Genomic DNA, 144,179 nt, shown 5'->3' with positions numbered 1-144,179 from the left:
TTTATTTATATATACACTTAGGTCCTCATTTCAACATTGGTGGTAAAAAACGCCTACCGCCGTGGCAACAGCCGCCAAAAGACTGTTGCCGCGGCTACCATCCGTCCACCATAATATGACCACAGCTGGATTTCCCCCACATGAAGGGTGGAAATCTGGCTGTGGCCATACTGGCGGATGCCAGTAAGGTGGCGCTACTACCACCAGCAGCACCACGCCAGTAGACCGATGCCAGTCGTATTATGACAAAAAATTTGGCCTGGCGGTGTTGTGCTGGCAGGTGCTGCTGGCGGTAGCAGCTCCCCATCCCATCCCCTGCCGGAAGACCCCCTGGATCCAGGGAAGTCAGCTCTCCGACAGGGGAGAGGGGTGTGGGGTGTTGTGTGTGAGTGTGGGGGTGTGTGCATGTATGTGCGAGTGTGTGTACGAATGTGAGTGTGTGTGTACTGTTGTTTACATGTGGGTATGCATGTGTGTGAATGCGTGAGTGCGTGTATGTATGGAAAGGGTCTGTGTGTGCTTATGTTCTCTCTGCTTTTAAATTTGTCACTATAGGCTAGTGTCCACTTTTACCAATTACAATTGGCACACTGGAACACCCTTATAATTCCCTAGTATATGGTACCTAGGTACCTAGGGTATTGGGGTTCCAAGAGATCCCTATGGGCTCCAGTATTTATTTTGCCACCCATAGGGAGCTCAGGCAAACCTTTACACCTGACTACCACTGCAGCCTGAGTGAAATTACGCACACGTTATTTCACAGCCATTTTCACTGCACTTAAGTAACTTATAAATCACCTTTATGTCTAACATTCACTTGCTGAAGCTTAGGTGCAAAGTTACTAGGTGTGAGGGCACCCTTGTACTAGCAAAAATGCCCCCATATAGTTCAGGGCCATTTCCCCGGACTTTGTGAGTGCGGGGACACCATTACACGTGTGCACGACATAAAGGTAATACCAATGGTAACTCCGAACATGGCCATGTAACATGTCTAAGATTATGGAATTTTCCCCCATGCCAAATCTGGTATTGGTGAGCCAATTCCATGCATCCCCTGGGCTCCACTATGGACCCCTGTTACTGCCAAACCAGCTCTCTAGGGTTTCCTCTGCAGCTACCGCTGCTGCCACCCCACAGACAGGGTTCTGCCCTCCTGGGGTCTGGGCAGCCCAGTCCCAGGAAGGCAGAACCAAGAATTTCATCTGAGAGAGGGTGTTACACCCTCTCCTTTGGAAATAGGTGTTAAAGGCTAGGGAGGGGTAGCCTCTCCCAGCCTCTGGAAATGCTTTGAAGGTCACAGATTGTGTCCTCCTTGCATGAGCCAGTCTACACCAGTTTAGGGAACCCCTATTCCCTATCCTGGTGTGAAACTGGACAGAGGAAAGGGGAGTGACCACTCCCGTGTCCATCACCACCCCAGGGTGGTGCCCAGATCTCCTCCAGTGTGGCTCAGACCTCTGCCATCTTGGATCCAGAGGTGTGAGGGCACTCTGGAGGATTCTGAGTGGCCAGTGCCAGCAGGTGACGTCAGAGCCCCTACCTAATAAGTGCTTACCTGACTAGGTGGCCAATCCTCCTCTGAGGACTATTTAGGGTCTCTCCAGTGGGCTTTTCCTCAGATAACAACTTGCAAGAATTCACCAGAGTTCCTCTGCACCTCTCTCTTCAACTTCTGCCACGGATCCACCGTTGACAGCTCCAGGACACCTGCAAAACTGCAACAAAGTAGCAAGAAGACTGCCAGTGACATTGTAGCGCCTAATCCTGACAGCTTTTTCGACTGTTTCCTGGTGGTGCATGCTTTTGGGGCTGCCTGTCTTCATCCTGCACTGGAAGCCACGAAGAAACCTCCCATGGGTCGATGGAATCTTTCCCCTGCTGCAGCAGGCACTAAACTTCTGCATCACTGGTACTCTGGAACCCCTCTCATCCTGATGAGCGTGGCCCCTGGAACACAGGTGGTGGACCCAAGTGACCCAGACTATCCAGTGGTCCAACTGTCTAAATTTGGAGGAGTTAAGTCCTTGCCTTCCCTCTCCAGACAGTAATCCTGTGCACCACATGAACTTCAGCTACAAGGGCTTCTGTGCACATTTCCATAAAATCCTGCATGCACAGCCAAGCCTAGGTCCCCAGCACTCTGCCCTCCGATGCTCAGCTCCCTGTGTTGTGGGACCCTCTTTTGCAGTGTTGAGACGACCACTGTGTTTAGACTTCTTGAACCCATGTTCAAGGACTTCTGCGGGTGCTTCCTGCTTGCGCATGTGCTCTCTACATTGCTAAGGGCCCCTTCTGCCTCCTCTCCCAAGTGGCGACAGCCTGGTCCTTCCTGGGCCCGGGCAGCACCCTTTTTCTTCAACCGTGACTCTTACAGCTAGCAAGGCTTGTTTGTGGTATTTTGTCAAGGAAACAACTCTGCATCCTCCAGCAATCTGTGGTACATCTTCTGCACGAAGGAGAAGTTCCTAGCACTTTTTGTTGTAGCAGAATCTTCCATCCGGAGGCAGCCATTTTGCACCTTCATCCGGGGTTTAGTGGGCTCCTGCCCCCCCGGACACTTTTGCAACTCTTGTACTGCATCCCCTTCCTTTGCAGGTCCTCAGGTCCAGGAATCCGTCTTCAGTGCTTTGCAGTCTGTTGTGGTCTTTACAAAATCCTTTATCATGACTTTAGTGTGTTTCTGGGGAAATAGTAGTACTTTACTCCTACTTTCCAGGGTCTTGCGCTGGGGTATCTTTTACACCCTTAGGGGGTCATTACAACATCGGCGGTAAAAGTCGCTTACCACCGTGCAGAAGACCTCCAATACACGGCCGCGGCTGCGGAATTCCGCCACAGCTATTATGACCCACATCTCGGAATCTGCCAAAATTCAGACACCCACACAAGTCCGCCACACCAAAGGTCAGTGATAAACTGACGAAAACAAATCCTCCACCGTCATGCCAACAGAAACATGCCCATGCTATTACGACCCACGAATCCACGCAGTGGTCTTTCAACCACGGTATTCCATTGGCGGTACACACCGCCGCGCTCAAAATACACACACATCTCCAAAACACCGCCACATTGGACAATTCGAAAGACACACACCTGATACACATACAAACACCACTCCCACACACCAAATACAATATAAAGCACACACCCACATCACCCACAAACCGCTATGACCAAAAATTCGAGACGAAGGCGACAGAGAGAGCACAGCAATAGACAACCCCACCACACAGAGGCACACAACACCATCACCCACACAACATCCACGCACAAAACACCACACACCACTACACATCAGCACACTCATCACCACATACACCACCCTACACATCACCTACACCGCCCCATGGCAAGCCAAAGACACCCCAGGTTTTCGGAGGGGGAGCTCAGGGTTATGGAGGAGGAAATCGTACGGGTAGAGCCACAGCTATTTGGCTCACAGGTGCAGCACACCTCTATAGCTAGGAAGATGGAACTATGGCGAAGAATCGTCGACAGGGTCAATGCAGTGGGACAGCACCCAAGAAATCGGGAGGACATCAGGAAGAGGTGGAACGACCTACGGGGGAAGGTGCGTTCCATGGTCTCCAGGCACAATATAGTGATTCAGCAGACTGGTGGCGGACCCTCACCTCCTCCCCCACAACTAACAACATGGGAGGAGCAGGTCTTGACCATCATGCATCCAGAGGGCCTCGGAGGAGTCGGCGGAGGAATGGACACTGGTAAGTCAAATCTTAACTATCATATCCCCCACCCTACCTGCATGCTATCAACCCCCCCCACCCTCACCCCCTCCCCTATCACTCCAAATCCTCACTAATGTACTAATAACACAAACCACACATCCCAACACCAAGCCCTGCATGACACAACAAAGCATGGACACCCATCACTAAAGCATGCCCAGTGCACATACCCATAACAACCCCTAACCATCATCACACAAGCCCCCCCACAGGAAATCTAGCACTGGGGTACATGCTCACCCACCCATTGCACACCATGACACACACAGATGCAATAATCATGCTTTTATACCCCTGCAGGACCACTACCTAACGTCACCAGACAGGAGGGTCCATACATCTCTACCCCACCCACAGAAGAAGCCCACAGTGATGACAGCAGCTCTGGTCAACTGGATCAAGATGACCAGCCTGGACCATTGTGGGCCTCTGGACAGTCGGTTCCCCTCGCACAGGCACAGCCCAACACTGACCTTCCACCCTCTGGAAACACCAGCACAGCACCCAGCGGGCCCATACCTCCGTCCCCAGGACACGTCAATCAGCTGTGTGTCCACCACTACAGGGAACCCAGGATAACCCACCACCCCAACAACAGGGACCTGGGGGCAGTGGTAGTGGGCACACGGTCCAGGGGTCGGAGGCACAGGAACACAGGGGAACTGGGAGGGCTGCTGTGCGACAGGGGGCGGACAGGCCTAGGAAACCCACTCTCCACGAGGCCCTCTCCTCCATCAGGGGAGCATACCACCACTCCCAGGAGATGATGGCGACGGTCCTGGCCAAGTTTCAGGAGACCTAGCGCATGCAGGACGAACTGTATTTGGGGTTCAGGGAGGAGCTCAGAACCATCAGCTCCGCCCTGGGCACCATAGTAGGGGTGCTGAAGGATATACCTAAGACCATGAGGGACACCGTGGCACTCCAAGGGGCCCCTGACACTAGTCTGGACGATGAAATGCCCACCACCTCCGCCGGCGCTAGTGGACAGGACGCCCCACCACAGGACCACCGCACGAGCACCCCACCCCCTGCAGACGGAGAACCACCCGCAAGCGGTCTCTGGGATCCAGGAACAGAACAGAGCAAGATGGCAAGACCCCGCCAGGAAATGAGACCACCCTGATTGTCATCCCACTGTCCCACTTTGTTACCCTGTCCAGATTGGAACTGTTCCAGCTCCACTTCCTATGCCCATATGGGCAGTGCACCTGTGAGACTAATAGACTGGACTCTGCCATGGACATTCCTCCACCATCACCCATCACCATTTTGCCACCACCTCCAATAATTAGCACTTCAATAAACACCCTTGAACCACAAAACAAACTTGAGTCAGTCTGTGATTTTTAAACTGTGTATTATCTATGACAATGACAAAATCTGTTTGAAAATGTAATGTCAACATACCTATGTCACACATCACAAGCCCATGAAGGATGCAAGCAGATGACACACGTTGGTAACCACACCTGTGAAACCGTAATGGAAATGTACCACTCAGTTAGCATATACTGCTTCAAATTGACAGACAGGATAGAGGTAGAAGTATGGAAGTAAATGTAATAGTAAAATAATTTGTTCTCACCTGTGTGTCACTGGAAATATTGCTGTATGACAGAGTCCCTGTTATCAATGTCTTCTTCCTCTGCTTCCTCCTCATCAATGTCCACACGCTCCACAGCTGGCACAACACCGTCATCTGGACCATCCTCTTGCAGAAAAGGCACCTGGCGCCGCAAAGCAAGATTGTGAAGCATAGAGCAGGCGATGATGATCTGGCACACCTTCTTTGGTGAGTAGAATAGGGAACCACCTGTCATATGGAGGCACCTGAACCTGGCCTTCAGGAGGCCGAAGGTGCGTTCGATCACCCTCCTAGTCTGCCCATGGGCCTCATTGTAGCGTTCCTCTGTCCTGGCCCTGGGATTCCTCACTGGGGTCAATAGCCATGACAGGTTGGGGTAACCAGAGTCCCCTAATAGCCACACACGGTGCCTCTGGAGTTGACCCATCACATACGGGATGCTGCTATTCCGCAGGATGTAGTCGTCATGCACTGAGCCAGGGAACATAGCATTTACCTGCGAGATGTACTGGTCTGCCAAACATACCATCTTTACATTCATTGAATGATAACTCTTCCGGTTCCTGTACACCTGTTCACTCCTGTGGGGGGGGACCAAAGCCACATGGGTCCCATCAATGGCACCTATGATGTTAATGATATGTCCCAGGGCATAGAAGTCACCTTTACCTGTAGCCAAATCCTCCACCTGAGGGAAAACGATGTCGCTCCTCACGTGTTTCAGCAGGGCAGACAACACTCTGGACAACACATTGGAAAACATAGGCTGGGACATCCCTGAAGCCATGGCCACTGTTGTTTGAAATGACCCACTTGCAAGGAAATGGAGTACTGACAGCACCTGCACTTGAGGAGGGATTCCTGTGGGATGGCGGATTGGTGATATCAGATCTGGCTCCAACTGGGTACACAGTTCCTGGATTGTGGCACGGTCAAACCTGTAGGTGATGATTAAATGTCGCTCCTCCATTGTCAACAGGTCCACCAGCGGTCGATACACCGGAGGATTCCGCCATCTCCTCACATGTCCCAGCTGACGGTGCCTAGGAAGGACAACAGCGACCACAGAGTCAAGCAACTCAGAGGTATGTACCCACAGCTACACAGTACACGAAACATAATCCAAAAAGTTGTCTGTAAGTGTGTTGAGTCCAGGCCTAGGTATGTGTGACACAGTTGTAAATGAAGCCATGGGGGCCCCTGAAATGGCGGCTGCCTGACCTCTAAAGTGGGACAATGGGATGTGAGGTAACTGCACTGGCGTTGTACACCGTCGCGGTAGGCAATGACGAAGTGCGCCGGCGGTGATGATACGCACCGCCGCGGATGTCACCGCCGTGGACGTACCGCCATTTTCTATCTGTTCAATCACTCGATAACTGATCTTCGACAGAAGAGGACCTACACCGCAAGTGCTGCTGTGACCTCTGTCTGGAAGAGACAATGGCACGTGCGTCTGGGGAAAGGGCCCCTGCCTTCACTGCACAGGAGTTGGAGAAGCTCGTGGACGTGGTCCTCCCCCAGTACACGCTACTCTACGGTCCTCCAGACCAACAGGTGAGTACATAGGCTGCAAGTTGTATGGCCTATGGCTGGGTGGAGAGGGCTGGATGTAAGTAGGAAGGGGGCAGAGTTATGCGAGCATGAAGGAGTGTGAATGCATGTGCCACATGGCAAGGGCAGGGATGTGGGCCACTCACTGTGACGGTGCTGTTGCTAATGACTTCTCTTCTTCCCCTGTACATGTAATGTAGGTCAGCGCACCACCAGAAGAAGGATATTTGGCGTGCCATCGCCAAGGAAGTCCGGACCCTGGGTGTCCACCAGAGACGGAGCACCCACTGCCGTAAAAGATGGGAGGACATTCGTCGCTGGAGCAAGAAGACGGCGGAGGCTCAGCTGGGGATGGCCTCCCAACGTGGGAGGGGTGCCCGACGCACCATGACCCCCTTGATGTTCCGGATCCTGGCGGTGGCCTACCCTGAGTTGGATGGGTGTTTGAGGGCATCACAGCAGACACAAGTGGGAGAGTACACTCACATTCTGATGACTTTGCGCGCAGTGGAGGGGTCTGGGTGGGGGAGGAGGGCTGTGGGTTTCCCTAGGCCAGGACCAGTTCCGTAGGCTAGGCCCCTCCAGAATGCAGGCCATGTGCCACTCCACCCCACCCCACCTCTGTAGAGTGCCAAGTACAGGTATACATGCCCCTGTGTCATCTATATGGACAGATGACACTCATAGCCATGTAGGCCATATCCCAGGAACTGCATCTGTAGAGGCCAAGAGCACGGCGTAGTGCAGGGGGCTGCTGTGTCTGTATTGTCCGCCAACGGTAGCGGTAAGCCATGCACTCAACCTGTCTTTCTTCTGTTTCCCCACCCCTTTTTGTGCTCTCCCTGTTTTTTTGTGCATCAGCATCATCAGGCAGAGGTACAGTGGCACCGGAGCACGAGGGAGCTGCATCCCACATGGCCATGGAGGGCCACACCACCGACTCCGAATATACCAGTGGGACGGAGGGCGAGGGGAGCTTCACGTCGGTCACCGGATCAGCAAACAGCGACACGGGCTCGTCCTCCGATGGGAGCTCCCTTGTGGTGGCGGCACCATCTGTGCCCCCCACCTCTTTCAGGTACAGCCACCACCCCCACTACCAGCACCGCCCTCCCAGCAGCCCCTCAGTCTTCGCTCCGTGCCCGCTCACCCAGGAGGGTGGGCATCCCCTTCGCCCCAGGCACCTCAGCCCCTGCCCCTGTCACCCCTGGCGCCCTCAGTGAGGATGCCAATGACCTCCTCAGGTCACTCACTGTTGGGCAGTCTACCATTGTGAATGCCATCCAGGGTGTAGAAAGGGAGTTGCAACACAGTAATGCATTCCTGGAGGGCATTCATTCTGGTCAGGCTGCCCTTCATCGAACCCTGCAATCTCTGGCCCCAGCACTGATGGCAGCCATTGTCCCTGTGTCTAGCCTCCCCCCTCCAACTTCCTCCACCCAGTCCCAATCCCCTGTACCCCAGCCTATCCCAAGCACACCATCAGACCAGCATGCACACACCTCAACACACAAAAGTGGCTCTTTTACATAGGCACCACACATCCCACAGGCACTCACACAAGCATCACCCACATACAGACACAGCAACATCCACTGCCTCCACTGTGTCCCCCTCCTCATCGTCTCCCTCCTCCCTCCCAGTGTCGTCTACACTCTCACCTGCATGCACTACAGCCACTAGGACTCGCAACAGAACACCCAGCACCACACCCCGCTCACCTGCACTCAGCACCCCCACTACCATTTACATGTCCCCTGTGTCCTCTCCCAGTGTGTCTGTGACGCCCCCTCCCAAAGTTCACAAACGCTGGCACCCACACACCCAACATCCATCCACCTCACGACAGCCTCCAGAACATGCACCTGCACGCAAATCATCTAAAGTTACACCTCTTAAAACCACGTCCTCTTCCGCCACTCCCAGACCCCCTCCAGCTACCCATCCCAGTGTCCGTCAGAAACATTTCCTGAGCAACGTTGACCTCTTTCCCACCACCCCCCACTCCAATTCATAGGTCCCATACTAGCACCTCAGCCAAAAAAAGTCCGGTTCCAGTGGTGCGTCTTAGAGGTATATGGAGTGCACCGGGCACCAGGGCAGCCAGTGTGACACGGAGCCAAAGCACTGCCAGTCCACCCCCTGTAAAGCACCATAAGTTAGACAGTGCCACACGGGAGAGGGTGAAGACTCCTGCCGGCAAAGCCGCTCACAAGGGTCCCGGGGGGAGTGCCGAGTCAGCTGTGACTCCTCCCAAGGTGGTAAAGGGGCAGAAGAAGTCTCCAAAGTCTGGTAAGAGCAGCACGGCAGAGAAGGCCGCCATCCTCCCCGCTGGCCAGGACGCCACTGCCAGCCACGTCGTCACTGGTCCGGAGACCACCACCAGAGTCAGTGCCCAGGAGGGCAGCACAATCGTCACTGGTCAGGAGACCACCGCCAGAGTCAGTGCCCAGGAGGGCAGCACAATCGTCACTGGTCCGGAGACCACCGCCAGAGTCAGTGCCCAGGAGGGCAGCACAATCGTCACTGGTCAGGAGACCACCGCCAGAGTCAGTGTCCAGGAGGGCAGCACAATCGTCACTGGTCAGAAGACCACCGCTAGAGTCAGTGCCCAGGAGGGCAGCACAATCGTCACTGGTCAAGAGACCACCGCCAGAGTCAGTGCCCAGGAGGGCCCCGGCAGCCACAGCCCAGCTGGGCACTGAGGGACCGTCATGCCACACACCGCTGCACAAGTCAGAGACAGAAAAGTCAAGCACCGCTGAACAGGGCAAAGACCGCCATGGCTAAGCACCGCTGAACAGGTCAGAACCTGCAAAGTCAAGCACCGCTGAACAGGGCAAAGACCGCCAACTCAAGCATCGTTAGCCCATGTGCAGCTGGGACAGTGACGGAACTGGGACCATCACGGGGAGCGTGATGCACTCTGGGCACCAGTCCCCCTCCAGAACCAGTGGAGAACTGCATCCACTACCTGAATCCTTCACAGGATGAAGCACTCTGGGCACCAGTCCCCCTCCAGAACCAGTGGAGAACTGCATCCACTACCTGAATCCTTCACAGGATGAGGCACTCTGGACACCAGTACCCCTCCAGAACCAGTGGAGACTGTTATCCACTTGAGAGACTGTGGCTTTGCACTCCCCAGGATGGTACAGTGGGCAACCCACCCACTGTAGAGACTTGAGAGACTGTGGCTTTGCACTCCCCAGGATGGTACAGTGGGCAAACCAACCACGGTAGAGACTTGAGAGACTGTGGCTTTGCACTCCCCAGGATGGTACCTTGGGCAAACCACCCACTGTAGATACTTGAGAGACTGTGGCTTTGCACTCCCCAGGATGGTACAGTGGGCAACCCACCCACTGTAGAGTCTTGAGAGACTGTGGCTTTGCACTCCCCAGGATACATCAATGGGCATGGAGCCCCGTCGTGGATCTGGCGTGGTGATGTCATCTGGCTGAGGTCCCCCCCTTCCTTTCCCCCTGAGGTGCCTGTTGTATTTCTATCTGATGCCCCTGCAGTGTTCTCTCCGTTTGTGGACAGGTATCTAGTGTGGGCCTCGCCCATGCATTGTGGGCCCAGTGGTCCACAGACATTGAAATGTGCATACCTGCACTACTAATCGTGATGTATATATTTGGAATGTGTATATATTTCTGTATATATGAGCTTACTGTATTTGGATACATTACAATGGTTCAAGTTATTTGGTTTTGTCTTTGCATTCTTCCGGGGGGGTTGGGGGTTGTTACTGTGATGTTTGGAAATGCATTGGTGTGAGTGTTGTAGTGTGCGAGGGTCGGGTTGAGGGTGGGGGTGTTGTGTGTGTGTGTCCCTGACTTTTGCCTCCCCTATGTCGTAGGTGCAGTACTGACCGTTGTCTTCAGCGCCGCAGTTGCTGGTGTTTGTAGAGGAGCAGGAAGACAAGCGCAGGGAGTATTTGGAGTTCGGGCTCCCTGGTGGCCTCCTTCCTCGTGGAGTGTGTTCAGGTGAGCGTTTTCCCATTGCAAAAGCTGTTTCCGCCATGTTTTTATCCACGGTGAATCTGCCCCGGAAAAGGTGGCGGATTGGTGTGTTGTAATACTGTGGGCGGTACTTTGTCTTCCGCCTGTCTGTTGGCGGTGACCTCCGCGCTGCTTGTCTGTACCGCCGTGGCGGTCCGTGTGTTAAAGTGGCTGTCTATGTTGGCGGTTTCCGCCACGGTCATAATTCTCTTTTTCTTTTCGCCGGCCTGTTTGCAGTATTACCGCAGCTTTAACACCGTCCGCCAGGGTTGTAAGGACCCCCTTAGTGTTTTCTTACACTCCCAGCGACCCTCTACACACTACACTAGCCTAGGAGTCCATTTGTGGTTTGCATTCCACTTTCTTAGTATGTGGTTTGTGTTGCCCCTAGGCCTATTGCTTTCTATTGTATTCTACAGTGTTTGCACTACTTTCTGACTGTGTTACTTACCTGATTTGATTTTCTCTCTATATTTTGTGTATCTTACCTACCTTCTCTGAGATAGTTTTGGCACATTGTGAGTAAAATAAAGTACCTTTATTTTTAGTAACTCTGAGTATTGTCTTTCTTATGATATAGTACCTATATGATATCAGTGATATAGTAGGAGCTTTGCATGTCTCCTAGTTCAGCCTAAGCTGCTCTGCTATAGGTACCTCTATCGGCCTAAGCTGCTAGAACACTACTTCTGTATTAATAAGGGATAACTGGACCTAGCACAAGGGGTAAGTACCATTGGTACCCAGTATAAGCCAGGCCAGCCTGATAGAAACTAAAAAACGACGGATCAAAAGTGGGGCGTGAACAGAAAAAGCAAGATGGCGCTGTGTGGGTTGTGATGTTACTAGCCTCCGTCAGCAGTGTGGTGCATCATTTCTCCAGCTGCGTGTGTCGATCTTCCAACCGCGCTGCAGGCAGTACGTCGATTTCAGCCTTGAAGCCGGTGGTGCATTGTTTCTTCAGCTGCGTCTCGGAGGTTGCGTCTGAAATTTCCCCGCACAGCAGTGGGTGCGTGGATTTTCAATAATAGTCTGTCAGCTTCACCTGTCAAGGCCCCAGGAACTGGATAGGGCACCACTTGGCAGGGCAGGAATCTCAGCAGATAGTCCAGGTGCTGACAGGGGAAGTCTTTGACGGCCCTGAGACTTCAACAACAGGAGGCAAGCTCAGGACAAGCCCTTGGAGATTTATTTACAAGCAGGAATGCACAACAAAGTTCCGTCTTTGTCCACCTTTCACCAGGCAGCAACTGCAGGATAGCTCCACAGAGCACAGTCACATGCAGGGCAGCATTTCTCCTCAGCTTTTCAGCTCTTCTCCAGGCAGAGGTTCCTCTTGATGTCCAGAAGTGATCTAAAGTCTGTGGTTTTGAGTGCCCTTCTTATACCCATTTTGGCCTTTGAAGTAGGCTTACTTCGAAGGAAAGCCTCTCTTGTTTGTGATATCCTGCCTTGCCCAGGCCAGGCCCCAGACACACACCAGGGGTTTGGAGACTGCATTGTGTAAGGGCAGGCACAGCCCTTTCAGTTGTGAGTTACCACTCCTCCTCTCCCTCCTAGCACAGATGGCTCATCAGGATATGCAGGCTTCACCCCAGCTCCCTTTGAATCACTGTCTAGAGAGAGGTGCAAACAGCCCAACTGTCAAGCTGACCCAGACAGAGAATCCACAAACAGACAGAGTCACAGAATGGTTTAAGCAAGAAAATGCTCACTTTCTAAAAGAGGCATTTTCAAACACACAATCTTAAAATCAACTTTACTAAAAGATGTTTTTTTTTATTGTGAGCTCAGAGACCCCAAACTCCACATGTCTGTCTGCTCCCAAAGGGAATCTACACTTTAATCATATTTAAAGGCAGCCCCCATGTTCACCTATGAGAGGGATAGGCCTTACAACAGTGAAAAACGAATTTAGCAGTATTTCACTGTCAGGACATATAAAAGACATTTGTATATGTCCTACCTTAAACATATACTGCACCCTGCCCATGGGGCCTCCTAGAGCCTATCTTATGGGTGTCTCACATGTAAGAAATGGGAATGTTTAGGCCTGCCAAGTGGGTACACTTGCCAAGTCTAATTGTCAGTTTAAAACTGCACACCCAGACACGGCAGTGGCAGGACTGAGACATGATTACAGAGCTACTAATGCTGGTGTCACAACCAGTGCTGCAGGCCCGCTAGTAGCAATTGATTTACAGGCCCTGGGCACCTCTAGTGCACTGCACTAGGGACTTACCAGTAAATCAAATATACCAATCATGGAAATCCAATCAACAATACAATTTACAAAGAGAGCATATGCACTTTAGCACTGGTTAGCAGTGGTAAAGTGCTCAGAGTTCAAAAGCCAACACCAATCGTTCAGAAAAAATAGGAGGCAGGAGGCAAAAAAATTGGAGATGACCCTGCCAAGGAAAAAAGTCCAACAGTATTCTTGGAAATCTGGTGGAGAGATCATATGTTTTACAATCGTCCTTTCTTCTATGTATGCATCTTCATTAAAACAGCTGCAACATAGTAATGTTTCCTTCTTTGTTTAGACCTTTTTCATTTTGGATTTGGGGTTAGAAGTACTGAGTAAAGCAGCTATTCAGACTAAGTTATAAGGCAAGGTAACATCTATTCATTGATGACCTTCAAAATTACATTAAGCTATTCTGAATGTTTACACTTTGTACATTTACATGCATTAGAGTATTATTTAAAAGAAACATTTAAATGTGTAAAACGTTTAATTCAGCTAAATCCCTTGTGCAGCAGCATTCATAGTCTCCAAGTGCCTTCCTTTTAATTTCTTAGAATGACAAGGCTGCGTACTGCATCTCCGATACACTCTCGACATAACCTTTTAAGACGCGCATAGCAGATCACAAAAGAATATATGTTGATCTGAATACAAGAATAAGACGTAGCTATGACATTTACACCCCATCCCCTACCTGGCCATGAAATGGATGAAGATTCGTTGCAATACAAAGCACTTTTGTGAAGTAAACGATCTGAGTCACTTTCTCCATTTGCAATTTGATGGTTAAAACGCACTGAAACAGAAGATGGCTAGAAGTGTACATGGCTAATTCTTTTACACTTTCATGTGTCAGGTGGATAAACAAGACCAAAATCTAGAGTTAAAAAAAAATGAATTTCCCAGTGCCACATTGCATGTTTAAAAAAAACTGCTATCTTTAGGTTTCCCAAACAGCACATTTGTGATACCCATGAGAGAAATGAATGATGACTGCTATTATGAAGGAGAGACTCTGACCCTCATTTAGAGGTTGGTGGCGAAAGTACTCCATCACAAAATTGGTAGGAACCCTATCTGCCAAACTGACAGCAACCACATCTATTTAGAGTCAGGTGGACTCTCAGGTTTCTGCCAGCAGTGGGCCTGCTGACTATTCTCTGGTGGAAAGCTTACCCTGAGAGCTCAACAGACTTGTGGCCATTGATGTAGATACCTCAGTACATCAACACTACTTAGGTCAGTTGTCCTGTGGTGCTTTTTTCTCTACTGGACCACCAAGGAAAACCTGGAAGTCTTAAACAGAAAAATAAAAAAATAGGCCCAGGTCCAGGGCGAAAACTCCTATGTTATCAGAGTCTGGCGATTGAGGAGGCTCATGGGGGCCATTAACACCACCCTCCTGATGACAGCACCGATCACTCCTGGGATCACAGACCCCCACATGTCCAGACCCCACTTGCCTCCCAGGGCTGTCTTGTGCACCTGTCAGTCAAGGCGAATGGCAGGTCCCCAATCAGCAGCAGCTATAATGCCCAAAGGTGGGCACCCGTCTCCCGCCTGTGCCATGGATGAGGAGAAATATCTTGGTGCATGAGATGGTGGGGAGCTGACGGGGCTTGCCCTTCTGGGCAATCTGGCACTGGGCACTGTGTCAGATATCAAAAGTTGGCCCAAGCCCTCGTAACCCTGATTAACACTGCCACATAGACTGCAGACCCTGAATAAGCTAAACTAGGCAGAATCCTTACAGCCATTGCTGACACCATAGAGAACCTGGCCAGCAGGGTGAACTCACTGGCAGTCAAACTGAGCCTATTGGGATGAACAACACAAGCTCATTGCAAGGGTTGCACAAATTGAAACTGTCTTTCAGACCCTTCAACTGACCACAACAGACCATGAGCGACAGGTCAAGGCTATCGTCGCTGGAGTGCACACCCTGGAACGCAGAGTAGAAGATGCTGAGGGCAGTTCACATCAGCTTCCCAGAAGGTGCAGAAGGGTCGGACCGCACCACCTTCTTCAAGTCCTGGCTGGCTACCGCTGTGGTGCCCATGGGACTCTCCTGCTTCTTTACAGTAAAGCAGGCCCATCTGGTGGCCTCCGCTTGGTGTGTCACTGTCCTAGTGGTGACTGAATTGATAAAGTTCAGAGACAAAGAAGCCATTCTGCAGACAGCCCGATGCACAGGTCCCATCAATTATGACAATGCCTGCATACTCCTATTCCTATACCATACAATGGTGGTCCAGCACCGCCAGGCCTCATTCATGGGAGTAAAGAAGAAGCTGAGAGCTGCTGGCCTCACCTATCTCATGTTATTCCCAGGAAAGTTGAAAGCCATCACACATCAAACCACCTATTTCTTCAGAAGATGCTTGGGACAGGACGGAGCAGTGGCACTACAAACCATTGAAGTCTGGTAACCCTGAGCAGCAAAGCCGGTTGCCCACAACCCAGTGTGGAGGTGGACAGCACCAGCACTGTGAGGGAGGACAAGCAGCAAACAGTGCACCAACAACATCCCTGGGCAGAGAAAAGCACATACAGTTGCTAGTGGCCGCAACTAACACGTGGCTGAGAAGGTACACTGATTCCACAGGTGACTCCAATGAAATACACTGGCAGGACGAGTCAAATTTCTCTGGCTTCAGCACTGCTTTTGCCCACCTCCCCATAATTACGCCATAAATTGTGGACAGCGTTGCTTACTTGGACCCTGGCAACGTCTTTGGACAACCGTAGAAAAACTGCTATAAAAACAACTCCCTGTTGTCCCTGCTCACTGCCGTACATTATGCTGAACAGCTGTGGGTGGGTGCCAGTGGTGCCAGACCCAGATTACAACAAAGCATGTTCTAAAAGAAAAAAACTATGCTTTAGCCTTCACATGTATTCCCATCTACACATGATGACCACCCCATCTTGTGCCTGTGGGAACCTTTTGAACAATAAAGTACAATGCTTTATGACCCACGCTAGCACAAATATATGTTTCTTGCTTGGGCAGTTAGATGTCACTTTGCCACCCTGTGTTTGGGAGATGGGTAATGTGTTTGCTGTTACTAAGGGTAGGTCGCTCCCCCTGCCGCTGCAGCTCCTCCAGGTTCCTGAGTTCCTGAGACCCACCTCACAGTAAGTACCCCCCACCTTCCAGCCCTCGCTCTGCCCTGCGCTACTCACCCTCTCTCCTGCTCCTGCTTCTTTTCTTCTTTTCTTCTTCTCTGTTCTTCTGTTCTTCCTCCTCGCTCCTCGTCTGTAATCTTCTTCTGTACTCTTCTTTCCCCCGTCTTCACTCTACTTCTCTTCTTCCTCATCTTCTTCTGTGGTCTTCTGCCCTCTGTTCTTCGTTTTCTGTATCTTCTTCTGTATCTTCTTCTGTATCTTCTTCTGTGTTCTTCGGTGTTCTTCTGTGTTCTTCTGTGTTCTTCCGGTCTTCCTTTCTTCTCTCCTTCCGGTCTTCTGATCTTCCTTTCTTCTCTCCTTTCCGGTCTTCTGTTCTTCTGTTCTTCTTGTCTTCTGTTCTTCTAGTCTTCTTGTCTTCTGTTCTTCTTGTCTTCTGATTTCGGCTCTTCTGCCTCCTCCGTCCTCTTCTCCCCGCGCCTGCCCTCCTGCTCCTGCTTCACCCCCCTCCCCCACTCGCATCCCCCTCTCTATCTCCCCTATCTAACCCGTTCACTATCTACCTCCCCCACTCCTCCTTCTACCTATCTCTCTATCCCACTATCTAACTCCCTCACTCTCCACCTCCTCCTATCTTCCTATCTCTCTATCTATTTCCCTATCTATCGATTTCCCTATCTATTTTCTCTATCTATTTCTCTATCTCTCCCCCCTCCCTCACCCCCTCTATTACCTATCTTCCTATCCTCTCACTCTACCTCTCACCCTCACCCACCTCTACAACCCCCCCTCCCCTATCTTCTCAACCCTAATCCTATCTTTCTCCCCTATCTCCTAAACCTCCTAACACTCACCCCCCTCCACCCTTAAACCCCCCTCCCCCAGCTCTTCTCACTCTACCTGTCCCCCCCTCGCGCTTTCCCGCCACGACCTCCTGCACGCCCCGCCCCCCAGCTCCCATTCGCCCCCACCTGACCCCTCCCCCCCCTCCTACCTCATATGGCAGCCGCTGCGCGACAGTGGTAGCAACCCTTGACCCAAGGGTAGGTCGCTCCCCCTGCCGCTGCAGCTCCTCCAGGTTCCTGAGTTCCTGAGACCCACCTCACAGTAAGTACCCCCCACCTCCCAGCCCCTCGCTCTGCCCTGCGCTACTCACCCTCTCTCCTGCTTCTTTTCTTCTTTTCTTCTTCTCTGTTCTTCTGTTCTTCCTCCTCGCTCCTCGTCTGTAATCTTCTTCTGTACTCTTCTTTCCCCCGTTTTCACTCTACTTCTCTTCTTCCTCATCTTCTTCTGTGGTCTTCTGCCCTCTGTTCTTCGTTTTCTGTATCTTCTTCTGTATCTTCTTCTGTATCTTCTTCTGTGTTCTTCTGTGTTCTTCTGTGTTCTTCCGGTCTTCCTTTCTTCTCTCCTTCCGGTCTTCTGATCTTCCTTTCTTCTCTCCTTCCGATCTTCTGTTCTTCTGTTCTTCTGTTCTTCTTGTCTTCTGTTCTTCTTGTCTTCTTGTCTTCTGTTCTTCTTGTCTTCTGACTTCGGCTCTTCTGCCTCCTCCGTCCTCTTCTCCCCGCGCCTGCCCTCCTGCTCCTGCCTCATCCCCCTCCCCCACTCGCATCCCCCTCTCTATCTCCCCTATCTAACCCGTTCACTATCTACCTCCCCCACTCCTCCGTCTACCTATCTCTCTATCTCTCTATCCCACTATCTAACTCCCTCACTCTCCACCTCCTCCTATCTTCCTATCTCTCTATTTCCCTATCTATCGATTTCCCTATCTATTTTCTCTATCTATTTCTCTATCTCTCCCCCCCTCCCTCACCCCCTCTATTACCTATCTTCCTATCCTCTCACTCTACCTCTCACCCTCACCCACCTCTACAACCCCCCCTCTCCTATCTTCTCAACCCTACTCCTATCTTTCTCCCCTATCTCCTAAACCTCCTAACACTCACCCCCCTCCACCCTTAAACCCCCCTCCCCCAGCTCTTCTCACTCTACCTGTCCCCCCCCTCCCTCGCGCTTTCCCGCCGCGACCTCCGGCACGCCCCCGCCCCCCAGCTCCCATTCGCCCCCACCTGACCCCTCCCCCCCTCCTACCTCATATGGCGGCCGCTGCGTGACCGCGCGCAGCGGGTGCGCCGCTGGCGCGCCGCTGGCGCGCCAGAGGCAAGCCCGTCTGCACCCGTCCGCGCCTGTCCCGCGCCCAGCGCCACGACCCCTGGACCCCAGCTCTCCCAAGCCCCGCTGACCCGCTACGACCCCACCACCCTCCACGCCCTCAACCCAGGACGCTCCAACACTTGCTTCCAAGCTCACCCCAAACGCACCCATGGACCCTTCGCCTGCAACTCCTGCAAACGCACCTTCCACCACGCAACAACCATGACCACCAGCCCCCGCGCCATCAACCACCTCAAGTGCATCCTAGTCAACGCTCGCTCCGTCCACAAACACGCCGTTGAACTCTGGGACCTCCTGGACTCCATAGCACCGGACGTCGCCTTCATCACGGAGACCTGGATGAACGCCTCCTTGGCCCCTGACATCGCCACTGCCATCCCCGAAGGCTACAAGATCTCCAGAAAAGACCGCACCAACCAGGTAGGAGGAGGTATCGCCATCGTCTTCAAAGACTCCATCAGCGTCACCACCTCCACCGAAGACACCCCTCTCGCCACTGAACACCTGCATTTTCAGATTCACACCGATCCGAGGACCACCCTCAGAGGATCCCTCATCTACCGTCCTCCCGGGCCACGCGCCCCTTTCAGCGACGCCATCGCCGACTTCATCTCCCCTCACGCCCTCGCCTCGCCGGACTACATCCTCCTAGGTGACCTCAACTTCCATCTGGAACAAAACAACGACCCCAACACCACCACCCTGCTCGACAACCTCGCCAACCTCGGCCTCAAACAACTGGTGAACACCGCCACCCACATCGCCGGACACGCGCTTGACCCCATCTTCTCCGCCAGCAAACACGTCTTCTTCAGCCACGCCTCTGCCCTACACTGGACCGACCACAGCTGCGTCCACTTCACATTCCGACGCGAGACCCGCCACCTCCGCACCCAACCCATCCCTCGTCGACAGTGGAACAAGATCCCCGAAGAGCAACTCTTCTCCGCACTCGCCGCCAACCAACCCACCCTTACCACCGACCCCAACGACGCAGCCCTCAACCTCACAAACTGGATCTCCAACTGCGCAGACATCCTTGCTCCCCTCAAACGCACGCATCGACAGACCAACACCAAAAAACCTTTCTGGTTCTCTGACACCCTCAAAGAATCAAAGAAAACTTGTCGCGCCCTTGAGAAAGCCTGGCGCAAGGACCACACCACTGACAACATGACCGCCCTCAAGAACGCTACCCGCGAACACCACCACCTGATCCGCGCCGCCAAAAGGAACTTTTTCACTGACAGACTGGACAAAAACAGACACAACAGCAGAGAACTCTTCAGCATCGTCAAGGAGTTCTCCAACCCCAGCGCCAACGCAAACGCCGTCACACCCTCACAGGATCTGTGCGAATCCCTCGCCACTTTCTTCCATCGCAAGATTAGCGACCTCCACGACAGCTTCGGACACCAGACCCAACCAAACACCACCGAACCGGCATCCACGCCCATCACCCTCAACAACTGGTCCCACATCAACACGGAAGAAACCAAATCCATCATGAACTCTATCCACTCCGGCGCCCCTTCGGACCCCTGCCCGCACTTCATCTTTAACAAAGCCGACGACATCATCGCCCGCACCTCCAGACCGTCATCAACTCTTCTTTTTCTTCTGCTACCTTCCCCGAATGCTGGAAACACGCCCTACTAAAGAAACCTACGGCTGACCCGAGCGACCAGAAAAACTTCCGCCCCATCTCTCTTCTGCCTTTCCCAGCCAAAGTAATAGAGAAGACCGTCAACAAACAGCTGACCACCTTCCTGGAAGACAACAACCTGCTCGACCCCTCACATACCGGATTCCGAACCAACCACAGCACTGAAACCGCCCTCATCTCAGTCACTGATGACATCAGAACCCTGATGGACAACGGTGAAACAGTCGCCCTCATTCTGCTCGACCTCTCGGCTGCCTTTGACACCGTCTGTCACCGCACCCTAATCACCCGCCTCCGCTCCACCGGAATCCAAGGCCAGGCCCTGGACTGGATCGCCTCCTTCCTCTCAAACCGTTCCCAAAGAGTTTACCTCCCTCCGTTTCGCTCAGAACCCACGAGATCATCTGCGGCGTACCCCAAGGCTCATCACTCAGCCCGACACTCTTCAATGTCTACATGAGCCCCCTCGCCAACATCGTACGCAAGCACGACATCATCATCACCTCTTACGCCGACGACACGCAACTTATACTCTCCCTCACCAAGGACCCCGCCAGTGCCAAGACCAACCTACAAGAGGGTATGAAGGACGTCGCAGATTGGATGAGGCTCAGCCGCCTAAAGCTGAACTCTGAAAAAACGGAAGTCCTCATCCTCGGCAACACCCCGTTCGCCTGGGACGACTCCTGGTGGCCCACAGCCCTCGGCACCGCACCGACCCCCACAGACCACGCCCGCAACCTTGGCTTCATCTTGGACCCTCTTCTCACCATGACCAAGCAAGTCAACGCCGTGTCCTCCGCCTGCTTCCTCACCCTCCGCATGCTCCGCAAGATCTTCCGCTGGATCCCCGCCGACACCAGAAAAACCGTGACCCACGCCCTCGTCACGAGCCGTCTGGACTACGGCAACACCCTCTACACCGGGACCACAGCCAAACTCCAAAATCGCCTGCAACGCATTCAAAACGCCTCGGCCCGCCTCATCCTCGACATACCCCGCAGCAGCCACATCTCCGCACACCTGAGACACCTGCACTGGCTCCCAGTCAGCAAAAGGATCACCTTCCGACTTCTCACCCACGCACACAAAGCCCTCCACGACAAGGGACCGGAATACTTCAACAGACGCCTCAGCTTCTACGTCCCCACCCGCCTCCTCCGCTCCTCTGGCCTCGCACTCGCTGCTGTCCCTCGCATCCGCCGCTCCACGGCGGGTGGGAGATCTTTCTCCTTCCTGGCGGCCAAGACCTGGAACTCCCTCCCCACCAGCCTCAGGACCACCCAGGACCACTCCGCTTTCCGGAGACTCCTAAAGACCTGGCTGTTCGAGCAGCGATAACCCCCCCTTTTTCCCCTAGCGCCTTGAGACCCGCACGGGTGAGTAGCACGCTTTATAAATGTTAATGATTTGATTTGATTTGATTACTATTGAGTCATACTCATGCACATTAGCAATCACATGTGCAGTCTGCCCACTGACATAGGCACCCAGAGGCTAATACCTACCTGCCTCCTTCTTTCCCTGCAATTTCTTGACTGTAAACACCAAATGGCCAATATATTGTTCCTAACATGGAATGTCTGATGGATGGTCATGGCAAAAAAACACTACAGAGTCCACCACTATGTTCAGAAGAGAGAGGCCCACATAGTGTTTCTACAAAAGACACACACCGTCAAGGATGAAGACCCACCACCCACTGAAAAATGTAAAACTATTAAAACTGCTGAAAAAAAAAAAACTATTAAAATATGTAAAAACTAACTGCTACCTACAAAGCACCTATACTAAACCTTAGCTAACACTATACCTCGTAACTATACTAAAAAAAACAGAATACAACAAGGGAAGGGTAATATACAGAAGGAGAGTTGACAGCAGTTCTGGAACCTGAACCATTGTGTATTGTACGTTCAGGATAAGTTCACTGAGGCTGGTCTGATCTCATTGTATGGTACCCATCCTTTTAGTGAGTTTCTTAAAATCTACCAAAATTAAATATTCAGAACCTGATCCTCAGCTTCTTCTTTGTCTCCTGACAATGCCAATGGAGGCAGCAGTTGTTCCGGGTATGGGTTGGTTGCTGCTGCACATGTAATGATGCCTTTGAAACCTGGGATTCAGTATGTTGGTGTTGGCTGTGACTTCTAAGGATCCCCACTGTCCTGGCCCTCTGTTAGACCTGGCATCCTTGGTGTGGTTTCCCCCTGTCTTTTTTACTCTGCTTTCTGTGTTTTTGACTGTGTGCAGTACTTTGTTTTTGCTGCTTTTAATACTCTGGGCACTTTACCACTGCTGACCAATGCTAAAGTGCAAGTACTCTCTGTGTAAATTGTAACTCTAAATGGCTTTTCCATGATTGGCATATTTGATTTACTAGTAAGTCCCTTCTAGGGTGCACTAGAGATGCCCAGGTCCTAATCAAATTTTACTAGTGGGTCTGCAGCACTGATTGTACCACCAACATGTGTAGCCCTGTAAATATGTCTCAGACCTGCCACTGCAGTGTTTATGCGTGCAGTTTTCAACTGGTAATATGACCTGGCAGGTGTACCCACTTGCCAGGCCCAAACCTTTCCTTTTTGAACATATAATTCACCCCTAAGGTAGGCCAAAGGTAGCCCCATGGGCAGGGTGCAGTGCATGTTAAATTATGAGATGTACTGATGTGTTGTACATGTCCTGATTGTGAAATATTGCCAAATGTGTTTTTCACTATTGAAGGGCCTATTTCTGCCATAGGTTAACACAAGGACTGCCTTTAAATATATTTTAAGTCAGTTTCCCAATGGCAGCAGATAGAGATATGAGATTGGGGTCTCCAAACTCACAATTTAAAAATACATCTTTTGATAAAGTTAGTTTTTAGATTGTCAATTTGAAAAATGTTACTTCTAGAAAGTGGGTATTTTCTTGCTCAACCATTCTATGGCTACTTGTGGAATCCACATCTGGGTCAGACTGACAGTTGGGCTATTTGTGAATTCCCTCTAGACAATGAAACAAAGGGACCTGACAAACGTCCTACATATCCTGATGAGTCTCCTGGACTAGATTGGGGAGGGAGGAGCTGACACTTACACCTGAAAGGGTTGGGCCTGTCTTCACACAATGCAGTCTCCAAACCCCTGGTGAGTGTCAGGGGCCAGGCCTGGGCAAGGCAGGATCTTGTGAACAACAGAGGCCTTCCTTTGACGGTTGCCTAATCCAAAGGCAAAAACGGGTATAGATAGTGGACCCAAACACCAGACATTTAGATTACTTCTGGATCAAGAGGGACCTCTGCAAGAAGAAGAGCTGAAAAGCTAGAGGAGGGGTACTTCCCCTTTGCCTGTGAGTGTACCTTGCAGTGTCGCGTAGGCTCTCATTATCCTAATGAGACTACTGGATTTTGAGCGGGACGATCGTTCACAGTGTGGGGGACTATGTCTGACCCACGGTGGATGACACTTGTCAATCTAAATCCGGGTTTTTCTCCGGCTAACTAGTAGTGCCTCATCTCTCCTGAATGGTAGAGACAATTGGGCAGCCGAGCGCATGACATCTTAGTACTTCTCAGGGAAGTCGTGGTCACTCAGGTCACAATCGGTTCTATCATACACAGTACGGTCTCATACAGTATATAAATGACAAAGGCAGTTTAAGTTTTAAAGATTGGTTTAATAAAACAACTGCATTTTAGATAGCAAAGTGTGAGCTGCAATAACCAGAACTATACAACGCAGTAAAATAAAAATAGTAACGATGAGAGTGAAGCACAAGAATAAGGCTATCATAGTGCCACTAGATTATTTTCTCTCTAAGTTATATTTCAGGCACAGCATGTGCCCCTGGGAGGACATCAACCCTCATACCTGATCAAAGGCCTGTAATCTGCATCAGCATCTGCAACGGGGCATTCAGCATCTAGTTGTCGGTCCCTGGCTGGAATCTCCCTCTTGCCGTATACTCGGACTAGGAAGTGTTTATATAACTAACACGCAGATGTTCTAAGAAAATGTCCCTACGCAAGGATGTGTATTTTTTACGAATACTGGCGACTAATCTTCTACCACGTTTACCAGCAATGTACCAGACAGTAGCCTTGACTGAAGCACAGGGCGATCAAGAATGCATTATTTCAGAACACAGTGCTGAACTAAGCTAAACAGTGTGATAGAAGAAATTAAAACAAGACCGTAATACTGGTTATAGTAAAATAACAGTGCGAAGCTGTATAAAATATATCTAGGGCAAAGTGCACAGCGGCCTAGTATGTTAAACTAATGTGCATGAAGATATATTAAAAATGGCTACACTACGCCCTTCCCTTGTCAGTAGAAAGTGGTGTAAGCCTAAGCTAAAATGCCCAAAACTAAAATGTATTTAAAACCCTACTCAATTTTAACAAGTCAAGAGGACACACAAGCATACTATTTGGCAATTTTTTTAAAAAATGAGCATGCGTCCAAAAGCCGAATTCAAAGGAAAATGTCAATTTAGTACAGTTCCAAATCAAGCATCAGTCATGGAAAGCAGGAGATTCTCCACCTCGGCAGATGACAAAACTGGTAAATCCATACCAAAAACTACCAAGGAGCAGGTGTGTTCTATAGTCCCAGTGTCAACCAAGGCGGCATCCTGTGCATTGCCTGTGAACGAGTGAATGGTAACTTCCTCCAGGAAGGGTAGCTCGTAATCAGTTTCTCTGAGCAAACGCAGCTGAATCGTGCATGTCTGGTAATGAACCCTCAGCGAGAACATGAACAGATCAGCATCAATCACTGAGGGGCATTGCTGTGAGAGACAAACTTCCAGTGCATGTTCAAAAGAGCACCAACTGCACCAAAACACAGGCTGCACACAATCCAAAACCAGTCTGAATGACAGAGACTAGTCACATCCCAAATGTTCCAAGAGTGTTGCTCCAAAGTGCTGCATCATGCGTTCACGACACAGCTGCGCTAATGGGAGCGCCTTCATTTGTCCTTGTTGCGGCAGGACAGCCATTGCGGAATAACAACAGCAACAGCAAAATGCCGGCAAATAAAGCCAAAGTTATTGGACATCCTCCAAAAATGCTTCAGAAAATTGAATGAATAGCCGAAGGTATTAAACCGAATATAGAGGAAAAGGTGTGAACAAAACCAATACCAACAGCTTTTAAAAAATGTGCTAATCCAGCTGTGCTGGACGCACTAAATATACGTCCCACGAGTTCACCAAAGTGTCTCGGAAAAGTTTGTATTTAACAGGGACTGTATTTCTGCTGATGACCTTGCCATCTGAAGTGCGTAGGTCTCGCGTACAGATGTAAGGGCCACATGCTTCTGAAACAATAAAGCCTTCAGTCTACTTAACTTGTCAAAATTCACCTTGGAAGTAGCAATGTGAGGCCAGATATCTGCTACCTCCCTAAATTTAGTGGGGGGAAACAACACGTTCCCGCAGCATGTTACGACCTTAGAGACCGAAACAACGTAAACTATTCCGGCCCGCATGCCACAACAGTCTACACTATTCAGGAGGACGTAGCTGCCTTTTGAAAGCACCTGGAATGTGCGTTTAATCAAGGGGACTGGAACTCCCTTCAGATAGCAAGCCAAGTTCGCAACAGAGGCATTACACGCCCCATGCAAAGACAGCTGCTTACAAATCATCGAATGGCTGACTAAAGTCTTGCATTCACTACCACTAAGAAAGACCTCTTTCATGTTATTGAGGCATTTGTATGAGAAGGGAAGCTCCCACACCTCATGGATGTAACTATCTCCCAACTTTTCATATCTGCCTATCGGAACATGTTTCAAACAAGAAGTGAATTGTAATGTAGAAATAGGCAGATTAATAACCCCGTGTATCAACCACTCTGCTGAAGGAATCTTGGCCATGGTAAGAGGCAATCTTTCTATCTTTTCAATGTTAAGCATGACATAAGTCGCCTCCTTTTTTAGCCATTAGTTGTTGTTGTCGCGCCAAATTAAAGGATATTTCACTGGCACTGATGTGCTGGCACTGATGTGCTGCCACAGAACGCGACCCGCCTTCAATGTCTGGAGTGTCCAACCCAACTGCATAATGGACCTGGTCTGACTCTGTCCATGATATAAAGAAGACATATCAGATCATATAATGTCTATAGCAGAAGAAATAATGTTGTTAATTGTATATATAGGGTCGAACAAGGTGTGAATCCCATTATCCACAACAGCTAATGCCTTTTTCAGATTTTCCTGATCTATCTGCCTTAACCGGGCTGCAGCCTCTTGTTGGGAAAGTTTCCATATTTCATTGTGTACCTCATACAAGAAACGCTTCCTACGTGGTATCTTTGGGTCTGGCAAAAAACCTTGTAAGTCAGTGTTGTTAGACAGGAGACTGAGATGTGTCTTAACCGCATCTAGTGAGGATGATTTTAGCCACTGTTGGCACAATTTTCCTACACTATGTGTTGTAATTATTTCACCATGTTCTGGTGATATATAGTGAGGGTTTGACCTACTCATTTGGAAACCCCCCGAGGAGGTGAGAAAATGATGACACCTGTTGGTATCTATTAGCCACAATAACCACCCGCCTGAACGTGTCAGTGAAGCATTAAACGTACCATTCTGGACCCGCTCATTAAGCTCACTAAATGTTGCATGTGTGTACTTTTGCCAGTTATTAAATTTTGCAGGGGCAGGTATACTGGGCATGTTTAATTCTCTAATTGTTGCTAAGCCTAAACAACTTGTCTGTTGTACTGTCTCATTTAAAAAGATCATTTGAACGGGGATGAGACATGCTCTAAACAATGTTTCTCTACCCTTGGTCTGCCAATTTTTTGTTCCCCAAACACTTTTCAAATCAACAGTCTTTGACCAATATTCATAACCTTCAATTGATAACCAGGAAACAAAGGAGTCCGAATATATACATTTCATGTTGGTCAATAACATATGCTTATCCCTAGTCGGAGTTCCCTTAAAATAAAATGACTCAGCATTTTTTTGATGATGCCCAGAAAAATACGCAAACTTTTCAAAATAAGTTTTTGAACTCCCTTGCGGGGGAGTTGGGCAATGTTCCCATTGTGTATAATCAAATATCGTTTTTGGACTGCTCGCTTTATGTATGAAGTGGTGCCCATAATAATTATAGCAAAACATGTCACCATAATTTTCCTTAAACTGGTAAACATCTTCATTTTCCTAGACAGTATAATATTGCAATTATGTCATCATTGAATCAACTGTTTTCACATCCCAATCATCAGATACAATGCCTGGTATAACTATATCGTTCATGGATAACTTTAACACATACGGTATTTGAATGATTTCAGTGGGACCATAAATATCAAACATTACTTTGTCCCACACAATCCCATCAGGGATTGGCACTGCAGAAATGTTCACAAAAGACAAGTCTCTTTGAATCTTATGTGATGAAAAGTGTGTTTTCAAAACCCCCTCCACCTGTTCAACGGCTGATCTCTCGGGAAGAAAATGCCCATGTATTAACAAGAAAAAAGTAACGACGAAACCAATCCAAAGCAGGAAGGCTAGGACAGTGAGGGAAAGCCATACATAGTTCCATGGAAAAATGAAGTATGTTTCTTTAAGCCAATGTATCAGCTTACGTGTACCTGACAGGTCAGCAGTTGAAGAGGCAAACAAGTCTGATAGACCGTTGTTGTAGTCGGCAAAGTAACCAGAGGCAGTTCGTGCAAAAGGCGTTTCCGTAGTCAATGGAGGAGTTGGTGTTTCCTGTGGTGGTACACAGTAGACAGCACCATCCGTCTGGCTTGTAGTCATAGTGACTTGATCAAATGTTTCTAAGTTGCTTGTTGTTAGTGGAACTAATGCAAGATCATCATCATCCACTCTCCCAAGCTCGGAGAGGCATCAGTGTTGGTATAAACAAATTGAAGCGGAACTTCAATTCGGCAACTACTGGACGTTCCTCTTGGTCGGCTGTGTAGAATTGGCTACATGTTGTAGCTTGACATTTTCAATAGAAAAAAAGCGATTTTCTTTGGCGCCTGTGACAACGGTGGTAAAATAACAGTTCTGGTACAGTGTATCCCCAACACAGGGACTGGTGCTCGATAAGAAGGGCCAAATTCTTTTTTCATTGCGACCTTTTCACACACAAGATCCCCAACTGTGGGAATCCAGACGGTAGGTGTAACTGGCACATCCTTAATTCCTGTGGAGGCAGCACTTTTAGAAGAGTTATCTTTATGGAACTGCTGTAATTCCTGTAAAACAGTGACACGATAATTTATGTCAACAGGTGTTTCCGCTGCCTCCACACCAGGACCATCAAGATCTGGAACATACATTTGTGTTCTGAACAGGCACTCACATGAAGTACGACCCCGCAGGGACCTTCTAGGCAGATTATTTAGTGCTCTCTGAACTCCATACATGTGGGTTAGCCAACTACGACCCGTACCTAAGACTCTGGCCATGAACGATTGCTTTAAATCACGGTTTAATCGCTCCACGACAGAATTTCCCTTGGGATGAAATGGAGACGAGTACTGGAGCTGGACCCCCAATGAAGCCATGGTGTCCCTGAATGCCCTTGAGGCAAAAGCAGGGCCCTGGTCCGAATGGAATGCCGCAACTGCATATGTACCGACAAAGACTCGCAAATCTTTAATAACAGTCCGAGCGTCAGCCGAGCGTTGTGGCCACACCCACACAAATCTGGAGCAAGAATCAACAGCGACTAATGTATATTTGTATGCACTCTCAGGTGTTAATGGACTGCAATGATCCAAGTACACACATTGTAATGGTCTATTTGATATTAAGAGGGGTGTCTGCGGCGGGCGCTTAGCCGTGGAAACTTTAATTTGTTTTCAGATGTCACAACAAAGGACATACTGCTTAGTCTCTTTATAGAGACCAGACCAACAATAACAGGCCTGCAATAGTGAAATTGTAGCCGCCACACCAGCATGTGCAGATTGCACCCCTTCATGCGCTGCTTTAATCAATTGTGGTCTTACATCTTTATTGGGGATGTCGCGTACGCCTACGCCTGTAATTTTAACTTCAGCGTTCAGCATACTTCCCATCAAGTATTGATATTTATTAGGAAATCCTTTAGGATAAGGCGTACCATCAACCATAGCTTTTATGGCAGCCATAATGTCTGTGTCTGGTTTGGAACTCGAACGAGTCACTGCAGCTACAGTGGGGACTGCCACTGCTGACTTTGTGGCTTCATCAGCCAAAGTATTTCCAGCAACGTGTATTCGAATGCGCTGGTGTCCAAGTGTATGCACAACATGGACTTTGGGTAGCGTCTCTTTCAGGTCTGCTATCTTCCCCCACAGGAGTCTGTGTTTTATGGTGTTGCCTTTTGAATCTCTGAACCCATTCAAGCGCCAGTAATGCAGGTATTCATTAAAAGACTGGACGCAATAATATGAATCACAAACAATCAGTGAGAACTGTGTCGGATCCGTATGTTCTAGTGCCATTAGTAGAGCTTTTAGCTCAGCCAATTGTGCTGTACAATCCCCTAAAGTCTGTGTATAGGTATGTTGGGGACAGAATTTCTCCCCCTCCATATTGCCGCTCACGACCTCACATACAGAAGAATATTGATGTTTAGTTCCAATCGCTGGTTGCCCAGAGCCATCGGTGTGCATGACTACATGATATTAATCAATAGTCAAAGTGTCAGCGGGAACAGAATATTCTACTTCATATTGTAGTAATTCTTGAGTTTGTAACTTTGGGTCAAAAATGTAGTCTACATCAGTGGCTGTTAAAGACGTAGCCCATTGTATCCATTGTGGATGAAGTGCTTTTGTGTTCAGGATGCTAGCTTTTGGAACAGCCTCTAGGGCCAAAATAGGAGAAACAACAATAATGTGTTTTCCTTGGGCAAGAGGTCTTTCTTTAATAACAGCCATCTGCACAGCAGAGAGAATTTTCTCTGTGGGTCAAAGCGTTGTTCAGCAGCAAAATACAGGTGTGATTTGTATGCAGTCGGGACTGTCTCACCTTCATTAAATGTTACATAAGTACCATTGCCCCAGCTATTTCCCTGATGACCAAATGTGTCTTATTGTCCCGTGTGTGTAAATGTTTTGCTGCTAGCATATCTGCCTGTAACTCGCGAAGAGTATGTGTATGTCAATTGTCCAAAATTTACTTGAAAAATCAGGACGTATTAACTCATATAAAGGTTTTATGCGTGTAGCATAATCAGGAATGTATGTTCTGCCAAAATTTAGAAAGCCCAACAATGATTGTAGTTTTTTAATCGTATTTGGTGGTTGCAGTTGTGCACATTTTTCTAAAAATTGTGCCCTAGGCTCTTCCCTTCATTCGACAGCTCATATCCCAGGAACAGGACACTGAGGAAGGCAATTTTTGACTTTTTGAAGTTAAATTTGTAGCAGAGTTTGGCAAACCCTACAACAATGCGGGCTACCCCTCTTAAATGTTGTGGTAACTCGTCATCCATGAGATATATATCATCCACATATGACAAAGCTTCAGGTTCTATCTTGTGTAAAATAGCAGTCACACGAGCTGCAAACAGTCCTGGGCTGTTCTTATACCCCTGAGGCAAACAACAGAATTTTGTCTGGGAGCCTAGTGCGCTAAAGCTTGTTAAGTCTCTCCTTTCAGGCACCATATTCTGGTAGAAGAACCCATTTGTGATATCCAAAGTCGTTTTATATTTTTTCCGCACAATGTTGCTCATTAGTGCAGTGCTATGTGAGTTTTGTATAGCATATGTACGTGTATGTCCTTTTAAATGTCTGTAGTCTAAGACTATTCTGTCTGAATGGTCCGGCTTAGCTACAGGGAATAAGGGGTTATTCATTGGTGAGACAAAGGGTTCAATCACACCCTGGTATTCTAATTGCGTAAGTATCTCTCTCACCGGTGCCCTTGCTTCATGTTTTATTGGATACTGCGGTTGTGGCTGAGGTTCACTTTTAATGGTAATTACATGGTATGGAGAATCCCTATCCCATCCTACGTGATTTCTATATAACGCAGGTGCTTGTGCTAGAGCCCATTCTATAGAATAGGACTCAGCCAGTTCCTCTGGAACAAGGGGTGAGAAGGAAGGTTTAATAACCTCTTCTCCATATGGGCAGGTGCGGACAAAATCAGGCAGCCAATCTTGTTTGGCCAACAAAATGTCATATATTTTTACTACACAGTCCCAAAAGATTGCGTGTATGGTGCATTCAATGCAACTGTAGAGTTACTCTATACACCCTATCGGGTTCGGAGACACGCATGTCCGCTGTTTCTACTTGTATAAAGTCATCAGTTGCTTTCACCTCCAGATGCTCTAGAAGATTCAAGCGAACTATTGTGACCTCTGCCACACTGTCTAGCAGTGCTAGAGCCCAGTTCTTATTCTTCAAGAGAACCCTCTTCCTGAGTGGCATGTCTGACTGAGAAAGCTGCCACTTTTTTCTTTTTAAATTGTTGTTTTTGTTGTACTGGTTTCTCTTCCTTTTTAACAGAAATCTCCGAAGAGCGTTGTGATTCTTGTCTCGGTTTCACGTACTCTGTTCTCCACTATGATCGCCTAACTCTCTCATTTCCCTTTTCCGATGAGTCCTGAAAGGAATGAGATTGGCATGTATCAGTATATTGATATCTATAAGGCGTTTTTATCTTCTCTCTATTCCCGAGATCATATCTCTTCTGTGGGGTCTCAACTCGTGGAGATACTCCCCTTTCTTTTTTAGGTGTTTGTTGTTTTTTCTCCCAGCATTTCCTATTACCCTCAGGTTGTTGTTTAATATTGCCTTTATTAACTTTACTCTGAAATAGAGGTTTTTGTGGTCTATCTTGACCGATACTGGAATATGTTTACACTATTATTTTAGGCGGTTCTCACTCGTGATCTTGTTGCGGAACGTCACGGAGCCGCATGCGCACTGCGAGTGCAACTTCTTCCCCTTTAAGGTTACTTAGGATAATTGAAGAAACTGTGGCAATGTTGCCCATCAGTTGCATTCCCAAATCTAGGGCCAGGGCAGCCCCGTATTTATCTTGAATTTGTTTAAGCACTTCCGGTAGGTTGGCTAGCGTTGGTGTACCGTGTGCCGTTGTATAGAGTGTTCAACTGTAAGAACCATCCCAAAGGGCAAGCACATAGTTAATATTCTATGTTCATCCTGAGGTCCCGTATGGGGAAATACTGCCTTCAGCGTATTAATTTTTTGTGCTAGCCAAAACTGAGTCTCCTCTCGCTTGGCTGGGACTTTTCCCATAATGGAGTGTACAGTCACCGGATTTATACCTGGTGTTACTGCATGTTGTTGTGCTGGAGCAGCACGCTCTGGGTTTGTATTTAGTGTCTGCATCACAAATTGTACTAATTGTGTATATAGCGCTGTTAACTTAATATATAAGCGTCAAACCTCAGCTACCGCCATATTCACAGCCGCAGGATGAGGTGAATATGTGGCCAATAAAGGCCAGGTAGGACCATCATTAATTAGTGGACCTAACCTTACTGGTAATCCTGTATGGGGTAGGGCACCATCAAGCCCATTATTATGTTTTTGATAAGATAGAGGTATCTCTAAATATGCATACGCCCTGCATTGCCCAGGCGCGTTTGCTACTGCATATGTATGAAATGTATTTGTGTTCCCATCAACTGCTGGAAATGTGACCCAAGAGTAAAAAAGTTCTGTTCTAAAGGCTGCGTGGGCGTCCACCACAAACGTGACTGGGCCACCCTGGGCCATATGGCCATGTGCTAGCAAAGGTGCTGTGAGCGGTTGTCTCATGTTAAGAGCTATTTTAGAACCTGGGGATTCGCCAGTATAAAAGCACTGAGAGTTCAGAGAAGGCACACCAAGATGTTTATTTTTCCTTTTAAGATTCAATCCTGAACAACCACCAGCTGAAAAATAGGATTACCTATACGGCGGTGGTGGAAATCCTCAGTACCACGGACGTCTCGGTATACGGAACTGAGGGGTCATTATATAAAAATGAGACTGAGATATACTGAGACTGAGATATACTGGTGGACCTGAAAATTAGAGCCTGACCAAACGCTGGGCACCATGTCGCGTAGGCTCTCATTATCCTAATGAGACTACTGGATTTTGAGCGGCAAGATCGTTCACAGTGTGGGGGACTAAGTCTGACCCACGGTGGATGACACTTGTCACTCTAAATCCGGGTTTTGCTCCGGCTAACTAGCAGTGCCTCATCTCTCCCGAATGGTAGAGACAATTGGACAGCCGAGCGCATGACATCTTAGTACTTCTCAGGGAAGTCGTAGTCACTCAGGTCACAACCGATTCTCTCATACACAGTACGGTCTCATATATAAATGACAAAGGCAGTTTAAGTTTTAAAGATTGGTTTAATAAAACAACTACATTTTAGATAGCAAAGCGTGAGCTGCAATAACCAGAACTATACAACACAGTAAAATAAAAATATTAACGATGAGAGTGAAGCACAAGAATAAGGCTATCAAAGTGCCGCTAGATTATTTTCTCTCTAAGTTACATTTTGAGCACAGCATGTGAAGCTTTAAGCCTGCCTTTCAGGTTCCACCGGGAGGACATCAACCCTCATATCTGAGCAAAGGCCTGTAATCTGCATCAGCATCTGCAACGGGGCATTCAGCAGTTGTCGGTCCCTGGCTGGAATCTCCCTCTTGCCGTATACTAGGACTAGGAAGTGTTTATATAACTAACAAGCAGATGTTCTAAGAAAATGTCCCTACCTAAGGATGTGTATTTTCTACGAATATTGGAGACTAAACTTCTACCACGTTTACCGGCAATGTACCAGACTGTAGCCTTGACTGAAGCACAGGGCGATCAAGAATGCATTATTTGAGAACACAGTGCTGAACTAAGCTAAACAGTGTGATAGAAGAAATTAAAACAAGACCGTAAAAATGGTTATTGTAAAATAACAGTGCGAAGCTGAATAAAATCTATCTAGGGCAAAGTGCACAGCTGCTTAGGGGCATATTTATACTCCGGCTGCGCCGATTGTGCGTCAAAAATGTTTACGCACAATCAGCGCAAACGTTGCCCGTATGTAAACTTTGAGGCCCGCGGCCGACAAAATTCTGCCGTGTGCGTCATTTTTTGGATGCGGCAACCTGCCTTGCATTAATTATATGCAAGGTAGGCGTTCCCGTCCAAAAAATGGCTTAAACGGCCGTGCGTCGTATTTATGCCTTCGGGCAAAAATAACACACGGCCGGGAGGCGGAGCCAGAAAATGACGCACAGCCCGATTTGCGTCAAAAATTAACGCATGGGTCAGGGCAGGCATTAAAATGGGGCAAACACACCTTTTTTTATTCAGAACACACAGAACAAACAGCAGAGCAGCAGAGCAGCAGAGCAGCTACAGGGAGCCATTGAGGTGATTCTAATCCAGCGTGCACGCAGACGCAGAGCCCAGCAGCAACAACAGCAGCTACAACAACACCAACAGGGACCCCCAAAGGCAGCGCAGAAGGCAGGAGAGGATATTCCACCCAAGAACAACCCTTCAGGGCCTCAGGGAACACGACATCTTACTGAGGTACCGGTTGAACTGGCAGGCCATTCAGCAGCTGCTGTGCAACATTGAACAGCAGTTGGCCCCCACTTTGGTGACACCCCGCACCATCCCAACAGAAACAAAGCTGCTTGCCGTACTTCACATGCTGGCAAGTGGCTCTTTCCAAACAACTGGTGCCCTGGTTGGTAGAATATCACAACCATCATTCTCCACCTTTTCGACCAAAGTACTGGATGCCATCATTCGACTGACACCCCGCCACGTCTGCTTCCCTAACACACTGCAGAAGCAGCAGGAAACAAAACAGGGGTTCTACGCAATCAGTGGCTTCCCACACGTCCTTGGTGCAATCGACTGCACACATGTATGCCTTGTTCCACCTGCTGCAACTGAACACCTCTACCGCAACAGGAAGCACACACATTCCATCAACGTGCAGGCCATAGACGATCACCAGGGATTGATCACCAACATCGTGGCTAAATATCCTGGGAGTGTCCATGACTCATACATCTTCCGTCACTGCACCATCAATGAACACTTCCAGGATGGACGGTATGGCAATGGACTCCTTGTTGGTAAGTACAAAAACCTACTTATATACACACTGCACAGCAACCCTCTAGGACACACAACACATACACCACAACAGCAACATGTCAACAGGAACACACTGAGGTCCTGACGTCATTAGCCATGTTTCTTAAGTCACCATTCAACATGTCACACATTGGAAATTACTGTACAGCCTAATGTTAAGACGTCAATGAGTGTGGTTGCCTAAATGTCACCTTGCAAATTGTAAGTGTCCCAATGACCTTTATATTAATACATTGCATAGGTTTCAAGGTATGGGATGTCCAGGGTACTTTGATATGAACGTGTTAACAACACTTTCAATTTTGACTGGAACTATCATCTCACCCCCAGTGAAGACACACGGACACCTGTATCACAAGTCACAATGCTAGGGAGGGCACACTGTGCTGCAAATCCCAAAACATACTGCTGACAAACGGTTAGCAGACAAACACTCGTTCAGCCAAGGAAACAACACAATGCAGATGGTACAGCCTACAAGCATAGGATGTCACATTAGTACACAAAAGAGTCACAGACAACACAAGACAACTACTGCCACTAAAGGTCTTTTCAATAGTGCCAGCTACATCAACATGATGCCATTCATTTTCTCTTGAAGCTGATCAGGGGTATGGCATCCAGCCATGGCTTATGACACCATTTGGCAACCCAAGTACAGCTGCAGAGCGTGCATACAACGAGGCCCATAGGAGGACACGACGCATTGTCAAGCGGACCTTCGGCATCCTCAAGTCAAGGTTCCGCTGCCTCGACATCACTGGTGGTAGCCTCCTATATTCCCCCGAGATGGTCTGTAGGATCATCCTCACATGTGCAATATTGCACAACATTTGTATCAGAAGAAACATTCCCCTCCAGGAACCAGAGCCACACATGCCTGAAGAGGAGAAAGAGAAGGAAGCTGGCCTGCAACAGGAGGGGGAACTACAGAACACAGCTGCTGGTATATGCAGGCGGCAACAGATTGTAAATAATTTCTTCTGAATATGATCACCTTCACCACTTTAGTTAACTAATTTAAATAAACACCTATTCCAATCATCATATCATGGTCTGGCTATTCCTTTTTGCACTCCTTCATCTCTACTTATCAGAATAAGAGTGTTGCCTCATGGAGCATTGCTGAGATGCTGAGTAGGACACGGAACATCCCAGAGCTAATGTGATGCCTAACATACAATGGTCACATACACACACACACTCTTAATGACATATAACATGTACATATCTCCTTTGAAGGCCAATAGCAGAGGACCACAACTATTTCACACATACATGTTGAAAGCAAGGTCCAACGCAGCATATGGCACACAACTATGACACCATCACTCAATAAGGGGAAAACAACCCTCATACATGAGGCAGTCAATGTGCTTTGGCATCACTAACAGGAATGTCTGACAAGACCCTTGACATCAGTTAGTCCAACTGCATCCAATATCTGCAAGGAAGATCTGTGACTAGAGTTCCATAGAAGCAGAACATAGACAGCACAAGTGCCACACATATGACATGCATTGCGCACATGACATTCCATGCACATGTCAGCCCATTTCCTAACTCCTGACACACCCATGCAGCTGGTCACAACCCACCTGTCGGAAGAGGTCCCTGGAATACTAAGATGTGTACCCTGATAATTCCTCCTCTACACACACAGACCAACATTAGCAAACCAGTGTGCTACACCCTTTCCTAAGGTATGCCATTGTCATATAACATCTAACTGCATGGGCGTCAGGTCAATTTATACACTGTCTTCTAGTTTCAAAGCCCTGTTAGCACATGTAGATTGCTTTCCCTTGTGAAAATGTCTGTTGGCCCTTAGAATGAAAGTCTCACCTACAGGACTGGTGAGAACCAGATGCAGCCCACACCTGTGATCACCTCCATGCACACCACCCATTTAAAAAAGCACTGCCCCTGATGATGCCTGGAACAGCACAGGAGTTGCCGTTATGTCAAATACACCGTCAACCATTGATACTAATTAAGCCGTGTAACACAGCCCTTGGGTTCATTTGTCACCTTCAAAAACACATGACGTACACAGTTTGACATGTCAACTGTCTAGTTTGTCCTCCAAACAGTCTTAGTCAGACCACTGATTATGTAACTTGTCCAGTAGTTGGCTCCTGAATCACCTTGCATTCTGTCAGCCTGACTGGCAACTGTCTGTGCATCACACTAAAGTATCCCTGTGTCTACATATGTACCACACATGCGTAAGAAAACCTCCCATTCATCAGGGGGCATTGGGCATGGGCTTCTTCCATGCATACCCAAATACATTGTATAGCATCATCTGCCTTTTAACTGTACCATTTGAGTTACATCCTCTTGGAAATGAAAATGCATGGCCCATCCCTTGTCTGGGTTGCACATATGAATGAATGACAAAGTGTGACAGTGTCCCAGGGTCATAGGCAGGGATTGGGTACGGGGCTTTCAGCACAACCAGCAACCTCCGATAATGTACATGAATAATACACAAATGTCAGAACCATGACAGTTCACACACAGCATCACAGTGCGCACAAAATAACGATGGGCCGTTTGTGGTAAATAGCTGTGAGAATAAACAGCACAGAGGCTGTGATGTTCCCTGATGCAGTGGGAAGTGCAGAGGCCAACCTTTGTACAAATGTTGTAATGATACCTGCCGGAACATGACACCTGAGACATTATCTCACTCAGCACACCAAGTTTGCCCTGTTGACTGTCTCCTTACACGTCTTGAGTGACAGGGTGGGACCATCCAAATGATGGTTCAGATGTCCACATCTACTTTACTCACATTGATCAACCAAGGATACTCAGTAGTTACAGGAATAGCTGCCACTGACTCATGATGAGTCCTGGTCCGAACTGTGACAAATTACACCCCAAACAATCTACAGGATCATCATTGGACCACACACATGAACAAGACACCTATGTGCAAGTGATCACTGGAAATATGTGGACACGTGCTGTCTTGTATGCTGGTCTACCACAGCCACTTGATAGTTGGGGCTTACTTCTATGGCCTCAACTGTGGTGTCATCATACATATGAGATTGACCCTTATCTGTCTGTGCAAACAACATGGTACCCACTTCCTCAATGCATGTGTATGACTCACTGTGGGATTCATAAACTAGTGCCTATGAAGCTGTTACCAATACTCTAGGACATAGGATGTAGAAAATGTGGACCATTGACATAAACATGCGTCTGCCAGCCTTCTGGTGCATGCTATATCACATGTGGTGTCTACGTGACTCTAAAACTTGGAAGTATACTTTACGGGTGTTGTTACATGTATGACTAACACATGCCCTTGCTCATTCCAAATTTGACTTGCACCTTAGGATTGGACACATGGACGTCACATTCATACAATCATATGTACAATAATGCTTCATGTGATAAACACACACACTTGGTCAACCAACACATTAGTTGTCAAAGCACACACTTTGAGCCAAAGGCATTTAGGTATTGTACATATGTGTGTCACATTGCTATCCTCTCCTTATGACAAACATGCACAATTTGTGCCACACATATAAGTAGGCCACACTTATGACCATCTATGACGTCAGCCAACTGTAAACATACTGTGAAGGGTGTAGTGGATGATGTTCCGCTGCAGTATGATGTCACACATGTGAACATACACCATCAACAGCATACTGTCTTCAATTAGCCAATCTCTGATGTGTTCCAAATGTAAAATAACCAAAAAACAAGTAAAAATGCCCCAAACCAGTTAATGCACTGTAATTTTGACGTCCCTAGCGGTGTGCGTCATTTTTTGTTTACCAAAACTGTATTTGCGTTATTTTTCTTGACGCACAGGAGTAAAATTTAGCCCGCATCCAGATATTTGTACAGTCCATGTATCATTATGTGGATGCGGGTTAATATTCATGTCTGTGCGTCAAAAAAAATGACGCAAATACAGTTTTGTGCAACAAAAAATTACGCATAACGCGAAAAAGGCATGACTTTTCATACAGGAAGTGATGTAATAGGATATCCTGTTTACAGATCATGTACAGTGGGTGTACTTTCACTTTCACTTTGCAGTCTATGATCCTTCTAGACTGTGTGGCTGTGTAGAGAGTGTTGTCCAGAGATTTTGTGCTGTATTTGTCCTGTGTGCTATCTGTCCTTTTGTGAAATAAATATTGTTTGTGTATACTGCAGTACTGTGGTTTGTCTACATTTGTCCATTTATCTTGTGTATTTCTTGTTTGTGGGAGTCTGTTGTGGGTAGTGTTAATTTGGGGATAGTTCGGCTCTTTTAGTGTTTAGGTTTACTTTTTTCTGTCTTTTTACCCCTACTTTCACCCATTTCTCCTTTCTATTTCTTTTACCCCTATTCCTTATCTTCAACTATACGTATTTCTGGTAGGCCACGTCTTGGCAGGATGGGGGAAGAGGAGTTGGGGGGCTTCATCTGGCTGGTGACACATTTCTTGCAGCTCATGATCCAGGCAGAGGGCAGGGTAATACAGGGGTACCCGACAGAGGCGCACTGAATCCGGTGGGGAAGGGTGCTGCATCACCTGCAGCGTGTGTATGCCAGCCAGAGGAGTGACCACCAGCTGAAGCACCGGTGGGCTGACCTCATCACCAGGGAGCAGGATCTCTTGGACCACCTGGGAATCATGATTGGTGGCACTGTTGGTGAGTACGACAATTGTGCACGATTAAATGCTCTGTAGTGACATCAGGGGATTAGTGCAATGTCTGCCAGCTAACTTGATGACTGTGTGTAATGCTGGGGAAATATAAGGGGATCATAGATGCACTATGGCAAGGATCACAATTGCTAGCTGTTAGGTAGCACGTGCTCAGCCAACTTACAGGTAACTTTACCATGAAGGAAATTGGTGCGGCATTTTTGTCAGCACAGCTAACAAAATAGGAGCCAATCATGTCTATATAGGGTACTATTGACAGAGAAGTACAGATGTACCAACATTTAGGCCAACTATGTTGACACAATTGCTATACTGACTTTAGAATCACTACATGATGCTGAAAATGAGTGCTGCCTTCACGTCAATTGATAATAGCAAAGTGGCTCAAACATTGGTCTCATGTTAGTCTGGTGAGTGTGGAAGGAAAGCGTTCAAAGAAGTACTATGAATGTGTGGGATTATTTGGTTTCTTGACCTTTTTGGATACATGTCAGTTCAGGATTTTAAAACATCGTGAAAAGGTGTAAGGTGCCCTCAGCTAACATCTTAAGATGTTTGTTGGAATTAGTTGAGCCACAATCCAAATATGGATGGCAGTCCAAGTGTATGCACATGGCTTCACATCTCCATGGTTGGTGCAAATCACCATAGCTGGGCCACATCGATTGAATCAAATGTAACAACAGGGGGTCTTACAAAAGTCCCTGCCCCTCCCTCTGTACATTGGGCCTATGTGCAATAAATGTGTCATGGCCACAAGGCATGTTTGACTGGTAATGCAGTCCTCAAGTTACCAGGCGTTGGATGTTTCTCTTGGATGCACATGATGAGACGATTACACTCCATATTTTTTAGTGCTCACCAATTATGGGGCAAGTTTGCAACCGCATGATAGTTAGGGCCAATGTATGTGTGCAGATATGTGTGTAACTGTCACAGGAAACCCATGCTATGTACAAGTTGGCCGTGAAATATCAGATGCAGTACCATCATGTCTGAATGGCTGCCATGTCCTTATTCAGCCTACACATTGTAAATGATTATGAAATTGTTGCACTGTGCACAGATTTTGAGCACATTTCTTCCTTCCATACCTTACAGGTGGACCGGCACCCTACACTGTGGGAGAGGTGGCGACATTTGAGGACCCCGACCACTCCAGTAAGTGTTGATATGTCTGTTATGTGTTGTGTTTGCTGGTTATGGACTCGTGTGAGTTGGACGCATAGCAAGGTGTGATGCGTTGGGCAAGTTTTTCACTTGTTCCATGAGTGGGAATGCAGTTCTCACATGTTTTGAGTTTGCCAATGCGTATCCAATGGTATCATGTAGGGATTGTAGGACATCCCTGTAGGCCCCACTGTGAGTACAGGGGATAGTCATGTGTCTGACACTTGTATCACCAAGAGTCGCAATGGAAGTCACCCCCTATTTAGTCACCCTGTCAGACCCACATTCTCTAAGATTGGTGGAGCTAATAGCTTCCCAATAGACATCTGCTTCACTATTTACCTACGTAATTTTGAAACAGTAGGTAGAACCTCCTAGCAGCATGTACTTACACATGTAGTGCATCAAGTCTGTGGAACCTGAGTGTAATGGCCTAGGTGTGCATGCAATTCATGATCATCGGTGTTCTAGCAACTCTGTGTCTGATGTAAGTCAGGCCTCACTGGAAATATATGTTGTGTACTAAGTTCTGCATTTCCTGACATGTCTGACCCTATAAGTGCTCTAGGGTTTGCTGACTCCAAATTGTAGATAGACCTTACCTGTGGTGTGTCTGTAGAGACAAACATGTGTCGAGTTGCCTATACACTCCTCGGTGTACATGCTGTTGGCAAATTATAGCTGTGTATCCACCGCCCCCCCTCAAACACGGCCATGGGTTTGTGAATGGGGTACCTAGTATTGATGCTACCAGTATGTTACACATACCTGTGAATAAGTGACGGTTTGGTTGCATACTAGTATACACACTCAGGTTTGGCACTCGGTACCATACTGGAAAGTCCAGTTACAACTTGCAGACCATGTGGCTTTAGTTTTGCTTTCCGTACACTGACATTTCTAGCCCAGCTCTTGGTGGAGGATATGCAGCATGATTCTTAGATGTTAACTGTCAGAACTCAGATTGCAAGTCAAAGCCAGTTGTTACCCATCTTGTGGGTTATGAATGTGCTTTGTGTGATGTCACCTTTGTTGTCTGGCCTGCCATATACTTCCTCAGGGACATTCAATGCTCTGTATCGTGATATGAGCAGTTACAAGTACAGTAGATGTAATGTCTGATTAACTTGTTGTTCCGTTTCACACAATGCAGTTACTAATGTAGCATATCTGCATTTGTCTTCACAGCAGCTAACATGACTCCAGACCAGGTCCCTGAATTTCAGCGTCGGCCCATGCGATACCAGCACATCCTACTGGTGGAGTCGGGGTTCTGGAGGATGGCCCGGCAATATCACCATGAACGTGCCTCCGGGGCATCACGAGCCTTCCCACAGGGTGGGCCTACTTTGCCCACCACAGCCACCACAGAAACAACCACCAATCAGAGCCAGGTGGCCCCACCCACAGCTGCCACTGTTGATCGAACATCTGCTGGACTTCCTGGCCCCAGCATTGCCACCGGTGCAGGACAGCCCACACAGACCTCCTCCACCAGTACCTAGACTGCCACTGCTCCAGCTGTTGACCCTGCAGCCTTCAATAGACTTGAACATAAGATGGACAAAGTGCTGCACAAGGTGAGCCACCTGAGCCGGGACGTGCGGCACATTAAACGGCGGGTCAAGGATATAAAGAAGACCCTCCGGAAGGCCAACCTCTAGACAGTTGATTTGATGGACATGATACCCTCCTCTCCCTCCTCTTTCCTTGTTCTTATAGTTAGTGGGCTTAGGGGGCTTAGTGTTCAGTTAGTATAGGCTATTAGTTTAGTTAGTGTTAGTGGGTGGGGGATCCTGCTTGTTTCTTTTTTGACTTATTACATGTGTGGGTGGGTGGGTGGGGGGCTATGTTGGGGTTCTTGTGTGTAAAAAAAAATAAAAAATACAAAAAAAAAGAAGAAAAAAAAATACCAAAAATATATATATTTGTTTAGGATAGTATAGTATGTGTTTAGGTTAGTATGTGTTGTCCTCAATGTGTCCCGTCTCATAAGGGGGGTAGATGTTTAGAAAGTTTTGTTACATGTGATTAGTAAGTGTAGCTTAGGTTAGTTAGGGACAGTTGTGGGTAATGAGTAGTCAGGGTAGATTAGGATAGGTAAGATTTTTCCTTCAGTTTCCTCATCTATGGTTAGCTTTTAATAAATATTTGGTTACCCCTTAATAGTATGTGTTGAATGGTACTTGATCGTGGGTTTGGATTCAGTGTACATCAATTTTGTACTATAACATCTGTGTCCAATGCTACAAACAAATCCCAACTGAGCTGTACGATTGGCAGCTAGCCCAGAGCTACCTTGCAAAGTGTCTACCCTTTGTTGCAACCACCAATCACAGTTAATATGGTTCCCAATGTGTTTCTGTTGATAAGTGCGTTTTCAAAGTCACTAACAGTGCTTCCAGACTTGATATTGGGGAAACAGTTTTAGGTCTGACTGCAGTGTGATGATCATGCACACCCTTATAAGATGAGTTCTCATTGGCAATCTTGTATTCTTGTCTTCATGACCCTCATACATCATTTGTGACACAGTTCGGCATGATTACCTATTTGTATGTTAGCTCAGACACCTTCATTTGTGCAGTTTTTTTTTGTATTTACTTAGATTAGTGTGGCATGTTTATTGTGTTATTTTTGCATGTTGACAACATTTAGCGGGCACTATTTGATGACTTAGTTATCCCCTGAGGAAGCATTCTTCTGTCCTACACAGCATGGTGGTGTATGGTTTCTCACTTCATCAGATTATTCCCTCAGGATGGGCAGAGTATGATGCAATCATGGTCACTGTGCAGATTTCTCTAACTACATAATATCTGGACAGTTGTATTGACAAGCTACGTAATTTGACAGTAGGCACATTTCAGTTATCTACTGCACAGTTGATATGTCACATTACCCACAGACAGATTTGTTGTGTAAGTGCTATTTATTGAAAAGTGCTGTAGTGCTAAATGTACATTGTCCATGATTGTGAGTCCATTATAGTGATATCTTCCATTGTGATCCAACACAAGGTTTTACCAAAATGCTTTTGTCATGCTGGGGTTGCTGTTTTAGACAGTGCAGAGGGACAGACTTAGCCACTGAGTAGGAGAGAGACAATCACTGGGCTGGGTGACAAGATATACAGTGGTTAGCAGAACAGTGCTTGAGTACTGTTGTTGTAAGACTGTCATGTTTCAAAACGCAGGACTTTGGTAATAGTTGGCTATGTGGCAGGGACTAGTGCTTCCGGGTACTTTTCCTTGTGAATGTGATCTGTTCCATGTCTTCTTCTTCTGATGTGTGTGTTGCCTGCTTTGTCCTTGTTGTTGTTTTTGTGAAGGGGCAACACACAACTCAATGTTAGAAGACGTGGAGTCAGACATCCCAGTCGCTGCTCCCTGTGAAGGTCTTAAGGGCAGTACTGCTGCAAGGAGGGCCTGCTGGTTCTTGAGAATAGCAGCCACATCACAATGGTAGGCAGCCAGGTCGGCCCTGAGGGGTTCAATGTTGCATTCGTGCACGCGTTCACAGGATTGCTGTTGTAGGTGTTGGGTCAACTGTATTACAGCTGTGCTGATTTCCTTCTGGGTTTTCTGCAGTTCCTGCAAGACAGATGTTAGGGCTTGCATAGCTGCTGCCTGATCTGCAAATGACATCATGCACAAACGCACCCCCTCAAGGCTGGCTGCTATATTTTGGATCCCCACCCGCACCTCCTTGGCCAGCTTCCGCTGTACTCCAACTACAGTTCTCTCAAAGCTGGTGCCAGTGTCGTCTGAGTCCTCAGCTGTATTGGAGCTGGCAGGTCTTACAATTGGGGTGGTGGGTGGTTCCTCTGCGATGGCTACTTGTTCTGTGCTCCTCCTTGGGACAGAAGGTGGGGTCTGGAGGGTTTCAAAGACCTTTTGGATAGTCTCCTGGGGTATGTTTATCGGCTCGTCATCCATGTCATCAGGGAAATCTGGGACAGGCATATCGGCAGGAGATCCATCTTCCTCTGCAATGAAACAGGGTACAATTAGTGTGTCTGTGCAATTTTGATGCGAAGTGCCTGCCTTTTGATGAATTCACTTTGTGATCTTGTTGTGGGTTCATATCTGCAGTCCTTCAGATGGGCATTATTTCAGGCCTATGGCCCACCTGTGTGTCACACGTATGTTATTGAGTTATTAGACTTGTCAGCCTCATCGCCTCTAGGTGTTGATTTTAGCCAAATAGAGAATTGCCACCTTCTTTTCCTACTCGACCCTCTGTGTACATCCATTCTCATGGTGAGACCTTTCACTGGCTGTGGGTGTTCTGATGGCCCTGGCAGCACACTTAACAATCTGGACCTGCCCCAATCCCTGATCGTTCACATCGACTTAAATGTAATTGACATGTGGCATATCCTATGCATGGCAATGTTATGATCCGATATGGATGTTGACATTGTTAATGGGTCCTGCTGATGTTGGGTAATGTGTGTTACATTGGATTGCCCTGATAGTCATATCAGTGTCCTATTTCCTCCTCTGACTGTGCAGGTGTATTTCAGTGACCAGTTACTTGTGTCCCCTCCTCTATGCTGTTGTCTGAGCAGTATGACATTTGGGATGTTGCCTTGTTACCCAGGCACAGGATGGACCTTGACATATGCAGCATGGGTGTGTCCTAAGTGCTGTGTCGCTCCTATTGTTGTTTACTTTGGCTGATGTTTGTGACAACTATGGGCATTGACATTTGAGTGCACTGGGGCCTTTGTCTTGTTTCTGGGGATTGTTGCAGATGTCATCCTCACCCCCTAATTTAGGTGTGTATGATCCATGGGGAGGCTACTGCCATTGGCTACTTGAGCTGTACACAGATCAGAGGTGGTAGTGGCAACTGTTGTCGCAGTTACATTGCAGTTGTCGGTTTGGCTAGAGGATTGAAAATAGGGCCCTGGTTAATGTAGGAGGTATTTTGGTTGACGAGTGCCAGGATGTAAGTTTGACATAGTGGCCTTCCCTCCTGTCGTGGCTTTCCCTTTGCTCCATTGTTGGCATGACAGCATGCCCCCATGGGACTGTTGTTGGTGTAGTGTAATGGTGTGCCCCAGCTTCTGTCTGTGCAGGCTATGCCCCAATGCCATGCCCCTTTACCCATACCACTCCATGTATATGTTGACTTCCATGCATTTTGTGGTCGTATCCCCCCCGCTTGCAGTTAACATTTGTGCATTTTAATTCCCCATGCAACTTACCCTGCATGTGCGTTGTCTCCTGGTAGTCTGCGCTGTCCTGTCCTTGAATCCCTGTGACGATCTACTCAGGGATGACGGCTGCAACCATCTCCTCCATGTGGTCCAGGGCCTCCTGGTGTGCTGGACTCCCCCCTCCAGTCTGCAGTGCTGCCTTCCTATTCCTTGCCATCTTTTCCTTGGTCCTGCGTTTGCAGTCATGCAGCGTTTCTTGCACTCGAAGACTGCGTACTTCAGCCACACTGTTAATCTTGTTGACAATTTGTTGCCATATAGCCACTTTGATGTGACAAACAGTTGGTGCTGGTGTTCCGTCACCTCTTTAACCAGAATTTTCTGCTCCTCTGCACTAAAGCGACACTTTCTTTTCTTCTTAAAAGTGTCCAGATTCTTGTGAGGGTCCTCCTGGATGGTTCCTGGTCTACTGTCATCTTCCTGGGGTCTGTGGTGGCGTCTGGGATCCATTTTGGCTCTCCTCTGGTGAAATGGCTGTGTTCGCTGTGTTTTTTGACGCTATTGCATTAAAAAAAATGGCGCATATCTGGTTTGCGGTGTCGTAAATCGACCCACAGTCATTTCTGCTGCGTTAACGTCATTTTCCTTTACGACTTGACGCCGCAGTCTGTAATATTTTTGACGCAAAACTGCGCCGGCGCAGTTTTGCGTCAAAAAGTATAAATATGGGCCTTAGGGTGTTAAACTAACGTGCATGAAGCTATATTAAAAACGGCTACACTAGAGCAGGGATGGTCTGCAGTTGCTGCTTCTACCTTACAAGTGAAAAAGACTTGTCTTTGTGGTGTTTTCTTGCTTGTGAAGTGTCTCCAAGGGCTTTGACTGAGCTTGTTCCCCTGTTCTGAAGCCTCAGGGCAATCAAAGACTTCCTCTGCCAGCACCTGGGCTCTCTTGCTGAGACTTCTTCCCTGTCAAGTGGTGCCTTATCTAGTTCCTGGGCCCTTGAAAGGAGAAGCTGTTGGAGCCAAGGCTGAAATCCACACCCCGGAGCCGAGAAGAAGAAAAATCGGTGCAGCACCTGCATCGTGGCTGGAAAATCAATGTAACACCTGCTTGTGGCTGCCGAAATGGACACATCACCCACGCAGCACAGCTCTTCACCACCATGCCCCAGGATTTTGCACACATCATCGCAGGGCGTCAAAACCACAATGAGCCTGCACGAAACTGAGGCTGCCCGTCCAGAAATCAACCCTCTTTTGAAGGAGAGAGAAACGACCCATCGCCTACGTGACCGGACAAGAATCGACACACGGCCTCACTTGTGAGGCAGGAATTGACACATCACTTACTTTTCTGATGCACGCTTACCTGTGCTGCTTTTTTGTTGATGCGTACCAGGTACTTTGTGTAAAAACAACACATCCATTGATTTCTATGGATTAAGACTCTTTTCAATTTAAAAAGTCATATCTTTGCTTGCATATGTTGGATTTTTGTCCTTTTGGTCTTGTTTGATTTAGATAACTATTGTCTATCTTTCTAAACTGGTGTTGTGTCCCTTCTGTAGTGTTTTCACTGTATTACTGTGTATGTTGGTACAAATACTTTACACATTGCCTTTGAGATAAGCCTGACTGCTTGTGCCAAGCTACCAAGGGAGTGAGCAGGGGTATCTAGGCTGTCTATTTCCCATACCCTGACTGGAGTGAGGGCCTGTGCTTGGACAGAGTGCACACTGTAGGAGGCTGGCCTGGTTTGTAGTGGGTACCTTGGGTACTTACACCTTATACCAGGTCCAGTTATCCCTGATTATTGAAATGTAGTAGTGTTCTAGCAGCTCAGGCTGTTAGAGGTAGCTATAGCAGAGCAGAATAGGCTGAAGTAGGAGACATGCAAAGCTCATGCAATACCACTTATAGTTACACAGTACTTATACACTAGTAAAGACAATACTCAGTGTTACCAAAAATAAAGATATTTATTCGTGTGACACAGTACCAAAAATATCTTAGAGACAATACTCCTTCTGGAGGTAAAAATTATACACAATATAGAAACCAAAATTAGACAAGCAAATAGTCATAGAACAATGCAAACAATAGGAAATGCTATAAATTGCAATGGGAGAAAATAGGTCTAGGTGCAACACAATCCATATACTAAGAAAGTGGAATGTGAATCACAAATTCCCCCCCTAGACAAGTGTAGTGTGTGCAGAATCGCTGGGTGAGTATGAATACCATAAAGGTAAGGAAATTACCCGACTCCAGAGCCCAGAAAAGCAGGAGTAAAGTACTGCAAGTTTCCTAAGGACACACTACACATCGTGATTGGGACTATGCAATAACCAACCAACTCTGCAAATAACAACTGCTGGATTCCTGGACCTGAAGACCTGCAAAAGAAGGGGACTAAGTCCAGAAGTCGAAATAAGTTCCAAGAAATACAGGAGCCCCTCCCAACCCAGAAGAGGGTGCAAAAGAAGAGTCCCCGGTTAGTTGAAGACTGCAGAAATGCACCCTAGGAAGATGCCAGTGACTTCCCGCATGATGCAAAGGATGTCCCACAACATGAAGATGGATGCAGATGTGATTTCGTATTGGAAGTCATCAACAAGCCTTGGTTACAACAAAAGTGGCTTTTATGTCAAAATGGTGCTGGCTGGACCCAGGAGGGACCTGGGAGCCTCAACTCTGTGTGAGGAGGAAGAGGGGGCTCTGAACACTTCAGAGAGCCCTCAGGATGCCAGACATCACCCACGGGAGTCCTACAACACGGGGACAAAGGAGGTGCAAAATGCAGTTGGTGCATCACAACAAAGGAAGGTCCCACGCCACTGGAGAACATCTCAGCCAGTTGAGCGTCACAGGATAAAGTCCTGGGGATCTGGGCCAGGCTGTGCAAGAAGGAATTTTGCAAATAGTGCACAGAGGCCTCAGGAGGTGAAGAAGACGCAGTACACAGGTGTACTGTCGCTCTCAGGTAAGGCAAGGTCTTACCTCCTCCAAATTGCATCAGCAGGACCTCACGACTGTCTATGTTGATGGGGTCCAACCTCTGTGTCCTTAGGAGCACGCTCGTCACTGTGAGAGGAGTCCAAGGGTACTGGTTGTCATTTTAGAAGGCACCTGCTGGAGCAGGGGAGTGACTCCGTCACCCTACGGGAGATTTCTTCAGTCCTTCTGGTGCAGGGTGAAGACAGGGAGCCCTCAGAGTGTGCACACCATAGAAACTGTTGCAGTTGCAGGCTGGAGCTGAAGTTGCAGGGAAAAGTATCCCTTGTGGATACTTTGTTGGTGTTACACTAGTTCCTGGAGCAGGCTGCGGTTGATCCAAGGTCAAAGGATGATGAAATAGTTGTAGAGGATTCCTGAAGGAAACTTGCAAGCAGAATCTGAAGAGAACAGACAGGAGAGACCCTAAATAGCTCTGAGAGGGTGATGGGCTACCTTATCAGGTATGGACCTATCAGGAGGGGTCTCTGGCGTCACCTGCTGTCACTAGCCACTCAGAGCCCTCCAAAGTGCCCCCACACCGTGCAAAGCAAGATGGCTGAAGTCTGAGACACACTGGAGGAGCTCTGGGCACCACCCCTAGGGTGGTGATGGACAAGGGAGTTGTCACTCCACTTTCCTTTGTCTAGTTTCGTACCAGATCAGGGGACAAGGGGTCCCTGAAATGGTGTAGACTGGCTTATGCAAGGAGGGCATCATCTGTGCCCTTCAAAGCATTTCCAGAGGGTAGGGAAGGCTACCCCTACCTAGCCTGTAACACCTATTTCTCACCTCAGAGAGCTGGTTTGGCAGTCCTGGGGGTCCATGATGGAGCCCCCAGGATGCATGGAATTGGCTTCCCAATACCAGAATTGGAATGGGGGGACAATTCCATGATCTGAGACATGTTACATGGCCATATTCAGAGTTACCATTGTGAAGTTAGATATAGGTATTGACCTATATGTAGTGTATGCGTGTAATGGCATCCCTGCACTCACAAAGTCACAGGAAACGGCCCTGAACTATGGGGGGACACCTTTGCTAGTGCAAGGATGTCCTCACACTTAGTAACTTTGCACCTAACCTTCAGCAAGTAAAGCTTAGACATATTGGTAACTTGTAAGTTACTTAAGTACAGTGAAAATGGCTGTGAAATAATGTGTGTGTTATTTCACGCAGGCTGCAATGGCAGGCCTGTTCAAGGGTTTGTCTGAGTGCCCTAAGGGTGGCAAAAGAAATGTTGCAGCCCATATGGATCTCCTGGAACCCCAATGCCCTGGGTACCTAGGTTCCATATCCTAGGGACTTATAAGGGGGGTCCAGTGTGCCAATTGAAATTGGTAAATGAAGTCACTAGCCTACAGTGACAAAGTTAAAAGCAGAGAGAGCTTAAACAGTGAGGTTCTGATTAGCAGAGCCTCAGTGACACAGTCAAGCACTATACAGACACACAAATTAGGCCATAAACTATGAGCACCGGGTTCCTGACGAGCAGGATCCCAGTGAGACAGGCAAACACATACTGACATACAGGTAAAAATGGGGGTAACATGCCAAGGAAGATGGCACTTTCCTACACATACTGACTGCCAACCAGAGTCCCCCCACAGTTTACAAACTTTGGAAAGGCCTAGGAGATGTGCCTAATGTGCTGTCAGTGATCCAAGTGTCCTTCATAGGTTGTAACTCAGTCAATTGTCATGTTATCTAGGGACATCAATTAAAAATGTTTAGCTCAATTAGTATATGCACAAGTTGTACATGAAAATAAGCTAACATTTTTACACAATCATATGTGTCTGCCCAGAAAAACTCTAAATGATGAAATAGAGATATGGACACTACATCATCAGTACATAAACATCTCCTACTTGAGCAAGGCAAACTGAGTCATTGTAGATGCATAATATGGAAATATAGTCACAACATGATTACAAACATGTCATTCAGACTAATGCATCATACTCATGAGGATGTGTTTATATTGAAACTGGACACATGACACACAAATTGAAACGTCTTAGAATGTCATCATGCAAGTGGGCTGAAATTCATTCATTTACACATGAGAAACTTGACAGGGTAAGACAGTCGGGGTAGTTTGTTGCTTCATTACATAACTCATCATGAGTTACAAAAGAAAGCACGCATTGTAGACTTTACTTATTCAGGGTCAGGTAAAATAAAAATGGATAGGGGAGAGTGGGTAATTGCCTACAAAAACATTAGTAGTGCATATTTCACCAATTTAGCCTTTGGCAAATGGACTATAATCTGACATATAGATTCTGGTATACACTTGTCTCAAAAACATGTTGTTTTTTACTTATCCGTATTTCTGCACACTCATTCTCCCAGGGTTGCATTAATCTGCAGACATTTTAAATAAGATAGTGCATCTAAGTTGTGTGTGTATGCGTTCTGGAGTACTCAAACTTTGTGGTATAGAATGCAGGGAACGTTGCACCATGATGTAGGTTGACTACGTTGGTGCTAGCCACTCTAACGTAGCCCACCAGCATGTGAATTCCTGCATGTGATCTTTTTCACAGTGCAGCAACATTATGATATACGTTGGATTGTATGAATCCCTTCCAGAAATGGGATAGACAAGATAAACAGAGCATGAGTTTGGCATTAGAATGCCAATCCATGTGTAGACTTGTGCGTTTGTCCAGCTGGCAACACAATGCCAATTAGAGTTATTCAATGAATTGAGGTCTACTGACACTCTGTAGGCTTTATACCAATTGCAGTAGTAGAAAGTGCTTAAATATATGGACATTGTACAGATATCTGAAGGCTGGCATGAAGTTAGATACCTACCAAACAATATCACCAAAAACTTAGCCTGTGTACATCCACACTCACAATGTGCATCAGTCAGTCATTCTGGTAATGATTTAGACAAGGCCATAGTTACCTAGAGTAGCAGATGTACAACCTTACAGCCTCCTGGGAATATGTATAAATGTTCTTTTGTCACATCATTTCACATAGTGATGATATGGCCTACTCTGAGGGAGACTCAAGTATTCATGAGGCCGGCTTACAACAGCCATAGCTTGGGTAAGTGTGAGAACTTTCTTTCTTTGGAAAGTCCATAGGATAATGTATAGCACCTTTACAGAAACACATGTTGCAATCTTTTGTAATTTATGTCATGGCTCAAGTCCATGATTTCAAATAACCTAGCCCTATCACAAAAAGATTTTGAACATCTATCATAGTCTGAATTAATTGAGTTTGATGGCTACCTTGCTGACAATTTCCCACAAGATTTTATAATTAGGCTTTTGATTTGACATACAACTACAGGGACAGGTATGTGCCTACAGGCATTTTCAGTGTTCCACCCCAGGTATCTCTTGCCATGAATGAATGCAGCATGTATGAGCAAAGTATGCAGCATGAAAAAGGAATATATGTGGCATATTGATACGCATGTTGTATTACTTTGATTTTGTGATACCTTCTTGCTCACACTTGGTAAAAGTGTCTAGGTATTAATATTGCACATCATCAGCACCTGTGTCATACACAATTTTGCAGATAAGCAACATAAACCTGCCCAGACAAGAGTATTAACATTCAATAGACTTTGTTGCTACATATGTTGAAACATGATACACTATGTTTATGCTAGTTCTGGTATGACCAGATTAGTTTGTGTTGAACACCTGCAGAGTATGCACTTTGAATGGCAATTTAGAAGTACCCAGAAGTTGCACACATGTCGGCTGGACCAGTGGGGATTGTTTGTGACCTGATTTGTCCACCCTAAGGGACACTAGCTCACACCAAAAGTTTGCAGCGGAACCGCTGTGTTTTAAGAACTAAAGTTCTACATTGGTAGCCCTATGGCCCCTGCATAAAGGACTTTGCAGGACCCTGTGATGTGTGGACAGAGTCACCCCCACTCACTTGTGGGCTGAGGACTCAACCTGACCTTAACCCCATGGAGTGCACTACATCTGGAGCGTCCATTGAGCTTCTTTAAGACTGCATCCCTCAGCATCAGGACCACTCCATGGAAGTCAATGGCTGTCATCCTGAAAACTTTGGAACTCATTTTAAAACCAACTCTCTGCTGGCCAGGGAATTGACCAAAGTTTCCTTTTAAGACTCCTACGCTTCTATCCTCTCAGATTTGGTCTCCCAAACTTGATTGGAGTCACCAAACTCAGTGTTTCAAACTTTTACAAAGTTTTCAAAAGTTTGCAAAGTTTTGACTTGCCAATGCTTGTTTGTGCTTGACGTTAACGTTTTTAAATCATTTAACAATTCATATCACCAGATCCTCTGCTGGATTTTAGTCATCAATGACTCTAAATATTTATAAAACTATGCTCAGTTTTCATAAATTGTTGTTGTGTCTCTTTCTTGTTTGGTAACTTACTTATTTTGTTGTTTGCTGCTGTTTAATGCTTTGCACATTGTTCCTTTGCTAAGCCTTGCTGCTCTGTGCCATAGCTACCAAAGGGTTGAGCTGAGGGTGGAGTAAATTACTCTGACTGGACGCATTAAGATAAAAGCAAGTGTACTGCACAATAAGGCCCCCACCTTACCATATACTGCACCCATTTTCTTATTTTAGTGCCTAGGCGCTCTACCACAGAATTAATAATTTATTGCAAACAGAAAAAGTATTCTGTTTTAGAGTCTAGCTAAAGTTTCAAAACGTGGTCAATGTTCTGTAGGTATTAAGCACATTTTTTTCTCATGGCCAAATAGAGGTTGGCCACTAGTTCCTCTCTTGCAAACTTTAAAGATAGAGAATGGGGCAGTTGGCCTGGCTAACCTGTCCAAACCTAAAGTCAATGAGCTAAGGTGTATGTGCAGGAGGAGGGGAATTGGGCTAAGCCTATCTGTCAAGAAGAAATAGTGGGAAAAAGCTCTTAAAGCCTGGGTGAAGGCAAGGGGACTCATGTCCAAGCTCAATTGTCAGAGGAAGTCATCCCAGAGAGTGGTAATGAGGAGGAACATGGCCGCAGTCTCTTTGAAACTGAAGAGGTCACCAACAGTGTGGACCCAAGAGCAAGGTCAAGACATGGGTCTTGTCTGGGAGTGAGAGGAGCTTTACCCCAATACAGAGGCCCACAGACCTGGATATCCAGCTCAGACGTCTGGAGCTTGAAGAGAGGAGGCTGGAGATCCAGGAGAGAAGGTTGGCCCTTGACCAGCAACGAACCAAGATGGGTTTGAATTCTCAAGGTGATGGTTGCAGAAGTACTGATTCAGAAGTGCACACAGGTGATACTCATAATCGCAAGTTGCCCAAATACATAATTTTAAAAATCACTGAAGGTGGTGATATAGACAAATGGCTGGCATCTTATGAGAGAGTTCTACAGTTGAGGAAGATGGGTGTCCAACAATGGGGAGCCTTGTTGTGGGAGTTGTTACCTACAGTAGGGAGAGACAGATTGCTTATACTCGAGGATGAAGTAGCAGAAACCTACCACCACAATGAGTTGTTTGGTTCCCCACCTGAAGAGTATACATTTAAGTTGAGGAACACTGCAAAGGGGGGGGGGTACTGAAACATGGGTAGACTTTGTGTATGCCTCTGTGAAGTCACTGGGTGGTTAGTTAAATGGTAACCAGGTTGATACTATGAGGACTTTTACAATTTAATTGTGAAATAGTACATTTTTACAAATTGTTTCTCAGAGAGTTTACACAAGCATCAGGAAGACTTGTAGCTTTATATCCCTAAAGAGCTGGGTACAAATGCTGATAGGTGGGTTAGAACTAGAATCCCTAAAAAACATCAGGGGGACCTACTAAGAAGGGGGGAGTTATGTCCACAGAAGGGAAGGAAAGTGGTGGTAAGGAACACAATAAGTAATTCCTCAAAACCCTAGAACCCTAAGAAGAAGGGAAATGTCTTCCACCCCAACTCTAGTAGTAAGCAGAGAAGTAGTGACCCTAATCTTAAAAGGTTCATAGATGGTAGGCCCTGATTTTATTGACAGCAGGCTGGGCACTCCAGAGGTGACTCTGCTTGTCCCAAGAAGAAGGTAAGCACAGGGGTAGGCAGTGTAGCCTTGGAGGATTGTTCCTCATATGAAGACATCCTGGTAGTTTTTAAGTGGGAGAAGGGCCCAGAGGGTGAGTTGGAGATCCCAGAGGGTAGTAAACCCTTTCCCACATCCAGGTAACTGGGATCCCAGTCTCTGCCCTGAGAGATGCTTGTATCAGTCATGCCACAGTGTTTGACAAGTTGGTATCCGCAGACCAATATTTGCAGGGAGAGACCAGAAGAATTAGAGCTCTCCCAGTTGAAATTACTGTTATGCCTGTGTCTTTAGTGACTTTAGAGGTAGATAATTCCCTTAGTTTGCAAAAGGTGATAGCCAGTCCAGACTTCTCCCTTGATTGTCTCCTTCGAAATGACCTCCCAGAGATTGGTCTGAGCCTAAAGGAAGTAGCTGCCCAGTGCAATACCTCTCCCAATGATTCTGGAGGTTCTGACTCACCTACAGGTAGTAAAAGTAGGGCCCAGAAGAAAGGCAGTAAAAAGAAGTGCAAGAAAGATAAGCCACTAGTAGAAATAGTTCTAGTAGGCCAAAGTGATTCTGCTTCATCTAGGAAGGCTTTACCTGCCCTACAAGAAGTACTGACTAGTCAGGTAACTATTAAGCAGGAGGTTGTTATACTGCAGCTGACAGAACAGAGAATGGAAGGAGGGTGCTTGCTGCATAACGTGGCAGCCAACCCTCAGAAAAAGCAGAAAGACCATGTGAGCGCCAGAAACCTATTGTATAGCACACCTACCAGTTAGTGGGGAGCTAAAGGTGTGGTTCTGGGTAATAACAGCAATCAGTATCATCTGCTGGTTGTTAGCCTTCATGGCTGCACTGTCATTGTCATGGTGGTATGACTCCATGTCAAATAGCAAGTTACCCCTCCTAACCCTGTTGATCATGGAGGGGTTACTCCAAGTGTAGATAACCTCTTGGGATAAGCTATGTGTTGCCCTGGCTAAGATAAAGTAAGCAAAGGTAGGTACCTCTGATCACAAGAAAGAGGGAAAATGTGGAGAAAACAGAGAGTTAAAGTCCTGTTTAGGATCAGTCCTGTCTGAATTGAAGTTGGTCAAATTCCCAATGGGAGTAACCCTGTCAGAAGGAGATAAGGCAGAGTAGGGCCTGCAATAGTGACAGCTAGTTGTCTGCATCCTTCCTCGATTACTGCTCGCTCAGTCTCATAAAGACTAACCAGAAGCTGGTTGAGGTCTCCATGGAGTATTAGCTGGGGGTTTGTGAAAAATAAAAACAGGCTTTTTGCAAGTTACCCCCAACTTCCTGTCCCATTTTTGGACTACTAGCTACTGCTTAATGACTTTGTGAGTGCACTGGGGCCAGCTGTACAGAACTCAGTCACAGTGTTTTTACACCTTTTGTAATGGTTTGTTTAATTGGGAACCCCCAGTTGTCATGTGCTGACATCCTTGTAAGTTCCTAGTAGATGGTACCCAGGAACCAAGGGCATTTAAGGCTTGCTGTCCACAAAAGAGCTGTAGCACTGGTTGTGCCACTTTATGTATGACAAAGTGAAAACATGATATTTAGCTGCCATTGCAGGCTGAAGAGACTGTGCATGCACTGTACACATGACTTTCCCATTACCACTAATGTCAATGTCCACTAGCCCCTTAACTATATATGTAAGTATCCTCTAAGGCAGGACTATGAGCCCCTATAGCAAGGAGGTGTATATTGTTGAGATAAACATGTATTTTCTGATATATCTATACAGCAAAGTCCTAAAGTGTTGATGTTTGCTGAGGACAGTTAAGTAGCTTGATAAGGTAATTGCAAAATTAACGGTTGGCACTCCAATGCGTCTACCTTCTGACAGAGGCTACCTAGCTATGTCCGGTAAGGTGTCAAATTAAAGGGGGTATCAAATGTGATCCAATTGTGCAGTCAATATGTATGTCCAATTTAATGCTGGCCACTTTTATGAAAGTTGCCAGCTACTCCAATGACTTTACAGAGTCACAGGGACTGAGGCAGGTTTCAGCTTGCCTGTGAAACATGTGAAAGACTCCTAGTTTGAAAACAGAGACTGTTGCCACCTTATAAGTGGGACTCGTATCCTACAGGCTGAGCTGTAAAGTGTGTTAGCCTAAAAGGCAAGCATCAAATGGTGATGCCTCCTTTGAAGGGACTCTGTGACAACACTCCTGTGTGGGAAGCCTTTTGCATCCCCTAGACAGGGTAGAGCCAGGGCCAAGGAAGGGAAAATCAGTTTCAGAAACAATTTTCTGTAAGTGTGCTGCCCATTGTAGCCAAACCCACCAGAGTGGGATACCAGGGTCCTCACACTCGAGTAAGTCTTCAGCCATGTTGATTGTGGCATGCAAGATGAACTCTGGGATAGACAGATGCAACACATCACTGGAACGAACTGTGACACCAGATAGGAGGGGACCTACTGGCCCATTGTCTAGTGAACAAATTGTCCCCTCGGGTACCTTAATAGGATATAAACAGCACCCCTGGCACCCGAGACTTTGGTTCTCACTGGATTTGGACTAAAGATGAGAAGGAGACTACTCTGCACCCATTGGAAGTGCACAAAGAGAGGCTGTGATGATGGTGCAACTGCACCTACTGCACTTTGGCCTTGTGTAGTTTGGACCCTGTTCTGATTTCCTGGCTCAGGGAAAAGTTGATACCCAGCCAATCCAAAGCAGAGACTACATGGGTCAGTTGACAATCCCCCAGAGTGGCACTGGGGACATTCAAGCAGTAAGAATCTGAACAGCATTCCTGGAAGCCAGTGCAGCTATTTTACGGCTACCAGGCACCCAGCATTTTGATGGGCAATTTAGAAATAGCCAGAAGTTGCACCTGAGTCTGCAGGTCCCGTGGGTGTTGGTTGTGACACTAGCCCCACCAAAGGTTTGATCCAGAACCATTATGTTGCAAAAATGGAAGGTATGCGTCTGCAGCCCTTTGACCCCTGCAAAGAGGAATGTGTGGGACCTCATGGTCCATGGCTAGGGATGCCCCCACTCACCTGTGAATGGAGGACTGGACTGGACTTCACCCCCATGGACCGCACAGCATCTTGAGTATTCATTAAGCGTTAAGTCTGCATCCCTCAGTATCAGGACCACTCTTTAGAAGTCAAGGGTGGTCATCCTGTAAAGTTTGGAACTCACTTTAAAATGATCTGGTGGCCAGGGAACTGCCCAAAGTTTAATTTGAATACTTCTAGGGCCAGATGTATCAAGCTCCTGGTTTGCATTTATTAAATAGCGAATTTTAAGAAATGCAAAACGGGATGTATGAAAATTGTGAGTAGGTAAAAGCGATTTCTTAAAAATCGCAATCCCAATTTGCGAGTTCCAAATAGCGAATCGCAAAAAATAGCGAATCGGTATTTGCAAATCGCAAACTGCAAATCTAGCAAACATGGAACAGCCTGATGACATCACAACCAGGAAGTGAGTCAGTGCATGCTGTTTCCAGAAGCCACAAGAGCAGGCAGAGAGACCCAGCCGAGCACCTGGGAGGCTGTCTTGAAAGTCAGCCAGGACCAAACTCGATAATGGCTACTGATGGGAATGTTAAGGAAAAAGGAGAGAGGAAACACAAACTCAGTGAGCAGGAATTGGAGGTGCTCACTGAGGATCACCCACTGTGCATATTTTGGTCTGGATGTCTGACCACAGGTTTCTGTTCTCACTTTTAGGTACCTGTAGTGAGTTTTTTCCAAATAATGTTTTGTGGTTCCTGACCACATCCTCAGTGAGCACATGGTCAGGAACCACAACACATTATTTGGAAAAAACTCACTACAGGTACCTGAAAGTGAGAACAGAAACCTGTGGTCAGACATCCAGACCAAAATATGCACAGTGGGTGATACGCAAGCGCTGGTACGACTTGTGTCCACGTGCCAAAGAGAGGGTAGCAAGCAGGCTAAAGAAGGCAAGGAGCACCGGAGGAGGACAACCCACCCATACATTGTCTACACCAATGGAATACATGGTGGAGTCCACACTGCTTCTTGAAGCTGTCAGTGGTGTCACCTACATTGACACCTCAGGCACACCCAGTACCAGCAAAGGTAAGGGCAGAAAGGTGTGTTTCCCCATATGTGCATGTACAAATGGCCCTTGGAAAATAGCTATGGCACTATGCAGGGTCTATGCCACATCTTATGTACAACACAACAATGCATTATGGGAGTGGTAGTCCACACGCCTAAACTGCAACTACCACATAAATAGCACAATAGTGTAAGACCAAACAGATACAGGACACAAAAGACTCTCAGAGATTCTATGCCAGGGTTAATGTAATCCTATTACGCAACTGTGTGAGTACATATCCAAGAATGACATGCTGCACATTGTTGTTGCAGATGTTCCGGGCCCTGACACAGCAGAAGGTGGAAATTTGGAGGATTGTGAAAGTCATCCACAGTCCGACTCAAACACCAGTGAGTCCTTCATACAAGCACCAACTAGACGCAGTGCAAGAGTGCAACCCTTCCTTGAGTATAACCTGGATTCTGATGAAATGCCAAGTGAAGTACCCACACCACCCCAGAGCCTAGAGGCACCGACAAATACCAATTCCTGCCCCAGCATCTGTCCACTCCCATCAGGAGGTGTCGCAAAGAAGGCAGACCGTGCACAGAGGGAGATGAGGGCCCATCACTGTTTGGTGGCCTTGGGGCTTCTATGCTGAAAGTGCAGCACCTGCAATGTAAACACATGAGGTCAATCCACAGGCAGTAAGTGTCAATCGATCATAACATGGGAGCAATGCACAGGCAGTTTGACTCTCACAATGACAACATGGGATCAATGCACGAGCAGTTGGAGTCACTCAATAAAAACATGGGATCAATGCACAAGCAGTTGGAGTCGCTCAATGAGAAAATGTGCAAGCTGCATGAGGGACAGCAAACAGCTGCAGAACACGCAAAGGAGATGACAAATGCCATTAGGGAATTCTGCACTGTGATGCAGCAGGAGCATGTCAGCCACCGTAGGTGCCATAACCAATTAGTGGGCAGGTTGGTTCTGCAGATCTATCAATCGGCTGACTACCACAACTGCTTTGGTATCACAGCATGCTGTGGACATGCAAGTGGAGATGGCACATTGCAGATGGGAAGTTGCCCAAGGATTGGTGAAAATCACCAATGTTTTGGAGACAATGCAGGCAGCATGGAGTGCTACAAACAGTGAACTGGGTGGTGGGGATAGTGAGGAGCTCTCTAGCCTCAGCAGTCTCACAGCCCCTGTGATGGATCCTAGGCATCGCAGTACCAGACACAGTACTGTCTTGGAACCCACAACAAGAGGTGCCACCGAGACCACTGAGCACTCAAGTGGAGTGCGTGGAAGTAGAAAGTAATGTTGCGAGGTACAGGGGACTTGCGTATTATATAGCAATGCAGTGACACTATGATGCTAATAGTGTGACACTGTAACTAGCCTATTTGTGTAAAGTGCATACTTATGTCCTAATCACACATATATTACCTGAAGTCAGGGCAATAAAGCTGCTACCAACAGCAATACCTAAATGTTGATGTGGTGTTGTCATTACATCAGAAATAGTTGCACATGATCTCAGTACATCTTTGTCTGCCCTCTGCTGCACTGCTTCTGTCTGCTGGCTGAAGGGGTGGAAAGGGATCGTCATCCTCATAGGAGTCAGGCTCTGTGGTTTCCACTGGTATGCCCCTCGTCTTTGTGATGTTGTGCAACATAGCACATGTAGCCACAATTTTGCAGGTGTTTGCGGGGCTGTATTGCAGTGCACCACCACTCTTGTGCAGGCAGCTGAAACAGCTCTTCAGCAGGCTGAAGGTCCTCTCTACAAGGCTGCGTGTTGTCCTGTGTGCTGCATTGTACCTCCTTTCTCTAGGCGTGGCAGGATTCAGAAAGGGTGTAAGTATGACGGAGCGCACTACATAGGCACTGTCTCTTACAATGACAGGAGAGTAAAATGAGTATTTGTTATACGTGACATCACATATACATCAAGTTGACATCGTCAACTATTCCATTACCAAGTAGGTATCCTTCGCCAAACTCCCCAGCAAGTAGTCTTGTGTGTATTACACTGTGCCTGAAGATGTAGGAGTCATGTGTGCTACCTGGATATTTGGCCACATGATCCGTTATAACATTGGAGGTATTGCTTATGACTTGTATGTTCATGGAATGTGTACTCTTTCTGTTCCGATAAACATACTCTTTGGCCGATGGTGGAAAGTTAGCTACATGTGTCCCATCGAAGCAGACAATGACATGTAGGAATTGGGCAATCTGGTAGAAATTGTATGTGGTTTGTAGCAATTCCTGTGGGGTGTTGGGGAATCATATGTGCTGATGGATTTTGCTAAGCATGACATTGAGGAATGCATTGAAGAAGCGTGAAAGCGCACTCTGTGAGACACCTCCATGTGCTGCTATGACCCCTTGATATCTCCCTGAGGCTAATAGGTGCAGGGAGCATAATGTGTGTGTTTCGCTGCAGTAGGGGTTGTAGATCAGCTATCAGGTCAAGTATTATGGCTGAATTTAACCTGTACTCAGCATATATCTCCTCCTCTCTTTGGTCAAAAAGGCTAATGCGCACTATGAAAATGCTCTCCTGTCTCCTCTCTCTCCTCAAACCTGCCAGGATTGTGGTATATTGCACGTGCAAAAATCCATTCTGCAAATATTCGCAATTTGCAACTTGTTGATGCATTGCATTGCGATACGGAATTTGCGAATTGCGGAATGCAATTCACAAATTCAAGTCACTATTTGCGGATAACAGTGTACGATTCGCAAATTCACGTAACTATTGAGAATCACCTTATGTGATTCACATTATCTCATCGCAGTTGCACGGAATAGCTATTTTAGCGATTACTTAAAATTGCACTTTAAATGCCTTTCATACATCGGGAAAGGCGATTATACATTCGCAAATGGTGGAATTTACTGATTTGCACCGTTTGCGAATGCAAAATCCTTTGATACATCTGGCCCCTAGTCTTCTATCCTGTTGAATTTGCTCTGCCTGCCCAGGTTAGAGTTGTCAAACTCAGGGCAGATTTATGGAAAGTGGTGCTGCAGCACCACTTTCCCTGCACCCTTTAGTACCCCCCTACCACCACCATGCGTGCATTGTATCTAAAATACAGCACACCATGGTGCTGAGCAGGGGGCAATAGTTTCATTCAATGTGACGCTATTGATGTACTCTGCAGGCAAAGAGAAAAATGCTCTGAGCAGGCGTTAAAAGGGCTGAAAAAAATCTAATTGATTTTCCTTGTGCCATTTTTTGGCCCCCCTAACAGGGGAATACCCCCTTTGCATACATTATGCCTGGTGCAGGCACAATGTAGCGCAAAGGGTTAGAGAGTGGCGCAATGCATGCATTGCTCGACTCTGTAAATATGGCGCAGGCATTTCTGCCTCATTGGGACACATTAACGCCAACAATAATGATGCTAATGTGGCATAAGGTAACGCTAGGGGCTCCTAAGTATGCCCCTCGGTGTTTCACGTTTTGAATTTTCAAAAGAATGCAAAATTTTGACTTGCCAATGATTGTTTACACTTGATGTAAACGTTTTTAAATGTTTAAAAATTAATATGTCCGAAACCCTCCAGTGAATTATAGTCATCAAGGACTCTAAAAGTTCATAAAAATGTGCTCTACTTTTACAAACTTTTGTCTTTCCTCTCTTGTTTGTTGACTTTCTTATTTTGTATTTTGGGGCTGTTAAATGCTGCACACATTGTCCTTTTGCTAAGTCTTGCTGCTCTGTTCCATAGCCACCGAATGGTTGAGCAAATAACTGACTGGACACAAGTAGACAACTGCTACAGCCATCAGAAATTCTAATGTTCTTCCAACTTTGTGCAAGGATGCATGCCTTGTAAGCAGGTTTGTTTTTAATTCTTTTGTAAGTCCCACATTTCTGCACATTTACTTTTTCAGAAGCATATTAAGCTGTGTACATGTACAGCGGAATACAGCACTCATGGAACATTTTACATCAGTGGACATATATTTTGTGTTTAGACATCAGTGGTGGAGATCTGGCATTTTAGGAACATTGCTCAGTCAATCACATACGGTAAAGATGGGAATACTCACAACTTCATGCATTTTTATTGTATACAACCAACCACAGCCCACTGCAGGGTCTCTTGTGGCAGAGTATGACAACACAGCTATTGCCACTGGTTTGCTTTACGCAGACTTAATGTAGCCACTTTAAGGCACACAAACTTCTTTTAGGTAGATTTATTTCATTGTAATAATTTGTTGCAGTGCGTATGTTGCATGATGTAATGTAAAAATACAACAATTCAAATATTGTCCCTAAAATGTTTAGGTTTTGCATGACTGTTATTGTGAAACTATAACATGCAGATGTAAAACGTGCAAACCTACTGGGCTGCCAATCTCCAGTCAGAGCAGGACCTCAAGATCTGCCTCTCATGCCACTATGCCAGCCCAACAATGTTTTAATTGGAGGATGATATGATCCTGGCCAAAGTACTTAATGACGTTCCAGCCCACATGCTCCCACCTGCTCTTTCTGTCTTAGGGCGGGTACCCCTGGCAGACCCTACCCCAGAGGCCAGCATCCTGAACAGATAATTCACAGTGAGCCACAGTAGGTCACATAACTCTCCCTCTGAAAAATTGTCCCCCCACCTCTTCCTGACATGTCCCTATCCCTCCCTGACAAACAAAACCCCCAAGAAACACCCCATAACACTATATTTACTCCTAATTTACCAACCCCCTAAAAAGACGAACACTCAACAACACAAGGGCAAATATTTATGCAATACAATATTAAAAGACAAAAAAGGTATACAATTCACACACAACTGGGACAATTCAGACACTAACACCTCCAACACATAGCCCAAATTAACGGACTGTAAGAGAAGTGAAACTAACTTGCACACTTCCTAGTATGCAGCCTGCCACAGCCATTACACAATTTGCTGGGTGTATCCTGCCCATTTCTGACAATTATGTTGCTTTTTATAATGCATCACTAATCAAATGGCCAATGCATGATGGCTACACTGCGTAGTCCCACTTCTACAGTCAGTTCCACGCATTTGCATTGATGCGCATCTTCCAACCAGCACAACAGGTGAAATGTGCTGCACAACAAGTGTGTTGCGTGGGTTCTGACTCATCAAACTGGCCTAGTGTGTGGAATCTACTGTAGAGTACTGTGTAATGCTGGATAACACACCTTGGGCCCACTTCCATTTGTCCTGGACTGTGTGACAGAGGGCAGTGTCCAGATGGTGATTCTAGGTGGTTGGAAGTCTTGCATGCGCCTGTAACTTCATGACAGGTGGCTGGGTGCATTTCTTATCACCCAGCCAGGGGACCAGCAGGCAGCACGGCAGCACAGCAACACAGGAATCATGAGCTATATGATGACACATCAGTTGTCACAGCCATTACAAAGGTAAGCATCTGGATGTACCCCACTATTATATGTGCATGTAAAGATTGCTGCTGTGGCCTATGGCCCACTCTATTGTATTCCATATTCAACCCAATATCTCTATTCCTGCAATGTATCAGGAAACCTTCCTAGTGATGTGTCAAGGATGCAACACATACTAAGGGAAGCACAAAGGCAAGATGGCTCACCCACACTCCAGTATATGTCCCACCCAGCTTTCAGATTTACTGGACTATAAAAATCCACTTGGTGTATTTACTATTATTCCACATGTTTTTATCAGACAGCCATGTCATAAGCACGAAGCTACAAAAAGTCTTCCATGTAATGCAGTGGTGTATACACTTCTGCACTGAGGGGTATATGCATGAACCAACTTGTGTAAAGCTTGCACAATGCAACATGGTACAATGCCCAACGTAAAGCTATATGAAATGTGTTTGATAACCCAATCCCACCTGGCATAGCCCTGTGAGGGGTAATTCATCATGAGTTACGCATGCTTTACATCTCAGTGCATGGCCTAGCACAGCAGTAAAGAGAGGTTCTATGATCAGAATCAGGTAAAAAGGGTAATGTGCCAGAATGTGCAACCTTCCAAGAAGCAGTACAATAAAGAGTTTTAGCTTTAATTCGCCTTGTTACTCCATCTTTCACTTTGTTCTAAATTCTACAGCACACATACATGGCTGAATATGCTTCACAGGATAGTTTGCTTTGCAGGAAGGCACACCTTCATGCATAAATACATTCCTGCATGTGAAACAAGCACACTCGCACCATGGTGAAAGGTTGCCTCTGTTGGCCTTAGGCAACCAAAATGGCACCAGAGCAGGGGAAAATGCAGAATGTATTGTAGTCTATGAGGTACAGGATATCACTTCTCCTTTTGCTTTCACAGATAGCAGTGCAGTAGAGTGACTTGCTGCACTACAATGTGTGGCCATGCCCATAAACTGTCCCTCTATTTACAGTTACAGGACATTTAGGGAGCAATACTGTGATCCACAGGTATCAGTCCACCACCAGTATTATGACATGCAGCACACACACCCAGTCACCGCATACTGTTTGGTTCTACACTCCTTTTGGACTGAACTAGATTGTGTCAAGGTGATCACACACTATCAGCCCACACGCTGTTCCACCTTTGAATTTTTGTGTTAATTATGTCTTGGATAGGCACATGCATTCTGCACATGGTTTCATCATGCACAGTTGTTATGATCAGCATGATGTTGGGCATGGGTGAGAGTAACACACAGCAACAGACCTTTTGAAGAGGTGATGAGCCAGTAGGCATCACTGCAATAAACAAAGGTAACATGGTCAGGTTCACTACTACTGTTAAATAAACAGCATGTTGCCACCTCCACTTTAGCTCAATCTTCTGGCAAAGACAGTAGCAGGTCATGTGTCAAGTGCCTTGCTGTGCCCCACTGCACCACCTGAAAAGGGCACAAATGCAGTGTATCTACAAGATCTACAAGACATGGTGCATTTCTGTCCTATCCCCCTGCACTGGAACACAAATTGTTGTGTAGCGCCAACGCAGGCACTCTTGCACCATTGGGCAAGGATGCCTACATAGTTGGGATGATTGTTTTTGTGCAGGAAGGGACACGTTCCTGCACATAAACAATCACAAGAGATGTTTTCCTCTTTCTATGTGTGCTGCACAATGCAGCACACATAGAGAAAAGTAAAATGGGGAGAAATAAATATATTTTTCTCCATTGCATCATGCTTACGTCACCACTGAGGTGGCATAGGAATGTGATGCATTCCATGACTTGTAAATCTGGGAATTTGTCAGATTCCTTCAGTTTCCATGGGTGGTGCGTGAGAACACACAGAGCAACACCCCTTTCACGCAGTGTTATGTGTGAATGGGCTCCATAGTTATAGGGCCATGAAAAGTCACGCAAGGTGGCTTTGCATAGCCTTGTGAATATGGGCTGGCACACTGCGCCACCGGAGCATGAAACAAAATGATACTTTGGTGGTGCAGTGTGCTGCTAGGGCCTCGTAAATTAGGCTCTAAGACCCAAATGTATACTTTATGATGCAAAACTACATTTGCGCAGTTTTGTGCCAAAAAGTATAGCACCATCTTGCACCATTCCAGGACACCAGCCGGGCACCAAATTAATGGAATGACACAATCTGGCACAAAGGGTGGGCTGACTTTAGCTGGGTGAGAGTGGCAGTGTGGATTAATGGTATTTTGCACCAAAAAAATGAGGTTAGGCTGGTTAGAGTAGGAAAAGATTACTCTAACCAACCTCACATCATTTCCAGACACAAAACCATCAATACCACATGACTCCTGTCTTATAAAAGGCAGAAGTCATGCCCACCACCCCAATGGCCAGCACAGGGGACAAGTGTCCCCTGGGCCTGGCCATTGTACCCAGTGCCATGTAGGGGGCCCCATTTCAGGGCCCCCAGTGGGACTTAAAAAAACAATACTTACCTATACTTACCCTACTTACCTGGGATGGGGTCCCCCATCCTGTGGTGTCCCTCTTGTGTGGGTGGGGGTATTCCTGGGGCATTGGGAGGGAACCTGTGTGATCTTTCCAAGGTGTTTGACCATGGAAATGGGTCCACAGGTCTCCTAAAGCCTGCCCTGACCCAGGTGTTAAATAATGGCGCTAAGCAGGCTTAGCCCCATTATTTAGGCCCTCCTCCCCCAGTGCACCATTGTTGCGCGGGAGGATAAATAAGGCGCTAGGGCCTTAGAGTCATTTTTTGGATGCGAACACCTAACTTGCATCTCATTGACGCAAGGTGGTTTCATGCATCTAAAATAAAAAATTACTTTAACTACAATACTTTGACGCTAGTCTAGTCTAACATCAAAATATAAATATGGAGTTAAATTTGTGCTGAATTAGCGTTAAAAAATTATGCTAAATGAGCACAAACAGAGTATAAATCTGGGACTAAGGGGCATATTTATACTCCGTTTGCGCCGGAATTGCGTTGTTTTTTTTGACGCAATTTCGACGCAAAACTAACTCCATATTTATACTTTGGCGTTAGGCGTGTCTAGCGCCAAAGTCCATGGAGTTAGCGTCATTTTTTAGCGTGGACACCTACTTTGCGTTAATTATATGCAAGGTAGGCGTTCCCGTCTAAAAAATCGACTCCGAGGCATGTGCGTCGGATTTATACTCCCGGGCAAAAATCAAGCCCGGGAGTGGGCGGGTCAAAAAAATGACGTACGGCCGCTTTTGCGCTGTTTTTTTAGCGCCTGCAAAAGGCAGGCGTTAAGGGACCTGTGGGCTCTGAAGGAGCCCAGAGGTGCCTTCCCATGCCCCCAGGGACACCCCCTGTCACCCTTGCCCACCCCAGGAGGACACCCAAGGCTGGAGGGACCCATCCCAGGGACATTAAGGTAAGTTCAGGTAAGTGTTATTAAAAAAATAAAATTGTGGCATAGGGGGGCCTGATTTGTGCCCCCCTACATGCCACTATGCCCAATGACCATGCCCAGGGGACAGAAGTCCCCTGGGCATGGCCATTGGGCAAGGGGGCATGACTCCTGTCTTTGCTAAAACAGGAGTCATTTCTATGGGGGTTGGGAGTGAAAAAAAAAAGGCGCAAATCGGGTTGAGGCGAAAAAATTGCCTCAACCTGACTTGCCCCATTTCTTGACGCCCAAGCCCCATATCCCCCTACGCCGGCGCTGCCTGGTGTACGTCGTTTTTTTTAACACACACCAGACAGCGCCGGCGGCTAACGCCGGCTAACGTCATTCAATAAATACGGCGCCCGCATGGCGCATCAGAATGGTGTTAGCCGGCGCTAATTTTTTTGACGCAAAACTGCGTTGGCGCAGTTTTGTGTCAAAAAGTATAAATATGGGCCTAAGTGTCTTAACAATGCTTCATTTTCAATAAGAAAACTTTGGGTAGCAGGTATTTCCTACACCTAGACAATACCTCGTCCTCTGTTAATGATACTTAATGGGCGTGACAAATAACCCATCCAATTTGCATAGCTTGTGATCAAAGCATAAGTGGCTATTAAGGGAGTATTTTAAAAGAACCTGCAATTAAACCCAAGCAAAATTGGCCAAGTACATGTTTTTCTCATTGAAGAATTGGGGTATTATAATGGGCAAACAAAGATCGCTGAATTCTGAAGTTTGCCATTCCATGACCTTGTGTCATTCAGATTTGTGTTCTCAGAACATATGATATTTTTCCCTTCCTTCCCTGATTGTAGTAATCAGTATTTTAATTAAATTTGGACATGTACTGTCTCTTTCTGATTGCTGCAACAGTGCAAAATACAGACATCTTTTTTTCCCTGAAAGGTAGACACAAAACATATATCATGGCTATTCCATCTTTGCTTAAATATACTTAACCATATAAAAGTTAGGTTAATTTCATGACACATATTTCTAAATGCAGGAGCTAAAATAGAACCTATTGCTCAAAATATTTATAAAAGCTCCCATACTCATCTTTCAGTAATCTTTTGAAACTTCATCAATCAATAGAGTCAAATGTGTACGTTATGCTACAGGCAACCGTCTTATGGAACTTGTTTTCCCCACCTCTACAAAAAGAAAGAAAATAATTACCTGATTTCACTACAATGCAGAATCTCAAATGTCACTTTCCACAACTTACTTCCGTAAATTTTAATAGAAAACTAGCCCTAGTTGCCCTGCCATTCCAAACTTCGTCATCTGATAATTCAGCATCATGTTACATAAGTAATGTGGCAAAGCTACAGAGTGTGCTTCTCTGAACCTATTCCTTACATTTCTAATGAGTAACAGCAGGGTTAAAAGATTATGATTAGGTATTATGGACTTGTGAGACAAGAAGTACCATATTTTGTAGCTTTTAAATGACATTTTGTTTTATTATAGAAGTTTTACAGTCCAGTCCAGGAAATACTCCTGATCTTTCCTTGCCTAATTTGCAAATTCAATTACAGAAATAAAATATATAAAACATATTTTTATGCAAAATTCACAGTTGCTGCTGTTTCTCCTTTAATAGGTGTGCCTCCTGACAGTGTGTCACTGAGCATGTAAAGAAACCCAGTTGCCTCCTGGCTCTTTAGGCATGATCTAGAAACCTCAAGAGCATACTGCTGCACTTTCCTTCTAAGATAACAACAGTTCTGTATTAATAAGGAGAGGCTAACAACAAAAGAGGTAACCTGTGATCTGCTCTTTCTCCTTGGAAATTATTGTAGGCTTCCTTCTGATGTTTAAACCCCCACTTCATCAGAGCCTCTGCAGTCCATAACATTCCATAGGACAGTCTTAGCTTTTCTACCCCATCACCTTTGCCCCCAGATGTAAGCCACAGTTCGTCCTCGGATGTGGCAGAAACTTGAACCTCATTGGTACACCGGGGCTCCACCATTCTTCCATCCATTTGTCCTTTTTTTCTTCTCAGGTTGGTTCATAAGTGTCTCACGTGTTGCCGTGTGTTACTCTTTGCTCTGTCTCACAGGGCGCCTCCTGGTCTGTGGTCCCAGCATCAGCCCTTCTCCAGTCTCATGGAACTCCCAAATCACAACTTCCTTGTTGGCTGGAATCCTCACTCCTGTCCTCCTTCAATGGCTTTCCATGTGAGACAGTAGTTAGTCCTTTGTCTTTGGTAGTCCTCTTTTTTCCTTTCCAAATCTTTCTTCCTCTTGCTTTTACATTCCCTGCCATTAGTATTCCTTCTTCCTCTTCCACTTTCCTTTGACCTATCTGTTTCTCCTTTCATAAGTGGAGCGCAAAACTCTGAAACTGGAGCTGGTGTCACTATCCCGGTAAGTAAGCTCTTTCTCTTGATAGGGCCTACAATTGATGATCAAGTTTTGTGTGCAAACTACCACATGTCCCAAGCGAGTTTAACTGCAACTTTGGTGGTAGGTGTGAACTTTAATACTTTTTTAGATTAAATCTACATGTGAGCCTACAACCAAAGCACACAATTGAAGCATACTGATGAGAGAGGAAGTATGATAGTTAATGTAAAAAATGGTATTGCAAACTTCTGAAGGCAGCTACTCATATACATATAGGCCTCCTATACTTATAATAGTAAATAACGTTATGGCCAAACCAGGATAGATTTATACTTTACATCTAGTGCTTAAAAATCTTAACAACATCTTGAGTGTTTCCCTCTTGCATCTAATAGAAAATAGCATTTTGTTAATCGGCATGTGGTTGTGCAGCAGGCAACAGGCCTATGTTTAAAAGAGAACAAAATCTCAGTTTTTGTGTTTGCATTGGCAATATTTGACACTGTGATAAGAATGCTATGAATAATTGCAAAGATTTTGCATAGTTGATCAAAGCTCAGAAGAACATATTTTGTCAACTTAAATCTTAAAATGTAATATGTTTGTGCATAGGCTGCAGAAAGGTTGGAGCACTAGTTGTGGTCACATTAATATGAATTGTTTTATTATCTGGACTTTTAGCCAATGTCTTATATGTTATCATACTGTTTGCTGGAAATATATCCATCAAAATAGCAAATTTTTAATCGAATTATACTGGTTGGCCCCTGTGGCTCACAGCTAATTGTAACAATAGATGCCTAATCTCATCATGAGCTAAAATGAAAGGCGTAACGTTTCAGATGAATAAACAGCAATAGGAGGCCATGGGTCCTGCCTTTGTCACACAAAGGTCACAACATTCTAGCAAAGGAAGCCGTAAGAACTGTATTATTTTTTGCAAAGTGTATTCCCTCCCACAGTGAGAGGATGGGATAATAGCAGCTGGGACCTGTGTAGGTGAAGATCTTTCTTTCTTTAGAGGCAGGACAGGGCTAGTCTGGGATGATGTTCCACAAAGGGGAGATAGGGTCGAAAAAGAATTAGTTGGCTAATATGTTTGTTAGATTTAATTTTATGGAGTCTGGGATAGCCTTTGTATCAAATCACATTTATGATCATAAGACATAGTCACACATTGCATATATTAGATTGAAAACTACAAAAAGTTGAGTTTAATTTTCTTGTGGGTTGTCTGAGACTCAGTTAGTCAATAACTTTTATTTATTCATCTTTGAGGATGTAATGCAGATTCCATCTTACCCATGATTCCCTGCACCAACTCTAATTTTTGACAGACTGGTGGTGAAAAAAGAAGAGGAGAGGGTGGCTAAAGGGGATATGGGCAACATCTTCAGGGACCGGAATCCAACATTCGAAGGGCTACATATTGGGACCAAGTCAGGAAGTGCAGCTGTGGGGCTTGAAGGAACAGTGGTGAAGCTCCTAGGAGATTTTACAGGGCTACTGATGACAATATAAAAGGACAAGAAGACTATGTGGTAATGCTGGACCTGGCCGGTTGTCTCCAACCACAGTCTGAGTTTTCAGTTAAAACTAAGTCTAACTCAACACTTTCAGACAGAGTGGTGGCTAGAACAAAAGAAAGGAAAGAAGTCTCACTTGCTGCTTGATGGAAAAATTCACACTTGCCTGATTGAAGTACCTGAAAATATTTTTTTTCTTAACCTCTGTTGTGAATCTGTTGAAATTAAAACTCATCCAAGGGATCTTTATGCTCAACCTCAAGCACACAGGTATCCATGAAATATCAAACGGAGCTTCTATATCTCTTGAAGCTCTCACATGAAGTGAGAGAGTGGAAAAGTAATGGAAGCTGAAAAATCACAATTCTTCTTAAAGAGAATTAGTTGATCAATAGCTATAGGTAATTTCCTCTGCTAACTCAAGTGAAACTTTTCCACTATATCTGGGGGATGCAAAAGTCCAGTCGACTTAGGGAGTTTTACTGCTACAGAGAAATTCCATAGTTCACTTATAACTGGATGTTTTGTTGTTGGCCTGTTCGAACCCATGGCACACGCTCAAGGGATCTTTCAGGAAAATTAGGAGACTTTGCAGCCTCAAGGAAGAACAACCTTTTGGGTCTTTCAAATTTTTCCCCTTTGGAAACTAGGACAACATGCCCAAACCAGTTGAAATTTTTTTAGCACCCTGGCTACATTTTACCAATTTGTCCTCCTCAGAGTCTTTTATGATAATGATGAGACTACTGAAAGAATGTGAAAAATAAAGTTTATGGAAACCTGTTCAAGCCTTATACCTTGTAATGGTTTCTAAGTCCCTAGTTAACACTTTTGACTGAAGTAAATGACTGTCTCTTCCCTGAATTCTCTACCCTGTCTGTGTAAAACAAAAGGCGGCAAGGTGATGTTCCTACCTAACTTAAGACCAAGTTCAACCATTAAATTCATTGCATATTCTGTGCAACCACACTCCATCGCAAGTTCTCTCCTTGACCTCTATATGCTGGACCCAAATAACTTAGATCAGTGTTTTTCAACCACTGTTCCGCGGCACACTAGTGTGCCGCGAGATGTTGCCTGGTGTGCCGTGGGAAAAATTGAAAAATTCGAAAGATTAAAAAAAAAAAAAAATGTCACATTTTCGCCCACTAGGTGGGCGCCGGACTGTGTCCTGAGTATGGGGGGGGTGGGGTTTTTGACCCCACCCTCGGCCAGCAGGGGCGCCGATTGGCGCTCCTCAGGGGGACACCCTCCACTTTTCTGATGTCCGGGCTGTGATTGGTCCAGACTCCAGCCTGGACCTATCACAGTAGGACATTGTGAACGGGTCGTTATGACCACGTCCACGCCAGCGCCAACCAGCTTCTCGCCAGGAAAGCCCGATGAGTCAGTTCCGCGTTCCCATGTCTCCATGGGAACGCTCCGGGCGTCGATGACGCGTTTCCCTGTTTCCAGGGAAACGCTTGAGGACTTCCGGGGCAGCAACGGTGAAAAGGGGCCGGAGCCGAAAGACGCGGAGAGGGAGAGCGCGACGAGGTCAGGACGAGACGAAGGAGTGAAGGAGGTCAAGTCAGGAAGAACTGGAGTCGAGGAGCGGGACGAGGAGGACGAGAGAGCGGCAGTAACGAGAGACAAGGAGAAGGAGGTCTACCACGGAGAAGAGCCGGAGCAGAACAGCCGAGGAGCCAGCCACGACCCAGGAGGGTCGTGGCTTGCAAAGGTAAGGTCCCTCCTGGGGACGCGGGAACCTAGAGGGAAAAGGGCACTGGGGAAGGAAATAGGGGAGCTGGGAGAGGAGAAAGGGTAGGGGCACAATAACAGCAACCGAGGACAGTCTTGTTTTCCTGTCCACTTGGGAGCACGATGCACTAAATTAGAGACCCCTCACCATTACCCGTTCAGCCAAACAGGCCCAGGTTGCGCACTGAATAAAGTATTTTATAATTTTTCATATTTCTGTTTACTTACTATTTCATAATAAAGTAATTATAAAATACTTTCTTTGCGTTTATTTGATTCCTATTCAAGAGAATTACTTTATATATAGTCAATATAAGCACAGAGTTAAATTTTGTAACATTTTCTAATGGTGGTGTGCCTCGTGATTTTTTTTCATGAAACAAGTGTGCCTTTGCCCAAAAAAGGTTGAAAAACACTGACTTAGATTAACATATGAGTTCTCTTTCTTTCTTATAGATCATTTCATAAATAACCTCTAATCCCTACATTAATTGTGTTAATTTTGATGAACTATTAATAATTAGGTTTCACTCCTTTTATTAAAACTTATCTAGGGCTTTGAAAATGTTTATCTCTTAACTGTAACATAGTTTTGATAGTCTTGTATTTTTATCACACTCATTTATTTCTCTCAGCATGGCCTTCTTCTCAAACCAGCCTACAAAGAGCAAGCCACCTAATTGATGATGCATACTAGTCTACAGGGAGGGGTAGAAGTTGTACAACTGTGGGATTGCTGGAGGTACTGAGGTATAGGCAGGGTTTGAGGAAAGAGTTAAAGTAAAAAATATCAGTTTAGGGAGAAGAAGATGAAAAACCAGGGTAGTGGAAGAGGGCAGGTAATAGGAAAGAGAGTATTGGTGTGCCCTCCCTCATAGAGGAGGTTGGAAGGAAGATTGAGCAAAAGAGAAAAGTGTGTATGCTGGTATTTTTTTTTGACATGCCTAGCTTGGCAACATTCTGGGAATACCATTTGTTTGAAAATTTTGCAGAAGCATGTTAGTGGAGAAGGTTTCTATAGGATGGATATGTTTTCAACCACAAGACAATACAACATTTGTAATTATTAATGGGATCCTGCTGGCACTTTTAACTTTGTCATTATGCATAAATCACCAGGAAAGAAATATCCTGAAATATAAGATATTGTGATACCACTTGCAAGAAAGGGGTATAACCCATGTAATAGAGTTGTCTTTTTTTAAGGCAGTTTCAAAGAGATCCATGTGGATGTCTGCTCAACTCATTGAAGGTTACAAATATATATTATTGGGAGCCGTGCTGTATTTAAGGATAAACCTGAATCAGTAGTTCTGAACACTGTCAGATGTGTGTCATTAACCTGGTAGTAGACCTAGGCGTAGTTTTATTTGAATGCCAAATTCCAAATTATTATGAAATTATTATGAAGATTGGGAATTTACTAATGTTATCAATTCAGTGTGGCTAGACATATGTTGTTTCCAAGAGCAGAGTGTTATAATTACATCATGCAATTGTACCTTATTTTTGGTATGAGCAGTTGCTGGAGGGTCTGGAGTGGCAGAGGAAGCAGTGTCGGACTATTGATGAATGTGTGACTACAGGGCAATGCTCCCACCCCAGAATAAGAGTCATTAACTAGTCAATAGGAGAAAAGCTCCTTTATTAATCACTCATTCCAAGAATTAGGTAGAATTGCATGGTACAATCCTAACACTCATGCTAACAACATGTGACCAACTGATTAAGACAGTGACTTGAATAAGGGATCATATAGTCCTGAGGAAGGCCACCAACTCTGAGTGACATATGATTGTGGGTCAAAACATGTTGACAAAAATGTATGATGGTGGGGTACACAATAGTCCATAGATCATCAGATTGATTTTTAATCCTGTTTAGGGAGCTGTGAATAAAGTATCAGAACAGATTGGGTATCCCTGAGATAGTTTTGATCTGAAAAACAAACCTTCAAAACAATGACACAATCTTAATATATGATACCTTCAACTTATTACCTATGCGCCACCCCTGCTCCTGCCAATATAGGGAATGTAGAAGCCGCCTGATGATGAACAATGTCACTATTAGTGGGTGAGGGTGCTTGTCTCCAAATAGGAGGGATCCCATGGAAGGTAGTTTTGGTCTCTTCATCACTCCCAAATCAGCAGATGATCTGATCTCTCTCTATCAGGTTCCAGTGGTGGTCGCACAACATAAAGAGCACTATAAGGGGACACAGTGAACCGCAGACCAGGGATAGAATTAATACTTATACTACTGTGGAGGGTCAGCACCACTGCAATTGATTCCAAAATCAATCACCCCAGATCATTATAGATATGAAGAGTTTGATAGACTATAACTGTGTTGCTCCTTCTTTACGGTTGGTCTTAAGTGAGGTGGCCAAAGCATGTTTTGTTTTGACTGGGCTAAAGGGGAGTGACAGCAATCTGCCAACAAGCTCTGCTTATTGCCTAGAGCATGCACTACATTCAAAACATCGCCCACTAACCCTCTGCACAGAATATACATTTTAGAGGTGTAAATTCATACCTCCCCCCACTATGACTCAGTGCTATGACTCATAGGCATAACATTATCACTTGGAATGTCATGGGGTTAACTCCCTGGCGAAACGACATAAGGTATCAACCATTCTTTGCAAATTGCTTGTTTACATGAGACCCACATAACAGCTACATACCTTGGGAAACTAGAAAAACAATGGAGGTGACATTTATATCAAAGGGTCACACTAATATGGGTGCCACTTGGGATCGTTTTTACACTATACTGGAGCAAGAAGGGAGAGTTACTGTCTTAGAAGAGACACTGGATGGGATGTCTATGCCGGTAGCTGGTATGTGCACACCCAACACTAAGCAATTACAGTTTCTTCTCTATGCACCTCATCTTGCCACCTAATTTAACATTGGTTCTGTCACTGCTGACCCTCCAATCAGGCCCCAATGTACCCTAGGCATGAGGATTCCATCAGTGGATTGTGAGATGGGAACAAACATAATTGTAGCAGGAAGTACATTCTGAGAATGGAGAATACTCACATTATTCTGAGGTACGTGGATTTTATTCACGCATCAACAGAACTCTGGGATCAGTAGCACTATCTGCATGCTTGTACAACACTGAGGTGTATATTTATATGTGGGGTTGTGTCTCTCTTGCACCACACAATGCGGTGCATAATGCAACGAAAACCCAAAATGTGACTTATGAAACCACTCACGGCCACCTTGCGAGGTCCTGAGTGGGTTCAAACATCTGGAGCAAAGCAACACTGTGCAAATCACAGTATTGTATTACTCTGCCCCAGGGAGGCGTTCCATGGGTGTTTTGTGGGTGTTCCCACGCAATATGCAAGAATTATGATGTATTCCCAGATTTACCAAATGTGGTGGACCTGAGAATGCGCCAGAATGCTATGCCTTCCCAGGTGAGGCGTAAAGAGGAGAAATATCTTTATTTCTCCTCATTTGTTCTTCTTTCTATGGGTACTGTAGAATGAAAGAGGAAAATGCCTCAGCCGTTTGTTTTTGTTGAGGAAGGTGCCCCTTTCTGCACAGAAAAAATCCTCCTTACAATGCAGGCACCCTTGCACTTTTATGCAAGGGAGTCTGAGTTGGTTGTAGGCAGCCAAAACGGTGTCAGTAGAGGGACAAAGGCAGATACGTACTACGGGGCATATTTATACTCCGTTTGCGCCAAATTTGCGTCATTTTTTTCGACGCAAATTCGGCGCAAAGCTAACGCCATATTTATACTTTGGCATTAGACGCGTCTAGCGCCAAAGTAGGAGTAAAGAGCATCATTTTTTTGCGTGAACGCCTTCCTTGCGTTAATGAGATGCAAGGTAGGCGTTCCCGTCCAAAAAAATGACTGCGACGCAAATGCGTCGTATTTATACTCCCGGGCAAAAATCACGCCCGGGAGTGGGCGGGGCAACAAACCCCGCATTTGCGCCTCTTTTTAACGCCTGGGTCAGGGCAGGCGTTAAGAGACCTGTGGGCTCAAAATGAGCCCACAGCTGCCCTCCCATGCCCCCAGGGACCCCCCCTGCCACCCTTGCCCACCCCAGGAGGACACCCAAGGATGGAGGGACCCACCCCAGGGACATTCAGGTAAGTTCAGGTAAGTATACATTTTTTTTTTTTAATATTTTTTTTTTGGCATAGGGGGGCCTGATTTGTGCCCCCCTACATGCCACAATGCCCAATGACCATGCCCAGGGGACATAAGTCCCCTGGGCATGGCCATTGGGCAAGGGGGCATGACTCCTGTCTTTACTAAGACAGGAGTCATGTAAATGGCGTCTGGGCGTCGTTAAAAATGGCGCTAATCGGGTGGAGGCGATTTTTTTGCGTCAACCTGACTTGCACCATTTTTAAGACGCCCTAACGCCATTTTACCCTACGCCGGCGCTGCCTGGTTTACGTGGTTTTTTTCCACGCACACCAGGCAGCTCCGGTCTGCTAGCGCCGGCTAACGCCATTCAATAAATACGGCGCCCGCATGGCGCTTCAGAATGGCGTTAGCCGGCGCACAAATTTTTGACGCTAAACTGCGTTAGCGCAGTTTAGCGTCAAAAAGTATAAATACGGGCCTACATTCTTATAAATATTGTGCACTCCTGCCCTATCTCTGTGACGCAGCACAGCAAGGTGACTTGACTGAGATAGTTTTGACCTGAAAAACTGCACTTTGTGACTGGGCCATGAATATGGCTCTGAATACTTATGTCATACAAACTCAGACCAAACCCACTACATTAACACTGGGAGGGGACTGACAGAAATACTGACATGAAGACTGCAGCCAGAGACTCTCTGAGAAACCCTTGTCCGGGAAATGATTGAAGAAGCGATAGGCAACTATTTTAGAAACAATGAGGCCACCGCCTCCCGCTCTAACATGGAATGGTCATATGCAATCTTAGCATAAAATCCTTTTATAGTGTCAAGAAGTGGCAGATGCAAAACGTTTTAGATGTGGAGTAATGACACTGCGAACCAGAAACATCAGTATTGGAGGATCCAACTGACAACCGCAACTGTTGGAGTTGACCAAATCACACTAGATGCTGATGCTACGACTCAGATGCTGGCACTATAGAAAATACCTCAAGTTGTAGCAAGGGAGGGAGAAAGAACTAGTCACGTTTTGGCTTGGCTAATGAAGTCGAACAACACACAGAAATCCATTACGCCATATGACCACACTTGGGTCAAATAGTCACAACATAGATCAATGCAGCATTTGTTGATTACTACAAAACCTTCTATGCACCACCCCAGACTCTCTAGCATACCAGCATTTCCAAGTTCTTGTTTGATATATGGATTCCTTGTCTCACAGATGCTCTGACTGCATCTGTGAATGCTGACTTAAAGGTAGAGGAGGTGAAGATGGCCATGGATGAATTTGCAAAAGGGAAGACACCAGGATAGATAAGATTCTCCCAGAATTCTATATTACTTACCATTCACGACTTGGGACCTGCCTAAATACCATGCATGCTGTGGCATTACATAAGGGGCTGCTTCTGGATTCTATCAGGGAAGCCACCGTCACAGTTCTGCCAAAACAGGGGCAAGACTCACTTGATGTCTGATCTTATAGACCTCTCCTCCTTTTAGCCACAGTTTTTTTGTTTGTCATTTTTGCTTTTTGTCTTCATAACACCAAGAAAGCCTCGATCGTCTTTAAAGCATAACCAACTCCTTGGGCATCTCTGCATGTGTTCTGACTCAGATGGCATTTCTTTAAGCTATTCTCTCATTCTGCCCTATGGATGACCTTGCCATTATAAAGAGAACCAAGGTGAGCTGACACTTGATTTGCCATGATTCAAAAGGTTCCTGCATTACATCCCTCTTCCTACTATGAGTCACCCTGTCCCACCTGCTCACCTGGGCAACTGCTGCAAACCATTCCTTTATCAGCTGTGGCTCTCATGTGTCCATCTCCTATAAATCTCTCTTCTCACTTGCAGTAATAGGCAAGATTACAGCCTGTTCCTTGCTGAGGATCCTTTCTCTTGTTTTGTGATCCACACCAAACAGTATCGGTATGGAACTTAACTTAATTTCGCAAGCCAGAATTGAGTCAAACACCTTACCCACATCTTGCCAGAATAAAGCAAACCTCGCATTCCACCAACATATATATATTGTTAGCATCCTTCAGGCTACATCTAGGACATTTATACTCCATACCGTTGTTGAATTTTGCCATTTTTGCAGTGGTCCACTACCATCTGTGAAGGTTAAAGAAATGTGTCCTTCTTATGGAAACAGATCTCACAGCAGCATAAACCACATTTAAAGATACTTGACATAACTTCTCAATCGGCAAGTCTCACACCCAGATATCAAATAGTGGATTAGCTGTCCTTTCCGACACTGTCACCAAGTTACAATACCATCTTCAAACTTCCTTTTTATTGGGTCATGAGTCTTGCATATTGTTCTCCATTTGATGCCTTGCGTCCTGAAGTCCATCCTGTTTCTTTACCTATGCTGTTATCTGAATGAACTTAAACATGGAGAAGCGAACAGTTGATTCTCATTTAGAAAAAAACTCCCACCTCCTGATCACATCTCTTTTGCTAGGGCCATATAACTCATATTTAAAACAGTCCAGAGTTCCTGATAAGTCTGTGATTGGGGCAAATAAACTATAGTAGGAAATGCCTAAGGGAGTTTGTATATCATCCCACAACCTGGCTGCCACCTGAGGAATGTGAAGCCTAATTTTTTTTAAATGTTTCAGGGTCCCAAATTTATACAAAAAGCCCATTTTTGTTATATCCGCTGCCAAACTCTGCAGTAGGGTACATATTGGCCTTGTGTAAGACTCTCCCATCAGCCCCTTATAGTTCTTTAGTTGAAAAGCACAACAGTATAACTGTAGATCCAGCAGGGCCAACTTCTTCCACAATATCCAAAACCCTATAGAGGCTCAAGATAAAAATACTGATCTTCCCTTGAAATTTCCTTAAGGCTTATTCATTAAATGTTAATTGGATATTATCAAATAAACAGGTAAACATGGGCAGAATCATTGTTTTTATCAGATTACTATGTTCAGTATATTGCCAGGGGCAAATTCTTCCACTTTTCCAATAATTCTTTCCAATTTTGAATGACCCTATTCAGATTAGATTAAGCCAATTACCCACGTTTTCACCACCTTTTAACCTAAATATCTAATATTGTTCTTTCACCTCTACCCCAGGGATGAATCCATGCCACTTTATGCCTTGTCTGCATTTATCCGACACCATGGGAGATTACTGCCATCTCATGTTGTATTGCAAGAATATGTTCTATTTGCATCCAATGCGTAAAAATCTAAATTGTTAGCATACAGTGCCATTTTCCTCTCAACACCCTTACTGTAGAGAAACTATGGCCCTCATTCTAACTCTGGCGGGCGGCGGTTGCCGCCCGCCAGGCGGGAAGCGCCATTTGGCCGCCACGCGGCCAAAATACCACTACCCGCATTCTGACTTTCCCGCTGGGCCGGCGGGCGCTAAGCAAGTTAGCGCCCGCCGGCGCAGCGGGAATGAGGGCCGCAACACAGGAGCCGGCTCCGAATGGAGCCGGCGGTGTTGCGGCGGTGCGACGGGTGCAGTTGCACCCGTCACGCTTAGCAGACAGTGAAAAGCCACCCTGGGCCCTGTTAGGGGACCCCTGCACTGCCCATGCCAGTGGCATGGGCAGTGCAGGGGCCCCCAGGGGCCCCAGGACACCCGTTCCCGCCAGCCTCTTCCTGGCGGTGAAAGCCGCCAGAAACAGGCTGGCGGGAAGGGGGTCAGAATCCCCAAGGCAGCGCTGCTTGCAGCGCTGCCCTGGCGGATTCGCCCAGCCGGGGGTAAACCGGCGGGAAACCGTCGGCCCCGGTTTTCTGACCGCGGCTTTACCGCCGTGGTCAGAATGGGCTAGGAAGCACCGCCAGCCTGTTGGCGGTGCTTCCATCATTCGCGGCCCTGGCGGTCTTTGACCGCCAGGGTCGGAATGACCCCCTATGTTTTTATTTTTTCTGATGCCTTTTACAAAAGGTTCAATATAGAGATTAAATAGAAGAAGGCCCAGTGGGCACCCTTCTCTTGTCCCCCTTCTTATCCTCAAGTGATCAGTCAAACCATAATTTACCAATCTCCTGGCCTTTGGAAAATCAGAAGTCATCTCTATAGCACTGCAGAAGTTGGATCCCAACTCTAAATGTTTCAGTACTTGCCCCAGATAGACACTTCTCACTTGGTCAGAGACTTTCAATGCATCTACTGTAATCACAGCTAAAGGTAGTGATTCTGAAATCGCCAAATATATCATCCTCACCAGTGTATGTATAAGCTCATCAAGGTACCTTCCAGGCATGAACCACGTTTGTCCTCTTGAACCATCTTGTGCATCTACGTAGCCAATCTCTTTGACATAATAGCTGAGAAGACCTTGCAGTCACAGTTTAGCAGTGATGATGGCTGGTATGCCTCACACCTATTGGAGGGTTTATTAGGTTTAACAATTAGGAAGGTCGTAGCACCTTCCAAGGCGTCTGGTGGACGGTTATGCGGAATTTTCCAAACTGGGACTATTGTCTCCTTCAAAGTCACATATATTTCTATGGAAAGACCATCTGTTCCCAGTATCTTAGCCTTCTTGCACTTCCTTAGCACCTCATTAATTTCAGCTTTGTCATTTTCTTTACCAAGTGCTAGTTGTTCTTCATTAGCAAGCTTGCTCAACTGTTTGATCTCTAACAAGTGCACCAGTTTAGCAGTATTTGGATTGCAATTTTCCTTATAGATGTTGAAAAAAACAATAAAAGGCTCCCCCAATATCCTGGGATGAACATAAAACTATATCCAAGGAGTTTTCCACAATTTCTGTTATAATATTTCTATTCTGGTCAAACCTCAGTTTTCATGCCATCATCTTACCACAATTTTACCGGAGTCAAAAACACAAACCTTATTCACTTAACACCTATTTCTGATTTTACTTTTTAGCTGGGACTTTAGACTGTCATGGATTACCTGCAAGGGTTGCTCTTGACCGTCCTTTCCCCTCCTTGAGTGTGGTGTCACTAATATCTTTCTGCAGACTAGATATTTTTTCCTCCTATGTGGAGACCGCCTCCTTCCATTCTCTACTCCCTTGTCAAATTAAACTTATCATCTGTCACCTTAAGTGTGCCTTGTGTACTTCCTACATTACATGCATGCCTGCTGCCTCTTTATTTACAGCAAAAAAGCACCTAAGACTTTTCTCTAATATAATGTTATTTGTTCTACCATAAACACTATTCAGTCAAATGTCCATCTCCACTCACCCCTCTGCCTGCAGACCTTAAGCTCTAAGAACACAGCCAAATGGTCAGATAAATGAGAGGGATGATGTTCTACCTTGCTCATATTCTCCAACTTATTTCTGTTACTAGGAAATGTTCTAACTGCTTGCTTTTCCACACTTCACGCAGCCCTAGTTCATTCATCTTACATTTTAAATTTGAGCAATATTTTGGCTAGTAGACCTATTCAAAATATTATGTAATCAAATATTAAAATACCCTCCCCAAATTAACAGGCAATCGTACTCCATCACCCTTGAAAAAAGTTCCCCCAGGTGGTCCAGGTTATCCAGGTTAGGACCATAATACCCAACACTATCAAATATCTTCCCCTTCACCCTCAACTCTGCTATCAAGTATGTACAATTAGAATCTTCACAATATTGCATAAATTCTACTCCCATGTTCTTCCTTTCTAGAATTTCTACCCCCTTGAACAACAAGTTTGATTCCTTGCTCAGTCTTCTACTTCCCTTCATAAGATTGTGAGCTCTTCCCTCAGTAAGTGGGTTTTCTGAAGTATAGTTATTGATGCACTAAAGTTGTAAAGATTTTGAAACACAAGCCACTGCTTCCTCCTTCTTCTTAGACTATTGACATTCCATGTCAGTACTAATGCCCAGTGAGCAGGTCCCCCATTTTCTGTCTGTTTTATTTATCGACCTACAAAAATACAAAGCCACCTCTTGTTCCACTCGATGGTGATATGAGGATTTTTTTTTGTTTACTTTTCTTCCCTATGCTCCTCACCCAAGGCACCCCCAGCCTTACCACCCCCATTAGCCTCCCCTCCATGGGGAACCCTCCAATTTCCTTCTCTGTCAATAGTACTGTCAGAATTGTGTCTGCATGAAGAGGCACAGCCTTCATACATCCCAACAGGCCTCTTTCCCATCTACTGTCTCTTCTCCTGCTTTAGCTGTACAATAAATTGATCTACTTTCTCTGACTCACTAAAATTATGCAAGATAATATTATGCATGAACTTTCACAGTGCAGGGAAAATCAGTCTTGCCATTGCCCCTAAAGCTATTAAGTCCCGCCCTTTTCCTTTCATTACTCCTGTTTCAATGTGGAATCAAGGATCTGCTGCCTTATTGCATATGATGGAACATTTGCAGGGATCCTTCTGAGTTTATTTCAGACTGGATTAACTTTAAAAAGGTCACTATGGACTCTCTGGATTTCCTTTGATAAGTCTATCTCAGTGATGGCAGTCATCACCGATTCATTCAGGAGACTTATTACAATGATTTTATGTCACCATCTTCCACCCCTTCTGTAACATTGATTATTCTTAAAGTATCCTTCTTCCATTGTTTTCCAACTTTTCCATTTTTTTCTGATATCCCCTTGTTTCTCTGCCTCATCTATATTATCTGTCTGTCTTATCACTGTACAATCTCCCGCTGAAGGGAGCCTTCAGTTCTGAACTGACTTCTCCTGAGCCTCAGTGCGCTCTGCCAGGGTGTCTAGTTGTTTCTCTGATCCTTTTTTCATCTTTGCCAACCCAGGAGCATTTATTGTATGCCCATTCCCTCACTCTCATTTACACCTGTTGATAGTAATGCTCTTTATGGGACCTGTTTCATTTGCCAGGTGGGGAGTGTTGCCTAGTAGTGCTCTATTCTCCGTTTCCAACCCATTGGCTGTCTCCAAATCTGTTAACACTTTGTGTCTATTACTGATCTCTATAACTCCAGGCATTCCTGCTCTTCTGCCTTGGGCACTGACATATTTTTCTTCCCTTTTTGCCACTCTCCTGGTTAATACCCCTTCCACTTGCCTCCTTGGTACCCCTTCTTTCCATCACAGACCTAATACTAGATTCTTAGGAAAATTGAGTATCTACCTTAAAAAATCTTTTAATGAAGGAGTCACATTTATTCTCCCCGAGATCACTAGGAGCTTGTCTTCTTTTGCTTTACATCTCACATATCCTTGTACATTCAACTTAAATCCTTTATGGGGTATAATTGTCAGGGTGAGATCACCTCCTCTGCCTCTCTCTTTACAATCATTTGTGCTGCATCTTAAGACCTCCAGCATTCCCACAGATACACTGCTACTAACTGAATGATTACCACTCTCCACTAGAGTGACAGCCATTCACCCCAACAGAAAGCTGTGCCTACTGTACCTGCCACCTCCTTTCTTTCCCCACCACCCCTAACACTCTTCCTCAGGGGTTTCTATAGACTGTCTCTCTGCAGCAATCAGACTTACTTTCAGTCTACGTGGTAGCTCCTCCTAAACAACCTCAACATGCTCACCCTTCAAAGTGCTCCACACCACCCCTGAAGTGGGTGCCTGCACAACTTCAATCATGTGCCCTAAATCTGTCATCCAGCCTAATGACCTTTCTGCCCAAATTTCACCCCAACACCGGCACAGGCCTTGCAGCCACATCTGAATTCGTGATTGTGCTGACTTTGCCAAAGTCACTCTGGGGTGTGCTACGTTGCAGTGTCACCCACCTGTAACAGTGCTTACCATCAGCAAAAAGCTAGATTCCGCAAGTGTCCTGCATCAATGCAAGTCTCTCTCATGTTAGATTTTTTCTCTGAAGTTTCTTTTCTTATCATTATGATGCCTCTATCTCTGTACCTCCTTCTTCATTTTCCCGTAATGAGAGGCCACCTCTCTACTACATGCTGCCCTATCTGGATGCTCCCTACCAGCTACTCCCAGTCCAGCATCATGTTGCCCCATCCTTTTTAACCTGAGAAAATAAAAAAACAAGGGAAGATTGCTCCAAGACTGACACACCCGTATCAATGTGGATTTGTCCCAAGCAGCAACATACATGTTAACATCTGCCATCTGCTACATATATTGGCCCTGACCAAGGGCTGGCCAACGCTACCATCTGTGGTTTACCTAGATACTCTACTTTGGCCATACTTATTTGACATGTTGAACATCATAGGCTCACGGGTAACCTCCTAAAGTGGATAAATCTCTTCTACAGAGAACTCGTGGTTTGGGTAATGTGAGAAAACAGGGCTGATTGCAGAGGCCCCATAACTTTTTGCCCCCATTTTCCTCTTTTTGCTGGTGTTTTCCTGACTTTGATGGTGCCCTGGGTACTGCTAACCAGTCCCAGTGCCTGTGCTCTGAGTAAAATGGATATGCAAATTAGGCTAATTATAATTGGCTAAGTTAACCTACCTATAAGTCCCTAGTATATGGTAGGGCATGTAGGTTTAGGGACCACAGCATAGGTGGTGCACACCTAGGTGCACTGCTGAGGTGCCCAGTGTCATTTTAAAGGCAGGCCTGCTTTGCTGGCTGCTTTTAAATTAAAGTTATATGCAAATTTGACTTTGGAATTAAAGGTACTTCCAAAGTCTTAAACTACCTTATTTTTACATATAAGTCACCCCTAAGGTGTGCCCTATGTGCCCCTAGGGCTGGGTGCCATGTAACTATAAGCAGGGACTTTATAAAAATAGATTTATAAGCCCTGGTGAGGTAAAAACAGCCAAATTCGTTTTTCCCTCATTGAAGTAAATGGCCTTCATAGGCTAGAATGGGCAGACTTTATTTTAAATTTTAAAGTCTCCTTAAATGTTACATACCAAGAATTTGGTATCAAATTAATTGTTGTAATAAATCCCACAACTTCCAGTTGTTGGATTTAATATAACTTGTTCAGGTAAAAAGTTTAGACTTTACCTAAAAAGTTGCCAATTTCAGCTCTGCATTGTTTTTGCTGCTGTGCTCTGATTGGCCAGCCTGCAGCAGCTTCTGCCAGGCTACTTTGATGAGGTGTGAAGTGGCCTGGCTTCACACAAAGGAATGTGCTTGGGGGAGAGAATCTCCCCTCAGCAGATGGTGAGGCAGGAAGGGGGAGGGCTGCCAAACTGGTCTTCAAAGGCAGAGAAGGACATTTGCAGCACCCAGCAACACCCCCACATCCTGCAACCCCAGACAGCTAGGTGCCCCCTTGATTAGATTAGGAGAGGGCAGGAGAGGGGTGTGTTTATGATTTTTAGCCACACCAGTGGGTGGGCTCAGCCAGATGTAACCTCCAAAAATCAGATTCATCCATGTTGGATTTTTAGAGACTGTTGCCTTCTGAGATGGATTTTTGCCACACTTCCCAGGAAGTGGTCATCACAGGGGGACGACCCTGTCCCTGATTGGAGAACCAGGGCCCCCCTGCTTTTCACCCAGGAGCAAGGATAAAACTGGCAAACCTGCACCCACACCTCAGATCCCCTCCAGAAATCAACAAGAAAGGAACTAAAGAAGAAGAAGGACTGCCCTGCTGGACCCCTGGCCTGCACCTGGACCCTGCACTCAGAAGGACTGCACCAGCTGCACACTTGGGCTTCACCACAAGAAGGACTTTGCCTGGCTTCAACTGGTTCAAGGAGGGACTCCCTGTTTGCTACAGGTGACAAATTGCTAAACCAGAGTCCCCTGCACCAACTCCTGAAGAAAGCGACCAGCTGACCACTGTCCAGTGGCCAAAAAGGAGTTTGCGCCAGGTGCATTCTGGGAGTTGAAGTCCGCACCCCCCAAGGACCATCACAGAACTTCTGGACCCTTGGGGTGAGCTGTGGACCCCAAAAGAACCTTAAAAGAACATCTGGGTGAAGCCCCAGAAGTTTGGAAAAGATTTGAGAATTTTTGGAAAAAAGCTCCAGAGAGGGACCGACCCGCCGCGGAAATTCTAGCCGGCTTGCCTCAACCGCGACCCGGCCTGACTTCGTGGTTCGTCCCGGTAAAGAAAAACATCCAAAAAAGAGACTAAGTCCGAACGTAAAAAGTTGACCGGGACCTTCCAGCCATCGTACCCGAGAAGGGCTCCATGGACGTCGGATCAAGATCCAGGTTTACCCCGGTCGAAGGATTTTCATCTCGAAAAAACAACTAAGTCCGAAGGTAAAAGTCTCCACCGAGGAAACCCACATCGCGTATCCGGACAAGGGCTCCAGGAGGTCGGATTCAACTGGAAGGTTCGTCCTGGTGAAGAAAAACTTCAAAATAAAGACTAAGTCAGAAGGTAACTTTTTAACCGAGGCCTCCCGCGACCTGTAGCCGAGCAGGGCTCCATCGCGGTCGGCCTGAAAGTTTGACTTTGCCCCGGTCGAGGTGCAACCAGATGACCCGATTGGCGCTTTTTGTTTCTAAGCGCTAGAAAAGTAATAATTCTTTAAAAATTCATATCATCGGTTCCCCTGAACCGATTTTAATCGTTTTTGTGTCATTTTCAGATAAAAATATAAACTATTTTTATAAATTGGTTTTGGATTTTTAAACTGTTTCCTGTGTTTTATTTAATTACTGTTTTGTGATATTTGAATGCTTTACACTTTGTCTCCTAAGTTAAGCCTTGGCGCTCGTTGCCAAGCTACCAAGGGTTGAGCTGGGATTAATTTACTGAGACCTAACTGTACCTATGTGGAGGTTAGTGGCTTGTTGCTAGGTGTAGTACCTACCTGCCCTACCAATAACCCATTTTCCAACATAATTGGAAGCAGCGACGGGATCCTGTACTTGTGTTCAATATCACGTTACAGTTTTAGGTAAAACAAATTAAAAATCCTTTAAATTGTCCTAGTGCAAAAATTGTTTGTAATTTTTAATTTGGATTAATTTCAATTATTGAATTTTTGTAATTTTTCTAATTTCTTGTTTCCAATTTTTGCAAAAAGTTTTTGTTGACGCAAATCTAGGGAACCATGGAGCTTGATCTGGCTAGCCTACCCACACTGACAGTAGTCCAGCTTAGGGGGTTGTGTATTGAAAGAGGGTTGCCTGCAACCACTGATCTCAGGAAGCAAATCCTGATCACATCCCTGACAGCATGGGTTGAGGCCCAAGAGGTAGAGTCAGAAGAAGCTCCAGAGGAGGGAGAAAGAAGGGAGGATGCTAGCTCTAACCACTCAGGGGAGGGAAGGCATCTGAGCCCAAGTGAGGATGAGGAAGAACGGTCCTCAGTAAATACAGTCACTAGGGGCAGATCCAAAGCTAGTGGTGGGAAGGGGGTCCTTTCAGGAGGAGAGAACCCATCCATCAGAGAAAGAGAGCTGGAGGCCCAGCTAGCATACATAGCTTTGGAAGCAGAGAAGCTGGCCCTAGAAAAGAAAAAGTGGGCATACAAAGAGAAAAGAGATGGAAGCAGCGATAAAGAAGCTGAGGTGTCCATGGGTGGGGGAGTTTGCCCCAGATTACCCAAGGGGGTGGTTCCTGCTTATGTAGAGGGGGATGACATAGATAAGTGGCTGGGGGCCTTTGAGAGGGCACTCCAAATGAGAAGGGTTAGGCCTCAATACTGGGGTTCCCTTTTGTGGGAGTTGGTCCCCAACTCAGGGAGGGATAGGCTTCTGACCTTAAGGGGGGAGGAGGCAGATTCATACCCTAGTATGAAGAGGTGCTTAGCCAAGAAGTTTGGTCTGACCCCAGAGCAATATAGAATGAAGTTCAGGGACACCCAGAAGGTCAGTACCCAGTCTTGGGTTGACTTTGTGGACATTTCACTAAAGGCACTAGAGGGCTGGATTATTGGTAACAAAGTAGATACTTATGAGGGGTTATACAATCTGTTCATGAGAGAGCACATCTTGACCAATTGTACCCAAGAAAGGTTACACCAGCATCTAGTGGACTCTAAGCAGACCAACCCTAGAGAGCTAGGGGAGGCAGCTGATGAGTGGTTGAGAACCAGGGAGGTTGTCAAGTCCCAGGGGGGAGACTCCAAGAAGGGGGGGACAGGTCCCCAAAAACCTAAGGAGGGAGGTGGTAAGCCCACCACAGAGACTCCCTCTGTACCCCAGAACCCTAAGAAGGAGGAGAGTAAATCCCACTCTGACCAGCAGAGACAGTTAGACCCAGGGTTAAAAAAGCTCTTGGACAGTAGGGCTTGCTTTGACTGTCAGCAGACAGGTCACTTCAGAGGAGATGCAGCCTGTCCAAAGAAGGTGGTTAGCACTGGGCTGTCCAGTGTAGCCATAGAGGAGGATTCCTCAGATGATGAAGTCCTCCTAGCATTGTGCTGGGAGACAGGACCAGATGGTAAGCTGGTGATCCCTGAGGGTGGGAGTAGGCACTTCCACCACATTCAAGTGAATGGGATCCCTACCACTGGCCTGAGGGACACCTGTGCCAGTCACACTATAGTGAGTGACCGGTTAGTGACCCCAGACATGTATGTCCCAGGAAAGACAAAGAAAGTCAGGATAGCCACAGGGGAGGTCACCTCCAAACCTGTAGCCATAGTGCCCCTAGAGAGGAAGGGTATCCTTGACTGGATTAGGGTGGTAGTCAGTGCTGACCTTCCCCTAGATTGTATCCTGGGCAATGACCTCCCAGAGGTGAGTCTGGTCACAGATGGGGTGGTCGCCCAGGGCGCCCCCCCAACGCAAAGTCCTGGGGAGTCAGTCCCTACAGTTAGGAGACAGGGGTCCCCAAGAAAAGGAAAGAAGAAAAGGAAGGGTAGGCCACTCTTAATGAGAGTTCCAGGGAGCCAAGGGCCTTCTGCCCCAGTAGGGGGGGAGCCCAGAGTTGGCACTGGTGAGGCCTCACCTGACCTCAAGGAAGTCCTGAGTAGTCAGGCAGCTGTCCAGATGCAAGGTGTTGCCCCTGCACTGACAGAAGGGAGAGTGGAAGGAGGGTGTCTGCCACAGGAGGTGGTAGCCCCCCACTCTAGACAGCAAGAGGGGTGCCAGGACCCCAAAGATGCCCCTAAAGCAGCTCAGCCACCTGTCAGTGGAGAGCTTAGGGTGTGGTTCTGGGTACTGACAGCTGTCAGTAGCCTCTGCTGGGTGCTAGCCTTCCTGGCAGCACTGTACTTGGCCTGGGAGGCAGACCCCAGGGCCAATAGCAAAGTAGGCCCCCTGACCCTATTGGTCATGGTGGGGTTGCTCAAGTGTTGGGTGACCTCTTTGGGTAAGCTAGGTGTTGCCCTAGCAAAGTTTGGAGTAGGGGAGGTGGGCACCTCACTACCCAAGTTGGCAGAGAGAAAGGAGGAAGACCCCCCTAGAGGAAAGTTTCAGTTTGTGTTGGGTCCTTTTACTGTTGGGATGGCTTCACTACCCATAGGGAGTGACCCTGACAGGAGGATATAAGGCAGAGTAGGCCCTGCAAAGGGACAGACAGTTTTCTTCATTGTCTTCCTCGCCTAACAAGCCAGGAAGACTCTCCCAGGGTTGGGCTGAGTCTCCTGGGCGTGTGGGCTGGGGGGGGTTGTGTGAGAAAACAGGGCTGATTGCAGAGGCCCCATAACTTTTTGCCCCCATTTTCCTCTTTTTGCTGGTGTTTTCCTGACTTTGATGGTGCCCTGGGTACTGCTAACCAGTCCCAGTGCCTGTGCTCTGAGTAAAATGGATATGCAAATTAGGCTAATTATAATTGGCTAAGTTAACCTACCTATAAGTCCCTAGTATATGGTAGGGCATGTAGGTTTAGGGACCACAGCATAGGTGGTGCACACCTAGGTGCACTGCTGAGGTGCCCAGTGTCATTTTAAAGGCAGGCCTGCTTTGCGTGCTGCTTTTAAATTAAAGTTATATGCAAATTTGACTTTGGAATTAAAGGTACTTCCAAAGTCTTAAACTACCTTATTTTTACATATAAGTCACCCCTAAGGTGTGCCCTATGTGCCCCTAGGGCTGGGTGCGATGTAACTATAAGCAGGGACTTTATAAAAATAGATTTATAAGCCCTGGTGAGGTAAAAACAGCCAAATTCGTTTTTCCCTCATTGAAGTAAATGGCCTTCATAGGCTAGAATGGGCAGACTTTATTTTAAATTTTAAAGTCTCCTTAAATGTTACATACCAAGAATTTGGTATCAAATTAATTGTTGTAATAAATCCCACAACTTCCAGTTGTTGGATTTAATATAACTTGTTCAGGTAAAAAGTTTAGACTTTACCTAAAAAGTTGCCAATTTCAGCTCTGCATTGTTTTTGCTGCTGTGCTCTGATTGGCCAGCCTGCAGCAGCTTCTGCCAGGCTACTTTGATGAGGTGTGAAGTGGCCTGGCTTCACACAAAGGAATGTGCTTGGGGGAGAGAATCTCCCCTCAGCAGATGGTGAGGCAGGAAGGGGGAGGGCTGCCAAACTGGTCTTCAAAGGCAGAGAAGGACATTTGCAGCACCCAGCAACACCCCCACATCCTGCAACCCCAGACAGCTAGGTGCCCCCTTGATTAGATTAGGAGAGGGCAGGAGAGGGGTGTGTTTATGATTTTTAGCCACACCAGTGGGTGGGCTCAGCCAGATGTAACCTCCAAAAATCAGATTCATCCATGTTGGATTTTTAGAGACTGTTGCCTTCTGAGATGGATTTTTGCCACACTTCCCAGGAAGTGGTCATCACAGGGGGACGACCCTGTCCCTGATTGGAGAACCAGGGCCCCCCTGCTTTTCACCCAGGAGCAAGGATAAAACTGGCAAACCTGCACCCACACCTCAGATCCCCTCCAGAAATCAACAAGAAAGGAACTAAAGAAGAAGAAGGACTGCCCTGCTGGACCCCTGGCCTGCACCTGGACCCTGCACTCAGAAGGACTGCACCAGCTGCACACTTGGGCTTCACCACAAGAAGGACTTTGCCTGGCTTCAACTGGTTCAAGGAGGGACTCCCTGTTTGCTACAGGTGACAAATTGCTAAACCAGAGTCCCCTGCACCAACTCCTGAAGAAAGCGACCAGCTGACCACTGTCCAGTGGCCAAAAAGGAGTTTGCGCCAGGTGCATTCTGGGAGTTGAAGTCCGCACCCCCCAAGGACCATCACAGAACTTCTGGACCCTTGGGGTGAGCTGTGGACCCCAAAAGAACCTTAAAAGAACATCTGGGTGAAGCCCCAGAAGTTTGGAAAAGATTTGAGAATTTTTGGAAAAAAGCTCCAGAGAGGGACCGACCCGCCACGGAAATTCTAGCCGGCTTGCCTCAACCGCGACCCGGCCTGACTTCGTGGTTCGTCCCGGTAAAGAAAAACATGCAAAAAAGAGACTAAGTCCGAACGTAAAAAGTTGACCGGGACCTCCCAGCCATCGTATCCGAGAAGGGCTCCATGGACGTCGGATTAAGATCCAGGTTTACCCCGGTCGAAGGATTTTCATCTCGAAAAAACGACTAAGTCCGAAGGTAAAAGTCTCCACCGAGGAAACCCACATCGCGTATCCGGACAAGGGCTCCAGGAGGTCGGATTCAACTGGAAGGTTCGTCCCAGTGAAGAAAAACTTCAAAATAAAGACTAAGTCAGAAGGTAACTTTTTAACCGAGGCCTCCCGCGACCTGTAGCCGAGCAGGGCTCCATCGCGGTCGGCCTGAAAGTTTGACTTTGCCCCGGTCGAGGTGCAACCAGATGACCCGATTGGCGCTTTTTGTTTCTAAGCGCTAGAAAAGTAATAATTCTTTAAAAATTCATATCTCCGGTTCCCCTGAACCGATTTTAATCGTTTTTGTGTCATTTTAAAGATAAAAATATAAACTATTTTTATAAATTGGTTTTGGATTTTTAAACTGTTTCCTGTGTTTTATTTAATTACTGTTTTGTGATATTTAAATGCTTTACACTTTGTCTCCTAAGTTAAGCCTTGACGCTCGTTGCCAAGCTACCAAGGGTTGAGCTGGGATTAATTTACTGAGACCTAACTGTACCTATGTGGAGGTTAGTGGCTTGTTGCTAGGTGTAGGTACCTACCTGCCCTACCAATAACCCATTTTCCAACAGGTAAGCACTGGAAATGTATTCTAGGACAGGTGGCAGCTGCACAGGGTCACCTGACAGATTTGCACCCTGTCTCCTATACTGTTTCTTATGGCCCTCAAACCTTGGCATGTTTTTCTGTGTGCCAGAGGCCCAATGTGGGGAATTAAAACACAAGACAGACACCATGCAGCAACTTGGTATACAGATGATGTTTTGCTATTTCTGAGTGACCTGGAGCATGCTCTATTTCAACTTGAACTCTTACTGACCAAATTTGTGGAAGTGTCGGGGCTACTAGAATACACAAAAATGTAAACCAAAATCCCCACCACAAATGTACACAACTCAGCTATATACACTCCACCTGTAAGCCCCTGGCACGACTCACCTATAACTACCCAGGGCTATCATAGGAATGCCATAAACGTCACATTACAATGGCGGATTTCATTCACATTTTAGGCAACTGCCCCCATATTAACACTTACTGGACGTCACTCCTTTGCTTATTGATAGAATTAAAATGACATCTGCTACTTCCCAATGGCAGTGTGTCTGCCTGGGTGCTTTTCAAGGCCTGTGGAAGCCAAACACACATCCAGATTTGTAGATATGACCCTGCTTCTGGGGAAAACACATATAGCCATGCACTGGAAGGCACCTGCTCTCCCCAAACCCCAGTAGCTTTGGCTCCAAGATCTTATTAAATTGACCACTGCAACAAATGTCATGATGTGCATATATAGATAGACAAGGCAACTGACAATCACTAATGAGTGGGATATTTGGCTACTTTTGCTACTTGAGCTCCAAGCTAAATCAGACGAGGTGCCTGCTTGAGGGCCAACCAACTAACCTATGCTCACACCTGAGCACAGTGAGAGTAACAGGATGCACATTATATGTTGTAGTCTGTGCCACCCCTCTCCCCCCAAAGCCCTTGACATGGTCACACATTCGCTGTTACGATAGAAGCGACCGATGGGTGGAGGGATTAATGAGACAGATTGATCTGTGTCTATAGGTTACCATGGTGCAAGGCTGTCTGCGTTACATGCAGGATGGTTCTTGTGCAGGGAGGGACACCTTTGTGCACAAAAACAATCCAGAGAGGCGTTTTCCTCTTTCTATGTATCCTGCAGAATGCAGCACACATAATAAGAGAGAAAAACCAGGAGAAGTATTCATATTTCTCTTTGTTTCACCTCTCATGGAAAGGCATACCTTTTTCGTGCATTCCCAGGGTTACAAGTTCTGGTAAATTTTGGAATATGTCAAAATCTATGGCTGTTGTGTGGAAACACCCATGCAATACACATGGAAATGTCTCCCTGGCACAGACCAATGCAAAGCAGTGATTTGAGTTGCATTACATTACTCGAGATTTTCGAAGCCACAAAGGGCCACATAAGGTGACCATGCATGGATTCATAAATCTCACTTAAGGTTTGCGTCACATTTGCACCACATTGAGTTGTGCAAGAGCAACCCAGACCATAAATATGGTTCAAGTTTTTATTTAGTCACTGAAAAATGAACAATTATTAATAGTTTTCAACTCTAGCAATGTAATGGAAACAATCACATCCACACAAGTGAAGGCTGAACACTTTGTTGGTTGTGTTTTGCTACCTAAAAAAAAAGAAAACTAAGGACATCAGAGTAACTTTGCATAATCAAAGATATTTGGTTAACAATATGTAGATGTGCATTTGCTAGAGTATATAAATGAAGTTTTGGTAAGCTACACAAAGCAAATGTTTTGCATTGCAAAGAACTATGGGGTATTGTTACTGAGATTTTATGCAGTGTTTGCATCACAACCATGATGCAAATCAAAGCAAAATCTTTGCCTACTGTAGGAGGCTGACCGGCTTTGTAGTGGGTACCTAAGGTACTTACACCTTATACCAGGTCCAGTTATCGCTTATTAGTGAAATGTTGGCAGTGTCTAGAAGCCAGGCTCTCTAGGGGCTCTCTAGGGATAGTGTGGATGAGCAGCCAAGGCCTAACTAGGAGACATGCAAAACTCATGCAATACCACAGTAGTCATACAGTACTCACACACATGAAAGAAAATACTCAGTGTTACAGAAATATAGGTACATTTGTTTGGTGAAACAAATGCCAAAAATACCATAGAGACTAAACTCCCTTATGAGGTAAGTAATACAAAAATTATATAAACTAGTATGCAAAATCAGGTGTAAAAACAGTTAGAAAACAGTGCAAATAGTGAAGAATTATAATAGTTAGAAATGGGCCCGGGGAAACACAAACCATATACTAACAAAGTGGAGTACGAATGTCGGTTTCCCACCTAGGCAAGTACAGTGTGTAGAGGGCTGCTGGGAGTATTATAAAACACCAAAGGTAAGTAACAGAACCCACCCCAGAGGTCCCAGAAAAGCAGGTGTAAATCACAGTAACTTTCCTAGAACACTCAAGAACATGAGAAAGAAGATAATACAAGAACTAGAAGATACTGCAAGACACCAACAGTGGATTCCTGGACCTAAAGACTTGTGGAAGAAGGGGATCAAGCCCAAGAAGCACATTGGAGTGCAGGGAGAACAGGAACCCCTGCTAACCTGGATAAAGGTACAAAAGAAGAACCACTGGTGAGGAACAACAGTCAGTACTTCACCCAAGAAGATGGATGCGGGTTCCCACACTGGATGGAAGATGGCACTCTGGTTTGCGTCACTGGATTCCACCAACAAGCCTTGGCACACTCAAAGCTCGTGGTTAGTGGAAAATGGCGCTGCCTGTGCCCAGGAAGAATGGGAAGACAGAGGGGGCTCTCAGCAACCCGGAAAACCCACAGGAGACCAGACAGCATGTACAGGAGTCCCACAGGATGGGGATAATGAAGGTGCAAAAGGAGGCCCACACAGCACTACAACAAAGGGTCCCACGCCGTGGGAGAACCACGCAGGAAGCTGTGAGTCGCAGGATAGAGTGCTGGGGGCTGGAGATGTACGGTGCACGAAGAACTTCGTGGAAGGATGCCAACAAGCCTAAGCTACTGCAAAACACGCGGTGCACAAGTATACTGTCTTGTGTGGGGAGGCAAGCTTCTACCTCCATCAAAGTTGGACAGTAGGACATCAGGACCATCAGACCACTTCAGTCCACCACCCATGATGCTGGATCCACGCAACTCTTCAGGAGAAGGGACCCAGGCTGCCAGTCATCGATGCAGAAAGGTGCCTGCTGAAGCAGGGGAGTGACTCCTTCACTCCAAGGGAGATTCCTTCATTCTTCTGGTGCAGGCAGAAGACAGGCTATCTTCTGAAGATGCACGACCAGGAAACAGTTGCTGGCAGGAGCTGAAGATACAGGCCCCATTATGTCCCTGATGGTCTTCTGACCGCCAGGGATAATGTGGCTGTATGACCGCCAACAGGCTGGTGGTACATACCGCCACATTATGAGATTGGTGGGTTGGCTGCAGCCAACCCGCCACTTCTCCATTGATACTGCCATGATAGACATCTCCAGCCCGGCAGCTGGCATAGTACTGACCATGGTATTCTGAGCGGGCCTACCGGTGACAGGGAATTCCTTCCCTGTCACCAGTAGGTGGCTCTCCCACCCCCAAACACTCACCTGATGCCCCCACCCCCTTCCATCCATACTCACCCCCACCCACCCTATACACAAACTAACCCCCCTCCGATCCACTTACTCACCCCCACCTCCATACATGCACACGCCACACATATGAAGCCACCCCCACAGCCACACACGCACACATCACCCCCCACCCTACTACATTCACAGCACCCCTCACCCCATCGCCCCCGCACACACGAACACAGACACCCAAATGCACCAGGCATCCACCCATTCACTTACACTGATATACACACATTCATTCACACACTGACATACATGCATTCATTCATGCATACTTCCAGACATGCTCACACACATTCTCACATACAATCACACTGACATGCAGACACACAATCACTTCACCATTCTTACACGCATTCACTCACATGCATACACCCACACAAACAACACACACACTAAGACATTCATGCACACACTCAGACACACACACACAACACCCCCACCCCCCTCCCCTGTTGGAAGCCCTACTTCCCTTGGGCAAGGATGTCTTCCAGCAGGGAACGGGAAGGGACACTGCTACCGCCAGCAATGCCCCGCAAGCAGAACACCACCAGGCTGTATTACTGGTAATAAAACGACTGGAGGTGTTCTACTGGTGTGGCTGTGCTGGTGGTAGCAGCGCCAGCTTACCACCGTCCACCACCATGAGCACTGCCGAATTTCCACCCTTATTGTAACAGAAGTCAGACAGTGCTCACAATATGGCTGACGAGTGGTAGCCACGGTGGCGGCATGTTGGTGTACTGCTGATGTTAAAATGAGGGCCACAATGTTGCAGAAGTCATCTTTGCTTCTTTGTTGCACTTTGTAGAGTCCTTGGAGGGTCCAGATGCAGTTTCTTCGGTGAGAAGGTGAAGTAAAGGTTGCAGAGGATTCCTGCTGGAGTCCTACAATCCAAATCTGAAGAACCATCCAAAGGAGAGACCCTAAATAGCCCTGAAAGGGGGATTGGTCAGTTAAATAGGTATGCACCTATCAGGGAAGGGCTGTGACATCACCTGCTCGCACTGGCCACTCAGATGCTCCCAGAGTTCCCTGCCAACTTGGAATCCAAGATGGCAAAACCCAGGGACCCTCTTGAAGTGCTCTGAGCACAACCCCTGTGATGGTGATCGACAAGGAAGTGGTCACTCCCCTTTCCTTTGTCTAGTTTCGCACCAGAGCAGGACTGGGGGACCCTGAACTGGTGTAGATTGGATTATGCAAGAAAGGCACCAAATGTGCCCTTCAAAGCATTTCCAGTGGCTTGAGGAGGCTACCCCCCCACCCAAGCCTGTAACACCTATTTTCCAAAGGGAGAGGGTGGAACAACCCCCTCCCAAAGGAAATCCTATTTTCTGCCTTCCTGGGCCTGAGCTGTTCAAGCAATAGGAGGGCAGAAACCTGTCTGTGAGGTGGCACAGCTGGGACCACCTGAAAAACCTCAGAAGGCTGTAATGATAATATTAGGGATATTATAATTCCCTGCTATATGGTACCTAGGTACCCAGGGTATTGGGGTTCCAGGAGATCCCTATGGGCTGCAGCATTTATTTTGCCACCCATAGGGAGCTCAGATAATTCTTACACAGGACTGCCACTGCAGCCTGAGTGAAATAACATCCACATTATTTCACAGCCATTTCACACTGCACTTAAGTAACGTATAAGTCACCTATATGTCTAACCTCACTTAGTAAAGGTTAGGTGCAAAGTTACAAAGTGTGAGGGCACCCTGGCACTAGCCAAGGTCCCCCCACATTGTTCAGGGCAATTTCCCCAGACTTTGTGAGTGTGGGGACACCATTACACGCGTTTACTACATATAGGTCAATACCTATATGTAGCTTCACAATGGTAACTCCGAATATGGCCATGTAACATGTCTATGATCATGGAATTGTCCCCCCATGCCAAATCTGGTATTGGGGTGCCAATCCCATGCATCCCCGGGGATCCAGCATGAACCCTGGGTACTGCAAAACTAGCTAACTGGGGTTTTCTCTGCAGCTACCGCTGCTGCCAACCCTCGGACAGGTTTCTGCCCTCCTGGGGTCTGGGCCACTCCCCTGTCCATCACCACCCCAGGGGTAGTGCCCAGAGCTCCTCCAGTGTGTCCCAGACCTCTGCCATCTTGAATGCCGAGGTGTGAGGGCACAATGGAGGCATCTGAGTGGCCAGTGCCAGCAGGTGACATCAGAGACCCCTCCTGATAGGTGCTTACCTGGTTAGGTGGCCAATCCTCCTCTGAGGGCTATTTAGGGTCTCTCCTGTGGGTTTCTCATCAGATAACGAATGCAAGAGTTCACCAGAGTTCCTCTGCATCTCCCTCTTCAACTTCTGCCAAGGATCGACCGCTGACTGCTCCAGGACACCTGCAAAACTGCAACAAAGTAGCAAGAAGACTACAGCAACATTGTAGCGCCTAATCCTGCCAGCTTTCTCAACTGTTTCCTGGTGGTGCATGCTCTGAGGGCTGTCTGCCTTCACCCTGCACTGGAAGCCAAGAAGAAATCTCCTGTGGGTCGATTGAATCTTCCCCCGCTAAAGCAGGCACCAAACTTCTGCTTCACTGGTCCTCTGGGTCCCCTCTCATCTCGACGAGCGTGGTCCCTGGAACACAGGAGCTGGATCCAAGTGACCCCGACTGTCCAGTGGTCCTTCTGTCCAAATTTGGCAGAGGTAAGTCCTTGTCTCCCCACGCCAGACAGGAATCCTGTGTACTGTATGAACTGCAGCTGCTAGGGCTTCTGTACACTTCTGCAAGGAATCCTTAATGCACATCATAGCCCAGGTCCCCAGCACTCTGTCCTGCATTGCTCAACTTGTTGAGTTGACCACCGGCTTCGTGGGACCCTCTTTTGTAGTGTTGAGATGACCAACATGCCCAGATTTCTTGAATGCCAGTTCAAGTGCTTCTGCAGGTGCTGCCTGCTTCTGCGTGGGCTCCCTGTCTTGCTGAATGCCCCCTCTGTCTCCTCCTCCAAGGGGCGACCTTCTGGTCCTTCCTGGGCCCGGGCAGCACCCATTATCTTCAACTGTGACTCTTGCAGCTAGCAAGGCTTGTTTGTGGTCTTTCTGCGTGGAAACAACTCTGCTTCCTTCAGCATGCCGTGGGACATCTTCTGACCAAAGGAGAAGTTCCTGGTATTGTATTGTATTGAAATCATATTTATATAGCGCTTACTACCCCTGATGAGGCGTCAAATCGCTTTTCGGTGAGTAGCACGCTACTCTGGAACCCAACAAGAATTAGTGATGGATTAGTATCGGGAACTAATGAGTACAGTTTTAGTATTATTATGAGATAATTTGAGCCGGGGATATGAGAGTTTGTTAGTTAGATTGCCTGGAGTAATGGAGGGGTGGAGGAGGAAAGAATCCAGAAGTGTTAATTGAGAGTATATCCTTCATTTACTCAACCCAAAGGCTTGGGATGAGTAAAGGGGGATGGAGGAGGGAAGTGTTAGGGAGAGCATAGTAGCAGGGTGAGATAAATACGAGAGAATTTAGTAGGGTTGTGTGGGAGGTCACAGTAGTAGAGTGAGGTTTGGTGAGTTCAGTTGTTGCAGAATCTTTAGGTTCTTCCACCCGGAGGCAGCCCTTTTGCACCTTCATGCAGGGTTTAGTGGGCTCCTGCCCCCCCTGGGCACTTGCGTGACTCTTGGACTTGGTCCCCTCGCTTTACAGGTCCTCAGGTCCAGGAATCCGTCTTCAGTGCTTTGCAGTCAGTTGTTGCCTTTGCAGAATACTCTATCATGACTTTCCTGTGTTTCTGGGGTAGTAGGGTAACTTTACTCCTACTTTTCAGTGTCTTGGGGCGGGGTATCTTGGACCCCCGTAGTGTTTTCTTACACTCCCAGCGACCCTCTCCACACTACACTAGGCCTGGGGTCCACTCGTGGATCGCATTCCACTTTTGGAGTATATTTTTTGTGTTGCCCCTAGGCCTATTGTCTCCTATTGTATTCTACAGTGTTTGCACTACTTTTCTAACTGTTTACTTACCTGATTCTGTTTTGTGTGTATATTTTGTGTATTTTACTTACCTCCTAAGGGAGTATATCCTCTGAGATACTTTTGGCATATTGTCACTAAAATAAAGTAGCTTTATTTCTAGTAACTCTGAGTATTGTGTTTTTTATGATATAGTGCTATATGATATAAGTGGTATAGTAGGAGCTTTGCATGTCTCCTAGTTCAGCCTAAGCTGCCCTGCTATAGCGACCTCTATTAGCCCAAGCTGCTCGACTACTACTAATCTACTAATATGGGATAACTGGACCTGGCACAAGGTTTAAGTACCATCAGGTACCCACTATAAGCCAGGCCAGCCTTCTACAAGTAGACACAGTCAAACACACTGAAAAACAGGCTGAAAGTGGGGGTAACCAAGCTAGAAGGAGGCTATTTTCCTACACTTACCTATATACTTTACAGTGCAAAACTTGCTTTGTGCTGGAAAGTATCCTAAAAGTTACGCAAAGCAGCTCAAAGCACTGTTTTGAGTTAGTTAGCGCCTAGAGGGTGTTACTTGGGTGGTGCATGGTCGTTCCCATGCAACCACCCATGCTATTTGTTGTAAAACCATATCTACGAACCACAATAGATAGGGTTTTGTGCCAAAAGTTAACTGCATGTGAAAGCAGGCATTAAAAAGAGACACGTTTTCATTTCTTCTTTCTTTTCCGACTTTGCATGTGTGCAGCACTGTGCAGCACACATACAGCATTGGAAAAGTTTTAGTGTGTCTACACTTAGTATTTTCTACTGGAAAGGTGCCCTTCCAGTACAAAACCTATGCTAGACTCATGTACTCACCCTTCCACAATGGTGCAAAGGTGTGTGCATGTGGTGCATGGCAGCAAAATGTATTGCCGGCACTAGGGAGAGGGGAGAAGAGAGCAATATTTCTGTAAATATGGAGCTCTCCTGCTCTTTTCTTCTGAGCAGTGCAGCATTTTTCACTGCTGTACTGTGCTGCGCGACTATTTAGTAAATATGGGCCTAAGAATTCAGATTCAGATATCATGCAAATGCTTAAATTATCAATGTTATCTGTAACTGGGACCAAACCGATGCATCTAGGCTCTAGGAAGGTGGAGAGCAAATTCTTGGGGTGTGTGAGAAGACATGGAAAGCCACCACAAGCAGCAGGAGTGCAGCTCCAAGAGATGCTGAAAAGAAGCATGAGATAGTTGCTCGAGGCAGAGTGAGGAGCGGTGAGGTGCTATAAAAGATTGTTTTGTATTTGGAGGGGAGGAGCAAGGTGCTTTTTAACGAGACCTGCAGTGTATCACGTGACCCTGGAAGACATTGCAAAATGCCAAAAGTTCCAGATACTTTAAGGTGCCGGAAGTGCTGTTTGCTAAAGACAAAGAGGAAGATGCTTGATCAGAAAAATGAATGTCAAAATTATTAGCAATACATTTTAAGATATAGTGAAAGGAACGATCGTTTCTCATAACTGGCACAAAAGATGAATCCTATCTATCTCAGTTGAGTTAACTAAAGCGGACTACATGATGCCAATAGGAAGAGCATAGGCAATGCAGTATATAGTATATTGTTTATGGTTTTTAAAGACGCCAAGTGACATAAGGGCAATAGTTCTGGAATTTTGCGTAACAACTGTAATGCGAAATTTTCAAAATGATGCAATGACATCTTCGTGATTTACATTTCGCCCAGTCCTAGTAACAACCTGTTACACTCCACTCTGCACTTCTGGCATTATGAGGATGGAGCACATGATGAAGTCACTGGACTTGCTGTGAAAGACGTGGAATGGTGGCTTGCAGTCAACATTAAAATAATTTTTTGCTTTTTTTCTAAAAATGATTAATGATAATCGTGTCAGCCAATATGTATGTGAGCCTTTGAGATGGTGTACATTATTTTAAGGTCAGAGTAGAAAAGACTTTAGCTGTCTTCCAGAGTGTATATGTTCTACACAAAAATATACAGAAACCTCCTTTGGGTCATCTACTTTTAACCATTTGTTGCTTTGGGATGGCCCATTCTAGACAATGCTTGATAAACGTGTAATATACACTTTTGATCAGCTAACAGGAAACGTTCTTGTTTACCATCACACTGCTATATTATTCATGCATTAGATGAATAAGTGCTTACACATGTAAAGCCTGCTAGATGAACAGATAAGGGCCTTCATGTACAAAGATTATATTTAAGGAACTGAAAATTGCAACAAATGGTGATTCACAATTTCTTTAAATGGAATGTACAAAAATGAACTAATTGGTGTTTTGAGGACCCACCTAGGCACTAATGAATTGTGACCGGATTTCACTTGCAAAACATTAATACACAACGTAAAGATTTGGCATCTTCAAAGGATGCCCCTGACACGCCCCTTCCTAATACCTAATCTGTATTTATTCCTAAACCCAATTAGTAATTTGGTAAGATTCAACAGCCTTACCAAACCTCTATTTGGGTTTGGTGAATAAAAATGTACCATTTTGCAGTCAGAAAGACATAGGGGCAGATTTATGGAAGGTGGCGTTGCACTGAGTCCAGCTCCACTTTCCCTGTGCCCCTTAGCACCCCCCTAATGCCACCATGTGCGCTCCGTATTTAAAATACGGCACAACATGGCGCAGGGTAGGGGACAATAGTGTCATTTTTTTACACTATTGATGTACTCTGCAGGAGTAGTGCCAAAATATTCGCCAATATGTGCCAACATATGCAGAGTACAGAGGGGCCCATTCTAATGAATGGAAGCCACCTTTTAATGCCTGCACTTGAGCAGGAATTAAAAGTGCTGTAACAAATGGTGCAAGGAAGCCTCATAGATTTCCTTGGCCATTTTACCGGCTCCCCTAACAGGGTAATGCCCCTTTCACATACATTATGCCTGGCGCAGGCATAATGTAGCGCAAAGGGTTACAGAGTGGTGCAATGCATGCATTGCGCCACTCTGTAAATGTGGCGCTGGGATTTTAGCCTTGTTGTGCCACATTAACGTCTAAATAAACTACGTTAATGTGGCACAAGGTGGTACTAGGGGCCTATATATAGGCCCCTTAGATTTTCTGATCCAGAGCCTTATTGATCATAAAATGGATCTGTTCATGAGGGTAAGATGATGTATTGATTCTTCATTGTGAAATGTCATCCTTGCTGCAAGAGTCCCTGTCCTCTCTATGCTTGTACCAATGAACCGATCTAATGCAGATCAGAACTCTTCCCTGCCATCTGTGGATCTGCACTTCACAGCTAATACTATTTATTACAGGGATTGGGATGAAACTTGTATCTATTTGGAAGAGCAGCGCTATGTGGAATAAAATTTGAGCCATTTGTTAATTTTAATCAGCCTATTTCAGCCATTCCTTGACAAAACTGCCTTCCACATTTTCAATCACTGAGGAGTAATTACTGTCCTGTTGCTATATTCTTGGTTTGTCTGGTGTATAAGTGACCATACTTTTGCAGAGATGCTGGAGCTCTGTATGGTGAATTCCATTAACAGCGATAGTGTTTTCTCTTTTTGTCAATGAGAAATTAAAACCTTATTCCAAAAGAACCCTGCAACTGTTCATTTCTTGCTAAAAGTTGCTAAACATATTTGTACTGCTGAGCTAAACCAGGGCAGAAGCGCCATTTCCTTGTTGTATACTGACCTGCACTTTCCAGAGTTCACTATTTTATTTCAGGGTGGTATAAAAACACTTAGGGTCATATTTATACTCTGTTTGCGCCGGAATTGCGTTGTTTTTTTTTACGCAATTCCGACGCAAAACTAACTCCATATTTATACTTTGGCGTTAGACGCGTCTAGCGCCAAAGTCCATGGAGTTTGCGTCATTTTTTAGCTTGGACACCTACTTTGCGTTAATGATATGCAAGGTAGGCGTTCCCGTCTAAAAAATTGACTCCGAGGCATGTGCGCCGTATTTACACTCCCGGGCAAAATTCACGCCCGGGAGTGGGCGGGTCAAAAAAAATGACGTACGCCCGCTTTTGCGCCGTTTTTTAGCGCCTGGTCAGGGCAGGCGTTAAGGGACCTGTGGGCTCGGAAGGAGCCCAGAGGTGCCCTCCCATGCCCCCAGGGACACCCCCTGCCACCCTTGCCCACCCCAGGAGGACACCCAAGGCTGGAGGGACCCATCCCAGGGACATTAAGGTAAGTTCCGGTAAGTATTTGTTTTTTTTTTTTGTTGTGGCATAGGGGGGCCTGATTTGTGCACCCCTACATGCCACAGAAGTCCCCTGGGCATGGCCATTGGGCAAGGGGGCATGACTCCTGTCTTTGCTAAGACAGGAGTCATTTCTATGGGGGTTGGGAGTCGAAAAAAATGGTGGAAATCGGGTTGAGGCGAAAAATTTGCCTCAGCCTGACTTGCCCAATTTTTTGGCGCCCAAGCTCCATATCCCCCTATGCCGGCGCTGCCTGGTGTATGTCGTTTTTTTCCACGCACACCAGGCAGCGCCGGCGGCTAATGCCGGCTAACGTCATTGATTAAATACGGCGCCCGCATGGCGCTTCAGAATGGCGTTAGCCGGCGCTAATTTTTTTGACGCAAAACTGCGTTAGCGCAGTTTTGCGTCAAAAAGTATAAATAGGGCCCTTATACCTTTCTAGCACCCCAATCTTATGTACTTCCTCAACTCCCCCTTCCATAATTGCACTAGTGTATCTGTCACGAGACCTACAAACGTGCACAATGCAGTCCTTCAGCCTAGAAAAAAATGTCTACTCATATAAGCCTCATTGGATGGACAGGGTTGCAGTACCACGATCTGCCGCTATGTGGTGCTCTGTGGCCTGCCACTATTGGGGCTGCTATTGCTAATCTACCACTAGGTGGAGGTTTGCAGTAGTACTGGATTACAAAATACTATCACCACTGTCTTTCAAGGGTGCCCCGCCACATACCTTTGCTAGGGCCTATTGTACAGCCTGGAATCAATACTGAATTACTGTGATACAACAGAATTGTTACTAGCAGCATTCACTGACCACACTTGCACCGCTGAACTGATCCTGCTCATCTCTCAGTCTGCTGATTGCCACTTTCCAGCATGTACCATTTTTTCAGAGGCAGGAAAACATGCTGAAAAACAATTGTATTGTTGTTCCAGTTCCAGTATTTCTCTCCTTTTTAAATTGCATCCCTCATTTTCTGAGCACATGGTCAGTCTCTTCAAAAGATATACTACTGCCCTGATCGTGTAGTTTAAGAAAAACACATGACTGGTTATGCACAAGTTTCCACTAAGTAAAATTTCCATTTTTCTGTCTGACATTACTGGATGAGCAGAAATGCAGTGCCACGAGCCATTACTAGGTGGCATTTAGCAGCATGCAACCACTGCTGAATTACAAGGGTGTACTACAGCAGGCTGTTCTAGGTGTCCTGCAGTGTTACTACATTACAAAGATGCAGTACTAGATGATCTTAGTAGATGTTGTTCAGGCTGACACCTACACTGCATTTTAAAGGTGTAGTACCACAGGTCAATATTAGATGGTGCTTGGCAGCCTGAAATGATTGCCACATTCTGCTTTCAGAACTAAGGGACAGAATAGAAGAGCTTTATTAGCGTAGTAAACATATCAGTATTGCCAAAGATTGGTTTCCTACTGTATTTGTGTGCATATTTTCCATTTATCGTTTCTATATTATACAATAAAAAGAAATGGATGAAGTTAGTTATTGTGTGTATATACTGTGTAAATCTGTCTTTGTTTTTTAAATTGTCTGGACTACTTGTATACCTCTGGGCTTTTGAGAGCCTTATATTGTCGCCAGCTGCTGGGTGTTCGGTAGCCTTTTCTGGCACCTCGTAGTTTTCCTATCACAGGACTTGCAATTTGTCTTCACCACTTATTTCTAAAAGTATGTTGTTTTCATCGCACAATATCAGATACAGCATTTGATCACTGCTTCACGTCTGGCACTGTGGTTGATGAAGCAAGTTTGATCGTGTATAAGAAAATGATTGCATTGCTTAAGATTTATCGAGCTCGGATTGTTCAGGTGTAGTTCTGCAGCCGTTGATCTCTCATGTATCGATGTTCTTATTACGTGTGTGTTTTTAATGTTCTTGTTTATTCTTATTAGGTGCCTTGCAATGTTTTTCTGCAGTTATGCATCATTACTCGCTTTCAGAAAATTCACCATTCACCAATTAATTAACCGTGCAACAACTCACTCGCACATTCACCCATCCATCCATGTACTCTCTAATCCACGTGCTTCTTAGCCTGTAGACATAACTACTCAGAGGGTCCGCGACTGAGAAGACATTGAGGGGCATATTTATAATCTGTTTGCGCCGGAATTGCGTCGTTTTTTTGACGCAATTTCGACGCAAAACTAACTCCATATTTATACTTTGGCGTTAGACGCGTCTAGCGCCAAAGTCCATGGAGTTTGCGTCATTTTTTAGCTTGGACACCTACTTTGCGTTAATGATATGCAAGGTAGGCGTTCCCGTCTAAAAAATTGACTTCGAGGCATATGCGCCGTATTTACACTCCCAGGCAAAATTCACACCCGGGAGTGGGCGGGTCAAAAAAAATGACGTCCGGCCGCTTTTGCGCTGTTTTTTAGCGCCTGGTCAGGGCAGGCGTTAAGGGACCTGTGGGCTCGGAAGGAGCCCAGAGGTGCCCTCCCATGCCCCCAGGGACACCCCCTGCCACCCTTGCCCACCCCAGGAGGACACCCAAGGCTGGAGGGACCCATCCCAGGGACATTAAGGTAAGTTCAGGTAAGTTTTTATTTTTTATTTTTTTGTGGCATAGGGGGCCTGATTTGTGCCCCCCTACATGCCACTATGCCCAATGACCATGCCCAGGGGACAGAAGTCCCCTGGGCATGGCCATTAGGAAAGGGGGCATGTCATTTCAATGGGGGTTGGGAGTCGAAAAAAATTGCGCAAATCGGGTTGAGGCGAAAAATTTGCCTCAGCCTGACTTGCCCCATTTTTTGGCACCCAAGCTCCATATCCCCCTACGCCGGCGCTGCCTGGTGTACGTCGTTTTTTTTCACGCACACCAGGCAGCGCCGGTGGCTAACGCCGGCTAACGTCATTGAATAAATACGGCGCCCGCATGGCGCTTCAGAATGGCGTTAGGCGGCGCTAATTTTTTTGACACAAAAAAGTATAAATATGGCCCAGAATTGCATTAGCTGTTTAATAGAGTGCACATGACATGAAAATAAAAAAGGAAACTTGATTTGTGGGTGTAGTGAGAATGCAGCACACAGAATCTAGTATGGGCGATTGGTTGCCTCAATTAAAGAAGCACTGGTATACGTCTACAAAAAGAGAGCAAGCAATAGGAGCAAAATAGACAAAAGTGGCAGTCTTGTGTTTAACATATTGCTTCATCTTTTAAAATTAAAACTACATTTTAAAAAGCCCCACATTGCCATTAAAACTAACACTACATTTACATTGTTTCTCGGATTTCCGTATTTTTGTATGTAATAAAAAAAAAAATACTTCATAAATTGTGTATTTGTGTGAGCTATACTAGTTTCTGTATTTTTATTTATTATTTTGAGGTTAAAATCGTACAAAAATGTTTAGACAGGTTCACTGGATTCCAGTTATGATTCAGTGGTAGTCCACAGAAGTAAAAGGGTTAAGAGTCGCTGCACTCAACTATTGACTGATTATCACACTTACTATATCATACTCACTAAAAAAAGCAACAGAAGCTCCCAAGTGCAGAAAGAAAACACTTTCACTTAGAAAACAAACAAAATTATTTTTGCCAATTCTTGCTTAAATCTTTTGTAGCTATCAACCCTGACATCCCCGTGCAGCTGCACAGCAGTCTAGATTGCCTTTTTACTTTTACACACACCGTATTTCATATGTTGTTTTCTTTTTGACGTTGTAGAGGTCTACTTTTCCATCACTTTAATTAATTGTTTTATACATCTCTTTTTAGGGATGACTCGTGCTTGGCCTAACCAGCACCACTGCCTTGATCCCCACTGAATAGGAAATAACCATGTGAACTCACATGTTCCTGGGTGCAATTCCCCATGCTATTTACTATTCGATGTGGATTATTGTTCCCATCTATCACCTGCTTATGTCAGATAGCAAATGGAAGTGGGAAGGGTTGGTCGGGTAGGAATGGGCAGGACAGGTGCGTGCTTCATGCACTCCTATACCAGAAGAAGTGGTCGTGCATTGGTGAAGAGTGAGATGCACTCACAGGCCTTCTTTGATTAGACTGCAGTATTTTCCAGCTGTTGAAATCAGGCACCGTGTTCCCGATCCCGGTAATCTGGATGCAGGAACACTGGGCCATTTATCATTGGGAAGAGCACTGGAGATAACACTTGGTCTGAGTCATAATTGGGCTGCAAGTGTGAAGCTTATTGGCATTGTCCTTGCTATGTTATAACAACTTGAACTAGAGTTTGTATTAGGATGATAGATGTCTACTAGTCCTTACATTTTTAGAGAGGAAGAATCAATTTGCAATGTTCTCTATTTGCACTACTGTGATACTCACAGTAACTATCCTACCTTCCTGCAGGAAGCATAGTGATGGGCCATTGGGCGAGTGGAGAGGTAGAATGGGAAAACAAATCCTTTAGCACCCCACAATGATGGTTTTCTGTATGCTGTGGCTTGTTACTAAACTCTTTCCCACTACTCTTTCCAACTACTTCTCTTGGAGTGATACCTGTACAGTTACCAAATTAGAGGTTTAGGCTAAAGTTTCACTTGCATTTGATGAGAATTCAGGCAGGGCAAATCTATTTTAGATTAGCCAGTAACCAACATGCAGCCAGCGACCCCTCAATTTGATTCCAGGCATCCACCCATTCCAGCACACAAAGTGCACAGTCAAATCCATATTGAACACTAACGGCTTGCCTACAGTTGAACTACGTGTCCTTCAAACTAAATATATCGTTGTCTCCCTCCACAAACAACATGGCTTAAGAAGGTCAAAGACAACGACATTTAATCTCATAAAATGTTGAGTATGGAGAAGACCAAGCCCATGATGCATTCCATGAAACTTCCAAGACTTTTTCACCACTTACAAATGTTCTACTACTAAGAGGCTTAAAAAGCATTGACATTTTGGGCCAGATTTTCAAGGCCCTTGTGCCTCCTTGTGCCCCACTAGCATAATTTGTTTTTACACTAATGTTGCTCAAGGAGGCATTTTTTGCTGCGCAATATTTACAATGTGGTGCAATGCATGCATTGCGCTACTTTACGAACCCTTGTGCCACATTATGCCTGTGTCAGGCATAATGTAGCAAGGGGGTGATCTGGCATTAGGAGGCCCGCACAAATGGCACAGTGAAATCTATAAGATTTCACTGCTCCATTTTTGCCGTCATTTTTAACACCTGCTCAAAGCAGGCGTTAAAGTGATGCACCCATTGTAATCAATGGGCCTCCTTGCACTTTTCTGCACAAGCGTCAAAATTGTTTATGCTAGTGCAGCAAAGCTCCACAATAGAGTCAAAAATGTTGACACTATTGGCCTAACATGCTCCATGGTACGCCATATAGTAAATACGACACACATGGTGTCATTAGGTGTGGCAAAGGGCAACTGAAGAAAATTGGCACATCAGCACTGATGTTCCAGTTTGGTGTAAATATGCCTCTGCATTCCTAGCAATCCGAAATATAACTCTTTGCGAATTATGCCAACGATCACGTATTTTCAAATGGGTACATTTTAGAATGCTGCGTGTTACTATCTGTTGTGCCAAAGATGTAATTGTGAAATAATGGCTTGTAGCTCGAGGTGGCCAGTAGCACGAGACTGAACTGAGTTGCTAAGTGACCCCTTGAACTTCTGTAAGCGAAAAAGGAAATGACTGGTGTTTACAACTTGTTTTTCTGACCGAAATGGACTAAAGTAAAGGCATTGTCTTAAAAACAGTTTCTAAAATCTGGCAGCACATTTAGTCTCTGCCATGCCCTACGCCCACGGCATGCCCTCTCACTTTTTCTTCGGTCATCAAACTGCAGACAACGTACCATTACACTTAGACAGCATCACTTGTCCGCCTCACAACGCACGATTGTTTCCATTTTAAGAAACGCTCTCCAAGGAAAAACCATGACGTTTTCTGCAGCAACCACAAAATTCTATCGTACAAGTAACTGTTCCAACAAGATAGGTTTCCTCCATAGCAATATTGCTAAAGAAAGACGCACCATATTTATTATAAATACTCGAGTTACATTTGAACAATATTTGCATATTGATTTTTCCTACAATTTAACGATTAAATACAAGCGACGTTCTTCTTGTCACGATTGTTAGTAATTGATTTCATGTGTTTCAAGTTGGAGGGTTGGAAGTAAGGATGATTTTGTCAGGAAGCGCTTAACTCTCTCCCTCCCCTCCGGCACATAAACTAAGTAATGTATGAATTGTTTCCGCTTTGTCAACATGCTAGCTGACAAGTTTGATGACACGTTCAGTGTGAGGGAAAGAGGGCACATATATTAATTTGCAAGAACTGTTATTTTCTCGGTAGTTTAAATTATTGTGTATCTGTACTTTGTGTTTATATACCGAGAAACGTCACAATTATGCTCTTTCTAATCACCATAAATGACAGGTGTTCTCATTATCCAGCTTGTGGTACTCAATTTACCAGGGTAGAGAATGATTGAAGTCTGAGTCATGTTGAGAGTGGTTTTGAATTCGAGCACACCTCATTTTGCCAGCGTTTAGCTCATTGAGCTTTCCACCCAATGTGCCCCTCTGCCCACTGGCGTTATAACCAATCAGCACTTCGAATATTAGTAATCCCTTCTTCATCATTACAATGGTAAATCCAGAGCTCTCAAATTGTCCAGGTCATGCGTAAATGCCACATTCAGTCCAGTGTTTTACATTTGTCTTCTTAAATGTATACTCCGGTTAATTGCGAGATAAAACCTAAAGTGAAAGCACCACAATATTGAGGTAAAACCTGGACTGGATGACTTAACCTTACACCTGTGGAACTTGAGAGTTCTGTAAATATTGGTGATGGCACACATTATCCCATCCATCCACGACCATCCCTTTCTAAATTTGGATTTTTCGTTTGTGTCTGATCTCATTATGGGAAGATTTATGCTCTTCAAATTGTAATTTTATTCTTATGGTCTTAAAAAAGGTAATTTGAGACAATTTAACGTAGAACAAACATCAACCACAGCAGTAAATAGGTAAGGATAACAGTTTCTCAAAATGTACTGGTTTAGTAAAGACAAAGTAACGCAATGGAGTTTACAGCACAGTCTTGCATTAGCTTACACTGGGATTGCGTTCCTTGAGGGGAGCTTGAGCATTCCCAAGCATCCACACATAGATTCTGGAGCATTCATAGATTTACAAAGGCTTGTAAACCTGGGAATGCATCAACATTCGCCAGTGAAGGGTAACAGTAGGAAATATCTCTATTTATCCTCGTTATCTTTCAGCATTTGCTGCATTTTCTACCAAACATACAAGGAGAAAGAAGCAGGGAGCGTGCAAGCCGCCAGCCAAGATGGGCGCTAGCTCACGGAGCTCCACGCATCGTCGGACGCGTTTCCGAAACCAGAGCCGTTTTTCTTTCATCTTCCATGGCATCTTATTTATAATTGCCTGCTGGATGTGTTGCTGAGCATTTTTCACGTTTTAAATGCCACCTAAGTTCTATTTTGACTTTTAAATAGGTTTCTACACTTCTCCTCATGAAATGCGGCCATTTTAAATAACTATTACTCATCACTACGATATCCTTATTTGCTCGTTTTTTTAACCTTTGATGGCTTTGTTTGCAGTTTTCTGCGCAAGCCATGAAATTTATTTTCACTATCTCATTAATATATATTTGGAGCTCCTGGGCCACACATTTCCTTAGTGAAGGACTTTTATTTTTTTATGGGCAAACTAAAGAAAATAAAATCTCTGTCACATCAGTTCTCCTCAACTGATAAACTTTTGCAGTTTTTACAATTGGATACTTCTGCTGCAGCATCTTCTGCCAAGTCAAAGATGTCTTCCTCATCTTCTTCTTTGCCTACAGTCTCTCAGAATATTTCTACAACTACTCATAAGAGGGTGAAACAAGACCCACCTTCACAAAATCTCCCTCACTGATCTCTCTTGAACTTGTGCTTGACGAAATATGTGCACTGCGTCCTTTTATTGATGAAACTAATTCTCGGATGCAAAATCTTGATACTAAGTGGTCTCAACTGGAAGTGAGAGTTTCTGTTTTGGGCAAAGTGTCAGTGATGTGCAAGATGAAACAAATAAAATTGCTAACTTGGAGATGGAAGTGGCAACTTTGAAGACACTTGCGGAGGATTTGGAAAACAGAAACAGGCGCAATAATCTTTGCCATTATGGATTACCGGAGGGTCTTGAAGGGAGTTACCAATTTCATTTTTTTCTACATTTTTTCCACAGTTAGTGGACCTACCATCTTCTACAGTATTGAACATCCAAAGGGCACACCGCATTGGACATTGTCCTCTGCATTCCTCCATATCTAAACCAAGAGGCGTGATTATTTTCTTTCTAGTATTTACTGATCTATTGAGAGTGCTTAATGCTGCAAAAGACAAAAAACTAATCTCTTGGCATAGAAATAAAATCTTCATCTCATTGGATGTGTCCAAAACTACAGCAAACAGAAGGAAATCATTTTTGGACCTGCGTCCACAGCTTCGTGACTTGGGAGCTCGTTTTGGATTATTCCATTCATGTTTGTTCAAAGTGACATATCAAAATAAGACCACTTCATACACCTCTCCTGCAGCTCTTCACGATTTCCTAAGGCTACATTCGACAAACCCTATGGAAACGGCTGGCCCTTCTACACATTGACTATATGTATTTTCTTAATCTGTTATGTCCTTGTTCATTACTATTGCGATACAGTTGATGGTCCTTCATATACAGTCTATAACAGTATATTACATTGGTGTGACTATAGGTCTTTTTTGTTAATGTATTGTTTTCTTTCCACAGGCTCCTGGTGTTTTATAAATCAAGATTTTTGCTGGTATCATTTGTCTGTTGTTGATGTGTTCCGTTTCCTTGCTGTGCTGTCTTCAGTCTGTGCTGTCACCACCCCTGTCCCATTGTTCATTCATCTCAGATATGTTTTTGCAGTCATCTTTATTTGACATGTACTGTCTCTTCTTTTTCTCTTGAATATTTTCTATCTTTCCTCCTGTTGTTTCCCCTTTACTCTTCTCTTTCTCTGTTTTCCTGGTTTCCCTATCCCCTCTATGTATTTTCAGTTATTTACGGTACAAGACCTTGCATGTATATATGTGGTTATGTGACGTAAAATTCTGAGTTATTTCTTGGAATGTCAAAGGGTTTATTAACCCAATAAAAAGACAGAGAATTTTATCTCATTTAGCTAAATATAATCCAGACTTGGTTCTTTTACAAGAGACACATTTGACGGATTCTGAAGCACTGAAATTTAAAAGAGGTTGGGTGGGCATTGTTTTTACTTCTCCTACACCTACAAAGAAGAATGGTGTTATTGTGCTCTGCCATAAAAAAATATCAGTTAATGTTATTTCACAAGATTCAGATTCCGATGGTAGATGGCTCCTTGTGGAGTTAAGTATTGATGGGATTACAATGACCATTGGCAATATTTATGGTCCTAACCAGTCAGATTATCTTTTTTGGCCTAATGTTACTAAACACTGTTTGCATTATAACAATGATTTTTTTTCTTCTTGGAGGGCATTGCAAGCAAATTATTGATCCTTTTATAGATAGGCAATCTGTAATTAATTTTTCTCCTCATAAAATGCCTAAACAATTTAAGGCATTTCTCTCACAACGTAATTTAATTGATTCATGGAGAACTTGTAATCCTGATAGTAGGGATTTCACGTTTTATTCTCCACCACATGGCTCCTTATCTAGACTTGACCATATTTTTGTTTCAAAATCACTTTCCCAAAATCTTATTAATTCCTTCATTGAACCTATGGTAATCTTGGATCATGCTCCAACCATCACAGATTTTGATTTGCTCCTGGTGCATCATAAATCCAATAGGTGGCGATTTAATAATTCATTGTTGCTTGATTCACAATTTTCCACATCCTTTGCTGCCTTTGCAGAGGAATTTTTCAGATTTAATGATGTTCCTCATGTTTCCCCACAATTGCTATGTGATTCGTTTGAGGCTTCAGCTCGTGGTCATATACAAACTTTTGTCTCTAAAAAAAAGAAAACTTTTAATGCACAGCATCAAACTCTACTTCTCAAAATTAAGCGTTTAGAACATCAATTTTGTTCTTGCTTCTCACATTTTAATCTACAAGAACTTATTCAGGCAAAATTGCAATTTAATAAAACCGTCAATGGATAATGCCCCCTCTTTTCTTCTATGTGGTAGCACCCGCTATTATGGGGGTCGAAACAGATCAGGGAACCTTCTGGCTAATTATTTAAAAGTACGAAAGCAACGCAACACAGTGAAGTCTATAATTACATATATTGGTGAGTCCCTTTTTAAAGATGACGATATCTTAGCTGAATTCATCAATTATTATCAGACCGTTTATACTCCTGAGTCAGTCCCGACCTCCTTACAGATTGATGATTATTTAAAGAAAATCCCACACCCTAATAAGACTCTAGTTGATATTTCTCCATTTGAAGTTTATATTTCTGTGTCAGACATTTTTAAAGCCCTTCAGTCTCTTAAAAAGGTAAAACTCCTGGTCTGGATGGATTTACAGTGGAATTATTTCTATATTTTTCTGACTTTTTGCTTTCCAAACTTTTACAGGTTTTTCAATTCTTCACGGGCTCTGGCTGTACAGGGGGAACATTTCAAGAAGCTTCAATTTGTTTAATTCCAAAGGAAGGTAAGGATCATACTTACTGTAAAAATTTAGGCCAATTTCTCTACTCAATACAGATTATAAAATGTTTGAAAAATTGTTAGCCTTACTTCTTGATCTCCTTTTTCCTGCACTTACAAATAAGGAACACACTGGTTTTGTCAAAGGTAGACTTGCTTCTGACAATTCTAGAATATTCTTCAATGTACTCAGCAAGGCTTCTGCTCTTTCGTACTCTTTTGCAACAATTTCCATAGATGCTGAGAAAGCGTTTGATCGGTTAGACTGGTCTTTTCTATTAAAAACTTTAGCCTGGCATGGTTTAGGGCCTCATTTCATTTCATTTATATCTTTGCTTTATCAATCCCCAATGGCCTTGATATTGGTGAATGGGAAATCGTCCAGATACTTTGTATTATGTCGAGGCGTTTGTCAGGGGTGTCCACTTTCTCTACTTCTATTTATCCTAGCCCTAGAGCCATTTCTATCCTGTATTAGAAATAACATTAAAATTGAAGGCTTCCAATATGGTGAGAAACATTTAGAATTAACGGAATACGCAGATGATATACTTTTATATATTTCAAACCCAGTACACTCAATTCCATCTCTACTTCGGGCGATAGAAGACTTTTGTTTGATTTCAGGTTATAAGATAAATTCGGATAAAACTGAAATCCTTCCTCTAACAAAATTTGTTTTAGATCATCGTTCGATATTACTGGCGTCCATCGGAATACTTCCAAGATTAAATATTTAAGTAATTGGTTCACCTCTTCCATTAAAAAGTCAATTGAAGTAAATATTTATGATGCTTTAGAGAAGGTTGATAGATCCCTTTTGTTATGGAATCCCTTATTTTTATCTTGGTGGGGTCGTCTTGACTCTATCAAAATTATGATTTCTCCTAACATTTTATATATCCTACCCATGATTATGATTCTTTGCCTGTTACCTTTTTTTAACAACTGGACTCCAGATTGTCTAAATTCCTTTGGAACAATAAGAAATCTAGAATTTCTCTTAGTCACCTTCGCCATTCTAAACAGGAGGGAGGAGCCAATGTTCCTGATTTTAGACTGTATCATAAATCCTTTTGTTGGCGGCAAGCTTCTAGATGGATCTCCTTGTCAAGCTCTGTGTTTAGTCCCTTGTGGTTGGATATTGAATGTTCCTTTCTTCTACCTTTTTCTTCTTGTGAGGTGGTATCCTTTTCTTATAATATTTTGCTTATCTCCTCCCCGCTTCTTAAACATACTTGTGCTCTTCTGCGTCCTCATTATTTACCTCTAACCCTCACATATTTCTCTTTTCTGAATCCCCCTATTTGGCATAATTGTTTCATCACTATCAATAAAAAAAACTTATTTTGAAAATCCTGGTGACAAAGAGGCATAGAGTGGGTCAAAGATTTATTTTCCAGTTGTACTACACTTTCAATTTCACAATTCCAACTTCTATTTCATTGTCCTAATTCATTTATGTCTAAATAACTTCTTCTTATTAATGTATTCTTAATGTGCTTTTTTCATTGCCTTCCCTTCCTTCTTCTTTGGAATTACCCTTTTCTTTGTCCTTCTTTCTTACCTCATTTCCTAAGGCATCAATTATTTATAAACTCATTCAATCTCCTGTTTTGAGACGGCCTACGTCTAAAATTGAATCTCAATGGGAATTGGATTTGGGATGTTCCTGGACTATTCCGTTCTGGAATAAGATATGGCATAGATCTTATAGAATATCTAGATCAGCTTCTACCACACAGTCACTTTTCTTTCTTTACCACAGACTTTATTCTACCCCCTCTACTACAGTTACATTTTCTGTATCTTCAACTTCAAATTGTTGGTCTTGCGATAGCCCAAAGGGACACCTTATGCATCTCCTCTTTGAGTGTCCTCCCACTGTCTCCTTCTGGAGAAAAGTTTGGCATCAGCTTACCTCCATTTTTCATTTGCAATCCCAATTATCTCCCTCAGTGCTTTTTCTAGGTAGTCTCTCTGCCGACATTGTTTCCGATGATGATAATGTAAACTTGTTGGATCTCATGTTAGCTTTAGTCTTTCAGCAAATTACTCTTAATTGGAAACAATCATCCAACCTTTCCTACAAGGCTTGGGGGTATAATGTCTGCCACTATCATAGACTACACATTGTTTTTACCTCATTATGCTGCCCCTCCATAAAAAGAGATCTGTACTGGTTACCTTTGACTAATTACCTGAACGCTGTTGCTTGCAATTCTACTAATTGTACATTATCTGAGAATTTTAAGCCACCATGAATTGTTTGTTATCTCTGTTCTTGATTGAATCTAATTTTAGCTCATTTTATACTTTACTGAATATCACAGTTTTTTAGCTTTCCAATACCCATTGTATCTTTTTTTTTTTCATTGGTTTTGTTCTGTTTTTTTATTGTTTTCCCCCATTTTACACTTTAAAATATTAAACAGCTTTTACAATCCTTTCAAGTTTATCTTATTATCATTGTGACAGATACCTTGTATTATGAGATCCATATGTATTTTGATTTTAATAAAGCTGATTTACGTTAAAAAAAGAAGAAAGAGAAAGAAGCCATAATGAATGTTTTTGTGCAGGATGATGTCCCTACCTGCAACAAAACAATCATGCCTGTAACGCAAACACCCTTCTGCCATGGCGCAAGGGTGCCAACATTGGCACTACGCTGCAGATATGCACCATATCTTATGGTACATTTCTGCTGCCTCCCTTTCACCCAGCACAGCAACATTGCTTGCTGCCCTTTGTTGTGTAAAAAATGTGTATATCTACCCCGGGGTAATTTAACAAACAATATGATGATCACTGTTGTGATGTAAGAAGGACTACAAATGACATTTACTGCTTGCAGCTATCGATAACAGAGGGAAGTTAGGGAAGTGTTTTCAGAAGCCTCTATCGCTCTCAGTCTTCACAGGCCTATGAAAGAAGAGTGGAAAGGGAAGCACTGATTGCCATTTTCTGCTACCCATATCCAGTGAACCAATGACAGATACAAAGAGCTGTACTGCAGCCTGCTACTTTCTTCTGCCTATTCTAAGTCTTCACAGAATGATGGCTGTGATAGTAGCAGCCATGTCACTCAGATAGTCATGCGACTAAGAAGATTTGTATGTACATAAACATGAAGAAACATTTTGTACATGTGCATTTCCTAACATATTTTTCCAAATGAAGGAACATTTTCCGCTGCATTCGTACCAATTTTGGAGGTTTCCATTCTCGTTCCCAACTGGGAAAGGAACTTTTGCCCTTAGCAGGAGTAAATCTGCCAAAACATATTTAGCGCAGGAACTGACCTGGAAAAAACACAAATCTTGTAGACTTGTAGAAATTCTTCATCTTCAGCAGGCATTCTCACCCTGTACCGTCCATAACCCTTACCTGTGAGCAAATTTGATCACATGCAATTTCACACCATTCTAAAACAATTTTGCATGAGTAATTATTTTCTTAATATAAATGCACATGTTGTGAATTATAAACATGAGTCCATACTGCTAAATAAAGGTATTTGTTCATTGATATTAAATTAGATGCCAAACTATTTGCATGAATAGGATGGGAAAAAGGAACGACAAACAGGATTAGTGTCAGGAGACAACCATAATTTGGAGTAAAGTAAGTGGAAAAGACTCATATCTATTTACGTTTCTTTCCAGGAGCAAGTAGAGGGCAAGGAATAAAGAAAATAGAGGTACTTGTGGTCTATTTATATTTATTTTCGAGGTTCCAAATGGAGAGAAATGCAGAGGATGGTTGCAGACCACCCTTAGCACCTCCGGTAGGGAAGAACTTGCATGGTTCAAATGGGGACCAGCGCAAGATGAGTGGACATGATGTGGAAGTCTTCTGCAAGCTCCCCTTTCTTTGATTGTACATTGCCATTTCTGATGGCTGATGAGAAAAGCAAGCCACAACAGTTTCATAAATATAGCCAATAGACACTTGTAATCTTCTCATTCACATTGATTCACAGGCTTCTAACTCAAAGATAATCTTCAATTTCAATTTTGTTTTGACTTCAACAAATTATCGCACTCAAATAGTTTTAGAGAGATGTCAATGTTCAACATGGCTCCAAAATTAGCCTGGTGCATTTTATGCAATGAATATGGTTTGTTAGGCCCAACAAAAAGTATTATCTATTAAAAAAACAAGAAACACTCAGGCCCAGATTTATGTATCTCTCTCACAATGCAGCACAGTACCCAAAGTTGCTGTGCTGAGATCCCTTGCTTTACAGGTAGAGAGCAAGAAAGTGCCATATCCGAAGGGATATGACACTCTCCTCCACTCTCTCTAGCGACGGCACACAATCAGGCTGCCGAGCACCAAGGATACTCTTCCAGTACAAAATACTATGCTTAGACTAACTTTAAAACGTCCCCAACTTTGTATGTTTGCTGAACATGCAGCACACATACAAAGTGGGAAGAGTTAGGAGAAATAACAGCATTTCTCCTTTTAAACACCAGCTTTCAACTGGCATCAATTTTGGGAGCAAACCGTGACTACTAATGGTAGTAGATAGGAGTCTGTATCAAAACTCATGGGTGGCTACACAGCAATGCTCATTTACCTTTGTGCTGGTTAGTGCTACTTTTTCTTAGAAGCCAATGCAAATACCAATTTGCATTGATTTGTATATCCTGGAAAAGAATTTGCGTCGGGTCTGCGTTATAAAAATGTAGAAGCATTTCTGCTCGGATAGTTCCCTCAGAACTGTAGATCCAGGAGATGGTGAGGAAAAGTGTTGCTTCAGAACTTACTTCTCCCAAGCTCTGCTCCTATTTTCAGAGAGCCACAGGAAGATGTAGGACATACTCGAAGAAACTCTTCCCTGCCAAACTCTCAAGCTATCAGGGTGTATGTCAGCCCTACAGATATCCGGACAAAAACTACTGCATTTAAGGTACAGACATAGCAGTCACAGGTCTGTAAAACTATCTGTATAAAATTATATGAACTAATGATAATTATTATTTTCTTTTTTGTAGAGTAAGGAGTACAGCAAACAAAGGGCTAAGTGGAAACTTTCAGTAGTCTGGTTCATTTATATCTATTAGTGTTGATTTTAAAAAGAGGTCATAATACTAAGCCTTGTTCAACTTTCGTCATGTCTCTTAGAAAGCAATAGCAAAAACAGTTGTGGCATTACATAATCTGCATACCACAAAACAGTGAGAAATAGTGGCAACGATAAGACCGGAAGCATGCATTTTTGTGAATGTTTCTGTCGGGAAATGTTCCCAAAAGAGCGAAAGCAATACATTCTGTAAACTTTTGCGAAGGAGAGATGCTTTGTGCAATCTTTAGCAATGCTGCTCTGTGTGCAGAATTTTTATTTGAGTTTACTTTGCTCGTTTTGACACAAAGTTTCAATCATGCCTAGCAATAATGACTTTGATCGATGAAGTGGGGCAATAATAATAAAGAAGAAAAAACGCGCATGGTAAATTAATAATTGTGCAGCAAATTTAGAATAGTTTTTTTTTTAATAATCTAGAATTTACTCTAGTAAAACTCAGTCAGTATTCACAGTTATTGCTCTTGTCTTTATACACCTATATTTGTCTAGCAGTCAGCAGTGTCATGTTTAGTTTTGCGCGATTCCATAACCAACAAAGAACCCTGGGCAGAACACAGTTTGCGCCCCAAAGGTTAGGCTTAGATGTACATCAGAAGTATGTGGGGGCGTTTGGTGCCCCCAGTGGCTGTGCGTCTCTCTCCTACGCTTCTCTTCTTGAAAGTCTGAAATGACAATGCCGCTATTATCTATTTAACTTCCTTGTGTGCTGTAAACAAGATCCCTTTATTTTATGTGAAAGACGTGTCAGCCTAGGCAGGCGAACACAAGGTCAATCCGAAGGACAAAAGTTGAAATGGTGACCAGTTGAGGGAGAAGGCAGCTCCTTTCATCAATCAGTAAGAAACAAGCCCCGATGGCAAGTTACCTTTTGAACTCATTCTGCGATATTAATGCTGCAGAACCAAATTGCGAAATCATCACTCTGCAGGGTCTTGGATTCTGTGTTTAATTTTAAGGGAAGACGTGATTTGGTCCCTCGACTCAACTGTTATGAATAACACTGCTGTGTGCCATCACTTTTGCATGTTTAATAATTTACCTAATGCTTCAGTAATCTTATGTGAAATTTTAAATGGAGAGAAGAAAACGCTTGTGGTTTCTATTGTGCTCTTCACAGTGTGGGGTTATTATGAGCCTGCCATGTGCCATCAACTTTGCTTTATGCAGTTTTATTTTAGAAAAAGAAACATAAACAATTTCTATGTGACTGGCTTACTGCTTCCGATTTTTATAGCCAAAGGTTTTTTACGTGCCTCTCCGTGCCAGCAACCGACTTATTTTAATAGAATCCCACAATTATTTAATTGCAGTGATTAGTAATTAATGAATAACCATCCTGTAATATTGGATGAGCCAAAAATAATTTCCATTTTATGAGGGCAGACATGTGCTTCAGAGTAACCTTCACACGCTCTACCACATTTATGTGTTTTTTCTGAATCTCATTACATTTTTAATTAGAAAGAAGCAAGATATGTCTGTTCTTGGCAATACTCACAAAATAAATATCAAGTTGAGTCATACAAGATCTTTGCCTGTACTTTGAGGAGCTCAGGTTCTAAAACCTATATTGTATACACAAAATAATCATTTCGTCCAGTTTGGTAGAAACACAGTGCATCTAACATGTTTTACTCCTGCGGGAAGCATACAAATTGCCAGCAATACAAATTTTAAATGGCTGTCTTGTCATAGATTTGCAGACAAAATGCAACTATGAGTGGTTCTTAAACTAAAGCGAGATCCAAAAAGCACGCACCAATTTTAAAATGTATATTGAATTGTTTTCCTGCCAAATATTTTGGCGCTAACGCATTTGTGTGTTAAAAAAATTACTGCCGGCTAGAGACATTCCTTTGTGCCATCCATGCGAGTATTTATAAAACGACACACCATGGAGCAAAGGAAAGGTTAACATAAAAAAAATGACACTAAATGTGACACGCTGTAAAGAAAAATTATGATAATGCTGTAAAAGTGGCATTAGAACAATTAGCTGCACTTTTTATGACAATAATCATGTTAGTGTAATTTATGCAGCATTAGCTAGAAAAAAAAGCTGTGAGCAAGAAAAAAAACAGGGACTGAAGACAGAGAATGCAGGCTAGGAGAGACCCCAGAGAGATCCCAATCAGCCCAGTTCAAGCCAGGATGGACCAGCAAATCCCAGGAGAAGGAGAAAAGGAAGCAGAAGTGTTGCTTCAGTGAGGAGTAGAGTGAGATCTTGGTCAGAGAGGTGATAAAGCACCAGCTCTTTGTCACCTCCAAGTTGTCAATAGGTAGGAAGGATGCTATATGGCAGGCAATAGTAGATAAAGTCAACAGTATGGCTGAAGTGAAAAGGGCTGTCATCAATTGCAAGATTTGCTACTGGCACAATTGCAAGTGCAGAACTAAAGAGAAACTGGCCAGGAACCAAAAGGCAGCACTTCAGACTGGAGGTGGAAGTCCTGCACCCCAGGAGGACCTGGGTGACCTGGAGGAGATGGTGCAGGAGTCATCCCAGAGGAGCTGGTCAGTGGAATCACAGGACAGAACAGTACATAATTCCAAGACCTACCACAAATGCACGGTAAATTGCAGTGGGGGAAAATTTGGAAATTACCAAATGGCAGGAGGGGGAAGCATATAGGACACAATGAATGCATACAAAATGGTTGCAATCAGGACACATAGGGCCAGATTCAAAAGGTCTTATTGCAACCGGAGCGTCACGTTATGCACTGCACCATATTTACAAGGTGGTGTTAAGCCACTTTTTGTGACTCAACACCACCTTGTAAATATGACCCCTTCACACACAGCACTGTGCACATAAGGGGTGTGCAATGCGTGTTGCTGTGGGTGTGCCACAGCAACACCCATTGCAATTTGATGCTGGCCTAGACTTCCGAGTTTTTGTAAACCTGAGACTGCACCAAAATCTAACACCACGCTAAGGGTGGGGTAAGCATGGTGCAATGAGGAGAAATGCTTTAATTTTTCCTAGTTTTTTGCTCTTCCTATATGTGCTGCACCCAGGAGCACACATACAGTATAAAGTGCAAATGGCCATAGAAGATTATTTTTGTGCAGGAAGGTGTCCCTTCCTGCACAATAACAATCTCCCCTGCAATGCAACCATTCTTGCACCATGGCACAAGGGTGTCTGCGCTCTGCTCCACAGCTAAAATAGTGCCGGCACAGGGGGCAACACAGGGGTGTGCCATATAACATTTAAAATGGTGCATTCCTGTGTATTGAAAATGATGGAGCGGGGCACTGCCAAATGTGGCCCTGCGTTTCACTCTGTCATTTTCTTTGAAACCTGGGCCAGATGGCCAAGCACTTCAAATGCGCCCACACCTTCCCCCTATATGCACCGACAAATTCTCAACCCTCCAGTAATCACTTCACTGTTGCCACTGATCCAGCTGCCTATGCGTAACACTCAATGGGCAACATGTACCACACTTGCTGAACAGGGTTGCCCAACAAGAACTACCACACACCTCCATGCACCATTGGAAATGGACACAAAAGTGAACATGTACAACATATGGGGCAGATTTATGAACATCATCTGTGCTGCTGTAGAAGTAGCTTCCATTTCACCATATAGCAAGGTTGCCTGTGTAGTGGGAATGGTTGATGTCATGCACAAAGGGACACCTTCTGGCATAACAACAGCTACAAGTGGTCTTATTGGCGCAGTAGGGTCCCAATTTTACAAGCCTGTAATGCAATATTAGCATCATACCAATTGTTGCGAATGTGAATACAAGCTGCCCATTCCCCTTGTGCTACCTTAGCAAAGTCCCACAATGCATGCATAGATCCAAATTGTACATCCTTCCACCACTGTATGTTTGTGCCAGATATGATGTATGTAAGAAAAGATCCCTTAAACAGGGAGGGAATAAGTAAATGGGGCTGACAATCCAAAAATGTTGCACTGTGCTATCTGATTACCTCATGTGTGAGGCCTGCCAAAGGCAGATAGCAAAGTGACACGAGCATTCTAAGCAATAGACCTCCATGTGCTTTGCTGCACTTGTGCCATCATCTATGGTGCCAGTGCAGAAAAGCCCCACTATAGTGAAAAAACTCATTAGACTACTGTGGGAATGTCCACCACAGTGACCAGTAATGTAAATAACATACATCCATGGTATTGGTGGCTGGATCCTGTAAGAAAAATGGTGGCGTGGATTCAATGCACTAAATACATTGAAAGTTTTCCCTATGTGTGATGTACAATATAATACACCATAAACATCTCAAATCTGTAGAATTACAAAGTTGTCACACACCCACTAGTCACGAGTTCTTGGACTACACTTAACCAATTCCAGATGTACAAATCCTTTCAAAGGCATCAGAAGGTGGGTAGGTCACACATGTGTTGCATGGGAAGATCACAAATATACAGATGGAGTGCCTACTACATGCAGTGTCAGGTGTGAGAGGGGCACTTGGAAAATACGCCAGGATAAGGTATGCAAGATGCCTCACCTTGGCATGTTAACTATGACCTATCACTATCCACCACTGGAGTAGAAGTTAAAAAAAAGAATATGATTGGGTAGAGTACTATGATGCCTGTGTCTGGATATACTAGCACATTACTACCTATTTATGAAGAAACACACAGTGCGACAGCTCAGCTTGCTCCACTGTCTAGCATCAATTCAAATGTGCAGGGATGTGTACTTGTCACAGAGAGTCAATGCATCCCTCTACTAACCTAGGTAGTGCCTAAATATATGATGGACATTGGCAACTTTGTCACACAATCTGCATGGTATAAGTACCGTATTTATCGGCGTATAACACGCACCGGCGTATAACACGCACCTCTTTTTAAGAGGAAATTTCAGAAAAAAAAAACATTAAATTTTATCGGCGTATAACACGCACACATCATTTGCCCCCTATTTTCAGGGAGAAAAAGTGCGTGTTATACGCCGATAAATACGGTATGTCTCTCTTGTTGGTCCTCATGCACATCTGCAGGAAGTAACACATCCTGATAAATCTACTAACAGGAATATTGTCTGCCACTTACAATGTTTGACCATGACTGCAACACATATTGAAAGTAGTCAACAATAGGATTAGTACAATGTCAGTCGTTAGTACCACAACTACAATGCCACCCCTGATGTGGTGTCACAACATGATGCATCGACGCATCAACAACTGTCAAAATGTTTTGGGTCCACCTCCCACCATAAGTGTGTTTTCTGAATGTTGAAAGTGGGTGGACCTCCACATGCATAACCCTAGCCACTTACAGTCATGTGTTAAGCATCTTGCACCACACAACATAACAATGAACTACCTTGTGTGTATGTGTGCCAACAGGAAGGTCTACGTTCCATCAAAACAACACTCAGTCCAGCATTGCAGCCATCCTTGCAGCTGTGCAACAAGGAAACCTGGGATGCACGGATGAGTGTTGCCTTGCAGGAAGGGAGAAAATCCTGTTTGCACACATACACACAAGGCAGTTGAATCTCACAATGGGTGGTGCAGGTTGCTGGACACAACACTCAAAGTGGCTAGGAGGATGCATGTAGACAGCTTGTCCCTACCATCACTCCAACAACACATATATGGTGGCAGACGAATCAGTTACTTATTCAAATATCTATAAAACAAATTCCTAGTATTTCTCCACTTGGTGGTGTGAGCACAAATCCGGAAAAACGCCCATGGCATACAAAGTGAACACAGTCAAGTCAATGAAAGGGGTACATATGTCGAAGACCATGATTAAATTATCAAGGTGGGTGTAACACACTGGGAACTGTGGACTGGCAAATTGTGCAAATGGGGACTGTTAGAAATAGGGTCTCTACTTGGCAGAGGTATACACCATTGTATAAGTACGTACCGCAATCCTAGTCAAGTCACACACAACTCAAATTATCGTCGATATCCTGTGCTCCCCCTCTGGTGTTTTGGCACTGAGCAGTTAGGCTTAACATAAAAGGCAATCTGTACAGTATTTGTGCAATAAATCATACAGTAACATAGTGAAAACACCACACGTTTAGAAAAATAGATAATATTTATCAGAATAAAGTAAGGTCAAAATGACAAAGATTCAATAGCAAAAGATGAAATATCACTTTTAAAAGGTTTAAAAGAGTCTTAATACTTAGAAATAAACAGTTGTCTCTTTGTTACACACAGTACCTGGAATGCGTCCAAAAAATAATGAAGCACAGAGACCACAGAGGAGGAGATGCGTGGAAGAAAAAGTTGTTACCTCAAATTTTCAGACAAGGCATATACAATGTGTGGTTTCTTTCTCCACTGCAAGAGGTTTGTGTCATTTTTTGGCAAGCAGCTCTTGGTTCCTCACTGCGGTGCAGGGATATTTTGACACCCAGTGATGATGTGTGGAAAATCCGCTGCATCGATCCGGCAGGCGATACATCTAATTTTCAGTTACAAGGCAGGCGCTGCACCAAATTTCCAGTTGGGGCTGCATCGTTCCGGTCAGCTGTGTGGCGATTTCTTGTTACAATGCAGACTTTGTGTCGATTTCAGCAGGCGGTGAGTCGCTTTTCGACGCACAAGGAGTTTTCTGAAGAGATAAAGGGGGTCATTTTGACCTCAGCGGTCTTTTGTCAAGACCGCCGAGGGACCGCCGTGCTGAAGACCGCCAGTGGTGCCGGTTTTCCACTTGGCGTATTATGACTGTTGGCAGCTCTCCATCCTTTTTCGGATGGAGAGCCGCCAACAGCCATACTGGCGGGCGGCGGGGAAGTGGAGGTTGCTCCACCTCCACCGCCATGTCAACAGAACACCGCCCACCGAATCACGTCCTATGATTCGGCATGGCGGTGTTCTGTTGACGGTGTGGTGTCAGCGGAGCAGCCCCCATGGCTCCCGTCCCCTCCCAGAGGATCATCGGACCAGGTAGGGGAACGTCCGTGAGGGGAGGGAGATGGGGGGGTGTTCTGTGTTGTGTGCGTGCATGGGGGTGTGCGTGTGTGTATGTAGTGGGGGTGTGTGAGTGCCTGTATGCTTGCGGGGGTGTCGTGAGTATGGGAATGAGTGCGTGTATGTCTGTAGGTATGTGTGTATGGTTGTGTGCGTGTATGTTTGAATGTGGGTGTGCGTGTCTGACTGTGTGTGTGGATGTTGGCATGTATGTCGGTGTGTGTGCGTGTATGTGTGTTGGTGGTGCCTGCGTGCGTGTCGTGTGTGCATGAGTGATGTGATGTTGGGGGTCGGGGTGGGGAGGGGGGTCCTGCCACCTTTGGGGGGTGGCAGGTGTGGTGGGGGGTGTAAGGGAGGGAGTCGGGGTGGGGGGTGGGGGAGACCCCTATCAGTGCCAAGGAAGGAATTACTTGGCACTGATAGTGCTTACGGCCATGGATTTCATGGCGGTTCCAACCGCATGAAATCCATGGCGGTAAGCCAGGTCCAAATACCGCCGGCGGTATAGTGACGACCGCCGGGCTGGAGACCCAGGTCTCCAGCCCAGCGGTCGTCTCCGCCCTGGCGGGCGGAACGGAGAAGCGGCGCCCGCCATGGTCATAATTTAAAAAAATTGACCGCCAGCCTGTTGGCAGTCTTACCGCTGCTTCTCCGCCGTCCGCCAGGGTCGTAATGACCCCCAAAGTCTTTTTTGACCCTGAGACTTCAGAAAACAGGAGTTTTTTCAAGTTTTTATTTAAATACTTAGTTAATTAAAACCAATGCATCATACATACACTTAAAAAAATTCTAATATATACATCCCCTCCCTTACACTTGAAAAGGATCAAAACGTTCCATTCTAATCTAAAATTTCTTCCTGGTGTTGACATGCAATCCAGCATGTCTAACCGTGACTTACCTAGTGTGTACTACATAGAAGAATAATGTTGTTAAATGTTATTGCTGGCAGTAACCCCCTATTTAGATGGGTATGTTATTGTCATATACTATTTGTTGTATTATACATCTTTTTCCACGTGTCCCTCATCTTTATACAAGTGATCCAAAAAAACTATAAAAGTATATTTTAGGTCCGATTAATTTTTTCTAAGGCGAGGAATGGAAAAGTGTTTTCGTAGATTCAATGCAGGACTATAAGTCGGCAGGTACCTATGTTACATTTATACTAGTTAAGCACTTGTAGTAATTTTTTAGGTATCAAACGTAAAAACTTTTTAAATGTTTGCGTTCAAAACAGAGTCTGAAGGTTTGAAGCAAGCAATCGCTGCTTGTCTACAGGACCACATTCCCCTTTGGTCGAATGCTGCCTTTAATAAGATTTTTCGTTCATATCGTAGGTTGTTACAGATGCAGATCAAGTGAGTTATATCTTCCAGTCCACATCCCCACATCCTACACTGAGGAATTGTTTCAGTGTGTTCCCATGGGGGTCGATGGGCAACACCAGGAATAATGCCAAATCGATGTCTAATGAAAAGATCCTTGTCAGCTTTTGTCCACCCAGCCTCCAAATATTGCTGATATTTCAGGAGTTTGTACTTGTTTATTACCATCCAAGAGTGTGATCTGGTAGCTAATAGGCTCTTATCCATACTTACTGATCTTTTCTTCACTGTTCGGTTTAAGATTTGTTTGAACTCGTTGTAGGAGAGATTTGAGTCCCATAGTTCCCATACTTCCAAGCCTTCTAATGCCTGATCTAAATACTGTCTTGACTTGGCTTTAGGATTGGAACTGATCTCCTTCCAGAGTGCTTGGCAAAGCTGATTTTAATTTGTTAGCTCTAAGTGTTACCAGCTTTTGATATAACTGGATTGCCTAGTTAGGCACTGGTTTAAATATCCATACTCCAGCCTAATTTGTGCTTGGGAGGTATACCCTGGTAACATGAATAGAGACCTAAATATTTTTCCAGTGATTCTGTTTAGGATGGTAGCGTCTTGTCCACACAGCACTTCACTACCGTATCCTAAAGTCGAATATAGTTTGGCTGCAACAACTTGCTGCAAGGGACGATAGCTAGGGCCATTAAGCAGCTTCTTCAAGGTGAGAAAAGCAAGCAGTAGACCATTTCCCTTACAATATAGTCCCTGCTTCTGAGGGAGAAATCACCGCATTCGTCAAATAGTACGCCCTATATTGATTTACTTGTTCCAGTACTCCCTTTTGGGTGTGCCATTTGTTTATTCATGAGATTTTATTACTAATTTCTATTGCTTTGTTTTTTTTCTGATTAATTTCCATTCCATTCTGTTCAGCATATTCTGATAACTTGGCGATGAGCTGACGTGGTCCTACTTTGGTTTGACTCAGAAGTACTACATCGTCAGCGTATAACAAATTGGAGATAAGCATGTCTCCAACCTTAGGGGCATGGGCATTCACCCTATTTAGCTTCATGGTCAGATCTGAAAGAAAAAGATTAAAAAGAAACAGTGCCTGCACACAGCCTTGTTTCAGACCTTGTTTTGTCTCAATTTCCCTTGAAAGGAAGGAACCGTCCCCTATCTTAACTCTAATCCATGTATCTGTGTATAACAGCTGGATAGCTTTTAGCAGATTTCCCGGTATTCCCCAGGAGGCTAGTTTCTCCCATAGGAGGCGTTGCTGTACCAAATCAAAAGCTGATTTGAAATCTACAAAGCACAGATACAAGGGTTTGTTCATTTGTTTGCATTTGTCAATGACAATGGAGAGAGTTAGACTATTTGTGGCGGTTCCTGGGCCTTTTGCAAAGCCTGTCTGATTGGGGGGAATAATACTGTTCTCGGTTGCCCACCTGTGAAGTTCCCCCAGTAAAAGTCCAGCATAATATTTGGCCTCTACATCCATTAAGGTAATCAATCAATAGTTCTCAGGATAACTGTACTACCTCATTTAAATATTGGGTGGATTATGGCCCCCTCCAAAATTTTGGAATACTTCCTAGTTCTGTACAGTTGTTGTAAGTCAGGACCAGTTTTTTTCCTCAAAAGGCTGGGTTCATTTTGAACAGTGCGTTTGGGATACCATTTAGACCTGGAGCACCTCCACTTTTACTGTTCTTTATTAAATTTACAACTTCTGATGTTGTGAATGTTTCATTTCCAGATTCCTTTTGGAGACTAGGGGGCTTTAATATAAATAATTTTGGGCTTGACTCATTTGCTGTGTCTAGGTTTTTGATAGTTCCCTTTTTTCCGCCAAAGTGGTGAATTAAATAATCAGACCATACAGATTCTGAAATATGGGAGCTAGTCAGGGTTATTGGGGCCTTGTTCAAGTCATTTACCATTTTCCAAAAACCCTGTACTTTTGATTTTTTGCTTAGAAATAGGGCCTGTCGTTTATGATCCCACATTTGTTTCCGGTAAATATTATGTACATTTTTTAGGTCAGCCTTCACACGGAAGTCCGTTGGATTTGTCTTATATAATCTTAGGAGTCTGTTTCGTTGTCTTCTTAATGTAATCATGTGTACTGAAAATGTTATATTCTTGGTTGGTTTGCTTTTACTTGCTTTTGGTAATTCTTTTGTGATCTAGCTGTGAGGAAACCAGCTGCAAATTTAGCCAGGAATGTCGACCAGATTTTTGTTGCGTCCCTGGATGTGTTATTATAGCAGTGGTCAATTATTGCCATTGACCATTCTCCAATGGATTCCATTGATTTTTCAGTCCATCTAAGTTTTTTGTAGTTCGTTGTGGTGACATCCCTGGGTGTAGTCAGTGCAGAATTAAATATGGGAACGCCACATCCAATCTCCAAACATTGCTGGCCATGGTCACTCTTATCTGATTTTACGATGTAACACTTTGCAATTAGAGTAAGTAGAAATGAGGAGGCCACAGTGTAATCAATTGTTGCTTGAGTTCCAGTGACATAACAGGTGGTTGCTGGAGGAGTATCTTGTGGAAATCTGCCATTTAGGAGTCTGAGCCCGAGGGCCTCAATATCTTTTACTAAGGAAAGTGCAGTTGTACTCGGTTTACCTTGCTTTATTGACCCCACTGACTGCTAGGATACTGCCCACAGATGATCTTGCATGATGGTTTGGGTATCCCTTTCGAAGGGGTTTAGTAGTTTCAAGTTGAAATCCCCAGCTATTAGAAACTCCAGGGATCCCAAATCCTGATGGGCAGTTAATATTGTATCTATCAATTTGGAGGATATGGAGGATATGTGTTTCTTAGATCGTGCATCTGGATGGATGTATACGTTTATTAGCAAGAGAGGGCTTAAGTGTTCTTTATTCCATCTGTCTAGCTTAACTAGCAGGAAATCTACATTTTCATCATATAATCGTGTGCATGATATATTTAACCCTGCTGAAATAAAAATTGCTAATCCCCCCTTTGGATGGCAGGGGGAAAAAAATCCATAAATCTGTCACTTGTGAATGGATTTGTAGCTCTAGTTTCCTGCTGAAGGATTATTTGAATTCTTTTAATAAGCTTGTCAGATCTTTTTGTTTGGTATTTGATCTAACCCCATTTATGTTTCAGGAGCACATTTGGAGTGGTTTATCAAGTGGAGCTATCCGCCCCATGGGAGCCCGGCTGTTCATAAGTCACTGACAATTTTCTAAATGAATTACTTCCGACATCCAACCCAAATCTAGCTGTGATAAAGGAACCCTGTGGAGTGATCATCATTTTTCCTATTGCGGATCTGAGAAGTGGAAAAGGTTTATTTAACTCTTTTGAATTTATTAGGTTCGGCATATTGATTTGATCCTCTAGAGGGTCAGGATAGCCCGTTTGTTTGGATATACTGAATTTAATTCCCCATTTTAAGAAGGAGATTTTTTCTTTGACAACTCTTCAAACCACTTGTGACATCTTCCATGTTACCAGGGTTGATTCATTTGATCTTCCTTCATTATTTTCGACCACTGGTAGAAATTCAATTGAGACAATGTCAGTAGATTTTATATCTTTTAGAACCGGGATAGCTTGTAACAGTTTTAGCATGTTTCCTCTACTGTATTAAGGATGTCACGAAACCCCTGGATTGATATTGTGGTTCCATAATTAGTTGTTTGCAGTCTCTAGACAGGACGCACTTGGGTCTTCTTATGTAGACCTCCAGTTCTCCCATTTTGACTGTCTTTTTATGTTCTGTTATCTCTATCTGTGATGGAGAGTCTCTATATGACCGTCCAGAATTTGCAACAAATTACCTCACACCTGATCTATTTTACGACTCTCCTTCCGAGAGTGGTCTAAGCATGCTTCCTTTTTTGGCTGGTGCTGAGCTGTTTGTGCCCCTGTTTGAGCTCCTTGATGCTCAGCATATTCAGGGTTGGCAACTGTACTTGTTATGCCCTCTTCATCAAATGACATCCTGTTGGTTACGGGACTAACACTTGATTCAGCTTCTACCTCCTGTTGATGTAGATTGATGTTCAGTGAGTCCTGCAGTTTTTGGCCTATAACATTTGGTATTGGTGTAACTTCTTTGTCCTCGCATTGTATTAACTCCACATTTGAGTATGGTTTGTTTGGCCCCTTATGGTTTTGTAGAGTAGGGCCCCTCATTTGAGAGTTGAATAATGGGAGTATTTTACTTGCTGTTGGGATAACTTTTTATTGTTAATGTGGTCATAGGGCATTGACGTAACATTACTTATATCCAGATTTAAAGACAAGCTTGACTTAACAGCGGGGAGGCCCATAGAGACACCCCCTATTTTATTTCTTGCTTTACGCTGTTTTTTTTTGTCTTTTTGTAGGTGGCTTTTCTAAGCATAGCAGATGCCCCACAGATTTAGGGGGGGGGGGTATTTGTTTGAAACTCAGGCTGACATCTTTCCTCGATCTCAGGAGATTTTGATGAGCGTGCATTTCCCCTTGGTGCTCCTTCCTGACCGCATCCTGATTCTTCAGGGGATTCTATTTCCTTCTCAGTCATTTCCACAGGGCAGCCATAGGCTCCGTAGCCCATATTCCTATTGTGACTAAAGAGATGAAGTCTTTTTTGACCCTGAAACTTCAGAAAAAAGGAGGCAAGCTCAATCCAAGCCCTTGGAGAGCACTTTTGGGGAAGGCAGAGACCTCCTTCTCAGCAAATTCATAGGCCAGCAGGGCAGCAGGGCAACAGCACGGCAGCAGTCCTTCTCAGCAAAGCATTCCAGATGAGTCCTTTGGAAAGTGAGGCAGCTCCTCTGACAGGGTGCAGGTGTAGGTCCAGAAGTGTCTGGTTTGGTGGGGTCGGAGACCCAGTTTATATTCCCAAAAATGCCTTTGAAGTAGGGGAGACTTCAAAGAGTGGTTTTGAAGTGCACACGTTCCCCTTTCAGTTCAGTCCTGTCTGCCAGGGTCCCAGAAGGGGGATTAGCAGTCCATTGTGTGAGGGCTGGCCACTGGCCTCTGAAATGAGTTAGGCCCTTCACCCTTCCAGCCTAGAAAGACCCATTCAATATGCAGATGAATGCAGGTTTTACTGAATGTCCTGTGTTTGTGGTTGTCTGGGTGAAATGCACAAGGGAGCTGTCGACCAGCACAGACCAGACGTTGATTGGAGACATGCTGTAAGGCACATATGGTTTTAAGTGCAGAGAAAGCCTCACTTTCTAAAAGTGGCATTTCAAAAATAGTAATATAAAATCCAACCTCACCACTAAGCAGGATTTTCTGTTACTATTGTGACCATATTAAATATAACCTGTTTACCTCTTTCAGATCAGAATCTATCACTCAAAAGTATATGAGGGCAGTCCTAACGCTAGTCTGTCAAAGGAGCAGGCCTCATAGCAGCGGAAAAGGTTTTAGGAGTTTTTCACTACCAGGACATATAAAACACATATGTACATGTCCTGCCTTTTACCTACATAGCACCCTGCCCTATGGGTTACCTAGGACCTAGCTTAAGGTTGATATATATATAGACAAAGGGGAGTTTAAGGCTTGGCAAGTACTTTTAATGCCAAGTCAAAGTGGCAGTGCAACTGCACACACAGGCCTTGCAGTGGCAGGCCTGAGACATGGATAAGGGGCTACTTTTGTGAGTGGCACTATCAGTACTGGAGGCCCAGTAGTAGCATTTCATTTACAGGCCCTGGGCACATCTAATGCACTTTATAAGGGACTTATAAGTATGTCAAATATGCCAATTGGGGAGGAACCAATGTTACCATGCATAAGGGTGAGAGCATATGGGCTTTAACATTGGTTACCAGTGGTAAAGTGTGCAGAGTCCTAAAACCAGCAAAAATAGTGTCAGAAAAATGGAGAGAGGCAGGCCAAAAGGTGGGAGATGACCCCCCCCAAGGCTGTCAGGTATAACAGTGACTCCACAGAAATCATGATCAGGAGGCACAGTGTCATTAGGGGTCCATAAAGGATTGCCCTGATGTGGGGGTCAGTACTATGTCACTGAGCTACCAGTAGCAAGTATATGATCAGCCATGTCAGCAGCCACTACTGTCAAAGATTGACCTTTCAGTATCCCACTGCAGAGGATGGTGCCTTACCTCCTCTGGATATGCTTGTCCAGATGATATGGATGACCACTGCCGACCATCAATGCTGACACTCTCCAGGATGTCTGGTGGTTCCTTCCAGACACTATCTGCAGTCACAGGGAGTACACACAGCATTGCAGGGTCTCTACATAAACCACTCAATTACCAACACACAGCACTGACCAGTCCTGCCACTTCCCTGGTCTCTGAGGACCCAGACATTATCTTCCAGAAGACAGCGGTAGGAGTCCAGTTGGAGCTGACATATCAGGTGCAGGTGGGGATGGCGACCACGGCGGGCAGCCTATATGGAGTGCAGAGGTGCCTCAGTCTGATTAAGGACAACTCTGCTGCCATCAAAGGTACCCACTCCCTGCTACTTCGACTCCAGCAGTCCCTGGTCGACATAGCTGCTGTCATGAGGCAGAGACATGACAAATTGCCCTCCCAAAGTGCCTCCAGCATGATTGATTACAGGCTAGGGGCCATACAAAATGTCCTAGAGTCCATGCAGTGGGATCTGGGCTCCCTCAGTGAAAACATGGCTGCCTACCACCATGATGTAGCAGCTGTGTTGCGAAACCAGCAGTTCCTCCTAGCTGCAGTGATGCCTTATTCATTCCCACAAATGGCAGCTGCCGGGTCCTTTGTTTCCACATCTCTATCCCCTGAAGTGTGTGTGCCCCCTAAAATTCAACCACAGCACCACTCATGGCACAGGAGGCACCACACATGTCAGAAGATGAAGTTGTAGAAGGAACAACATTCCAATGAAAAACCACTCTGTAGCTGCTGTTTGTGCCACATGGACAGTTTCTCTTTAGTTCTGTGCTTAAGATTATGCCAGTGTTGTGACAGCTGGCAACATGCCCTCTTCCCTCTACCACTGTTGACCTATCATGCATGGACTGTCATTGACTCAATCCCTACCTATTGTCAATGTGGACACCTCCTCACTAATGCTTACCTCTCCTTAACATGCATCATGACATGTCCCTCACAGTTGGACTCTGACTGGACATTCAATGGCTTGGGATCTCTCATAGGGTCAGTGAATAGTGTATTGTACATCATTGGAATAAACTTCGACATGTAAATAAATCACCATATTCACTTATGTCCTGCTTTTTCCAGTGTTCCTTCAACTTTTACAAATGTATGCACTGTATGAAGCAATGTCAATGACTACAGACCCAAATGACATGTGTGGCCTTCTGGCAGACGCAAAGAAACACACTAGGACTGAAACATGATTAAGGTGACTGTTAGTGTTGTGGATTACAACCAACCTTCTGAACCTTCAAAGCGTGTCTTACACAGATATACATACAAGTTGAAATATGGCATGTGTGGTTCAAAACGCAAGTATCTGGAAATTTCCCTGATGATTGTACCAGTACAACATTCATGTGAGCAAGTAAATAGACATATATAAGACTGTGAGGGGTACTGGTTAGTGTGCCAGTATCCATTCCCAAATAAGGTGGAGGGAAGGTTAATGTGCTAAATATTTTAAGAGTTCTGAATGTTGTTAACTGCGCTGAAAAGTGTCTTGAGTAGTTGATGTCATACAGCTGCCATTCAGACAGGTCATTGGTCATAGGGATACACATAGTCACACATGTAAATCAATAGTTAATGCATACCCAAAGGCATTTGTCTAACATGGCCAATGCAGACATGATAACACCCAGGCAGTCAATCATCATGGACACCTTATTATAGAAAACGAACAGGATTTATTGATACTAAAAAAATACTATCTATTAAAACCTAAACTACACACTGACCTACACTAGGCTAACCCATACTAACTTATCTTTACTTACTCCTACACCTATCTATCCTAATCTAAACTTATCTTTTACAGGAAAATGCCACACAATAAACATTGTCCCCCCACTCCCCTTAAGAGACAATAGACAAGTACGACAACATGAACTAAAGCTACACATAGACTAACTAGACCTATTGTCTAAACAAATATATCTTTTTTGTATTTTTTTCAAATACTTTTTCTATTTTCTTTTACATAGAGCCCCATGTATAACCCCAACACACCCCAAAACAAAAATATTACCAAAAACCCACCCACAACTATACTAACTATGTCCTACAACTAACTTAATCTATGCTACCTAACCTATGCCTACCCACCTAAAACTCACTAAAAGTGTTTAGAATGTGAACTAGGGGAAGGGAAGGAACTGAGAAGCCAGTCACTGTCTACAGTTATAGTTTTTTGAGTTTCTTCTTGATGAACGTCAAGCGTTTGTGATTATGGGCATTGTCCGCTTCCAGTTTTGCCAACCTTTTCTTGAGGTCTGCCATGTCCCTCTACATATCTGCCTCAAAGAAGGAGCCTTTGGCAGCTCTTGGTGGCTGATGCTGGGCTGCTGGTGTAGCATGTGTTGTTGATGTGGAGGGGGTGGGACCTGCGGAGGTACTCCTGACCCTTGCCATTGAGTTGATACCTTTCTTGCTGCTGGTTGGTAGCTCTTTTGCGTGTCCCCCATGCGGGAACGCCAGCCACGACCCCGATACCTTCTCCTACGGTACCTCTTCGCCATCTTGCGGTGACCTGTCTGCACTTCATAGATTTGGCAAAAGCGCTCAGCCCTCTTCTCAACTACATGCTTCTGTGCTGGGGTCTTTGTGGCTACTAAAACATGAAGAGGACAGGTCTTCAAAAACTGCATTGGGTAGAGGAAGAACAACCATGCAATGTATACAGCATCTTCAGATGGCACATTATGTCCACCAGACATACTACATTAATGTTGTAGGAAAGTACCATCGTGCCTGGCATGTTACCCCCATATTTCACTGTATATATGTTGTTTTAGTGTATGTGTCACTGGGACCCTGCCAGCCCGGGCCCCAGTGCTCATAAGTGTGCCCTGTATGTGTTCCCTGTGTGATGACTAAGGCCCTCATCCTGACCTTGGCGGGCGGCGGAGGCCGCCCGCCAAAGTCCCGCCGTCAGGTTACCGTTCCGCGGTCGAAAGACCGCGGCGGTAATTCTGACATTCCCGCTGGGCTGGCGGGCGGCCGCCTTCAGGCCGCCCGCCAGCCCAGCGGGAATGAGGCTTCCACGATGAAGCCGGCTCGGAACCGAGCCGGCGGAGTGGAAGCTGTGCGACGGGTGCAGTTGCACCCGTCGCGTATTTCACTGTCTGCGCAGCAGACAGTGAAATACATTTAGGGGCCCTCTTACGGGGGCCCCTGCAGTGCCCATGCCAGTGGCATGGGCACTGCAGGGGCCCCCAGGGGCCCCGCGACCCCCCCTACCGCCATCCGGTTCCCGGCGGGCGGACCGCCGGGAACTGGATGGCGGTAGGGGGGGTCGGAATCCCCTCGGCGGCGCAGCAAGCTGCGCCGCCTTGGAGGATTCCAAGGGGCAGCGGAAAACCGGCGGGAGACCGCCGGTTTTCCTGCACTGACCGCGGCCAAAGCGCCGCGGTCAGAATGCCCTGCGGGGCACCGCCGGTCTGTCGGCGGTGCTCCCGCCGACCCTGGCCCTGGCGGTCTAAGACCGCCGGGGTTAGAATCACCCCCTAAATGTCTCACCGAGGCTCTGCTAACCAGAACCTCAGTGGTTATGCTCTCTCTGCTTTCTAAATGGTCACTAACAGGTTAGTGACCAATTTTACCAATTCACATTGGCATACTGGAACACCCTTATAATTCCCTAGTATATGGTACTGAGGTACCCAGGGTATTGGGGTTCCAGGAGATCCCTATGGGCTGCAGCATTTCTTTTGCCACCCATAGGGAGCTCTGACAATTCTTACACAGGCCTGCCACTGCAGCCTGAGTGAAATAACGTCCACGTTATTTCACATCCATTTACCACTGCACTTAAGTAACTTATAAGTCACCTATATGTCTAACCTTTACCTGGTAAAGGGTGGGTGCTAAGTTACTTAGTGTGTGGGCACCCTGGCACTAGCCAAGGTGCCCCCACATCGTTCAGGGAAAATTCCCCAGACTTTGTGAGTGCGGGGACACCATTTCACACGTGCACTATACAAAGGTCACTACCTATGTATAGCTTCACAATGGTAACTCCGAACATGGCCATGTAACATGTCTAAGATCATGGAATTGTCACCCCAATGCCATTCTGGCACTGGAGAGACAATTCCATGATCCCCTGAGTCTCTAGCACAGACCCGGGTACTGCCAAACTACCTTTCCCGGGGTTTCACTGCAGCTGCTGCTACCAACCCCTCAGACAGGTTTCTGCCCTCCTGGGGTCCAGCCAGGCTTGGCCCAGGAAGGCAGAACAAAGGACTTCCTCAGAGAGAGGGTGTTACACCCTCTCCCTTTGGAAAAAGGTGTCAGGGCTGGGGAGGAGTAGCCTCCCCCAGCCTCTGGAAATGCTTTGATGGGCACAGATGGTGCCCATCTCTGCATAAGCCAGTCTACACCGGTTCAGGGATCCCCCAGCCCTGCTCTGGCGCAAAACTGGACAAAGGAAAGGGGAGTGACCACTCCCCTGACCTGCACCTCTCAGGGGAGGTGCCCAGAGCTCCTCCAGTGTGCTCCAGACTTCTGCAATCTTGGAAACAGAGGTGCTGCTGGCACACTGGACTGCTCTGAGTGGCCAGTGCCAGCAGGTGACGTCAGAGACTCCTTCTGATAGGCTCTTACCTGTGTTGCTAGCCTATCCTCCTTCCTAGGTATCCAAACCTCCTTTTCTGGCTATTTAGGGTCTCTGCTTTGGGGAATTCTTTAGATAACGAATGCAAGAGCGCATCAGAGTTCCTCTGCATCTCTCTCTTCACCTTCTGCCAAAGGATCGACGCTGACTGCTCAGGACGCCTGCAAAACCGCAACAAAGTAGCAAAGACGACTACTGCAACCTTGTATCTCTGATCCTGCCGCTTTCTCGCCTGTTTCCTGGTGGTGCATGCTCTGGGGGTAGCCTGCCTCCTTCTTGCACTAGGAGCTCTGAAGAAATCTCCTGTGGGACGAAGGAATCCTCCCCCTGCAACCGCAGGCAACAAAAGACTGCATCACCGGTCCTCTGGGTCCCCTGTCAGCACGACGAGCGTGGTCCCTGGAACTCAGCAACTCTGTTCAAGTGACTCCCACAGTCCAATGACTCTTCAGTCCAAGTTTGGTGGAGGTAAGTCCTTGCCTCCCCACGCTAGACTGCATTGCTGGGTACTGCGTGATTTGCAGCTGCTCCGGCTCCTGTGCACTCTTCCAGGATTTCCTTCGTGCACAGCCAAGCCTGGGTCCCCGACACTCTAACCTGCAGTGCACAATCTCCTGAGTTGTCCTCCGGCATCGTGGGACTCCCTTTTGTGTCTTCGGGTGAGCTCCAGTTCACTCCTCTTCTAAGTGCCTGTTCCGGTACTTCTGCGGGTGCTGCCTGCTTCTGTGAGGGCTCCCTGACTTGCTGGGTGCCCCCTCTGTATCCTCATCCATGTGGCGACATCCTGGTCACTCCTGGGCCACAGCAGCATCCAAAAACCCTAACCACGACCCTTGCAGCTAACAAGGCTTGTTTGCAGTCTTTCTGCGTGGGAACACCTCTGCAAGCTTTTTCACGACGTGGGACATCCATCCTCCAAATGGGAAGTTTCTAGCCCTCTTCGTTCTTGCAGATTCCACAGCTTCTACCATCCAGTGGCAGCTTCTTTGCACCCTCAGCTGGCATTTCCTGGGCATCTGCCCACTCTCGACTTTGTCACGACTCTTGGACTTGGTCCCCTTGTTCCACAGGTACTCTTGTCCAGAAATCCACTTCCACTTTGGTTGCTTTGCTGGTGTTGGTCTCCCTTGCAGAATTCCTCTATCACGACTTCTGTGCTCTCTGGGGAATATAGGTGCACTTTACACCTACTTTTCTGGGTCTTGGGGTGGGCTATTTTTCTGACCCTCACTGTTTTCTTACAGCCCCAGCGACCCTCTACAAGCTCACATAGGTTTGGGGTCCATTTGTGGTTCGCTTTCCACTTTTGGAGTATATGGTTTGTGTTGCCCCTATACCTATGTGCTCCTATTGCAATCTACTGTAACTTTACATTGCTTGCATTACTTCCTTTTGCTATTACTGCATATTTTTGGTATTGTGTACATATATCTTGTGTATATTTGGCATCCTCTTACTAAGGGTACTCACTGAGATACTTTTGAAATATTGTCATAAAAATAAAGTACCTTTATTTTTAGTATATCTGTGTATTGTGTTTTCTTATGATATTGTGCATATGACACTAGTGGTATAGTAGGAGCTTTGCATGTCTCCTAGTTCAGCCTAAGCTGCTCTGCTATAGCTACCTTCTATCAGCCTAAGCTGCTAGAAACACCTCTTCTACACTAATAAGGGATAACTGGACCTGGTACAGAGTGTAACTACCCCTTGGTACCCACTACAAGCCAGGCCAGCCTCCTACATTGGTTGTGCAGCGGTGGGATAAGTACTTGCAACTACTTACCACTTTGTCATTTTGTACTTTTCATAAGAGAATAATATACAAAACAAGTTCAGTGTATGTACACCTAACCAAAAGGTTTTGCTTTTCTCCTCATACACTATTTGCTAAGTGCTGAAAAGTACTTCTAAACTTTCAAAAGGTTTCTAAAAAGTTGAAAAAGTTTTTTTTCTGTTTCCTTAAAAAGTCCTGAAACTTTTTCTCTCTTTTATCTATCCCTAAACCTTTCTTCTATCATGTCTGATGTAGAAACTTCAACTAACTTGGTCAGCTCAGCTTATGACCACCTTAACTGGAAGGGTTTAAGGAGTCTCTGCATTGATAGAGGTTTAGGGGTGGGAAAGAATCCCTCTAGAGAATTGTTATCTACCATGCTTATTGAGAATGATAAGGCCTTAGCTGGCACATCCATTGAGAAGTTAGGAGATGGTTCACACTCTGACTCAGGGGCACCCCCAGTAAGAGTGTTAGAAGGTGACCTTCCCAACCTGCCCCTTAGCAGACCACCAAGCATAGCTGGTAGTAATATGACCTCACATCACAGTAGGGATGATGTTATTCCTGCAGGCCAGGTTGTTAGGGTGCCAACTGTTAGGGACAGGTCTCCCTCTTTTCATTCACATCATTCTTCTGTGTCAAAGCATTCCCAACCTACCCACCCTGATGACAGACTGTTAGAAATCGAACTCAATAGATTGAGAGTGGAAGAGTCCAGGCTGAAGCTTAAACAGTAACAGCTGGCTCTAGACAGGGAATCTCTAGACTTAGAAAAAGAGAGACAGAGGTTGGGGTTAGGACCCCATGGTGGCAGCAGCAGCATTCCAGATAGTAATCCTGTGAAAGAGCATGATTCTAGGAATCTGCATAAGATAGTTCCCCCTTACAAGGAGGGAGATGACATTAACACGTGGTTTGCTGCACTTGAGAGGGCCTGTGTTGTACAGGGGGTCCCTCAAAGGCAGTGGGCTGCTATCCTATGGCTATCTTTCAGTGGAAAGGGTAGGGATAGGCTCTTTCCTGTGAAGGAAAGTGATGCCAATAATTTTACAGTTTTGAAGAATGCACACTTGGATGGATTTGGCTTAACCACTGAACAATACAGGATTAAGTTCAGAGAAACCAGAAAAAAAAGAGTCCTCACAAGACTGGGAAGACTTTGTTGACTATTCAGTGAAGGCCTTGGAGGGGTGGTTACATGACAGTAAAGTTTCTGACTATGAAAGCCTGTATAATCTGATCCTGAAAGAGCATATTCTGAATAACTGTGTGTCTGATTTGTTACACCAATATCTAGTGGACTCAGATCTGACCTCTCCCCAAGCATTGGGAAAGAAGGCAGACAAATGGGTGAGAACAAGAGTGAACAGAAAAGTTCATACAGTTAGTGACAAGGATGGCAAGAAGAAGAATGGTAAGTCTTCAGACAAGGGTGGGGACAAATCTAACAATGAATCTTCATCAGGCCCACAAAATAACTTTGGTGGGGGTGGTGGGTCCAAATCCTCTTCTAATCAAGTAAAGAAACCATGGTGCTATTTATGTAAAGTAAAAAGCCATTCGACAACTGATGCCAGTTGTCCAAAGAAAAGCACCAAGCCTCCCACTACCACAACCCCTACTGCAACCTCTAGTGCCCCTAGTAATAGCAGTGGTGGTGGGAGCAAACCTACTAATGCCAATCCAAGGGAGTAGCTGGGCTAACTTTTGGTAATTTAGTTGGGGTTGGTCTTGTTAGGGAGACCACAGAGGCTGTGTTAGTCTCTGAAGGTGCCATTGATTTGGCCACCTTGGTTGCTTGTCCCCTTAGTATGGATAAGTACAAGCAACTTCCCCTAATAAATGGTGTTGAGGTTCAGGCCTACAGGGACACAGGTGCCAGTGTTACCATGGTAATAGAGAAACTGGTACACCCTGAACAACACCTACTTGG

Source organism: Pleurodeles waltl, chromosome 2_2 (genome assembly GCF_031143425.1).
Source record: "Pleurodeles waltl isolate 20211129_DDA chromosome 2_2, aPleWal1.hap1.20221129, whole genome shotgun sequence".
NCBI lineage: Eukaryota > Metazoa > Chordata > Amphibia > Caudata > Salamandridae > Pleurodeles > Pleurodeles waltl.
Note: the sequence above shows the minus strand (reverse complement) of the source record.